General features: G+C 38.5%; 2 protein-coding genes across 2 annotated transcripts in view; both read right to left on the bottom strand.

Moving 5' to 3' along the window:
• SPMIP7 (sperm microtubule inner protein 7) overlaps positions 1-3,337 on the bottom strand; it is a 20,510-nt gene extending 17,173 nt beyond the window's left edge. The window contains 5 exon segments of the mRNA XM_062510868.1: positions 1,216-1,271; positions 1,273-1,314; positions 1,316-1,511; positions 1,514-1,617; positions 3,024-3,337. Of these exon segments, the coding sequence (XP_062366852.1) occupies positions 1,216-1,271; positions 1,273-1,314; positions 1,316-1,511; positions 1,514-1,617; positions 3,024-3,337 (712 nt within the window).
• A 30,350-nt stretch (positions 3,338-33,687) lies between these two features.
• On the bottom strand, positions 33,688-86,492 carry VWC2 (von Willebrand factor C domain containing 2). The gene is made up of 3 exons (XM_062499983.1): positions 85,779-86,492; positions 78,967-79,096; positions 33,688-33,839 (listed from the first exon to the last, which is right to left on the bottom strand). Exons 1-3 carry the CDS (start codon positions 86,490-86,492, stop codon positions 33,688-33,690), a joined length of 996 nt encoding a protein of 331 aa, XP_062355967.1.
• Between the last annotated feature and the right edge of the window lie 57,687 nt (positions 86,493-144,179).

Below are 144,179 nucleotides of genomic sequence, written 5' to 3'. Positions count from 1 at the left end.
CTGCTGTCTGAGGTCTAATTTTCATATGTAAATGAAGAAAACATTAAATAAGAAATAAGAGTGAAAATTACATGGTATGGGCAAGGAAAAAAAAAAGGAAAATTATGTAGTTTATTTTTTATCCCTTGTGGTTTCTTGGGTTCTTTGCAGTTCTTTTTTATATGGCTGCAGTAAGCAAGAAGTGATTTAAAATGCAAAGTTTGAAGACAGAAACCGGGAACCAAAACCACTGCCAGAATTTATGGCACTTAGACACTTTTTGATGAAAATAATACGTATAAAGTATTGCTAAATGTGCAGTTACTGCACTGTTTAACTGTGCAGTAACTGCACTACTTCATAGCAAAATGGAAGTAGGAGTTTATTTACATTTCTCTATAAAATTCTAAGAAATGCCTCCCCTCATCTATAAGCATATAGTGTGAGATACCATCATTTATTTTTTCTAGCTTCAGTGAGCGTTTCCTTATGAAAGTCACTGAAATGATCTTCAAACATATTGCTTATTGTGAATTATGTCTATCCTTATAAGCCCTGGGCAGGTATTTCTGCTTTCCACAATTTTTACCAGAAGATTCTGAAACTATCAAGCCAATTTTACTTTATGTTATAAGGAGTGAATTTCCATTTTGGTGCTACAATCACAATAAAATTATCAGACTTAAATTTACGTGTAAGACACTGATATAAAATAAGAGGGTAATGTGGTACTTTGACCAATATGTGATTGCAGTCTTCAACAACTTCTGTTCTCTTATCACCCAGACACTGGAACAGGACTCTAAATGTGCTGCATTGCAACTTGTCAGGAAATGCTAAAATACACAGACATATCCAGGGGATTTCCTGACTTTGGAGTGATTTGGGTTTCTTGGTTTGCATTAAAGTAGGTGTTCATTAGAATGATGGTAAATAACTTCACATTTTACATAAACAGATTTTTAAAAGAAAACATTAATTACCTTCAAAGTTGTTTTGGGGTTTTTTTAGCATTAGAATTCTCATTAGAATTTGCTGGCTGGTACCTCTTTACTACAGCAGGAACAATGAATCATACACTCTATTGCAGTTGTTAAATTCAGTTGAAATATCCAGAACAAACGTATTTTATAAGATAGTTCCTTTAGGACTCTGGGGAATGGAGTTCAGAAACTCATTCTACTTATTTGTTAAGCACCACCAGTTTCTTCAGTGATCAAAAAAAAAATAGTTTACCTCTGACTCGTACTCTGGAGTTCCACTTTCTGTCCTGGCTGGTTTCCTCCAGGAGGTCTCCAGTGGTCAGGCTGGGCTCTCTCACCTGTGATGGGGATGTTGGTGAAGTTTCCTATCGCTGTAGTCTGCCAGGGATTCAACAGCTCTTCCAACACTGGGCTGCTCTTCAGCACCGGCTGCTGGACTCACAAAACCTGAGCAGGGATCTATTAAAGGCACAACCCGGTGTGGAAATAAAGGGTAATTTGGCCCTGCTGGAGGGGTGAATAGGTAGAATTTAAGGAAATAATTACTGTTTTCTCTTCAAAGCTGGCAAAACCATGATTGCTTTCAAGACCCCTCATAATAGGCATACACATCTTCTGCAACAGACTTGGATGCCACTGGTGATCATCTTGTAAACTGGTTTAACTCACAAGGCAGTTGAAGGCTTTTCAAAGGCACTTGCCTGCCTTTCAGGTCCATCAGAAAAACAGTCATACCCTTCTACTGTCCTTGTGAGGCAGTAAACTTAAAAGATGCAACTTATTCCTGTTTCTCCAAGATTCTGAAGTCCTAGCCAACAAACCACAGTAAAAGTAGAAGGCATTTACCAGAAAAAAAGAAGTGCATAGAGGAGCATGGCAGTGTTTAAGTACTGAATTCTTTCTGGAAAAGAGATTTGTCAAGTATGGTACAGATAGAACAGGGCCATTGCATGCTCAGATTTGTTCTGTTGCTTGGTAGTGATAGAAAACACCTCTTAATGAAATTTCTCCTGGTGTGAATCTTAGTTCATGCATACCACTGTAATGTAGTCCTTCAAGGGGACACACATAACAAATTATAGTGACAGCTATGTTTTATATGCAGTGTGGGCACTGTAAGGCTAAGCCAACACACTGAAAACACAGAACACTGATACATCCTGTGTCCACTTTCTATCATAACTCTACACTTACCAGAGTGAAAAATAACTTCAAAAATTTGACTTCTACCAGTAACAAGCCTTTAAAATGCTGTACTGGTGTTTATATTTATTGACTCTCAGTAATTTCCATCTCAAATATAATCAGTTTCACACTAGACGTTACATTCTGTGGTGCAGATTGACTTTTTCCTCCCTACCTTCTTACCTCCTCCTGGAAAGCTTTAGAAAGAGATGACAGGAGAGGTAAAGACATGGGTAAGGCACAGGATGGAAGACATCATCAGGATGACTCTTGTTTTGTTGCATTTATCTTGTAGAATGAAATGCAATTTAAACTATCTTGGATCTTATTGACAGGGATTCTATCCTGTTTATGCTGGTAAGTGAATTTGCCAAGGAAGGCTGAATTATTTCTACTGTCAACATTCTGAAGGGATCCATGACTAAAGAAGCCCATGAACGAATTGGGTTTTGTCCATGCTAGTCCTCTCTGCCACATCTGCCTTTTACTTTGCTTCAGAATTCCTATGGACCATCCTTGACTCTTTGACACAAACAACCGCTTTCATTCTCTGGAAAAGCAACAACATACAAAATCTTCCAATAAAATGATATTTTCTTCTGTCAGACTTTATTTGCTCCCCAGCAAATTCCTCACGTCTCACCACTCTTCTCCTTCCCTTCATCTTTGAGCAAATCCTTCTCTGTTGCAGCACAGATGCCACAGAGGCATGCAAATGCCCCTGGATTCCAGACACTTAACCTGTCCTTTTGTAGCAGCGCAGTGAAGACGGAGCAGCAGAGCTATGAATGCCCACGACAGTGTCTGGTTTAGCACTTTAGTTCTTTGGCTCTGCAGCCAGGACTTCCTTGGTGTCTGTTTTTGGTTTTTTTTTGCCATGAGCAGGGGCCGGGCGCAGTCCGCGATGCCGCAAGCCCGGCTGCTTCAGAGGAGCTGCCCCTGGAGCGGGGATGGCTTGGGATTAGAACACCGAGCCCAGCGGCGGGACCATTTCGGATGGCACCGCGGCAGCACCGGCAGCAGCAGATGTTTCCCCGGGATCTGAGGATGTCAAAGCCTCTGCTCCCGTCCCCTCCCTTCCCTGCTTTCGCCAGAGGTGCAGGCGCAGAGCTGGCGCTGCGGCCGGGAAAGCCCCGGGGCAGGCAAGGACCAGGTGCCCCGAGGAGCCCAGGAGCCACCTCCCGGACCATCTTCCTCCTTCACCTCCTCCTCATCCTCCTCCTCTTCCTCCATTTCCTCTGGTCCTGCCGCTGGTTACTTGGGAGCACCCTCTTGGCAGCCGTGGTGCTGTCTCGGACGCGCTGCTCCCTAACACCGGAGCTTTCCCCTGTGGGTTTTGTTTTCCACCTGCCAGCGCTTTACCCATCTACGCCCACCCAGTGGCATTGAACTTCCTTTCCATGTACCATTTTGCAGATGGACGTAGGGAAGCTAAAGGACTATCTAATTTGACCTTTTCTCCCCTACAGAAATGAGCAGAGAGTGCTGGAGAGACAGTGTTTCACCTTCCCATGAAGGTGAAAGTGTTTCACCTTCCCATGTGCCAAAGAAGTGGCACGCCAGGATGGGGGTAACAGTGTCTGCTTCCCAGTGAGGTTTTGAAATTTGAACATAGTAAATTGCTTAAGCTTTCTGGTAATATTAAACTGGGTTATTTAATTAGTGCACAGATATATGCTGGATCTTCTTATTCCATGGTCTGGTTTTGATTGAAGATGAAATTCAAAGTTCTACTCTCTGACACTTAATTTTAATTTTTTTTTTTCTGACTAGTGTTGACAGTTTTGGCATTATATTTTACCCTAACTAATTAATTAAACTTCTTGAGAACAATGTGGAGCACATTTCTTGAAGTGTCTTAATTACATTTGAGTTTTCTGAGCCATCTGAAGGACGTTTCCATCTTACTGAAAAGATACTGCATTTTTAACTTTGGCATGCTATATGATAAAGAAGTTTCTTTTTGAACTTACAAAACACAAGTGGTGTAGTTTTCAGAAAGAAAACATAAATATACACTTGCAAAACATAATATAGTTTATATATTGCAGGCTCTCTGTCTAAAGAGTTACACTTAAAAGAGACAGATTAGAAACTGAAGTTATTTCTCCTGTATGACTTTGAAACTACAAGTAATAGAAATGATAAGTGTTCTGCACAGCACTTACCATGAATAGGTAGTTTTGAAATGACAGCTGTCATTAAAATACTTGGATGTAGAAAACCAGATTATTAGCATGATTGAGAAAAATAATTTAAGCAAGTAGAATTGCTATTTATATAATCCTTTGGTACAGAAATCTCTTTACAAAAACTATCTCAAAATGTAATTACTTTGAAAAAGCTTTTAGCAGTTACCATGACTTAAATATTTTCCTGTCACTTTATAGAATTTTCATTTCTAAATAAATGAATTGAAACTATGCCAATTATAATTACATTATAATAATACATACCTTAATTAATAAATGGACTTTAATGATTTAAGTCTCATTCTAAACTGTTTCCTGCCAATGCAAGAGTCAGACTAAAATTAATTTTCTGATAAATTATTGTGAAGATACTTGATTTTGCAACTCTAATGCTGATTTTAAGACTAAAAGTTAAAAAAATATTATGAAATAGGAGGAAGTACTTGATGTTAAACTTTAAGAGGGTGAATGGCATTTCCTTTCAACTCAATGGGCATAGGAATAATGTTAATTTGTTCTAATATACCCAGGTTCCTCCTTTGGGCAAGAAGTGGGAAGAGACCACTCTTTACCTGAGGCTGTTGTAAATTCCTCCTCAAGGTGGAGCAGGAAGGTTTGTTTTCCTGTGTGGGAACAATCCACCTACTATTTCTCATCTTGAATTGAGACTCTTCTCCAATAGGTAGAACCCCTTAGAAACACAAGAACTCAATTTCTCCGTTTTTAAGTAGTAGCTGTACTGCTGCCCAAGTAAATTTTAAATGCACCGAACAAGATGTTAGCATTTTACACTTGAATTTAACTCACTCTTCTGGCCTGTTTCCATGTCATAAATTAGTAGCAAAGCTGTTGAATTAACTCAGTCTGATTTTAAAGTTGAGCAAGGAATCCTCAAACAATAGATACTCTGTATGTCAAATGTACCTTTTGAGGGCATGGTCATATAAAACTGGGAGGTTTGAACTGCCCTGGCCTTGGGGGTGAATTGCCTCAAACTTCTGTGGCGTCTGATAGTGATATAGACTGTTTTTCTTCATTTTTGTTCTTCTGGAAAAGGAACTGCTGTTCACACTTTGTATAATGCCTGTAAAAAGTACAAGCCAATGAGGAACCAGACCCCAAGTATTTCCAGCGTGTTTGGCTGATTAAAAAAAATAAATACAGTGTTAATTCAGAAATTCATTTATTTATTCTCAGAAAGAACTGAAACAAAAAGATTTTCCTCGCTTCTTGTTAAGGACGGATTCAGACGGAAGAGATGGAATAATATATTTAATGACTTTAAAAAGGGGTTAAAGCTGTTCCCTTGTACTTTGTTTTCTGTGTCTCTCTATAGGACTTACTGACTTCTTGATATTCCCCCTCCCCCTCCATGGAATGGGTGTCTTTAACCTGATCACATGCACTCTTTAAACAGAGAGAAAGAATGTGAAAATTATTTGTACTAGACACTTCTGCAGCAAGTACCATTGCAATTCCAAAGGAATTCTAATAAGAAATCTAAGAAACAAGATTTGAAAAAAATTTGAAAGGATGTCTCAAATGTGAGGGAGTATTTGAGAGTTGGAATTCATCTGCAGACAGGAAGATTTGCAGAGTGAAATGGTTTTATATAAGTGAAATGTGTATGCACATGAAAAAGCACTGAAACTGACTTTCTCACAATATAGCATGCAATGCCATTGAAGATACTAGGAAAGTAAATCCAGAAGTTCTACAGTATCTTCCTTTGCTAAATGTATTGCTTTCACTTTTTGTAGTTCTTTTAAAATAAACAGTTCAAGAGCTCCATCTTCGGGTTTAAGATGTTTTTGTAAAAAAAAATATTTCTTTTTGCATTAAGTAGTACCTAAAACTGCTACAAGTTATGCAATGTACATATTCTCATACTTTGTCAGTTTGCACTGCTTAACATTTCTAGATATGTTTATTCCATTGAATTTTTATAAACTTTGAATACTATCTTTTTCATTTCATTGTTTTCAGTTTTTCTTTCATTAGCTTACTTGATTTTTGTGGATTATGCTTTTCCCTTTCAATTATGATAGATAAATCAATTTGACAATTCATAAAATATTTAGACTATGACAGAAAATAATGCCAGATGGAATTTTAAGACAGGCTGGTTTTCAGGTAGGCTTTGTTATTTGTTAGAAATTAATATGCTTTTATTAAAATGAGAACATATGCTAATTTTCATAAATGGGGAATCTGTTTATGTTCTTTTGGGAGCAGAATTTTAATGAAGCATTAATTTTGTTTCTGCCAGTGCAGAAGAATTCTAGAAGACTTAAACATTACAGTGAAAAAAAAAATAATCCATTTTATTTTTCAATAAAAAGCCTCTAATTATTCTAGGAAGTCTTCGGGGAAAATAAAGTTATTTGAAAATTTTTGCTCTTCAAACAAAGTTGTGAAAGTGGTACATAACAAAAATATTGTCAAGTAAATTAAACTGTTAATCACAGCAATCCACCACCTATGAGATACTCTTACCACTCTTACCAGTATCTTCTGTCTCTTGTTTTTTTCTTTCCTTCTCAAGTGAAGTTTTATTTCTTCCTACTTTCTAAGTAGCTCCAGTGGCATACTCTGCTGATATTCTGAAAGGACAAGTACAGACAGTCCTTTTAAGTTACCCTGATTGTCTTGTCCTTAGAGACAGAGAATTTGCTTTGCTTCTGTTTTCCATAACACTGTTGAGAGGTACAATTGCAATTTTTGTAATAGAAGAGGTGACTTGATGATTACGTATTTTTCCTTAAATTATTGTTTAAATCAAGATAAATCAAACCCAAGTTGTGATTTCTTCTTGTTCCCAGCAAATATCTCCATCTATAACCAGTTCACGTGACTATTTATTGTTGCTTTTAGTTTTTGACTACTGAATCTAAGCAACAAACTCCAATCTGGTGTTGCATAACTATTTAGCCTGCCTTCAGAAAATAATTGCTAGTGATGATATGTTTAGTACTTTATTGCTGCCTTTTTTATCTGAGAGTTTCTCCTCCACTGTTATTTACTTTCTTTCACAGATTTCTCCAAATGAATTAGAAATCACAGCGCCTTAACTCCCTGTAACTCACATTCTTTCCAAGCAGAAGGTGGAGACAAAGACCACAAAATGCTGAGGAGGCTGAAAGCAGTCCTTATCTTCCTCCTGGCTTCAGTTCTGTACCTCAGAAAACTCTGCCAGAGAACCTCAAACCTGACTTGTACTAGAATGCCACCTGAAGGAAATTTCAGTTTTCTTTCAGAAGCCTTGAACATCTTGCAAATCTCTGAAATCTTTATGAATGTTTTAAATTTCTATTTAAAATAAACACAAATTGAAGCAGAAATGAAATACCTTATATTTAATCTCATGAAGAAATTAAGAAGGTCGCAGTCATGACAGAAACCAAGGTCGTTGCTTCATTGATGGTCGATGTACATATGGATTGTCCTGAGGTCATTGTAGCAAGGCAGCTGAATTTTATCCACATTTTGAACAGCGCTTATTCCCTTTTTCCTCATTATGGGCAGCCTGAGCTTAAAATGTGACAGGCCTTTTTAAAAACATAAATATATTTACAATTAAATTTAAACTTAAATGCTATTTAGAATAAGGGTGGTTTTTCAATATTAGGCCTTTGGCATTGTTTTTTGTTGCCATAATGAGTCAAGGTTGTAAAGATATTAAGCAGATATTAACTGAATACTCATTGAAGAAAACAACTGCTAAAGAGTGTAGATTAACCTAAAGTAAGCTGATTGTCATTTCTTATAAATTAATTAGTCCTATTAATGTCCAAGTTCAACTGTTAAAGAGTTTTTAAGGGTGGGACCAAGACAAAACAGCTTAAAAATAGTGGGATTTGTTTTATTTTCACTGTTTTTCTTTAAAAATGAAGTAACAAATTCAATGAAAATATTTTTAAAAGAAAAGGCTTTTTTTAATCAAATCCCTTGTTGCTGAATGGTTTTAAATTGTTTTAAGTGTTTTGATTAATTGCAATTCTGCACTGACTGATGCATGCTTATTAGGTCATCCCACAGAACTTTATTTTTTTAATGATTCTTTGGATTATCGCTCATAATTTTAATGAAACCAAGATAATTATTTTCTGTGACTGTTGTAGTAGTAACAATTGTACTCTTCCACTTGTTTGTAGCACTGTTTACCTCAAAATACTGCTTTCTTCTACTGTAGGTGTTCCAATTCCAAGAATGTATTGCTTTCTAAGTTGCATGCACCTAACTTCAGAATACAAAGTTACCACTTTATTTTCTCATTAAACAAAACAATTACTGGAAAATCTGAGAGTTAAATTTTGCTCTAAAGGTGAAACAATTCTGGGAAATAAAAACTTATTTTATTAGTTTGTAATATTATTTAATGTTCAGTAATGGCTCCGAGTAGTATAAAGGTTTCATCTTATTAGTGCATTTTATCTCTCTTCTGACTCTAATACCTATGACTATGACTACTACTTGAATGGCTCAGTGCAATTTGAAAGTTAAGATGTAAGATTTAAATGTTTTATCCCAACTCTGTTTCTAAACAACTAAGTATTAAGAGAGAATATTTTCATTATATCTGGGACAGACCACTGTGAGTATACTAGGCTTGGGTTCAGTGTTCTTTTGAGATGCAGGGCAACATCTTTATTTTAATGCGTGTTTGTCTTTTTCCTCACAAAATTTTGGTTAAATACAATCCTGCACTTTTTAAATCCTGCAGTTTTAAAATACCTGTTATTAATGTTCTCTTTTTGGCACACTATCTAATTGAAGATAAATATTTTTCTTATGGAGAAAATATGAAAAAACAAGAACAACAGCAAATAAATTTAATTATAGAGGAAGACTATTTTGAAAGGAAAAAGAAAAAGTTGCAGATTTTTTTTCAGCCTTCATTTTCTATCAGGTGCCCTTCTGTATCTTTTGATACATGCTTACAAAACTGTCATGGAAATTTACAGTGGTATGATAGAATTTATAATGTTATAATGATAATGACACTATAATTTTGTTACTTATGGATACATAGGGTTTTTTCTTATCACTCTAAGAGAGAACAAAATGAATTTGAGGGAATAAAAAAAAAGTGAAGAGAGAAACAGGTGCAACACATAAAATTTTGCCCCAGTAAACTACTAATAAACCTGCTGGTTAGTAAACTTCGAGAAAAAGTATTAAATATCGGGAACAGAAAATGACTAATCAGATTAGCAAATGCATTAACATGTAGCATTCATTATAATTTATATGGTTCAAGGTTAAAAACTGAAACCTGTAAATGGCATTTATTTTCATGCTATGGTATTGCACAACTGAAAATGTATAGTGTGCTGTTTTCTGCATTATATGGTATGGTAAAAAATCTAAGTGTTAGCTAGGATGGCCTATTGATCTCAAGAGTATCAAAATTCTTTTTCAGAAAGATGCTTCTAATGATTCATTATCTAAATATTCTAGTATGGCACAAAAACCCTATATCATTGTTTCTACAAGGAGTATGTTGGGTTACTTAAATATAAGGATTACTTATAAATCATGACTGGCTCATCAACAATATCTTTTGAAGTCTGAGCAGGGAACCCAAGTTCTGCTTCTTTCCTTCTGTGTATGTCTCAATTACCCTTTGGTGCAATTTAATTTTTAAACAGAATAAGAAGTGCTATGATTAAATTATAAACCTGTTTAATCTCTTACTAATTTTACAGTTTAGACTGTGAACCATTCATGCCTTTACAAGGCAAACCCTATCCTATTTGATTTCCTCTTAGTCTGTACTAGCGTCTATCAGAACTCTGTCCTTTGTCTGATATTTTCCTGTTACACAATCTGAAATACCATTTATACCATAACAGTTCTTCATTCTTAATCCCTTCATGGTAGAGCATTTCTCATTTATATGATTTTTATCTAACACTGCCCTAGGTTTTGCTCTCAATCTGAGGATGGATTTGCCCTCTGAATTTTTAGCAACCTTTGCCTCAAAGTGGTTTTGTTTGAGTTCGAGGTTGTGGGCAATGTCCTTGTACTTTAAACTGCTAATCTCCCTTTGGATGCATATATTCTGGTTATCTGAGTGCCCTGCACTGTAACTGATACATTTTGATGCCCAGCTTGTGAAATACGACAGACAGAGTACCAGGAGTGTTGTCATGTATCTGAGTGCTGAGCCTAATCTGATTTGACGGAAGAAAACCACTGATTCACAATTAACAAGAATTGCCTGTTCCACTCCTCTGGCTTCTGTTTACTCAAACTGCAATTTCATCTGTGTAGAACAGAAAACCATGGAGACCTCAGACTTCTTCCAGCTGTCAGGGTTAAATCCCTTAGGGCAGATTACTTGAGTAGTATCCCAAATTGCTATGCCAACCTTGGTTCAGTAGCAAAAAGACCTGGTGGAAGGGATTCTTGGCTTTGTGGTAACTTCAGGTGTACTGCAATCAGCAGCAGCAGGAGGGAGAAAACCATTTCAGCAGGAGAAGAAAACTTATGATTCCCCAATTTACCTCTGTATAGGGATGGGTTAAACTCGGGAAAAAGGATTTTTAAAGAATGTTTATCAAAGGACTTCAGCCACCACAACTTAGTATATACCAGAGAGACACTCCTTATTTTAGAGCTGTGATATTTTTTTTTTCATTAAAAGAGAATATAAACAGACAAAAAGCTATTTAAAGCTTCTAGCTCATTAAATGTTTGCTGTGTGAAAAGAAGAATTTTATAATTTCACCTCCTTTAACAGTGGGTGTAATCCTTTCTACACAGTAAAAAATATCTAAGTTTTTGTGTGACTGCTGAGTCTTCTAATATGTCATAGCAAGTCTCCATTACAGTGGGAAATTAGGATTTATAAACTTTGCTTGATACATCATTTCATTTTCAGTGCAGTTCATAGGAAAGAAAAAATGGAAATGATGAATTGTGAATTAAGTTTTATGAAAGATTAATAAAATACCTCTTCTTGGGATGCTTTAAAATAAATAAATGCAATTATTTAAGCATAACATCTGCAGGAAGAGAGTCTATCTTTCCTTGCACTATCTGTCAGAATTAGAAAGACCAGATCTTCTTTCAGACACATTAGCTCTTGACACATACCCTCCCTAAGAAGGTGTTTTGTGCCCCAAAAGTCTCTCTAGCTATATGCATTCAAACAAATGCCCCCCCCAAAAAAATGCCATTCAAGCAAAAGCCCACAAAGTGCAATTAGCACTTTCCTTTCTGTGTCACTAAAACCCAGTTGTTTTTTGAACAAGCAACTTTGTTCACAGATTGTTCCAGTCCATATATAGAGTAATGAAAAATTAAATATGGCACAAAATGTAATTTAAAATCACTACAGCTTTAAAATTAGCAAGCCATTTTTCTTCAGTTGGCATAGTGGTTCTTTTGTACTGAGATCTGGAAACTGTACTTTGAAGTTTTTCAACAGCTGTTAGGCTGGCTGAGAATAAGAGATTTTTAAAATATACTTTGAACTGAGGAAAAATATCTCTTCAAAGTAATTGCTTCTTAAGTTCAGGATCTTAGAATTTTACTGCATTAGCCAGAATTTTTGATGTCCTAAGCAGCCAAACAGAACAAAAACAACAACAAAAAAGATAATGTTCAATTTTTTTTCCAAATGCAAACACTGGAATAGGCCTGTTCCAATTGGGTGAAAATGAATAGTAATTAAGATTTACAGGACTGTAACTGCTTTTCATAAACATCACCTAATATATGCATAGAAAGAATATATGTGTGGAAAGATTGTGACTATCCTTTCATACAGAAGAATTAGCATCTTAGAATTTTGTAAAACAAAGCAACTAAGCAACTGAGAAATTAATTACCTGCACTCAGCCTCTCAAGTACAAGCTAAACCCCAGATATTACAAAACCTTCTATTGGCATATAAAACAGTTCTTCTGTGGACAGAAGACAAAAGAGAATCAGAAGAAATATGAAAGAGCTTTTAGCAGATGTGTCTATCTGTATACTTATTTTATCCTTATAATTGGTACATGAGTTATTTCCTGATAAGACTGTCAGAGGCCTCCTATAAAGCAGTTTCATTCCTGAGAAGCTTTTCAGTTAAATCAAGTTTATGATATATGTACATATGTACATATTATGTATATATACACATGTAAGTTTTATATGTACATGTATGACTATATATGTTATCTTTTGTTTCTGTACGTGAATAGTTAATCACTGACTTTCCTTATTTGAACATCTTTCTATATTACTTACTTATATTAGAGCATACCCAGTAGTTTAATCTGAATTTCTGGTTTGGATTAATAGCTGTTTCTAAATGTCTGAAAATTCTGTTTCTGAAAAGCCCATCAGCATGATTTCACTGTAATTTAATTTTGTTCTTATTGTATAATTTCAAGATACAAAAGTTGATCTGTAAAATTAAAACTGGTCTGAGTAAGAGGGCAAAAGGATGTCAGATAACTTCATTTTTTACACTGAAAGAACTGGAAGAATAATCAATCTGTTGGTTTTAAATATGGTAAACAGAGAAACTAAAAATAGGAACATTAGCTTTAAATAAAATAATACGAAGTTGAGGGATTCATAAACCTTGCTTCATACATCATTCATACTTTTTCAGTGGGATTTAGAATCCATAACATAGTTTTCACAGAAATAGCTCTGCTTTGCATCCTTCTAATTCCAGAGAGTCCAGAAAAATGATCTAGCTCTCTCTCATAATTAATTTAAAAATAATTTCAGTTTTAAAATATGCCAATTTCCATTGACTCCAGGGAACTTCTGAATTTGCTTTTGGTCCATGGTGCATGTGAAAAATATCCTATGTAATAAAGACATAGAGAATCACAGAATAGTCTGAGTTGGAAGAGACTCACAAGGATCACCGAGTCCAGCTCCTGGGTTTGCACAGGACTGTCCCCAAGAATCACACCGTGTTCCTGAGAGCACTGTCCAAATGTTTCTTGAGCTTTGTCATGCCTGGTGCTGTGACCACTTCCCTGGGGAGCCTGCTTCAGTGCCTGACCATTCTCCAGGTGAAGAACCTTTTCCTGACATCTACAGCAAATGAGAGGCTACATGTAATCCAAAAATCCACATGACAGGTTTACCGAAGTGAACTGCCAGAGGTTCTGTTTTGTTTTGTTTTTCTGTATCTTACAGTAGCATGTAAAGGATTGCTAGGGGGAAAATGTAACAACAGACCAAAAATGGAATAAAGTGTTTCATGACTCTTGCTCTTGGCAGTCTGTATTTTAGAGACACCCTGAACCAAAGTCTCTGACATTAGTCTCTGATGTAACTTTATAATTTTTAACTGCTCTTTAAAAATGAAACTCTAACAAAACCAAAATCAAAATCACACCCCCCCCCCGCCCCCCAAACCAAACCAACCAAACCAAACTAATAAAACAACCCTCCCACCATTCAAGTATGTATAATAGTAAAAATCAATGGGTTTGGTGCTGAAAAATTGTTTCCTTAACTCCCTTCCTCATTTATTTTTACAGGTCACAGCGTCACTGACCCACAAGGATCATCAAGTCCAACTCCAGGCACCGCAGAGTTCTGTCCGCAGAGTCACGCCATGTGCCTGAGAGCATTGTCCAAACCCTTCTTGAACTCAGGCTGGTGCTGTGACCATTCCCCTGTGGAGCCTGCTCCAGTGCCCAAACACCCTCTGGGTGAAGAACCTTCCTCTAACATCCAACCTAAACCTCCCCTGACTCAGCTTCAGTCCCTTCCCTCGGGTCCTGTCACTGTCACCACAGAGCAGAGATCAGTGCCTGCCCTTCCTTCTCTCCTCATGAGGAAGCTCTGACTGCAGTGAGGTCTCCCTTCAGTCTCCTCCAGGCTGGACAGACCAAGTGACCTCAGCTGCTCCTCATATGGCTTCCCCTCCAGACCTTCACCATCTTTGCTGCTTTCCTTTGGATGCTCTCTAATAGTTAAATGTCTTTTTTATACTGTGGCACCCATACCTGCCCCAGCACTGGAGGTGAGGCTGCCCCAGCTCAGAGCAGAGCAGGACAATCTCCTCCCTTGCCTGGCTGGTGATGCTGTGCCTGATGTCCCCCAGGACAGGGTTGGCCCTCCTGGCTGCCAGGGTTGGCCCTCCTGCACTGCTGGATCATGGTCAGCTTGCCATCAAATGTATTGATTAATATATAATGTGATTCACACCACAAATCTGCTCATTGTGTTACTGAACATGATGCAGAAAAGTAACATTTAAAAAATGCTCAGTTCCAGGGAATGGTGGATACCTTAGTAATTTAAAAAATTTTGCTTTGAAAATAACTGTCTGTATATGAAGCCAAATTCAGCTGAGTGTGAAGTATTCATTTAGACAATCCCATGGAGCAAGGCATTTTTAGTTTTGGTTTCTATTATAGAACTGGGGCAAAAAAGCTACATTAACCAACGATATAACAGGCTCATGATTACATGATCTGAAAGGAGATTCCTTACACTCAGACATACCATTAAAATACTGATCTTTTCTGGTATATGAAGCATTCACTGTTCCAGGTAGGATGAAAATTCTGTAATGAAGTCAGTGATTCAGTCCATCAGAAGAATACTTTACTTTTCCATGCTGCTGATGTACTTTGAAAAAATATTTCTAATCAGATCTCTTCACTGGATTTTCAAGCCTTGTCTTTTGCAGACATCTTGTCATTTTTGCAGTTCAGTAATATATGTTATGCATATAGCAAAGCTGTCCTTGATACACCTTAAAGGTGCTCCAGGCATCAGTCAGCTAACAGTGTTCTTGCTTTTGGCCCACTCAAAACAGTTGCATATGTCAAAGATCAGAATTGTATGTAGTTCTTAAATCTATACAGTTTTTCTGACAATGTTAATCTATATATTAGCCATTGCAGCACACAGGAGAAAATGACACCTAGTTCACAGACAAGAACCAAACCACCATCCAAAAAATGAAGGACAGTGTACCATTATTGTAAGAGTCCAGGCAAATACATAATCCCAAATCATTCTTGCCAAAGAATTTGCATTTTCTTTTTAGTAGTGGTCCCTTTCAATAGCACCTCATTTTTATTTTTTTTTAAAACACAGTCATCTATATATAACAAAATTAATTGAAAACTTAAATAGTTTCTTGTGGAACAAAGTAGTCCTATATGCTCCTGCAAAGTATGTTAAGAGATGCACTTCAATTGTGTTATTTTTGTTCTTCAATATCTTTCTTAAAATCACAAACCAAGAAAACCAGCATGTATCTACAGCAATGTGTTGTTTTGAATAGGAGTGTGACTTTGAAGTGAATTGCTTGATTGTACCCACTTACCACATTTTGTTTGGATCTTTGTCTTGTTTCTTGAACTGGATTAATTTTAGATGAAGCTTACTGGAGAGTTTTGCTTCAAGAAATTGTTGTTCAGCCTGTAAAACCAGATTAGGACTGGTCTGAAGTAAAAGCCCTAAGGTGTGCATAATGTGAACATTTCATTGATTTTTTTTTCAGTAGAAAAACATGCTGCTTTTGCACCATACTAATTGTCTAAGCTTCTATTGTCTTAAAAGGTCTGAATTATTTAGATTGTTAAAATCTCTTGGTTTTTTTTTTTTTTTGGGTCTGAAAATGGAAACAAAATATTTGTTTCTCAAAATATTTTATCAAAATGAGAATTTTACCTTGAAATTATTACAGTTGACTGTCATATAGTCTAATATAGGCTTTTTTTTCAACAGCAAGATGGGCAGGCATCATATTATTATTATTAAACCCTTTCTTTTTACTGCCTGAAGACTTTTGAGGAAAGGACTTGTCAACTCTCATCAAATGACCCATGTGCAGAATGCATAGGGCCTCTCTTTAGCTCATGGTCAGTGCTCAACCCAGACCTTTAGCAGTGTTTCTCTTTCAGTTCAAAAACTTAGTTTAAGAGTCATGCTCATGATCTGTCCGTTGAAGCAGAGCCTATTTCTGCTCTGCCTTGAGCTAAGGAGCTAAGACTTTGGTCACCATGACAATGCATAGCTTTCCCTTGAGAAGGATTATTTTACAATATTAAAAAAATTTCATATTTTGGCATAGAAATATAATTTTGAATGTCCATTGTGCAGGACTTGCTTAACATAAACTTCTTGCTTACTTAACATAAATGTCTTGCTTATTTTGAGGTTTACTGCATGTTAAACACCACCAGCAGCTAGCTCATGAAGCAGTTCTGAAGACTGAAAGGTTGTTAGTCTGTTTGACTAGACAGAGTTATAAAAACAGATTATTTACACACTTTGTCCTTGTTTTCTGGCAATATTTTTGAGTGGAGTCTGCATTTTTTCCCCATTATTTATAAACTAACAGCACTGAAACCTGATAGAACCCTCAGAATTAACTACTTTGCTTATATTGAGTTATCAGTCCAGGTAAGTGGGGTGATGTAGCCTTAAGAAGTTCTACTTTTTAAAATATGTCTTGCTAATTTTAAATAAACGGATTTATTTAGAATTTAATATGCAGAGATAAGAGCATTCTATTGCTCTGGGAAATAGCTTTTTAATATTAGTCACTACTAGGCAGTTCATTTAATGCCATTTACAGAGCCTTAAGTGAAGCTCAATGACTGACTGAGAAATTTATGATACAATACTTGGCTAAAAAAAGAAAAGTAAAACATTAAATGTAGCAAGTTGAATAGGCAGCAAGCCTTAATAACATTAAATACTGTAATTTTAAACAGTTATTCTTTAGGAGATTAATTTTAGCACAGCCATATGAATTTATTTCACACATGTTAATGGTTTGACTATTATCTGACTGTGTTTTTAAAGAACACATAATTTAATGATGTAATACTTGTATCTTATTTTTTTCCTGGTCTGATTTTCTGTCAGCAGATAAAAAGTCTTTGATAAAGTGAACGGCCATAAAAGCAATATTATTTATTAAGTTTTAGCTCTTCTTTTCTTCTTTAAAGGGTGTTTTGTTCTTGTGGAGATGTAGGCAAGAGCTCCTATTGCCCTCAGCAGGAACTACATCTATTATTGAATTTACAATGCATACCAGTGCTCATTTAAAAACACAATACAGCCCAATAACTTTACTTAACCTCTGAGGAAGTTCAAAATTTGGTCCTGTAGCTGTCATTCAGAATAATAATGACTTTTAGCACCTCACTTCCTTGACAGAAAAGGAAAAGTTTTCTTTGAACCAGTTTTGACAGAAATGATACTATTTACATATATATAAAATGTTCTGAAATATGCAGCAGCACATTTCAGATAGAGGTTCTAATGAGCTGCTTTAATTTTGTACTGCATTTTTGGTGTTCTGTTTCTCCTTTTAGGTGATTTGCTTTCTGTTCCTTCTTTCTTCCTTGCCACCCCTTCTTATTTTTGTGACTGCACCCACACCATGGTACCTCTTCTTAATTTCTTTATTCCTTATTTCTATTTAGCATCGTGCTCTGTTGATCTTCAGCTTTGCATAAGTAGAGTGATTATCATGAAATACCTAGAAGCATGTACATGGTACATCAGATTATTTGTAAAACGATGTTGAGCTGTGCATTTAGCTTCATGGTAAATGTCAAATAGCCTATCCATCCATAAAAGTAAATTTCTTACCTAAACAGAAACTCTTTCAGTTGCTTCTACTCACAGAGAAGGAATTCCTGTTCATCTGTTAGTTCATCTAGTAGTTCATCTTCTTGACCTCTGGGGAAGAGGATTCAGTTTTTGTGCCCTCGAAAATACTTTTGTGATAGTTGACTAAAAATATGTACTATAACTGGCCAAAATATGAGATGAAATACTGTACCACATACTAAAGCATATTTTGTATGCTTAACCTTAGACTTCATATTCCTGATTCTCTTACTGTAATCTTCTGTTAGTTTAAAAACTATAAAGCAAAATTACAATAATCAAGAGTAAGACTTACTTATGGATATAAATAAGAATCTTGAAGTGTAAAAATCTCTTCAGTATTTCCAGCTGGCCCAGCATATACTATTTTATCCTTTAGAATTCTGCATGGGTGTAAAACAAGTTTTGTTTATACATTGAGGATTTAAACTGGAAATTTTATTTTCAAATATGCTAGTACTTTTTTTCTTTTGCTTTTATATCTGTTCCTCATATTCTTCCAAATTTTTTCTTGAAGCTTTTTCTGATTCTAAAGATTACCATGAGTTCATAGTCTGGTATCAAACAGTCCCCTGCAACAATTCCTGTAACACTTCGGAGAAAGTACTGCTTCTGATACTAAGGAAAGTAGTTTCTGAACTTCGTGAGTGGCCATTAAAGTCAACTTACCATCGTGTAAGAATGCAGTGAGGAGGTCTACAGAATTTTACATTTTGAAGTAAAAACCTGTCTTGCTTTAAAAGCATGACTAGAATTTTTATTTTAACAGTATTTACTGCTTACATGCAGAAAATATTGTAAAGATTTAATAATAAATTTTCTTGATTGCAAAAGTGCTTCCAAGTATTGAATGCGAAATTCATGTCAATAGCAAAAGGATGGTTGATCTACTCAAAAGTGCATATTTGACATTATTTCAAATAGCTTTAGAACTTTTATAGCTGTGGATAGATCAAGATATTTTTAATTTTGTATCATAAACCATACTAATGTCCCTTATTGCATAGTAACACAGGAGGAAAGTGATAAAGTGCATTCTTTAACTGTCCTGATAACCTTCATCCAGCCATGTACAGCAGGTGTATAAATCACACCATGGATGTGCCTTGGTCTTTATAAACATCTTCCAAATACAGACTAAGGCTGGATGTCTGATTTTCAAGAACTGAAGTTGAATGAGATGAACCTAAATATTTTTCCCTCTTAAGTGGCAACAGTCAAAGAGAGAATTTTTATAATTTTACATTTCTTTAAAACAAAAAGAACCTAAAGGAGACTTGCATAAAACTGAGTTGCTAGAAATATTGAGCTGGCTGGATTTACAGCAAGCAATTAGGTGCCTTGGGAAGTTGTCACCAAATTACAGGATTTTAAGGATTTTTACTGAGTGTGATTGTATATTGTAATAATTATAAAACTTTACATCTGGTATCCAGATATTTAGGTGTTTGAATATAAATGAGTTCATATATACATGAAAACCCTTTAGTGTCTTAGTTACTCATTCTCCTTTGGTAAGGTTGTTAAAAATACATTTTTGCTTCAACATGAATTTGTTCTTGTAAAATATTTTGACCTCCAGATTTTCTCTACAGGCATTAAGTGTGGAAATCAGAAATCTCAGTGCCATGTCAATTCAAGAGATTTTTTTTTCCTGAGATTTTTTTCGTATACCTTTCATTCTGAACACTGAAACCACATTAAAAAAAGTTTAATTTATGCTGTGAGTTCTGAAGGAACCTATGAGTTTCAATACACAATCAATTCATTGAAATGCTTTGTTATTAAAAGAGATATATAAACCCTAAAGTGGTGCTATTTATAGTTGCTGAGCTGAACATACATAAGAACATCTGCAGTACTTTCCTTTTTTATTATTTCTATTTGTTTCAGATATAAAAAAAATTGTTTCCCTATGCTGTATTATATTAATGTCTATGTATCAAGACACAGAATTTGAAAAGATCTCTTTCTGAACAAAGTATACCAATTATCCCTTTTTTTATTAAAGCAATGAAATTTTTCGTCTGTTGTGTTTCTCTGAAATCTATTTGTAGTAGATGGCACTGATTTGCCCAAAAAGTCTGTTTCCTCTCATATGTAGTTAGTTAAGGTTAATTCTAAGTTTATTGACAGTACATAAATGAGACTTGGCCAATGTGCAGGCTTTATAGAATATTGGAATATTAGCAGGAGAAATTCTTCAGTGCGAGATTTTGATGAATGTAAAGTTTGATATGAGCCAGTTGTAAACTACATGGTGTTAAGTAGCTTCAAGTCTTCAAAAGTACTTTTTGATTTCTACATAGTATTTGGTGTTTCAGAATAACTTCCACAACAGAGGTAGGAAGAGCTTGTAATGTAAAGAATTAAATTCAAATGCAAACAGTTTATTTCATTCTTAATACAGCAGTTTACTCTAATGTTGAGTCCTGGAGAGCAGTCTGGCAGCTAAGTTAATAATTCCCAAGGTCTTGACCACAACATGATGGTGCTAGTCAGCTGATGAGGAGTGTGGATCCACGCAAATGGATTACTAAAATGGAATCATGCTTATTCTTCAGTCTGTACTTGAAATCTCCCTTTGTTCCTATGTGTCAGAGACATTCCAGGGAGAATGTAAAGAGTTGAGTACAGGAGGCTCAGGAACTGATATGTTTGTGTAGAGGGCTGGAGCAGTGAAAGGTTTTTAAAGTACTAGATATTAACCTGATTGATTGTTCTTGAGGGAAAATCTGAGTGCATAACTGAAATAGCCAGGAGCTGGAACTGTTATGGTTACTGTATGACTGTTTTTTAAAGCTGAATCTTCAAAAATCCACAGGAGCAGGGAAGCTGAGAGGGAGTAGCTTATTTTTTAGCAATTCTGATAATATAAATCTGGGAAGAATTCAGAATTATACAGCACTTTGCCATTAGAATTTGCAAATAAATGACAGTTCCCATGAAAAATTTAAGTATACTGAAAATTAGATGTAGATGAGTGATATTTATTAGTGGGATAAATTTCCTAAATTCTTGCATCAAAGCTGACTACAATCTTAAACAAGTAAATAAAAAAAATAAATTACTTCATTGACTTTGTTCTTCTATAATCATATTATGTTTTGTTACAGTTGCTTCCTTAGACAGCAAAAAAAAATCAGCAGAGTGCTCGTGATGTGCCTCAGAGACTAAGCAAGGTGCTGTAGATGGAAGAATAAAACAACACCTAACATAATAAGCTACTCTCACAATAAATAGCTGCAGTAAAAAAAATGAAACTTTCAATGTTTACTAAATTAATAAATGGATAGAAAAGTCCCAGCGGATACAGAATTTTATCAGTTACAATTGCTAATATTCTATTGCCATTATGGGTAAGGCAGATCACACTATCAGTCTATATTAAGAGCATGAAAAGTGGCAAGCAAACCAGGAAACTTCGAATGTGTGCTATCTCATAAATAACCAACGCGCTGTTCTGCAATGGGAGTGCCTTTCCATCACTTCAAAGTGATTTTATTAGTGATTGGGCAGAATTTTAGTTGCTTGAAGGCATTTGGATGTTGCACTCAAGAACCAGAAGACAGAGTCCTGCTAACCAAATTAACTGCTAATTCAAAGATTCTTAGAGGGGAAAGAACAAAGGGGAAGGAAAAGTATGGGGGAATACCAATAAAGAAGTATAGTTTTGTATACCTGTTGTGCCTTGGGATTCCAACAGAGGAGTGAGGGCGTCTAAATTAACACCACAGTCATTAAGCATCTTCCACTTCATCCACTGAAAAAAAGTCTAAATTTCCAGGGAAAGCTTGTGACCAAAGTGTGTCTTTTAGATACAAAGGGATGAAGTTAAGAGAGCATGAATAAATTTGTTTTTGCCAATTTGTGTGTGTACTGAACCTTATAAGCATTATAAAGACTTTTTTTCCCCTTTTTCCTCTTGGCTTTCTCTCTATCACAACTAGACCCTTGATACCATAAAAGCACTGTGGCATATGAGATATGAAGCACTGACAACTTTTAATGCTATATTTTGCCAGATAGATATTTTTTTAAATCTGTATTCCATGTATTTTAGCCAGTTATAACATCTTCAAATTTAACTGCTATGACTTCAAACCTTTAATATTGACATGGAAAATAGTGTATAAAAATAGTCCAAAATTCATGAGAAAATCAAGCATTTTTAAAAACAAACACTGTCTTTGGCTAGGGAGATGGAAGAGATGTAATAGAATAGAGCTCCTTTGCATCCTAACGTTCCTGTGATTCTGTGCTGCAGATTCTACTCTGATTGAAATTAGTGTTTTTCCTAGCAAGGATTGTATTTGTACAAATATTTTTGAGTAAGTGCATTAGTTTTTCATGATTATATTTGACTGATTAATCATCATCATCATCATCATTATCATCATCATCATTATCATCATCATCATCATCTTCATTTAAATTGGCTTCAAGAGATTTTTGGCATTTTCTGTTTATTGAACAGAAATAGCTGATAAAGACAGAAAATATTTCTGAAATATAAGTGGACATAAACAACAGTATTTATGCAGATGTGAAAGCTGCAAGTCTACTGAGGGCAGGCTACAGCTGTCTAATGTAGGCAAAGTTGCCATAGATTAGCTTTGAAAGTTCTATTTGTATAATCCTGAACATTTTCAAAGACATTGAACTAATTTATCAAGTTTTACATAAACTAAACCAAACATATCCAGGAATATCACTTGTCCTGTTTCCATTTAGCTACAGCCAAAAGATTCAGTGGTACACCCTTTGCATGTTAATTCTAACTCGTACCTAGGTGTTTTTGTCTTTTCTTGTATTCTGACCTCTTTAAATCAAAGATTCTGAAAAAAATTGTTTACTTCAATTTAGGCAAAACAGTGTATGGAGACGTTTTCATTGTGGAACTGCCTGAAGTCAGAAGGGAAAGTCTTAATTTATTCCCTGTAATACACCACACTGAAGGGACTCCGCAAATGGTGAGTTGATTGCTATTGTCCCGGGAGTATCCAGGGGATACCCATGGAATGAATGCTCTAATACATCCATACTGTTGTCTTAAGTGGCAAACTAATTTATCATATGAAATACTAAATATTGCAATGCTTTTGGCTCTGATTGGACTCAGTACTTTGATATTTAACTTCATAAGATTATTATGCCAGACTATTTTGGGACAAGTCTGTCAAAGTAACAAGCACTAGATCAGGTTAGTACTTAGGTAGAACTTTAATAAGACCTTGTTGAGTTAGATTTCAAGCCAGACCTAAACTTCTATGACCTGATTCAAATTAAAACCAATCAGACTGAGTTCAGACCTCTGAGTATCAACGTTGGTTTTTCTGTAATTAGGATATAAAATATGTAATCTCACAAGGACTGTTTTACAGTGAAACAAACAAGATAATTATTTTTGCTCTTAAATTTATAAACAGGGTCATGATAATGCAATGCTTTCACCTAATTACAAATCCAAATGCTTCATTCCAAATCTAAACATAGTAAGGATAATAGGTACAATAATTACTCTGTATAAATTTGCAAAATAAATCTAAATTTGAAAATCAAGTTTAGAAAAGCAGGGTTTTTTTAAGATCACTTGCTTTGAATGCACTGCAGTTTTGTTTTGGGCTTTCCCTCAGGACATTTTACTTGAGACTAAACTAATTTGTATTTCTTTTTTCTTCAAAACACAACTTTCATATTAGCTCTGGTGGTTGTTTAATATAAGTAGCAAAAAATAATACCGTTTTCTTAGCTTCCATGCTCCATTGACCTCCTGTTCTAGACAGAAACATTACACAGCCCTACGTCAGCATCAACCCAAGGAGCTGATCCCTGTTCAGCAGGGATTGCAACAGACACATCTTTGGCAGAGGCTTTGGCAAGTTTTCACATCTGAAGAACCCAAGAATCTGAAACTTGACTGTTACTAGTTCCCATTGTTGAGGATGTCCTACAGATTGAGTATCAGCATGCTCAAAAATACACTACTTTCACTGGTTGGCCTCTTGGCAAAATCAGGAATTTCCTTTCCCAGAATCCAAATCATATTGCTTATCATCCTTTGCTTATCATTGTACCTCAAGGCAAGATACGAGCTTCAGTTATACCTGAGAGATGTATCCTCCATAAGCTTTAAAAACCCCAGAAGGCTACACAGACTCCCAAGAAAATAAAACTCAGTACAGCACATCCTCACCACTGGAAAGCAAACCTGTATCCTACATGTCATGCTTGATTTTAATATCCTTACACAGGGATCATTAGAGTATAAAAAGGTATTTCATATGAGCTCTTACCAGTGCCTTTTACATCATTATTTCTTTTCTCTTGTTCCAGAGAACCTCTTTTGCAAATGATGTCACATCACACACTTCCCCTTTCCATTGTGACTATGCTCACAGTCCTCTTTATTCAAGCAAATATTATACATGCCACTCTCATTCTTCTGTTTCTTCCTGCCTATTTACACATTGTCTTTATTCATGGTTTCTCACACTTTTATTGTCAGAATTGTCCATTGGGACTTTTTCTGATAATCTTGTTAGTGGAAATATATAGTAAATCGGGTTAAATGCAAGCTCGTGAGTAACCCCTTTAGCAATTTCTCTCTAACTCTCATTTCCCTTTTAGGATCATTCAGTAATCTTTTTAAAATTTCATTCTGAACATTGTCTTTTTTTAGTTAATTGCATTTGTACATGGTGCCATATCAGGCACCTTCAGATTACATGTTCATCTTAATTTTAAAAACACATCAGATTGTATTGCTTTATACTTACCTGCATGGTTTTCAGCATTCATTCATGAAGTCTTTACATATTATACAAGTGTGATCAGCTGGCCCATTATTTATTGGATTATTTTTCCTTTTCTTGAAAAGTTTATATTACATTTCTTACCAGCCATAGGCTATCACCACAGACACATTGAAAACCTCTATTATCATCTGTGGGTCAGTTCTATTTTGGAAAATGCAAATATATGTGACTCAAACTTTCTAAAGTACATTAAACTTTGAATAGTGCATCTGTTTCTAGTCTCCGTGTCTTGATAAGGATATGACAGAGTGAAAGAGGTTATGGAGTAGGCCCAGGAGCATGGAAATATTAAAAAACCTATGTTTAGTCTCTGCAGGTTTCATAATAAAATTGCTCTATTTACACTTCTTAATACAGCAAAATAGCTTGATGTTCAGTTACACCTGTTTTCTTTCTCTATTATTTTTATAGTATCTCTTTCCACATGGAGTTTCAGTAGTTCTGCTCCTGCATACTGCTATGCAGTGCTCTGTTGTGCAATGTATCATTTATCTCACATTGCCAGCACACAATCTGTGCACTAAGCATAAACCCCTTTCACTTACTGCATCAGTTGCCAATCTAAATCTTTGTATCATAACTTGCATTCATCTCCTTTGATTTGCTCTTCAATATCAAACAATATCCTAATTTGTTTTCCACCTGTGCTTTTCTACTAACATGGCAGGAAACACTGAGCTATTGTCTCAACCTCTACTCCTGTTTCATAGTCTAAATCTCTATCTGAATTAGTTAAATGTATAATCCCTAGTAGTCATTGTGTACTTTATCTATATCTATCTATTGAGAAATCTTTTTTTTTTTTGGCAGAAAACACAGGTGGTAAAACATATCAAAGTTCTGTTTATCCAGTATTAGATAAGCCTCAGGTTTACTGATCAATTTTGTAGTGGCAATGTCTTAAAGACATGGAGTTAATAATGATTAATAATTCCATTTAGTCTTCTGTTACTGTAAAGCAGTCTTAACAGAATTGATAAGCAAAAACATCTGAGAAATTATTTCATATAATTTTGTATTAATTTTAATACTTTTCTGCTTTTAAAATCCTGTTTTATATTAAATAAAGAATGTCATTTCAGAATAAGTTAATTAAATATTTTGGCAACCTGTTTGATCCACCATTAAATTTTACTTAGCATAAGCAATGGAGTCACTTTCATGTCATCAAAACTTTTAAATATAATTTGTATGCTTTATAAATATATATCTATATAAATCATATGCAGCTGTGAGATTAATACAGTACAAAATGTCACATGTTTCTTAGGCCTTCTCTGGAGAGACAATTTGATATGAGATGCTGTAGAAACTTAATGAAATATTTTTATTCTGCAGAGCTTGATTTCCGTGGTATTTTTAGTAGAATAGATACTGAACAGTCAGTTCCAATTTGGTTTTCTTCTGCTCTTTCTCATAGTATGGTGATTATTTATATTGCAGAAATATAGCAACTTGAAAGTTCAAAAGGAAAAGAATTATTCAAGTAATACTGAAACAGACCTAAAATCAGAAGAAAGTGCAAAAATACTATTAGTTTATCGGATACAAGAACAAATTAGGACATGTCCATTTTGGTTTGTGAGGTGTGATGCGGCAGGTATGTAAAATACACTGCAAAGAGTATTTTGCTAAGATTTTTATGCTTTCAAAGTAAATATAGAGAAATAGGAGTTTTCCATTTTTGAAAAGATTGAAACAATTTAAGAGTTAGAGAAAGTTCCCAGTAGCTGGCTAAGTATGGTACTGTTCCTTCCTTCAGACTCCTTTCTGTGAAAGAAAGTTTTTGTCCCATTGTAAAAAAAGTCCACTTCCTACAATTAAATAAACTGAAAATTCTGAAGGATTTCCTAGAAATGTGCCTATAATCTTCAACAAAAAAGAGAAGAATTTTTCCTCTGGTGCACAGGATGATGGATTTTCGAGACAGAAAGGTTGGAAAATGCCTTTAGTTACCTGTAAAGCTTTCTCTTTCCAATGAAGCCATCTTGGTCTGCCTGTACTAATGTACAGTAAAAGGCAAGGTTCTGACATCACCTGCAGGGCTTACACAGAGCCAAGGACTTTTCTGCTTCTCACATTGCCATGCTGGTGAGAAAGTTGGGGGTGCATGGGAGGTTGGAAGGAGACACAGGTAGGACAGGTGACACCAACTGACCAAAGGGGTTAAATATTCCAGATCATCTGACATCATGCTCAGTATATTATATGTATATTATATATATAGATGGGGGAAAGAAGGAAGAAGTGGGACCATCTGGAGTGAGGTTGTTTGCCTTCCCAAGTAACCTTTATGTGTGATAGGGCCCTGCTCTCCTGGAGATGGCTGAACATCTGCCTGCCCATTGGAAGCAGGGAATTAATTCCTTGGTTTGCTTTGCTTGTGCATGTGGCTTTTCTTTCCCTATTAAACTGCCTTTATCTCAGCCTATGAGTTTTCCAGCTTTTATGCTTCCGATTCCCTCACTGATCCTGCTGGTGGGGCAGTGAGAAAATGGCTGCACAGACCTTGGTTGCTGGCTGGGGTGAAACCATGACATCATTTTCACCTCTTTGTCATATCTGGAAATTGAGGTTTGCAGGTACTTGTTTTTTCAAGAACAAATATGGACCACAACTCACTCTGAAAAAAAGGACTGAAAACAAATACTGTCTTACATCTAAGAAGTAAGTTAACAATATGATGTATAGATACTATACTGTAAGATTCGAACTAATATCTTGTTAATGTGACAGTCTGAAGCTCCAAATATAATATGATTTGAAGGACACCAAACTGAAAACATTACATTTGAAAGTAACTATTAAGATCTTGTTACTTGCCTTTCTGGTCTGAATTAAGCATATATGAAGTTTTTTGTATAAAACATATGCAACCAAGGCCCTTGGAAGAAAATGCAAAGCAAGCCTTTTTAGCACTCTACAGAGTTACACTCTTAACTGCTCAAACATTGTATAAATGGCATAACTAGCACAATATATAAAATAGTTATTTTTATGAAATGCCATTTGAAAATAAATAGCTGGGAAAGAACCTTGCAAGACGTTTGGCAGTTAAGTTGAACTTAAACGGTAACACTTAAAGGCCGCCTATTCCTTACTCTCTTGCAACCAGAAGTGAACAGAACACGGGGTTGTTACATTAGGCAGAAGCACTGCATGTCTGTATTACCTCCATGATTTCTCATTTACAACAGCACTAAATTAGTTAGCATTCATTTCAATTAGCAGTGGCTAACAAGAGAGCATAGTATGCAATATTGCTTTTGTCAAAATACAGACTTTGGTTTTATTAAACAAAACTATAACAAGTAATACAGCACATGGACCTTACTGAGGTATGGACAGCAAACTAATTGGGAGTTGCCCTCTGAAATGGATGCAGCTATATAAGGAAATAGCCATTTAGGTTAAACAGCACTTAGACATTTTTATAATCTTCCTTCCTTTATATCAGAAATGGGAAGCTCTAGTTGGCAGATGATTTCAACAATTAAACGCATGTATAGATTTGCATCTACACATTGAGAGAGAATAATAAAGCTGATATTTTTTTTACTGGGGTATTATACACACCAGAATATTGAATTTCTTCTCCGAGCATCCATTTATGGATTTTAGCAGAGAATAGGAATAGTGGGATTTGGTCCTTCTGATAGATGAAATTCACTTTCTTTCACAAAGTTTTCACAGCCTTTAGACTGGAAAAAGCAAAGTAAATTATTATAAAGGTTTGTCTTTAATTTTGTCTATTATGAACAAAGGCACTTTATTCCAGGATTTGCGAGTGTTCCCTCTCATTCACTGACTGCTGTCAAGTACAGAGGCTTTATTATTTCTACCTGTGGAAGAAATCCTGATCTCAGTTAACAGTGTTAACCTGGGCTTCTGAAATATTCATGTTTTATCATGATTTAGCTGAGAAAATATTTTTTTCCTATTACTGATAATTGAACATTCCATATGATTATTTCCACTTCTCTGTAACTACTGAGTGACACACTAGGTTTGGAGTTTTCCTGTATTTATTTTACAGGCATATTAAATAAATAAATATATAAATAAACAAATACTAGATTGTGTTTATTTTTTGCCTGCTATGGAAGTTGTTTAATGTGAAATTTCAAGAGACTGCAAATTTTCATTTTCAGTGTGGTTGAGCATAAATCTATTTTCAAAGGAAAGAGGATTCTGGGAAGGAGTGGCTGTCATTTCAAAACTGAACAAGTTTTGAACAAGAACACCTTTTTAAAGTGAATTTACTTTATCCAAAAAGTGATGAAAAAATTGAATTTTAGGATAGTCAGCATAATAGTCTGTGATATTCAGTTCAGTGCGATCTGCCTATTTTGAGTTTGGTTTTTAATGCAGCAGGAAGTTGCATTTTTACAGAGAGAAAACCCATGTTAATACCAGCTATGAATAAAACTCCTTGCCTGATAAGGGGAATAAATAGAAAGAATTAATTGGATTACATTAGATTCTTAAATAATGTGCACTTTTAAAATCCTCCTATGTATCACAAAGCTATGTTAACTTAGGTATTGAAGTTACTGTCACAAGTAACATCAAGTATTTTACAAGCCTGACAGTACAGTTCCCCATATTGCTGTTTTCCAGCAATAGCTGTTTTCCAGAGAGAGGGAAAGTTTAATCATATAGTTTTCTTTCTTGTGTGTATTAAATACTTTAATTCAATGTCATTAGAATTTGGTTTTTAATTTTATACCTCTGGAGATGATCCCATCCAATACCTTGCTGAATGCAAGTTCAGCTACAGCAGGCTGCTCAGGGCTGTGCCCAGCTGGAATTTGGCCACCCACAAAAACAGAGACTCCAAAACATCTCTGGACAGCATCCTCCAGTATTCATTCACCTTTACTACATGATTTTTTTTCATTGCCAACTAGAACTTCCTGTATTTCAATCTGTTTCCAAATACTGCCTGCATTTACTTTTCTTATAATATTCTTTGAAAAGCTATGTTTTTCTCCTTTGTTGAACATTCCTATTGTAATGCTCAGCTCATCTGTCTCTCATATTTCCTCTTTTTCCCCTTTTGCCTTTTAAATCTCACATAATATTTAAGTGAATATCAGCTCTTCCATTTTTGTGGCTTAAGTGAGTAGTATAGAGAATCCTACTGCACACTAACTGTGCAATTTTATAATTACCTGAAACCACCTAGAATGTAATCTCTTCAGGCACCTGCTTACACAGGTTGGAAGAAAAATTCATGTATAATGAACTTCTACAAAAATGGATTGTCTTGATTTCAACTAGGAAATAAGCACAAGCAAGTGAAGCAGAAGCAGAAATCTCATATTCATGCCAATGCAGCTACATGAGAATATCTGAAAAGAATATTCATTATCCAAACAACAGACCTGCAAATACAAAATTATTCATGAGTTATCAGTGTGTCGGGAAATACAGCTTTAATAGATAAAACCCACCTGCAAAACTGAAGAACACCTCACATGCAGGATGAATAATCCTGTTTGCACTGAAGCAAAAACCAGCTGAGTATCTAGGCTTCAGTAAGATAGACAATATTCTCTGGAGTTTAGCTCACTGGAAATAATGCAGATGGCTTTTCTCTTCTTTTTTAATGTTACATACAACAGGTATATTACATAGCCAAAGTATGGAATTTAGATTAGTACATGTGGCCACCACAGCGGTTTTGGGGATTTTTTTTTATTGCTTTGAGATTAAACTAGCTTAAAGGCAAATGGTTCCCAAATGCATTCCATAATGGCTAACTTCAAATGTTACTTTCCCTGCTTCTATTATCAGCTCAAATAACAAGAAAATTTTAAGCCTGTCTGCATGAAATGCCATTACACGTCAAGGTGCAAATCTCAGCTCCCCTGCTCTGCTGCCAAAGGCCCATGTGTTGCTTGGTGCAGTCAATGATTGGAGTCTGGTTTTTGGGGTCTTTTGGTGTGTTTGCCTCTCTGTGCCTGTGCGGGGCTGCTGGCAGAATCACTGCATGCTGGGATGAAATTACTCTCTGTAATAGGCAGTAGGGTGCTGTGGTTTAGACTTGTGACCAAAGCAATGCTAAAACACACGAGTGATTTGGCTATTGCTGAACAGGGGGTGTGTGCACAGTGCCAAGGCCTTCTCTGCTTCTCGCTCATCCCCTGTGAGTAGAACGGGGTGCGTAGGAGTTGGGAAGGACTCACAACCAGGTGACCTGAACAGAGTAACCAGAGATCTTCCATGCCATATAGTGCTCTGCTCAGCAGAAGGGGAGTGAGGTTGAGGCTAAGCTGGCTATCTTTTTCTTGGGAACTGGCTGTCCACTGGCATGCCCATGGGAGGTGGTGTGTGATGGCCATTGCCACACTTCGTTTCTTCTTTCTTGTTTCCCTTCTCTCTTTATTGAATTGTTTTCACCTTGACCCATGAGTTCTCTTGCTTTTACTCTTCCTTCCTTTTCCTCCATTCCACTTGAGGGGGACAGTTGGGAAGTGAGTGGCTGTGTGGTCCTTAGCTTCCTACTGGGGTTATCCCACAGCACAGTGTGTGCCAACTGGGCAAGATTGGTGAGACATGCCCAGAAAGAGTTGCTCATCCCATTTCCCATCTCAGGCATAACCAAAGAGCTCTCATGTGGCAATACTACAGACCAAAGCTGGATGTGGCCAGTGATCTAAGCATAAAGAAGGTAAAAAATTCAGTATAACTCCTACATCACTCCATAAAAAGAAAAAAAAAATCTAAAAATACCTGAAATTTGCTTCTCAAAAAAAAATTATATAACTCAAAATATAATCTCTTAAAAAAAACACTCACAATGCTGGATGTCAAGATGAACACACCTGGGAAGTTTCACATGCAATTGAAAGGACCATTCTACTATTACAATAAAAATCACATTAATATGTTGGTACCAGGACTGAAAGACAGAAAAGTATTTTTGAAAAAATTTGCAATAGAAAATATTTATAAAAGCTACACTAGAAACTAACCCTTTAACTTGGTACTCACTACTTCAGCAAAGAGAACTGCCTAAAAGATCAGAATTCACCTAGGAAATGGTACAAGGCCCAACAAGAACCTTCACTGAAGACGAAGTAAAGCGTGACTAGTCTGATGTGAAAATTCCAAAAACTTACTCATTATGGCCATACATTGAAAGACACAAATAATGAGTTTCTCACAGCTCACTGAAAACACTTGTGTCTCCTAGAGACACCAAGCAGCCTACTTGGAAAGGTAGTCTCACACTGAATTGCAAGTTCACCTTCTCTGCTCAAGTTTCATGGCTGCTTCCTACATCGGTACTTCCACTTGTCTTGAGAAGTCACGCATGGAAGACCACTGTCACTCACAGCACTGTCTCAGAGCTGTGCAAACACTTGTTACTCCCAAATAACTCGCAGTAATAGAAATATGCTCAAAATAAGGACATGAGGTGAAAACTGGAATCCACTGAAGTCACTGGCGAAAGTCCCTTAGCGTACCGAAGCAGAAGAAAGTCATACTTTGTACGGATGCAAAGCTGATAACCAGGTTACACCATCGGAAAAAATAGCAAAGAGTAAATGGGAATTTCAACAAGAGTCTTTTGGTTTTAGATATTTATTACTCAAATCTTCCCTCCAGCAAAAGCTTAAAAGTAAATCCGTATTTCTTGAACCATTGCCTTAACAGGTATCCAAAGCAGACATATTGTTGGATTTGGTGACAAACTAAACTAAAACTGAAATGAATTTAAACAAAGGCTGTTGGTGGCTGAGGCAGGGAGATGTAACTTACCTTCCATGCAGCCAGGGTCAGATTATGTGCTAGAAATCCTCTGATGGATTCAAAGATGGCATTCTAAACCTTTCACTTCAATACAGAGTGTAACAGATCCTGTACACACTGCCAAACAAAATGTTGAACCAGGTTCCAACAAAGTGGCAAAAGCAGGGTCTAGGGAATGGTGCAGCTACCAACCAGCTTTCCTCCCCACAATTTAGCAATGTGAAGCCATGTCAGTGAAGGCTTGTTAGGCTTGCTGTAGCCCTTCCAAGCTGCACTTCTCCATATCTATTATGCATTACATCACCGATGCTCTGTGGTTGCTTACCATTACTTCTACCAGCTTGGTGGTGCCATATTATGTCACAGAGATGTTTGTCCTGCCGATAAATTTTGTCTGAAATGAATATTAAGAATTGAGTTAGTCTGAATAAATTTTTATAGCAGCAGCTGTGAGAGACCAGTTTCACATAACCCACTGCTCCAAGTTACTTTGGCTGTGGAGCAGGAGACAGGAGCACAAGTAAAACTAAGATATGGAGCTGACCCACCTCTACATTACAGCCCATTTATGTGCATAAATTAACAGATGTTCTCTGAAAGCTTGTTCTTCTCCTCTTTTTTTTTTTTGCAAAAATTGAGAATGTCGAAGTTTTGTCATGTGCTATCTCTTGCCTGCCCCAATAAACTCAAAATAAGCAACAGCAAAAAAAAAAACCCAAACCCAAAACAAAACCAAAAAACATACAAGAAAACCCTCATCAAGTGAAACTGGAACAGAAATGCAATATTTTAGCCACAGCACATGTATACCAGAAGAGAGGCAATGATACAGTACTTCAATCTGTATTGTCTATATAAAACATTTATTTTTAAGCTCTATAATGGTATTATAGAAATACATAGAATATTTTATAGTGTATTTTAGTGTACTCACTGTGAAAATAACACATTTAAGACAGGTATTCTTATGTCCGAACATTTTAAATATATGCACTTCTTTGCTTTGCAGTATTATGTTACTTTGAAAAACAAAATATCAGTATTTTATTCCTTGTTCCTTGCCAGAATCTTCTCATTCAGATTTCCCTGGGTCATCTCGGGTGCTCACTGCTCTGGGATATTTTATAAAAACCACAAAAAGTCTGTAGATTTGTAGATTTCCTATATTTGCTTGCATTCATGTCTAGTGCACATCGCTTGCCGTTCAATCCTCCAAGTGCCTTCTTCGTAAGTACAGTGACATATAGTGCATTCATCAGTTTTCACCTCCCGGCCTGCTGGAATGACAAGGGTTTCTGCAAAGCAGTTTGGACCTGAAAGAAAGAGAGACTTCATTATGTGACAGCAGCAGCAAAATGCAATCCAGCCAGGCATGGTCCTGGACCTGGGCACGGAAAACCTATTGCAAAGTGAGCAACGCTGGGCACATTGAACAAACATGGGCATCGTACACAAGGCATAAAAGCAGCAAAGAATGCAAGGACTCTGCCCACCAAAGTGGTTGGGTGTTTCTGGTACAAACTATCCCTGCCCTGCATGCAGGAAGGTGCAATAAAACCTTTCTGTGCAAGATGCAACTGTGACAGAGACCTGGGTACAGACTGAAACTACAGAAAATGCCAGCTGTTGATAATTCAACAGTGCTTCTGTAAGCTACTAGAGAGTCGCTTATACATTTTATTACTTTTTTTCCCACTGGAAGCAAGCATTTTAGTTTCTGTAGTAATCATAGTATCACAATAGTTTACCTTCCCTTTCATGAGAAAATAGTCTATATCCAGCAGAGGGAAATAGCCTCTTCTGAATGAGGACACTTTTCATGTATAAAATAAAATATTCCATTTTATGTAAGTCAGTAAGTCTACAAACACCTCTTTTCATAGTACACTGAAATAACTCCATTTCTACGGACGAGGCAGGAGAAAAACCCACAGGCACAATGTTCAGAAGACCAATCTGGCTCTTTCAAAAGGCAGAAGACTGTGAGGGCTGTATTATTCATATTTCTGTCAAAAAAACAAGAAGTCTATTTCTGCATTGAAAACCCACATGCACTTGCAGAGCAGCATTAAACCCTCCAGCCATGTATCTGTACACCCACTGTCATGCCCCTAGTAGAAGGCGATCCTTCCATTCAATGAGCACACACAGCAGCTGCTCAGGCACAGCCCGGCCACCTCACAGCACTTTGGCACCACTGTCTTCAGGGTTAGGATTTGTAGGAGGGACCAGGATACACTGATCTGATACTACTGAAATTCTGAAAGGCTATGGATTCATAAAACACTTGTTGACTGCCAGCCTGTTTGCCATACAGGTAAATATATCCCAGATGGGCTCAGTCTTCCATTGCTGAGGGGTTAGTCCAAGACCTGCACCCAAGAGCATGGCTTCTTCTTCTTCTACAGAAATACAGCCCACCTCACGGGCTGCACATTTTAAAGCACAAACCAAATCATTCACAGATCAGTTTTAACAATTACTTCATTGAAACAGGTTATGTCTTTGTTTGCATACAAGAGCCTGAGAATTAGATGCCAAATTGGCCACAAAGAAAGCCTTTCCTCACTGAAGAGTTACCTCTAGAAGAGACCTGCAAGACCTGCAGAAATTTGCTTCCCCAAGTTGTACTCCTTCTTAATGCTCTGATTATTTAAGCCCGTACTTTGTTTTCATAGAATCACAGACAGTGGAATCATTGAGGTTGGAAAAGACCTCTAAGGACAGAGAGTCCAACTGTTAACCCAGCACTACTAAACCATGTCCCCAAGTGCCACATCCACATACTTTTTGAATGCTTCCAGGGATAGTGACTTCACCACTTCCCTGGGCAGCTTATTCTAGTTTTGGAACTGACTGTTGACAATTATCTCTAACATGTGCCCTCTTCCACAATTTTGGGTGACTTCCTGCACATTTGGATGCAGAAAGTGCAGCAAAAACATAGCTTATCTCATCTAAAATCACCTGCTTTACTATCTCAACGTAACAGTGGTATTTCTGTGTTTTCAGTTTCTCTGTCTGTCCATGCAAAGTATTACTGAACTGGAAAAGAGACTTTTGGAGTGGAAGCAATGCTCCTGGGTCCCCACTGGTGCACACTGGGAGGTGCCCTGGGTTTCAACCGAGGCAAAGCAGAGTTAACATACTGTTCTCAGTGGGATTTTTAAAAAATATCTGAATGCTGATCTGTGTAATTCTGTTTCTGTAAATACAGTATTCTTCATGTACCTAATAAAGTTTCATCCCAAAATGAGTCCACCTGCACATTAGGTAAAGATTCCTGAATGTTTTGCATGCTGGAACCGGAACAGACTCATGATCTACAATGCTATATGATATAAAGAGTTAAAATATTGAAATCTACTTTCAATGGAGAATTTGTATGAAACCTACAAGACCACTATTTAAAAGGCACCATAGGAAAAAAAAGTTATGTCAATGCCCTGTACAGGATTTATTTTATTCTGAAAAAGCAAATGTTATAGGTTATACTTTGTTATAAAATCCAGCAGGGGAATGAAGTAAAAAGGGTGCAACACACATAATATAATTCACTCGGATTCAGAATGTAAATGCCTCCAGTCACAATCAGCAACACTAATGTCATGTGTGATGAGTTCTTTTTACACCAGAAAGTTATTTAATGCAAATATTCAACAAATTAGACCTCAACTGTTAAACTATTTTACACGGGGGAAAGTCATTGCTTTGGTAAATCTACAGAAGAGCAATAACCTCTGAGAGGAGAGGCCAGAGCAATCTACCTGAGAAAGGGACCTGGAAATAAAAATACAGCAACAAATGTTTTAGTATCATGAAACTTTTCCTTAGAAAAACTGCCCATTTTCTGGTTCCTCATTTGCACCCATCATTACTGTAAGTGCAAATCTTCCATCGTACTTAAGCTGACAACAGTCAGCTGGCATCCTTGCCCTCACCTTTTCCTCTGCAAGATCGCATGCAACATTGTGGGTAATGTTACAGAAAAGGTCATGAATGAAAAGGCTGAACTGACTGGATTACTACAACATCATACACATAAATGTCAGCGCAATACAGTGTCCAAACAAGAATTCCACAACTCTCCTTTTATTTCTCCAAACTCTCAGACTTCTAGGGAAAATAACTGAGCTTCACCCCACTCATTCAATTTTGAAGCTGTATGAGCTTGTCCTGGCTCTTGGTGTCCTGTGGCTCCTTCCCTCCAAGCAGGGAATGCTCATCTCTTTCCTCTTCTTCTGAGGAGCAGACAGAACACAGACTTCCATGGCTGGACTCAGGAGACCAGCCTGCAGTGATGGGAATATGTGGGACAGCACTGGTGGGACCCTTGGTGAAGGGCTGCTCTGGGTACTCCTGTGCCTCCATCAGCCCTTCCCTGGCCCCTGCCTGTCACACAATCACAGAATATTTATTCTAAATTGGAAGAGACCCACAAGGATCATCAAGTCCAGCTGGAAGGATAGTGGTGGTGAAGCCACTAATGATTCTCTGCCTGTCTAAAAGGACAATAGGGAAACTGAAGAATTGAAGATTTTGAACAGACCGTGGTAAGGCCAGGAGGCACAGCAGGCACACAAATGCTGGTTTTAAAAGCTTAAGAGTGCCTTCTCCTCAGTCTCCCTTTGAAGAGGGAGGACCTCCACATTCAGAGTGGACCAGCTGCCCCAGTGGCGAGGCACTTGCTGAAACTACTGCTTTACTTAAAACTGGGCAGTTTATATTGATTCAGCAAGATTTTCAAAAGGTAAGCCATTTTTGAGTTATTAAGTTTGCAAAATTACCTGACTTAGCACATGAAAAGCATTTCCAAGTAAATTGGGGCTGTTCCAACCCCATAGCAGCAGTGGGCCTTCTCACTAGATGTTGCTACTGCAGGAGCAGTGAATTTGTTCTCCTCGGTCTACAAACAAGGTTGCCTGGTTTCTGAGCTCCTTCTTGGCTACACCACTACTCTGCCCAACTTCAGCACCTGGTACTTTGCTCAGGGCAGCACTGGCTGGTTTGCTCTGGAGTACAAAACTTCATGGTCTCATCCCCAATGTGTGCACTTATATAGCACTAAGGTACAGTCAGTGGTGCTGCACTTCTTCACAGCAGATGAAGATCTTGCCATATCACTCTTAAATCTGGCAGAAAATTCATTATGACATATTGTATCAATTCTGAGTGCAGCTTGAAATCTACCAGGATGTTGTTTGTTTACCCAAAGTGTACAACTGGTGTTGTCAGACTCGAGCCATACCATGCTGGGATCAGCACAGGTTTTTTTCCCAGGGCTAAGGCACAGTTGCTGCCATTGAAGCAATGTCTCAAAGCAGCAAGTTCAGTGCAAATCCTCAGTTCTCATACTGAGCACCAGACTGGCATGCAGCTCTTGGCTTTCCTGCATCTGAAAACCTAGCTTTCCTAGCTAGGGAACCTACCTTTCAAAAACAACATTTTTACTGGGATCTGAAGAACTGAGAAGGCAGATCCGGGTGGTTAATTCATTGAGTGATTATAAAGAGATCCTCATCTCGGAAACACTTAAAAACTAAAAAAGTTTCAAATTATTATTGGGGTAAATGCATCATTTCACTGGTCCTGTGGAAAGTTTCAATGACTTATATGCTATGCTTCTGTGTTGACAAAGGCAACAATCTAATTAAAATGTAATTTTTTTTTATTTTGGAAGGAAACAGCTGATGCCAATTCTCAGCAGAGAATGCACAAGCCACTCACCTACAGAAGTACCTGTAACCTTGACAACCTCAAAAGTGCCTCTCTGAAACTACTCCTCCCTCCTTCCACAAAACCACAGCTGTAACCCACGGAGCTGTTCCTGTTTCCTCTTCCTCCTGTCCTTACTTTTGTATGGGCACATGTTCCAATCAGTTAAAAATTATGAGATACAGCATTTTGATAAATCACAATTTTATCAACTGTTTTCATCATGTGCTAAATCAAATCATGGACAAAAAATTCTGCTTATCTGCAAGTTAATGTGTTTGCCTGGAGAATAAGTCACAGCGGATTTTGGCCAATTAAAACTACAGTGACAACCTCTGTAATACAACACTTTGATATAAGACTGCTTTGGACTTTGGTACTAAACTTCCTCTCTAATAGGTCCTTGCAGCAGTCAAGCAGACCACTTCCAAGGCACCTGATGACAGTCCCATCTACCCTGACAGTTTTCTGGCATTCATCACTGACATCATTCATTCTGGCATCATTCATGTGCTATTAGAGCCCTTTGTAAGTCACATACCCTCAATATTTAGCTTACCCCCTTAGTTTTATTTACTCTTTTTTTCGTTTTTCATGGAAACAGTTCCAATGGTTACAACGTGGAGGAGAGATCCTGTACTTTGCCCTGGAAGTGTTGAGAACCATGACAATTTACAAGAAGTAGCTGTGCTGGGTGAGATCAGAGGTCCACCTGCACCAGCCAGAAGATGCATGGGTAAGAATACAGGGACAGAGCAAGCACATAGAGATTTGATAAATGGCTCCTCCATGCTAATGGACTTAATGGATGGAGTTAAAAGGTTACTTTATGGTCAACATCCTGCTGAACTCAGATAAACAGAATTTGGTTGTGAGGAGGTCCACAGCTATTGTGTACAGAGTAGGACAGTTTTCTTTGTTGTCCATCTTGGTATTTTAAACTTGGTATTTTAAACTCCTCATGGAGGAAGAGGAACCATCCCCACCTCTGTCATGCTATTCATGATCTTATTGACCTGTATTATGCTTCCCTTCCATCCCATTACCTTACCCACAGTTGAGGAGGCCAGTTCTGCACCCTCACTGTCCCCACTGACTTCCCCAGACCTCCCCCAGTTCTGCTACCTCTTTTTGGGACTGTAAGGATCAGACCTGTGCACCACACACAAACTAGAAACACCATGGACCTGTACAGTAGCACAGTGCTATTCCCTGTTTGGTTTCCTATCATCCTCCTACTTCCTGACATTTGCCTTTCTGTTGTGACCACCGATGAAGAAGCTGAGCTGATGTTTTCATTACACTTATAAACTTTACATCAGATGGAAATCTTACAGAATTGAATATATCATTCCACTCAAGTAAAATCTGCTGCTGCCTGCGTTACGTAAAAGTTTTGCTGACCAGAAATACTACTTGACGGTCTTCCATGTATGGCAAGTGTGTTTTTGCTGCTCAGTAATTTCAGGAACATGCTGGAGAAAGCAAAGCCTTCCCTCCCATCTCTCAGATCTTTCTTCTTTCTGACATTTCAAGACTTTCTCCATTGCCAGTGCCAGGGAGACTTATGAAACACTGAGCTGGAAAATGCAGCAAACCACCTGCCTCTATGTCAAGCTGTCTACTCCTGTAGATGACCTGCAATGCCATAATACAAAGCCAAGGATGTTTTGGAAGTTACACTTGGAAGCTAGGACAACTGAGGACCAAACCACAGGCAGATGCTGGCTGTGCCTGCCTCCCAGTACACAGGGACACCAAGTCCCTTTTCACCTGCTCAGATATTTGAGATGGGTTTTAAAATGTGCTAATGTGGCACAGTAAGACATTAAAATAAGGCTGCTGTGCCATGTAGTACCACCCTCATCCCTCTCCAACCTAATCACTTTCTCCAGAGATGGTATCAGTACCTACTTTGTGTCCTTCCCATTTCTAATCTCTTCTAAGGGGTCTGTAACTCCCTGACTTGATTTTGTTTCCCTCTCACGTGGATGTGTGTACATATATACAATACATCTATCTCCTGTGAAATGTCAGCTCAGAAGATAAAGCACAAAAAGCAACTGGCGAAAGGAGTCTGTGACCAGGATTACAGCAGACTCTCATTCTCTCACAAAAATAAGTTCATCACCCCTGCTACTGTCATGATTCAGACTTCTCCCAATCCACTGAAATCTTTTACCTGCCTCAGTACCTCTGGACATAACTGAACCAAGTCCAAAAGAGAGTTTTCAATTACAGAAGGATTCAGGTAAACCCGATTTTAAAAGCAATTTGAGACCCTGAAGGATCATGTACTATTTCCATAATTTATCAGTGCTTTAAGATACTGTTAGCCAGAGAACCATGACAGATATCCTAACAGACTACCTGTAAATGTGTGTATTTATATGTACGACAAGGAAAAGCAAAATAAAAGTATATCCATTTTGTGGTATTTCCCAGCTGCCATGGGAAGTAGCAAAAAAGCAGTGGGTGCAATATGCAACCTTCCATGAAAGCATCAGTTTTTTCATGCTAGACAGAGCTTTGGTGATTTTAAGAATAATAAAAACCCGCCTTCTGTTAGGGCCATATTTTGTTAGATGTATAGAGAAATGACAGAATGGAAGGAACAATTTAAAATATAATTTTGCCAACTAATTTAGAAGGATGTGTATAGCAGTGTCTACTGTAAGTGGACAGATAGAAGACAGCCCAAGGAAGCTCTTCTGTAACTAAACAGGGTGACCATGTCATCGTGGCACTGCTGTGACAAAATGGGTATCAAAGCTCTGGCACTTGCTGTGGCCTACGTGTGCCTGTGTGTGTGTCTGTGCTTTAATCCAGAACATAAACCAGCTATAATCTACTTAAGAGTTGGGTTTTAATGCTCTGCTGATGAGACTTGCAAGCACTGTTTATGACCTTGTTTTACTTTTTCATTTATCATGTGTGACAGCACTATTGACAAATGTTTTACTCTGGCTCCAGTTCTAGAAATTGCAGTAGTGTCAAGAAAGACCCACAGAACATGAAACAATGCCACCACAGCCACTGAACTGATCCTTTTCACCACTGCTTCTTCCCAGCTCTGATTCTCCATCACCTTGCACTTGGTGGTGATTTTAGCATCCCTGGAATGACAAGGCCAAATATTACCAAAACCACTGAAAATGCCAATAGTACCACTACCAAAAAGGGCTGCACAGATAGACAGTTTTGCACAGATAGAAATGGCTTGCAGGAAGGGAACAGCCTGCAACATGCCACTGCTGCTGTCTCCTTAGATTTTCAGGTGTATCCAGTGAGCAGCATTTCAGATATCTGCTTTTTGTGTACTGAATACAAAGAAGCAAAGGAGCATTGAACACCACAAAATCCAATACCACATGAGCCAAATAGAAAGCCTTGAAGCATAAAAGGGCCCAATTAAACATGAGGCTTGACTGCCATAAAAATAAACTGCATCAAACAACTTCCTTTATAAGAAAAAAACAGACAGACTCAAATAGGCTACTTGAAATGATTTTCAAAGGTCCTATGACTTGTAAAAGACATTGTATTCCACCCAGGAACAGCACCAATTAGACATGAGCTGAACATTGTGGGTATCTCACAGAAAATTACATAAACACTTAGAAACCATCAAGCTGTGCATTGATTTTAGGCTCAGCTTTCTTGCAGGTTTGTCACAACCCAGATGATTAGGAAATTAAAGACATCAGGCTGGAATGTATGAGTAAAAATCATGTCAGATTCCTGAGATAAAAAAGAATCACAGAAACATTTATGTTGGAAAAGATCTCTAAGATCATTGAGTCCATATGTTAACCAAGCACTGCCAGGTCTACCACTAAGCCATGTCCCCAAGTGCCACATCCACATGCCTACTGAATGCTTTCAGGCATGGTGACTCCACTGTTTCCCTGGGCAAGCCTGTCCCAATGCCTGACCTCCCTTTCTATAAAGATTTTTTTTTTTTTTTTATATCCAGTCTAAATCTCCCCCAACACAACTTGAAGCCACTTTTTCTCATCCTGTTACTTGTTACTTGGGAGAAGTGACCTGCACCTGGCTGCAACCTCCTTCCAGGTAGTTTTAGAGAGTAATAAGGTCTCCCCTTAGCCTCTTCTTCCCCAGGCTAAACAAACCCAGCTCTCTCAGCTGGTCTTCATAGGCCATGCACTCCCTACATCAGCCCCACTGCCCTTCTCTGAGCATGCTTCAGCACATCAATGTCCTTGTAGTGAGGGACTCAGAACTGGACACAGGATTCAGGGTGTGGCCCCAGTGCTGAGCCCTGGGAACACAGCAGTGACAAGCTGCTAGCTGGATGTAACTCCATTCACCACCACTTGCTGGGTCTGGTTGTTCAGTTTTTTTTTGGTGTTTGTTTTTTTTTTTTTTTTTTTTTTTTTTTTTACAAGTGAACAGCGAACCAGTCCAAGCCATGAGCAGCCAATCTCTCCAAGAGAATGCTGTGGGAGAAGCAGGAGCTCTTGGGGGCTGGCACTCCTTACCCTGCTTAGTGTTGTCCCTGCCCACTGGGTCCAGTCACACTTGCAGAAAGCTGCCTGTCTGCAGCCTCCTCAGCTCTCTCTCTGCTTTCCCCTGCACCATCCAGACTGGATATGAACCAGACTTTGCTGAAGGCAGCCTGGAATTGAAGAGGGTGGTTTGGTCTGGGACATGAGTTGTGGTTCAGCATTCTGCAGAGATGCTTGCAATGGAGTGAAGCCCAGGGAGTGTGTGGGAGTAGCACTGGCTACTTGGAAATTACTTCTGAAGCCCAGAGAGGGCAGTCATGTCTAAGAAAACAAACTGAATAATTGCTAATTTTTCCTTCTGTTACAAAAACTGCAGAAGCATTGCCAGGCACTGCAGGGACTGGCAAGAGCGATGGGGCGGTCTGTGGGTTGCAGTGGGGTAAAATGCCTGCCTGCTTCAGGACTTGTAGCATGGGAGCTTACAAACCCTGCTGTTGAGGTTAACAGGGCTAGTCCTTCCCCCTCTTAAGCTGTTTATTCATCCCAGTGACCCTGCTGGGCTTGGCAGGATAACTGGGGATCTGGGGAAAGACCTGCTCAGCACTAAGACATTTTGCACTAGGAAACATCAGCTTACTCTTCAAATTAAGCAAGCCATGTGAAATGCCTTTGTTGAAAGATCCTCAATAAGTTGTCCTAAAAACTGTTATGCAAGTTTAAAAAGATTCTGCTCTTCCAAAAGCACATGATACAGGCCTCAGAGATTTGCTGCAAACACTGTAACTAAAAGCACTTAGAATTAGCCAAAACACTGCAGCATTGCTGGGCTGTAGTGCCTGTCAGATTAGTTAGGTCGCTGAGAAGGGGTCATTAATTTAGGCAAAAATACACATACAGTCAGGATTTTGTATGTCCTGAAACACAGACTAAATACAGGATACTAATGAAGGATAAGATTTAGAGAATTACTTGGGGAAAATCCCTGAAAATTTCAACTAAATCAAAAGCTAAAGTGGTACCAAAACACAGTATAATTCTGCTTTAGCAATTAAGCAGAATCTAAATCAGCATATTTTTCCAGTCACTATAAATCACTGGGTATTGAGAATACAATATGTGAGGATGGCCAGTGGCTACCTACTACTAGAAGGACCAACAAAACATCATCAGTCAAGCATCAGCCTTTTATCCACCACATTTTAGAATATACACGCTGAATACAGTTAAACCAGAGGTTATCTTTCTTACTGAGAATGATTTATACCAAAATCCTAAATGTAGTATCATTTAAATACTGACAGACTGCCACAGCAGACAGTGACAACTCTTCCAATTACAAAGTGCCCATGAAAGTTTAGGTATTTTATAAAGGCTTGGTTTGGCTTTTTGTTGTATTTTTGTGTTTTTTTGTCATCATTACTGATCCTTTGGGGGGTTTTGTTTGTTTGTTTGATTTTTGTTTGTTTTGTTTTAGTTACGATCTTAGGGGCTTGCACACACAGATTTCTAGGCACTTCACTAGAGTTGGTTTCTTCTGGTTGTAGGTGTACATATGTCCCTAACATGCCTCTCTCTAGGCAATCTGCTGCTGAAGTGGTACACACTTCAGAAATGAGAAAAAGGTATCACCACTGAAGGAGCTGCAGTTTGGGATCTCAGACACCTGTGTAGCCCTCTCATACAGACAAGCTGTGAGCAAAGCTGACAGCTGCAGAAAGAGGAAACAGAGGTTAAGACTCTTAAAGGGAATAAAGTTTGTGCAGTAACAGAAATAAGTGGTCTGTCACATCTTAACTGTTCAGCTTTTTACTTGAAGACTTTGGCCCTGTGGCACTTTCTGTGATGTGCTTATTTTATTCATTTTCTTTGAGCTACAAAAGGTAAGTACCCAGCCAAGACCAATACCAGCACAACTGCTATTTAAAACATTAAAAAAAAACCCAAACAGTTCTACAAAGGATATTCGTCAATGTATACTGAAGAGTGACTGCTTCCTTTACCTCTTCTACCTTTATCATTTAGAATGCTTCCAATAATCTTCCTCCTAAAACCAGAAAAATAGTACCCCTTCTTACAGGAATAGAAGTGTCAGGGATCTGTGCCAAAGAATGAATTACAGCTGTCAGCATGTCATGCACCATTCTAAAATACAATGAATTCTAACAACGTCCTTTGCTGTGCATTGTTAGCTTCACTGACTGAAATAAAAAGCCATCCTTGTGAAAAACAGGTGTAATGCATGGGAACCAGAACAGGAAAATGAAGAACCTGTTTAGTCACCAGTCTTAACATATTACTTTCATAGGTGTGAAAATTTACAAAATATACAGTTGTAATTGCTAATTGATTTAATGTCATACTATTACTATGTGAATGCAGCTGTAAAAAACTGGGTTGTTAAGTTTTCCTACGGAAACAAGTCCTTATCAGCTAGCTTTAAGTTACTCCGCAACTGAGAAAAATCACAGTATTTTTGTGAGTAAAAGAGAGGTTGTGCTTTGCCCTCCACGTTACTCAGTCAATAATTCCAGCTTTTTATCCCCTTTAATGATTTTTCCCTGGTGGTTGTGAAACACAGCCCTGACACAGCTTGCTTTGGAAAGACTGCATTTTGTACCCGTGGAGGAAGCTGAATTTAAAATCAGAGGAAAATGTCTCTGTGAGAGCAGGCTCTTTCTGCCTCTGGTACCCCAAGCAGGGTTCCCTGAGCAGACCTGCTCCCACGGCTGATCAGGATACAGTCTGGGAAATGTCTGGCATCAATCCCTGTTCCAGCACACTGCTTCTGGACAGACACAGTTCTGGGGACAAGCATTCAGCTTTGGCCCCTAAAAACAAGGGATCTGGTCCAAGCCAGCCACCTATGGACTCCATATATGGAGGGAAAGGAAGAGGCACCTCTGGGACAAGCCCTTGTACATCTGCAGACAGCTGCTGCCACAGCTGCTCACTAGTTTGGTCTGCAGGTTGAGCCCTTCACCAGCACAGAGGAATCCTCCCACTTCAACGCCGTTTCTCACATGGGGTCCTTGTATGACTCTCTCACCTCATCAAGGTCTTGCATGGAATACTGAGTGAGACGCTAAAACAGCACCATTTGGATGAAAGAAATAGGATAGGAAGGGGCGCATCAAATATTAGTTATTCGGTTGATCAGAAACTGTTGACAAGTCAGAGCTGAAAATTTGAGACACCGTTCGTGAAGAGACTTCACACACTCCACACTCCACTTAGGACCACATCTAAAGCCAGCTTTTAAGAAATGCAACCAGGTATTATGCAAATCTCAATATATTAAGTTGCAACATGAAAATCCATCACTACCTGAAGTTAATTTCCTCTTATTTCCATCTGCATCACAACTCATGAATCAAAAACTAACTAACAGGGATGCTTTTGAGTAGGAAGAGTGGGGAACCAGATGATGGAAGGGTGATTCATTGCAAAAGCAAAAGATTAGGAAGCCACTGGTGCTGGAAGAAACCAAACTAGTGTGATTTCAAGCGGGAAGGTAAAAGGAAGAAAGCAGGCAGGGTGACTGGCATAATTATTTTAAGGAATCACCTTTTTGTTGAGATGGAGAGACAGATGGTTTGAAGTGAGAGACATGAATCATGAAAGATCTGAGACCCAGCTTTGTTAAATGTAAGGATTGCCTGTGAGTTATACAAATCCTTTCATCCAAGAGAAGTGCAGCAGCACAGAAATTGCATGTCACTCACAGGGGCACACATAAAAGGACACACACTACCCCAAAAAAATCTTCCACATAACATCGCTGAACTTCTTCACTTTTAGAGCCTTAAGCAGCCTTTATTTAGGTGCTGCAAAGCCAAGAGCACCATTTGATAGTGCAGTGCTCTTCTCCCATGATGTTGTTAGTGCAGGCTCTTTCTTTCCATTACACTGGTGTGAGAAATTGGGCAGAGCTCAGCAGAGAGCACAACCCCCTTGGAGCAAACAGATCTTTGGTTTCCCGGACATGCGCCAGCTGGGCCAGGGGCTAATGAAAGAAACACAGAGTGAGGATGATCAGCTCAGTGCTCCCTTCAACATTGCCATGACAACTTGCTAAGGCGTATCAAGTCTGCGTATTCAGCCACCAACACTAACATCACAGGGTGGGCTATTTTGGCTAGAAAAATTCAACAGTTCATCCCAGTCATACATCAGGATACAGAAACCTTCAAAAAAAAACCACCAGGGCTCATATAGAGCACTCTGGATTTAGCCAAGGCAAACACACAATCTAAGAAGCCAAAATTTGTGCAATGGAGATTGCAAAGATGTCTGCTCTTCTAAGGAGAGACAAGATATTCCCAGCAAGGGGCTGAACTATTTAAATGCTTGACCAGCAAGTCAAGGCAGTAAGCCCAAGAGGAGGCAAGCACTACCAATATTACTGGAGTTCCTGCTCATAGAAGCAGCCATCAAGCTCCTGCAAAGATGCTCAGAGAAAAGTAAGGTATCGGGTCAGGCCTTTCATTAAACTAGTAGCCCAGAAAAGTCTGAAAAAAATCAAACCGTATTCCAGAAATGGCCCCCAAGATAGCCAAGTCGGCACTGGGAAGCTGGGCTGCTTCCTAGAACTACCTTTTCCTTTTTTTTTTTTTTTTTTTCCCCAACATGTAAGACCTCTGGAGCAGTTACTGAGGCATGAAAACCAGTCTTTGTATTTACAGTAACAGAATTATTGTAAACCTATTATTAATTATTTCCACATATTATATGCTTCTTCTAGTAAGATTATCTCCAAAGGCAATTATTATGGAAATAAAAGTTCTGGAGGAAAACAGCTGGTGCTTTTACATTTACCTGAAAGCTATGTTTGTTTTTTCCTAGGCAAAACCAAAGCATTATGAAACTGTAAATGATTCCCAAGACATTTTGAACTGACTTTTTTGAAACTCAGATTAGTACACTAGAAAAAGAGTAATACAATAATATGAAAGTGGTATAACTAAGAATTAAATATTACTTTTCTAATGAAGTTATTACTCCATGATGTCCTACAACCAACAATTACAAACTTGGTGTATGATTATGGTGATTGCTACTCAATCTGTCTTGGGGGTATTCTACTCTCTGGTGATAAAAATGATCACTGCTCACCTGCTGCATACACAGCACTAGCATAAAGAAGACTTGAGAAGTTTGTGTTGAGCAGAAGTTATTATTTTCAAGAACCTCCCTAGAAGACAGAACTAAATTAAAGTGAAAAGCTCTTAATAACAGAGGAGATGGGAGTGTTATAAAACATGTGGGATTCAGAGATGTGGAAAGGAGATTTTTCCTGCAGAAGAACTGGTGTCCTAGCAAAGAGGGGATATCAGCACAAGTGGAAGAAGCCAGCAGATCTTTTAATTTGCTCCCTTTGCAAAGTGAGGCTCATTCCTGTCTTGCTCTAGGGTTTAATTTGCAATTATTCCCTTTGCACTTGATATCATAACCATTAATACCATGATATGTACTTGTAAAGTCTACAACCATTACTGGATTAGTAATTTATTTTCTGATTCTTTATTCCAAGTTTATATGCAATTTATGCATGTGCAATTGTAATCCACATATTAACATGCATAAAAAATGAATTCTGTAGGGAATCTTTGTAGAACAAAAGCTGTGGATGGGTTTTCAAGAGAGGAGAGAAAATTGGTCAGAACAGAAGGGAAATCAGAAAAAAACCTCCAAACCAAGAACCAAAACCAAAACTCCGCAACAGTTTTCAAGGGAAATCTTGATCACAGCACTGTGAATAAGACCATGTAAATGCTTTAAAATAGACTAAAATACTTGGGAATGGAACTTTTATACAGAATATGTATCATTCCAGGCACATTACATCAAGGAATAAAATACATCAAGGAGTCTCTTTCCTCAAGCATGACTGTCAGCTGATTTCTACTGTATTCGGAACACTGCTCCAGGTAAAATAATCTAGTAGCAGGGCAAAATAATACAGTTGAAAACATGAGATTCCATGAGGGAATCCTATGCAAACAGATCTCTTTCAAACATATCTTCAAAATGCCAGCAATAAAAATACATCTTCAACTTTGGCTAGTGCTGCAAACACCAGAACATACAAAGAATAGTGAAACTAAGTCAAAATACCCTAATCATGGTTAAATAATCATATTGATAGATTTAAATTTCAGATTTTAAAGCTTCTTGGCACATTATGTCATTTTTTTCATCTGGGCATAAAGTCTTATCAAATAAAACACCTCTATACCTGTAATTATGAGACTGGTATTTCAGTTAAATATGGCATATTTATTCTTACCAAATAAAACTGTGCTGTCAAGTAATGACTGAATAGAGATGCTGACATGCCAGAAAGGGGAAAAGTCTTAAAATAGGGTAAAAAGGCAGCTATAATGGAAGGCAGAAGAGAAACTGCTTTTTGGCACTTCCCCCTCTTAACTTTCACTTCTTCTCAAAGTGGAACTCCTAAAAGCTGCACTCAGTCACTTATTTTCCCCCAGTAACTAATCTGTTGTGGGTTCTTCCTGCAGATAACATTGATTTTAAAAGATCATTTCTAACACAGGTTTCTGGTTAAAAGACAGATTCCACTTCCAGCCTGTTAAAAAGTGAGAAAAAATGTCTAAAGGAGAGGGCTAGCCATATCTGACCACATTTGATTCCCATTACAGACAGAACGCCTATGGCTTTGTTTCTTATTCATTTGCTTAGTGTTTAGAGAAAGGTTTTAAGAAATGCTTCAACCCTCACCACATTTATTTTTCTCCCTTAAGATACAGTCCTGCCCTCTGTTCAGTTTCCATATGTGAGCTGTGTGAAAGGATTGTAGGAAGATTGTAAAGGGCATTAAAGCATATAGCCTTAGGAGAAGAGAGCACCTTGGCCATACTGCAGTAGAGAATAACGGGGATGATTTAAAAATTGTGGAAAAATAAGAAAGTAAGGAAATGAAAGAATCTGCAGGGTTCCCATGAAGAAAGGTGCAAGTCTTCATGTTAAGGAAACCAGGCCCAAGGCACTAAAAAATTTCAAAAGAGGTCATGCAATATAAGTAACACTTCAAAGCACTTTCTCTTCCTCCAGATATAATGGCATGAGCACGTCACATCTAAACAAGTTTTCTCTAATGTACCCCACTTCCAAGTCTTTATGTGCTGCTGCCCCCAGCATCACCCTTAGCACACTACTTTTCTTACTACCTAAGTACCTCAGCTGCCATTTACACAGAAGTACAATCTGTAAGCAATCTTCCCACCTTTTAATAAAGTTTAAAGTTGATAAAATAAAATTACAGTATGCAAAGATATCCAAGTTCTCATTCCATTTATCTTTCTGTCTTCACCTTTAGTCTTTCCATCTCCTTCTGCTCCAGTCAGATTTACTTTGCTTCCTTTCTTGCCCTTAACTCCTCCTGATTTCTGAGACAGCTGCAGGACCCTATTTGCTGTGCAGTAGCACCACTTTATGCTGCCTGTTCGAGCACAGACAGCAAACCTGGCCAGAAAGGTGCACGGCGTCACGTTCTCACAGACAGGCACCACAGGTACTCCCAGCTGCATATTCACTTTAGGAATTCCACACCCTGGTGAGGGATTTGTTTTCTGCTCATGAATATTGCAGCTTTCATTATAGAAGTGCATGTTGCACGAATTCACCCACGCTATCTCCTGAACTCCTGCAGAACATGGATAAAAACGCTGGTCCTGACATCTTGGCTGTCCCTAATGTTCTGAGGTATATTCAAGGCAGACCAAAATTACTGCAACCACTTTGGTGCTTTTGAACAGCTACTGTAAGTCTGCATCTCTCAGAGGGGCTTTTTTTTTTTTTTTTTTTTTTACTTTTTTCCCCAGCAGAAATCAAAGAGCCTTATTATGATCCTAGCAGAAATCCAGAAAGATAATTGCCTCTTGTTTTAATTTTTATGACAGGTTCAGGTTCTTGAAAATTTCCATGTTTCTAATACAAGCTGGTCATTGGCTTAAATTGACAGCACTGGGGTAACACAGATCTTCATATAATTTTTTTCTTTTCTTTTCTTTTCTTTTCTTTTCTTTTCTTTTCTTTTCTTTTCTTTTCTTTTCTTTTCTTTTCTTTTCTTTTCCTTTTTTTTTCCTTTTTTTTTCTTTTCTTTCTTTTTCTTTCCTAGATTTATCCAATGCATAGCATATTGGACATCTTAATAAAGTTTAAATAGTTTCTTTTTCTCCATCCAGTATGCTGTTTCACTTCACAGTTATGGGGGTCCCTTGCTGTATGACTTTTTGCCCAACAGTTATTACATAGATTGAGCTGCTAATTTAGGCATGGAATTCTGCTGACCATCCACATTTTTGCTCATTTCTTTCCTCTGCATTTTGATAAGACTTTTCCAAACTATCCAAAACCTAAAGATTCCCTACAGGTTTTAACAAAAAAAAAAAAAAAGTTGCACATGCAACCCCAACCCAAAACCGATGTTACACTGCTGGAAACTGCTGTCCTCATGCACCTGTGCACACACTCATATAAACTATTAACTCCAAAGTAGTTCAGTGAATTGAGGAGGACTCAAATCTCATTTCCCAAAAAGAAAGAAAATGAGGAGACATAGTGAATAATTATGGGCACTTGGGCACTTATAATCCATGCTTTTAGTATATTATAGAAATATTTATTTGGATGTTCCCTAATTCATATTTTTAGAACAATGGTACTTGCAGAAATTACAGGCCAAACAGACTTCAAAGCACCTTTCAGAGCATTAATAGCAGCCTGTGAAATTTCAAGGAGGGGACTGACACCTGTAATCTTCTAATAGATATACTACAAAGTTATTTTGGTATAGATTTAATGCACATAAGAAATCAAAATGTACAATCAGTCAGAGCCCCAAGACCTCGTCGCTAAAGCAGCCTGTGTTCCTACAGACCCCTGGTGCAGTATGGGCTCTGCTGATCATTCCAAAGAGCAAATGAGATGTCAGAATTGGAATGAATCTACACATTCAGCCAAATAAGAGCCAGGACAGAGAGAACAGAGGGAAGGCATTTCTTTTGAAGAACTTGGGAAGAAGGGGAGAACAGAACAAACTGGCTTCTCAAACTCACACCATGAAATTTTTTTTACTTCACTAAAATGTTGTATATGGCTAAGATAATTCAAAACCTGATCAATTTCAAATAGGAACACGCAGTGGTGCTTGTTATGATAATTTCTATGTGAATTTGAAACTTCCATTTGCAAAGGACATATCAAGTCAATAAAATTCAACCAAGGCTTTGTAAAGTAAGAATATATTGGAGTCACAATTGAAAGAGCCACTTTGAAGAAAGACTGCTCTCCTTCCCAACATCTATTCAATAAATAGATTAGTCTTAGATAATTCACATAACTTCTGTTGTTGATTCTGTGTTTGGGTAGCATGCATATAGACACACACACTCAAATTACTATGAAATTTAGTGTTACCTGTCTGTGCAATGTGAAATGAAGCACCTATACACACATGCATAAACAGAGGACCAGCATGGAAGGTAACTGAAGAGCGAGAACAATTGCTTAAATGAAAATTATGTAGAATAGTAATATGTAATACTCCAGCAGAGATCCTAATCATGATACAATGTACTACTGTAAAATAAAACTTGTTCTGCTATAATTCACATTAAAGCAAGAAAAACCAAATGAGGGAAGAGAAATTTTCATTCTCAGAATTTCAGTCATAAGAAAGTTCTAAAATCTTTTTGTTTTTTCAAGGTCATGAGGAAACTCTGTGGAAAAGCAAAGGTTTGTATGAATATGTTTAGTGGTGTTCACAGCATGTGAAAAATGAGCCAGACCCATGGTTGTTACACACCACATTACCTCCGTGGGCTTTGAAGTATGAGCTTGAATGACTTGGATTAATAGAGCCTTGCTGACAATACAGACCTGGGCTACTTTGCTGTAAAGTAGTTAACTATATGATCATGAGTGAGGGTGGGAATTTAAGCATTTTCTTTTGAAGGCAAGACTAATGTTTCAGCATATAGCCAACACCTTTGCAAATGGAAATGAAGCTTTCTGTGTCCAGCCTGAGGGAGATAAACCTACTAGGTGCAATAATGCCTAACTGGTACAGGGAGTGCAGCACAGACACACAGCCTGGCACAGCAGGAAATGTCTGATGCAAAGAGACATTTCTGTATTATAACAACTGGATGAGCCTTTGAAATGGAGCAAGGTAAGACAAACGGTGGCCAGGTCTGTGGTTAAAAACATTTCTGGAACATCTTCTGAAAGTGACTCAAACATCAGTCTGCACTAGACCCAGCTTGCAAGCTCTTCAGAGACCCATGTATGCCAAGAATGTCCTCCAGTCCTTCCCAGTGACCAGGGCTCCCAAAAGGGAAGAGCCAGAGCGGGACTCACAGTAGGCAAACAGCTAGAGGAATCTGAACTAAAGCATGGAAACATGCAGGGGCCCCAGAGAGCTCGCCCAGGGCAAACGGGTGGTTGATGACTACACAACAGACCAGCTTCTGCACCCTATCATCGTTCTGCACAGCCCAGAAGAACAGAGCAGGATAAGCACCATGCCTTCCAAACCATCCTAGTTTTGGGGAAGCATTTGAAGAATTTGGAGCACCCACAGAAAGAAGCACAGTTTGCAGTCTGACTAACCTCAGCTCTGCCCTCAGCAGCTGCAGGCAGGGTTTTCAGATAATTCTTCTAGCATCTACAGCTGACAATTCTCATCTGAGATTTTTGTCTCACTATGTTTCAAAAAATGTTTCAAAACAGTAAACCTCCGAGGCCGTGGTTTTAGTATTAGAATAATTTTCTGCAAACCCCCCAAATATGTACCATTTAATTTTTAAAGAAACTTCCCCAAAAAATACTCCCCACTCCCCATCAGAGCTTTACACTGCCTGCAGAAATTACATTAATTCTATAAAGACAGACAAGAGTTTAATAGAAAAGCAGCCATCATTCAGAACTCATCATTGACCATACTGGACATGCATTTGTCTCTCAGTTCCTGCTCCCCTGACAGGTGATACAAAAAGGCACAGATGCCAAATCATTTTAGCAGCTGACTATAATAATAATAATAATAAAAGACTTTTGAAAATAAGTTTGTTTGAAGGATTAAAAGAGAAAGATGATTTTAAGGATTAGAAGACAAATAGTAGGAAGTCTGAAACAGTGTCACATACCTTAAGCTGCATGAGTCCAGGTACATGCCATGGACTTGTGGGAAATTTTACCCAGCTAGAGGTGTAATTAAACACAGCTGGAGAGTACATTTAAAAAGTGCCTCAAGGACTGCTCTTGGATGTATGAGTTTTGTCCATCTTGCTCACAATATGGAACTTGTCCAAGCACTTTCAGGAAAACACAACCAGGGATCAATCTGCTCCTCAGGCCCAGCTGGCACTCTTTGGTCTCCACAATGTGCCAGCCTGTAACTCCTCGAATTGCTGCTCTGTGCTGATCATGCTCTCACAACAACAATAGACAGAATGAAGTTCCTTGCAATGGAAAAAAAATGTACTGAGAGCCAGTGTCCTCCAGCCTCATGCTCCTCTACTGATCGCTAGGGACTTGGCTAAAAAAGAAAGATTTTGTGCCATAAAGTAAAAAAAGCTGCTTTAAGTGCGTCACATATTACTCCACAGCAACATTCTCAATAAAGCTTTCCAAACATGTGGGACACTACAAGTCACACTACAGAATACCCAAATTTCAGCTCATCACAGATATAACTTCATGGAATATTTTTAAGTGAGTTGCACACATCTGTATCCAAAAATGCAATTTCAGGTCTTGACAATACTTTGAATTAAGGTGAGATACTAGTGAATAAGAATGCTGTTATCACTTTGGGAATTTACACAGACATACCACAGGTTTTTGGCTGTCAAAGAACTTGTCAAAGACTGCTGTGGGCCATGTTGTACTGAACAATCCCATAGCACAGATGCATGCTGGCCCTATATCTAATAACTGAAAAGATTTGAGATACTGATTTTTATTGCTGTTATTATTTCTTCTTATTTTATTTTATTTCAGTTATTAAACTCTTTTAATCTCAATTTATAGGTTTCACCTTTTTTCTTACTCACCTCCCCATCCCACTGGGGGCAGAGAGAGAAGGAAGTCAGTGAGCAGCTGCATGGTACTTACTTACTACCAGCTGGGGTTAAACCACAACAGAAGTAAACAGCTGCAGCTTACAGTAATAGAGGTCAAAAACTATCATCTCATCAACATTTGAAGGCTCATGAACCCGTGGGTCAAGGAAAGTTAGCTCAACTTATCTAACAAAACAAAGGAGCTACAAAACAAGTTTATCCATGTCTTTGATGAGTTCTTCTTCCAGCTAACCAAAGACAAAAAAAATCCTTCTCAAAAACCCTCTATAGCAAAAATTACTTTGCTTCTGCTTCATCTGACACTCAGCAGACCCAATTCAGTCCCTATATTAGTGCACACAATGGTTGGGCTCTTTGGTTATCTAAAATGTCCAGGATATCAAAAATTTGGAACATGCAACACAAGTTAATAAAAAAATTAATCATGTTGTTAATATACGGGCTCAAAATCTTCACAACACTAACAGATCAAAATGCTTTTTTGGCGTGATAATCAATTAATGCACTTTCAGGCAAAGAAAAACGGGAAATCTACACAGTTGGGCAAATAGATATTGGGGAATATACTCCTTTCCATATGTGTGAAAAGTTCCTATTAATGAGCAGTGTTTCCACTGTTTTCTTGAAGGAACCAATTCACGTGTGGCAATTCATGTGCCACCTCCACATCCTGAAGAGCACAATGACTGTTACCAGCCCACATTACTGCAAACTCCCCTGCCAAAAGAAAATCTCCTATCTACTGGCCCAGCAGACAGGAGAACAAAGTAGCAGCTGGAGACAGCTCCTGCAAGGCAAAATCCTCCTGGCAGGACCAACAAAGTATATGGAAGGAGCCCAGGGCTTTTGAAATGAATTTACATCTTTTCTTACCAAATCAGTCACAGGAATCATTTAGTTCCGCTGTGGTATTTCAATGTTACCCACAGATACTTATATTAAACTTTTTCCTTTATTTTATCATTAGTTTAACTAAGGTTGTCTCTAGCAAGCATATATACATGCTCTCTCTCTAGATACATATAGATATAAGCCATCAATAAGAATGAATTTATCATTCCTAGGCTACCAGTGAGAGATGGTCATCAGGGCAAAATCAGAATCTACGAACAGGCACAATCCAAAAGAAAACCCCAAAAATTTATCACCCCAAGCTGTAACATGCTGAAATTTCTCAGTGCAGCTCAATGACTAAAACAGATTTGAGGAGACACATGCTCTATTAGAAGCATGGAATTATATTTTCCATGTATTATGGCAGCCTTTCAGTGGCCTTTTTCTGCTCAGGGGAGCTAAGAGAGAGACCAATTAAAGCAATTACAGAATATGTACCAGGGGACATTTACTAATGGGACTAAGTTGTGATCCTGCCATTAACTTATTGTAAGTAGATGATTTTATACACAACTTACACTCTCTCCTGGTCAATGAGATGCTGTAATTACACCTAAACCCACCACCCCTGCAGGAGTAGGATATTTCAAAATAAAGAATATATCTGTGCACAAATAGACGTGTGTATACACACACACACACATAACTAACTTCATGCTGTGTGCCTTATACAGTACATTACTGCAGAATGTATTGTACATACAAATATTATATACTACATCGTCTGCATGCATTACATAAAGTGTAAAAAGAAAGACAGTATTCTATATAGTATTGTAAATCAGAGGGAAAAAAAAACCCCTGGATATATTTGGTTAAAATATTAAAATAAAGCAGCAAATACTAGCATGTCAGTGGCAATATTTTCTTCCTCTGTAAGATTTGGATGTCCTGTACCATGCTGCTTTAGAAACAACTGATTTTTTTTTTTCTAACACTAGAGCAGCATACATATTGCAGGGATAAACACAGGCTCCTCCAGGAGAGGAACACCAGACTCTGTGGGAAGTGTGTTGAGGCCACTGGCTCAGCCTGATTCATTTGAAGCTGATACTGAAAAGAGCTCAGCTCTGCCAGTGCTCACCTGCCCACAGTGGAAGATGAATACTTGATCCTGGGAGTAAACAGCTTTGGTGCATCTGGCATGAAAATTCAGAGCAAAGGAAAGCATAAAAAACCGACAAAGTCTTTGTTCTGCAAACTATAGGCTTAATTGTGAATCACTATTAGTTTGGTTTTTTAAAACCAAGATATTGCTATCTACCTAAAAAACACCAAAACAGAGTTCAGCCTCTGTTACCAAATAAAATAAGTGAGTGCACAAGCACAGATTTCTTTCTCCATACAGCTAGCACGCTCCTCTCATCCACATCCTGATAGGTGCCTCTGTTTTGACAGTGATGTGCTGGAACAGAAAACAACTGCACACAAGGAAACAGGAGCACAATTCAGATGAACTCGTTCTTAGTTCTTTACCCACTTTTCTTGAATCTTTGCCTCAAGGAGAAACTGCAATTGTTTTAAGGAACTGGCTGAAGAGAGTAACTTAAAGGTCTGATCAAAGCTCAGGACTTGGGCTGTTGTGCCAGGAAGCCAAGAGCAACAGTGGAGTCTGATTCCTGCCATTAACAGAGCTGAATTCTCCACAGAGCTCAAAAACAGGGATAAACTACTTCAGAGTACTTTTCCTATTAGGCATGCAATTATGGGCAATTATTACAGAGGTGTTATCTGTAATATCACCTGTCCAGAATCACTGTCATCTCCAAAAGATAATTACAAGATTCTGTGTTTATCATCCACTAATTTTACTATATCCATTTTAATTCCCTCCTCCACTTTTAAGGAAGTACTTAAAAATTCTAATAATAAAATTAAGAAAAACAAAGAACTGTGTGAGTGTGACAGCATACTGTATAGGAAAACACCAGTTTGTGGATCCTCACCTCTGAAAGACACAACTATTCACTGCTGTTGAAAACACATCAACCACAACCTCCATGTGGGACTTGAACATAATGCCATTCCAATAAAACAGCGAGTAAAGAAATAATTACTCACAGGCTTCCAATTTTGATTTATGTTTTGTAATGTAGCAGGAATAGGGTATGATTTAAGGGTACCTGGCCAATATAATTTCATATGGCATCCCTATTTCTTACAATAGCTTTTACCAAGTTGTAAAACTGAAATCATTAACTTAAACCCTTAAAATATCAACACAATGTATTTACTACCAAGTCTTAAAACTAATTGGATTGTTATCATTAAAAGCTCCTTAACTGACTGCAACTTGAAAGTGCTTGCAATGGTGGAGATATGATGTATAAAATGAGCATGTTTTTAATCTTGTTTTTAATCTCATTTTTAATGCTATGTGATCTAAACAACCAAGACATCAAAGACTAGCATTTTCTAACAGTGTTTTGTTTTTTTTTTTCAGTTAAATGACATCCAGTTTTCCTTTGCCACTTTCCTCTTTGTCTCATGCCTTTCAATTTTCCTATTTATTTGAAATCACATTAAACCTACAGCAAAGAACAGATGTGCAATCCTAAATGCCTGGGTGCATGATTCTCACTGTGGCAACCCCCAGCCAGCATCACCTCTCTCAGAGATCACTTTATTTCCTTTTTAAATACTCGCCATCTTCACAGCACAGGCAAATGAGTTAACATATCCCCTAATTATCAGTAAGTCAAAGATGAATTGAAGAGATAATGAATGACAACTCTGATGCACCAACTCTCTGCTGCTGTTTTTGTCCTGATTTCCACTGCTTAATGGAGTTGTCCTTGACCATGTGAGGGCACACCTGACTATGACACTGTCACATAGTAACGTATATCCTTTAAACTACAAGGTGGTTTAGAGATGATTCCCTTCTATCCTGCTCTGTGTGAAAGCAGCTTCTTGATGCCACAGAGGCTCCTTGGTGAGCACTGCTGGCTGGCTCAGCTTCCCAAGGCACTGCAGCACTCATTCCTTCAGCTCCAGCCAGACATGTACAGTCTGTCTACATTAGACACATTAGACAATCTCTTGGTTTCTCCACTGCCAGTTGTTTGATGCTACGTGAGCTGCTGAGATTAAGGTTTAACCCTGTTTTGCTTGCTGGGACACCTGGAAGCCAGAAGAGTAGGTAGCAGCAATTCACATGTGAAGAGCTGAGGGGAAAGGGGCTCCTGACCCTTTGTGGGAACTTCCTTTCAAGCAGGAACTTGAAAAGTGCAGAAAACTGCTGGCCAAATATAGGAAAACCAGAGATGCCCTGGAGAAGACTAAGCAGTATTGCAGTTAACGTGAAACCTTGATTGAAGGAAGAGTGGAGAAATCTCTCCTCAGTCAAACCTTTCCAAGCCATCCACATCACAGCTTGGGAGACACAGGACTGCTTTGGACAATCTCCTATGGTGGGACAAAAAGGCATCTGTTGATATAGAGGTCAACAGCTTGGTAAAGAGTTAAACTCACAGGCTGCAGAGGGGAAAAAGTGATCTCAGTAGTTCAACACCTTGAATGCTTTCAGCACTGAGAAGTACTGGGTTACAGAGCATCTTCACACACCTTGATGGTGTATCCACAAACTCACCCTCTTCTTTCTCCCATTCTCCTTATGCTTGCATTATTTATTTAAGATGTGAGTTGTTCAGAGGAAGGACCATCTGCTTTCTAACCTCTAAGCTGCTCTTCCATTATCAAAAAACTTAAAATAACTAAACTCTGTCTCTACTGAAAAGCACAGGAAATATAGATATGTGGGTCACTTAACGGTGTTTTTTTTCTGTGGTGAAATTCAACTGTTGGTGTTTATTACAGGTAGCAATGAAAGGACTTGTCCTAGATCAGGATCCTGATGAAGTGCTGTTGTCTCATTATTTTCTTTTTTGGTTTTTCTGTTTTGTTTATTTATTTCCTTTTTCTCCAGAGATAAGCTTAGAGCATGGTGTATCCTAGTTTCAGTCTGTTAGGACTGTATGATCACAAGTGTGCAACACAGCCAGAACAGACTGGGTAACCCAAAGAGATCAGCTGCTGTATCTTGATGTCTATATCCAGGACAAGGCACTCCTTCCTTGCAGTTTTACTAAATAAAATCTGTAAAATTGCTGCAATGGCAATATGAATTCTCCTGTTCTGCACAAGTGCGAACAGCAGAAGCATTTATAAGAGCGCACACAAATCAACACCTGCACTGTCTATTCCAAAAACACTATAAATAGGCAATGACCTGAATGTAACCGGGCTATGGTCCAAACCAGCCAGTCTGAAAGCTGGCAACTAAAATTATACCAGCCTAAGAAAACTACCTGAGAAACACTACACCTTCATTCAGATGAAAGTACTTATCTAAGAATGACTCATACTTCTTTTTTTCAAAGGAGCAAGGCAACATGGCAGTATTGATGGCACTAACAGATGCCTGAGTACAAATATTCTTAATAAATGGTTTGAACATGGAAGTGGAAAGTTCGCCATTTACTTAGACATGTACACCTTCTTTGTGGTTTAATAAAAGCAATTAGAGAAACTGAAGTCAGGGTTAAACAAACAAGCTTATTAAACTGGAGCAAGCATGTTTATGAATAATAATTACTTTAAAAGGTGTCCTGAAGGTTCCTTGTTTCCTTCGCTGGCCAGGCTTCAAGATCAATGATTGATTTTCTCTTTTCTCAATACTTTCAAACTTCACATTGGCACAGGATTGTCAGTATAATGTACTGAATTGTTCCGGTTGGTCACAAGTAATAGTAATGATCAGATTTTTTTTCCCCTCCATACTTGATACACATCTTTCAGTGCCATCCAAATCCTCTATGCTTTGTGGCTATAAAAGATAACATGTCAGGGTGAGAAAACCACCCTGTGTATGGGATAGGTAATTGATAGTTTAAGTAATGATAGCGTGGGGACTATGACATTAAGGACTGTATTAATGAAAAGAACAACATACTCCTAATTAGAAATGTGCGTTTAGACTGTATACTGCTTAAAGGAGGGATTTAATTTTTATTCTCCATAAAAATGCTCATGGATTTAGAAATCATAGTGCTATTGCAAATTTAAGCCAATTGAAAATGTAGTGAAAGCTTCCCCAAGACCAGAAGCATCTCTAAGCAAGAGACACTTCTGATCATGAGGCTTGAGGAAGGAGGCACTGAGATGCTGAAATACATTGCTTGATCTGGTCAAAAAATCTGTGCTGGAAATCCTTTCTGAGTTATGCATGTATACATAAAACCACCCAAAAGCAGCAATGGGATTAATTTTAGCCAAGCAATGAATTCATTACCATTGCCAAAAAAGTCACATGAGCTACAGGTGCCACCAGACATCAGAAATGCTCATTTCAGAACTTCCTGTCTAAAACAGATGGCATGTCCTTAAAATAAAAGGAGAAGAAAAAGCAAATAATTTCCCAAACCTGATTTTTTTTTTTTCTAGCCAATGCCAGTTTTGATGGCTACAAGCAGAATTGGGTATCATGGGCTTCCCTCAAACAACACAGCATAGGGATATCATGGACTCATACTGGAAGAGATGCCCTTGGGTCCCCATTCTGAGTTTCTCATGCTCAGGATGCTTGCCCTAGATACTGAAAATCTGGGAGTCCCTGAAGTACATAACACAGAATTTGCATATGATATTGACCTTAGAACAAAGGGAGACATTCTCCTCTTTCCTTCTTTTTTTAAAGAGACCTCTTTGGTCTCTTAAAAAACTCCAAACAATTTCCTTGTGATTTTTGTACTTGCAAAAGACAAAATGGTATCTTAGAACCTGCAGCATGGAATATTTTGCCAACAAGAAAAAGCATCATAAACAACATGAAAAAAAACAACTCAGAAGTGAAATAATTTAATCTTTCCTGAAATTCCTCTGTTCACAATTAGTTTTAAGGTCATGGAAAACCTATTATGACTAAAGGCAGTAACTAATTAAAAAAATCAAATCACCCACAAAAAAGCTCAATCAATTCTCTTGAATATCCCGGTGCCTCCACTGGCTACAGATGTCTACCACCACATTCCATCTTTTTAAATAAGCATTTAGCTGTGCAAAAGTCCTGCTATGTTTCATACATTAAAAAAATAAAAATAAAAAAAATCTCCTGACAAAGCAGCAAAACTGTGGTTTGATGAAAGCCACACTGTCAGACACATACAAAATCTCAATTATCTCATATATCAATATCTCATCTCAAATATCTCAGTATAATGGCTGCTTGGCTCCTATGATGCTGGGAGGAAAGTTTTAAGATGGTGATGGATGACTTCCCTGAAGATGATTAAAACTATGAAATAAATCTGGTGCTGGTACAGGACAGATTCAAGGAAGACAGAGACACACACATGCACCACACAATTTGTGTCCATCTGCCTTGCAGGGTTATGACCAGCCAAGCAGGTGCAGGCTGGGTTTGTGTAGAATACATGGCACCATAGCTTTCCATGCCTCCCACACCCTAATTCTTCACTGGACAAACATTCGGACTTGACCCTGTGGCTGGGTATATTCTTCTCCTCCAAACACAGATAAAAAAGATACATCAGACTACAATAAAAGCACTTCTTGCCTACCTCACTATGAGGATACAATCTTTTTGTTAAGAGTGTGTCGCTAATTCATCCTCTCCTATCTTGTTTGACTCCTTCTTTTCTCTTTCTTCCTCTTCATTCTTCTCTCTCATTTTTTCCTCATTCCCATACCTTCCATTTCCTTTCCTTAAATCACTTAAGCGATTTGAACTGAAATGTTGGCATAATGAAAGAACAGCTTAAATGACCAAGAAATATCCACAGCAGATGGGTGTGCCAGAACAAATTTATCAGGAAAGGAAAAAATACTACTTTGTTCCATATCCCAGACATTTTTTGAGCTATATTCCAAACAAATGAAATGTTTTTTATTCAAATATTTCACATTTCAATGATGACATCAGAAAAAGTGCTCACATTTTCACTGCAACACCAGAAGAGAGGAGTTTAACTCTCTTTACAAGTCTGCATGTGTACGAGGACATAAAAAGGGATAGCACACTGCAGTTTGAAATTGTTCTAGAGGTGGGGAAAAGAAAAAAAAAAGTAAGCTTTTCCTCCCTTATGACAGATTTTCAAACCTTCTCGTACCAGTGTGTTCTTGGGATACAATAATATTTTGTGTCCTTTTACCATTCCTGTGCACATAATCTTTATCACAGTTTGGCATGGCTTTGCTCTGTGCCTCTGGAAATAGGTATAGCTCATACCAGTGGGAAAATGGCCAGTGACAAAACTGAAGCTGCAAACCTCATAGATACAGACCTACTTCAATCTCACCAGCAGTCTCAAAGCTGACAGAGAAAATACACAGACTGCACACCTATTCCTGGTTAAACAAAGAAAATTGGATTTTTATCAGTTTCACTGCCGCCTTCTAAATAGCACTGCTTTGTCAAGAGCCACTAATGAAAGAGATTAGCAGCAGATAAAGAACATACAGTTTTGACTGAATTCATAGATTTATCTAAAATATTTTCCAGCCAAAATTATATTACACTTTTTTCAGAGCTGAAATAGGATTACAAAGCATGAAAATGAAATCTGAAAATACATATCTATATTATTGCCTATGATTGAGAAGCTTCATTAATAACAATGTCTCTAAAGATTTCAGGTTTGTGCCTAGTCTTGGTGAAGGTTTAAATATAGTGACAGTACATGTCAGTAATCTATATTCCTTTCAGCTGGCATTTTGAATGGATGCCCTAGGAAAGAACAGAGGGCTTTACCAGCTCATAGGCTAAGACATTACCCAAGAGGTAACACATAATTTCCTTTCCTGTCCTTGTCTCATAACACATATTTTCCTTTCCTGTCCTTGTCTCATGTGCACATGACCAGTGATGGGGTACTCGGCCCACCAAGATTCTTCTTCAACACAATTTCTGTGTGTTACAGAGGCACTGTGTGGCTGAACTGCACTGGAGATGGTTGGGTTGACTACATACTGTCGTTTTGGACACCTGTATAAGCACTTAAAATAGACAGTGCTAGCTGTAGTCCTGCAGCTAGAAGACCTGGAGATCTTTCTGAAACACCCACCTAATCGCTCAGTGGTGCAAGAAGAATGGAAGAAACTTCCAAAAAACTGAAGAGAAATTCTGAACCAACACACCACTTTTAACTGAGACCAACAAAAGAATGTGTTAGGAAAAAAAATGAATCATGGGATGAAAATGCAAATTCCAAGAGCAGAGCAAGCTCTCCCCATAGAACTGGAGAGGTAAACTCTTTACCAGGGTCACATATAAGGCTACCCGGGGCAATGCAGCTGCCAGCAGACACCTTCCTGGGCAGCCAAGGAGTCAGAGCTGACTAAATAACGTGGTAACCACATCATTTCTTTGTGCACACAAACTGCAGGAAACCTGTGTGCCTCAAGCATACTCAGCAGATGGGATAATTAGGCTCAGACAGATCACTGACCTTCCTATTGAAAATAACCCAGAAATAGGGGTTGACTGAAGAAATCTGTGTCATGTTACCAAACTCCTAAACAGTCCAGGGAAAGCCATCTATACTGACTCACCCAGCAGCTTAATGTTCTTACAGGTGCATCTTGTGAGGGCAAAAATCACTTAGTTTGGGGCATTCTTTAAATCTTTATTGAATTTTCTTTATGGAAGACAGGCACTGAGATTTCACTGCTGGGAACTACTCAGTTGTCTTTCTATGAAAACGATGAAAGCACATATATATGCATTTATGCTAAGCTATTCTCTCTATAATTATCACTGAGGCTGATTTCTCACACTAAAACAATTTTGGAGAAGTCAAGTCTTTCAAACATCACAAAATGCAAATGTCATTTAACCTTCCATAAATGGAAGGCTGGCACCTATTTAAATAGTATAATTTTATCTGTAATTAGAAACGTAAACATAATCAAATAATCTAATGCTTGAAAATAAATTCATTATTTTAGAGTTACAAAGGCCATACGAGACACCATGCTCTCCCTGAAATCATGGAGGTTTCCATCCTTTCCCTATCAATTCTATTTTTCCTTCCTTGATGTGTACGACAATGTTTAAACTCATGTTGATGAATAACCACATTCACACAAGGCTACTCTTTTATTTTCCAGGCATTGTCATGTCATATAATTCTCTTCCATGTCGAAAACCGGAAAGGATTAGACACAGTGCCAGTTACTGCTAAGCACAATCTGCTAAGAACAAAGCACCCACCACAAGCCCAAAGACAAGCAATTTTGCAAGTTTACAGGCAGAAGATAACTGCAGCTCCCCAAGAGACTCATCACTCCCATGGAGATTAGGCCTAGATCAGTGAGCTGCAGCAACTGGCAGCATCTTTGCTTGTACACTCATGGCCTGGCATTCTCAGGCAGCCAAAAATTTAATGTACCCAGAAGCTCTCTGTGAACACAGCCTACAAACGCATTACATACCCCAGCCCAGACAGGCAGCTCCACTTGGCCATGAACTGGATGCCCTGGCACAGATGGATCCATCTTGCTATTTGAGACTTAGATCTATATATATTATTTCCACAAGGAAAACCAGGCATCAAGGGCTACTCCCCATTTTATTAAAACATATATATTCCAAAAATCAAACTAACTAAATATTCTAATTCAACTCAGAGCAATATCTACCTTTTACAAACAATGCTTCTCTAGCTGGAGTATTCAGAGGAGACTGAAGGAACCTTCACCGAAGTTAGAGGCAGGGCTTTGGTGAGAAAGTTTTAGGTCTCTGACTCCACACAAGATACATTCATACACACAGACACCACTTCCTATGTATCCAGCTGCTGTGCTGCAAAAACCATTTAACTTCTGATCCTAACCCCTGACTGAAAATTATGTTAATAGCTATTCAATTCAAACTCTGCTAAAAAACTAACCCACAAATTTGAACAAGAACACAGATTTTTAATTATAAAGTGGACAAGAAAGGAGAGAAGGGAAAAGAGAAGATAATAGGTTAAATCATCTTGTTACTTACCTTGAAAGAAGCAGTCACTCCATCAAAACAAGAGATAACAAGAATGTATGAAATTACTCAACCCACCTATTTAAGCTCCATATTTTACTGATTTCATGCAAGTCCCACCTGTGTTACAACCATCCACAACTTGAATCTACAGACAATTCACTACATGGTAAGAAGAGATTTGATCTTAAAATTACTCTAATGCTGACCTCTAGTGACAACTGGTGGGAATTTACCTTTTTATGGACCTGTCCATTTGGGAATACATTATTTTGGCTTCTCTGAAATTGCAGAGCTTGCTCCAATTCACAGCTACCCCCACTACAAGGAGTGTGCAGCTAAGGAGAGACCTTGAACTCGCATTTATTACAGTCACAGGTGAATTAAGGGTGATTTACCACAGTCTGTAGAGATGCTATGATTAAATCCAAACCTCACTTATTAAAAAGAGGAAAAGGCAACAAAATACAAACACTAGATTTTGAGCCTCATAACTGTAACCAATGCATTACAGTATCAACTACAGAGAACTAATTACAGACAACTGCCCACATCTTCAGGCAACAAAAATGTCATCTTTCATCTCTGGGACCATAATAACACGGCAACCTCTAGTGCTCTACAGCAAAAGCAGTCCTGCAGCTTGAGCAATACTCCTGCAGCTTTCTGTGCAAAACAAGGCTGTGATGGGCCCTTGGGGGCAGGCATTTCCCATGCACACCCATTACAGCATAGTCCAGGTTACAGCAAGTCACCAACCACCTTGTCTCATGAAAGCAAAGAGGAAATGAGAGAGGCTGCTCCAGAATGCAGCCTCAAATACTTCCGTTGATGGAGCATCAACAACATCCACATCATAAAAAATTTCTTTCTTATATTGAGTCTAAATCTATCTTCTTTTAGTTTAAAAGCATTACCCCTTGTCCTACCTCAATTAAAATTTTTGCCTCAGTGTCTGGGAGGCAAAGCGATGGCCATGGACCTCTGTAGGCAACTGTTTCAAGAGGGTTCCCCAAGTGGGAAATGTTTTCATCAAGTATGGTGATTGATGACCCTTTTAGCATGTGTTTTTGTATATATATCTGTGCATACACACACACACAGGCACGTTGAAAGAACATGCTTAGCCAGGAGGCTGGAAATCTGCCAGCTGAATCTCAGAGTTTGAGAACTTGGAGCTGATCCCAGCTTAGACTAAATAGAAATGGGTTTTGTGTTATCTGAATATATAACATTCCCTTTTGCATTGTACAGATCTTGTAACCCCTGTATATCATTTACATGGACATGACTGGTGTCGGGGGGATTTTCACATTCTGTCAACTGTCCACCCTAAATATTTGTTTCTGTAAAGGCCTCAAAACCAGAGTCGAGAAAACTTCTGCCTTCCTGAAAGCTTGCTTAACATACTGCAAAAGTTTCCAGACTGCTCCTCCACTTAGCTGATAACACAGGGATTTTTATGGAAGCATCTTCTGGTGCACAGCCATGGCCAGGTGACAGCACAGACAGCAGCACAGTCAGGGAGAGAGCCCCAGGGCCCTGAGGAAGCGTGCACCACAACACAACATGGAGCCAAAGACTAATCAGTCATACCTAGGCACAAACACAAACCCATGTATTTCAAGATAATTGACTTGACTCTTCAGTAATTTTGACTGGAATCAGCTGTCACAACAAACGTAACTTCAGAAGACTGAAGATTAAATACTCAGCTTATGTGAAATTAAAAAGTCCTCCCATCCTGATAAATATGCCACCTTCTCATAATGTAGACCGCATAATGGTTAAAACATCTCTGCTGAATAAGCTGCTGGCAAGAAAATCCAAGGAAGTGTTTATTTTTCAGCACCACAGGCATATAAACGGTACATTTGATGAACACCTGCTTGCCAGCAAGCTAAGCAGGCTTTGGCAGCAAACCTGGATCTTCCTTCCCCCAACTCTTGGACTTGATGATTCTTCTAATGTCTTAGCAGCTTACTAATCACAGCAAAGCACAAGTCACGTGAGAAGGAAAGCATAGCTTATTTAAACACACTGAAATCAAACCCCAACTTGTAGATTTAATGTCTAGGCTACAAACTAGGTAAATGAAGCTTCCTCATGTATGCCAGCCACATGTAGGAGTGCTTAAAGATGTGCATATATAATTAGACTTAATTATCTAAGAGGGTTGGCAGGCAGGAGTGGAGGGTAGAGAGAAAGAAGGGGCAGAGGCTTAATAATGGAGACAGAATTGCCTCTAAGTTGTCATAATCATCATCTAGCTTGGACATCAGCACAAAGTGGTATTCAAAACAATCATTTGCTCATGTTAGTGGCTGTCAAAGCTCCATCTAATTCATTCATTAACAAAATATCAGGTTAGCAAGCTGCTGTGGCCAGAAGATAATTAGTTTTCATTGTGGGGTGGCACATTCTGTATCACACTGACATAATAAGTCCATAAACTACTATAATTTATTTGCTTCTCAGCCTTTTTTTCCCCCATTAGTTCTTCAGCAGATTGCATTAAACATGCACAAACTGTAAGTACAGAGAGTCTTTTGACCAATCTCAGAAGTCTTAGACAGCCTGGATAGCTATTACACAAGCAGTTCATGGGTGACTTGCCTTTAGGTCATTTAAAGAAAGGTTGGTAGAATGGCTGAGAGCAGACCATGCCAAAAAGGCATCCTTATTAGGTATCATCTCCATCATCTACAAGTACTGAGTAAGGTGCTACTGTGGCCCAGCACACACCACCAGGATTTTGCAATGGCTGTGCAGGAAAAGGACTGCTGCTGTTTTCACATCTCTTCATTAGATCCATCTTCCTGCCTTCACAAGAAAGCACCCATCCAGGATGGGTTTTGTTAGGCTAAAGTCAAGACAGCCATTACTTTTTCTCCAAAGTAATTTAAAAAGAAGCAGTTCAAAAAGGAAATTTTAAGATTTGGACAGTAGAAAACAGTGTTGTATTTCTGTTCACATGAAAATGAGCAGGTTTCAGGGAGGTTCTACAACATGCCACCCCAGACAGTTTTACGGTAGCTGGGTTAAGGCATTTTATTCCTTCTATCAAAGACATGATCTTCATTCTAATCCTAGGAAACTGCATATCAGCACTATCTTCTGCAGTGAGTTCATGAGTTAATTATGTGGTTTTCAAAGACTTCATGTATGATGTAATTAGATTTTCTTGCTTCTCCCTTGACTTGTGAGCACAGGGAAGATTGTCATTGGTATTATCCCTCTCCCCTGGTACCACATGTTATCACATGATTTTTAATTCATGCACTATCACTACTGGAAGCCTCATCTGTTCTCTCAGGGGAATATTCTGTGGAGTTTGTTGCTGCTCTTCTCTGTACTTCTGCAACCTCTTCTTGCTGACTGCTCAGCAAACATGGAAGATTATATAAACCAGGTGGGAAGAAGTAGTCTTCAAATAAAAATGTACTTCTGATAAATGCAAGCCTTTCTTAATGAAGCCTGGCAGATGTTTACATACAATAGTTCACACTGATATGTAAATAAAACCACTTAGCAGAAATCTTAACAAAAGGTCATCAAAACACCCCAAAAATTTCTTTCAGTACTTAACATGGTTTCACTGAATTTCATTTACCAATGTGCTGCCTTGTTGTTTGGCTTCATGAGATACTGTTAATGGTCACTATTCCTTGCTCTGTTAATGGTCACTATTCCTTGCTCTTCTGTCTTTAACAGGACTCGTTATTTGCACATCTCCCCCAGAATTGTCTGGCTTAACCAGTTATTTCCCTTTTGAATACAAAATGTTCGAGAAGGTCTAACATCTTAGTAGCAGAAAGGAATGGGAACTATTTTGGAGCATAACAAGTTATTTTTTCCGGAAAAAGCAACTAACATCGCACTTTAGTGAAACTAACTCTGACAAAGGAGATAACACTGCAAGTATTTGAAACACAGGAGGCCCAAAAGTAATTTTTTGGCTATGGATCTTCTTTATTCAATGCTATTCAACAAAAAGTATTTTGAATACTGTTACAATGCATTGCTTATTCTTTTCTTCTTGTTCCATCTGATCAATTCCACTTGAAAAGAAAAAAAAAATTAAATAACACATTGGGTGAGCACACAGTGAAGATATAGATATTTTTTCCATGGGTAATAAAGAGTGTGTGACTTGCTGTTTGCAAGTACTTACAAAAAAAAAAAAAAAAAGTGGTCAGTAACCAGTGTGCTATAGCAAGAAGAAATGATGCAGGAGAAAAAACACTCATCATCTACAAGTCTGTAAGGTAAGTAGAAATTTACGCATGCATTTTTTAATGGGCCACTATCCAAGGGCTAGCAGCACAGAAATAATCAAACAGAGCTGAAGACTCAGCAGAAGAACAGCGCATTTAGAAGTGATGTTTACCAGTAGGAAGTCATTCCTCTAATGAAAATTTAACAAGCACTAGTGTAGTCAAAAAAAAATTAAAATTACCGTTTCCCTAAATGAAAATAGCAATCAAAGTTTTTGATTGCCTATCACCTTTAAAATGCTAATCATTATGGTAACTGTGTTGGTGAAGGTAAGGAATTACTTAAAGGGCATTATTTTCTTTTTTCAGGTTTGGTTTTTTTTTGGTTTTTTTTTTTTTTTAATCACTGCTGCTCTACAGCTGCTTATGCTCAAGGAAACAAAACTGTATGGATAATTACCCCTATGGAAGCAATCCAAAGGTTCACAAGGTAAAAGCTCCTTACCCCTTAAAGATCAAGGTTTTAAATTAGGAAAATGCTTAAGTCTCCAGCTGATAAAGATGTTTGACCTGCTGGGCAAAGGTAATCGCCAGGGACTTAATTCAGGATTCTCTCAGCACACAACACAGAGGGGATCCCCAGTGCAGTAGTTTCAAACAGTAAGATGCTACTTAGAGCAACAAAAAAAACAAGCACTGCAATTTTAAAAATATTAATAAAAAATAAGAGAAGCTTTTAGCCTTTTCCCTAAGACCTCATCACTCCTTCTCCTTCAGAACCCTTTTCTAAACACTGGCAGAGGTGTCCCAGTCAGCTCCTGGTCAAGCTCATGTCAAGAAAGGAAACAGGTTTTCCTGTTGTTGATCAGCTTTTGACTTCATTTACAAATACAGTTCTAGCAGGACTAGAGGAAAACTACTGCAACTGCTGTCATGCTCCTGGTAAGACCTTCAACAAATTCAAATGAAAGAGGAGTTGTGTTAAGAAAAACCTGGCATTAGCAATACCACCCTGCATGGAAAGGCCATCATGACTGCAAAGTTCAGCCACAGAAAATCAAAGTAGTAATGGAATGAAATCTAATGAAATCAACTAATTCCCTGTTTCCATTAACCAGTAAGTCACTAGGAATAATTCACACATTCCTTAATGCCTAAATCACAACTTCCTATGAAAAAATAAGCAGAGAAAATTACACCGCACTTAGAATTATAGATTTTGATTATATCATTAATCATTAGGGGGCAAGTGTTCTTGTATGAGACAGATATGCCAACATACTACAGCACTTTAATATAAGCCTCCATTTCCCCTCAAAGCCAAGCCAACTCTTGGATGCCTCACTGAGCATAATGAAATAATAATAAAAAATGCAAAAGAACATAAAGCAAAATGCACAAGGTGCGTATCTTTCTTCATTGGTCCTTTTGATCACACCACTAAATACTAATCAGCCATGTAGACCTATTACTGTAACACCTAGCCAGTAAACAGCTTCTATTTACAAGCAGGATTATCAGCAAAGAACACAACTAAGAGCTCACATGGACCATACAGTAGCTCAGCTGACACTGGATAATGAATTAACCTATGGTAACTCAATCTGGACCAAGACAGGGTTTCAGAATCCAAGAGCTCACAATTTAATCCCATAGTGTAGTGTTCTATTCATAAGGAATATCACTCCAAGGATGTAGCATACAGCAAGATGCACACAAGTATTTCAGACCTTGGAAGCCTACATACTCCCCAAATGTCTGCCACAATTTCAGCTAGTGACACACACAAAATTAATACAAGACATCCAATAGCAGAATGGGGCAGCAAAATTAGCACTGGGAATATTTTCTCTAATGAAAAGCACATAAAGAAATACTGGATTTAGGAGACAAGGCAACCCCCTTAAAGCTTTCTCTGAACAGCAAAGAACTAATGCTGGCGGCAGTGTATGGAGCAGGGGGAGCCCACAGTGTGAGATCTGGGACCTATTTTTCCCTTTTTACACTTTACCTATGTCCACGTGTGAGGAAACAAAACTGCAATATAAACTCAGAGAATTCTTAAATGAAGAACTTAAAAAGCTGACAGGCAAACAAAACCCCAAAGCAATTGATGATGTCATTTTGGGAAGCATGGACTAGCATTCTGCTAGAAACCAAGTAAATGCCCAAATGCTGCTCTATGTAACAGAGAAATTGTCAGGAAAGAAAAATCAAGCAATAGCACACTGTTTACTTCAATACTCTGATGGGTATTTGCAGGAAGGCACTTCCCTGTCCAAACCCTAACCAGCACCCAGAACTACACAGGATGGCAGATATAGTGCTTGTCATGGCAGTTTCACATAAGGTACATCAGATACATTAAAGTTTCTAGAAAATTTTCTCCTCCCATCCCAGGATTTCAGTGTCTCTTCTTTTTCAGTACAGCAACCACATTCATTTTTCTGCTCAGGAGGCCAACACAAAACACACTTTAAGATGCCAGGCAGCTGTGACACATGGAAGTTCTGACCACCATGAGGCAGATTGTTTCCCACACTCACCTGGAACCATCACCACTAAACAACAGTTTGGAGCACAACATCATTGGCTTTTGCTTCAATTTACAGTAAAATGACAATTCCTGCAAGCAGCTGCCATGAAAGTGGACTGACACAGCAGAATTTAGCTGTCATATATGACTTAAGCCTGCAGTATCATGTAAGAGGCAAAAAACTGAATGCTTTTCAGGCTCACTGTAACAGCCTGTAAAGAAAAAATATTGCAAAATGAGTTCTGAAAACTTTATAGGATACACTGCATTTATAGTTTAATAGGCTCTTCTACATCCTTCTACTTAAGTATAAAGTACCACATTAAATACCAAAGTTAGTATAATTTCTGATTGTCCTCGTGTCTGAGCAAAATGATGGGACATTATATACTCAGGGGCAGTTACACATGCCTCTTGACAGCTGAACTCCCAAGTGAGAGCATTTTGGCCTCTGGAAGGAAAAAAAAAAAAGCAAAAATATTTATTTGCAATAAACATACTATATAAACTGATTTATCCTTGTAACTGATCTAGGCTGAGTATAACTGGGTATATACTTTTGCTATATCTTCAGACAGCTCTGACTGGTTTTCCATACTTAGGAAAATATGTGTATCCCGAAAGTCAACATAACTTGTATGCTAAACAAACACCCTTGGAGGGAATAACAGCACCTACCACTACTTAGCCAGCTGAACACAAGCGATGCCAACAGTGGATCGTACGCATGCATGGAAGCGAGCTGGAAACAAGGCCTGTATAGTTTTGGCATAAGGTTTTGCTCAGCCCACTTTGCAGTGCTGATCCATGTGCATTTAAACAGCTTTGGATCTAAAAAAATGGCACAAGAATAAAATTCTCTGATTTCTGCACAGGAAGCACATGTGGCCTATACAGCCACCAACTTTACCACAGCAGAGAGAAGGTGAGCAGAGAGATGAAACAAGTTTAAAGGAATTCCTTGAATGAAGACAGTACAGACCAAACTTCCTCTCAGCTTCAACAGCAGAAACCAAGAATAAAACTACTGCAACTAGTTCACCAACTTCACCTACCAGATTTGGAAGCCACTTTAAACACCCAGTGCAGACTAAAAGAAACAAGACTGTTGTTTCAATACATGGCTGACAAAATATCTGCTACAGATTTTCAACCCACCTGCATAATCTCTAGGCAATTTTAATCAGATACTGTTTGTGCAACTTAAATGGTGTTTTTCTCCCTGTAACATTAATTCCCTCTAGAACATTAATATTTCTTGGTGGTCACATATTATAAATAATTTTGTGAAATACACTCTAATAAAGTGGAGAGTCCACACAGGAGTTTTTGCTAAGCGACTCGTGCCACACAGAAGCCCGGAACAAATGTTACCCTGAATACACAAGCATTCAAATGCCTCAAGTAAATACATTAGAAGGGAACAAATCACATTGGTGCATACTGTGTGGATGGAACTGGGATTAGTTTGAAATGATTTCTTGTTCATTAGGTTATTACTTTTTCATGTGCATTCCATTTTTAAAAAATAAATGAAATACTGTTTCAATCTTATCAACTGAAATTTACAATTATTTTATGGTACCTGTGTTTTACATCAAGAAGAGGCCACCGTGACCACTTGACTTGATCCCCTCCTTATAATGCAGACTGAAGAAACCACTCTCAGGCTTTAAAACTTCTGGATCTCATTTGCTATATATAAATTAGCTGCCAAAGCATGACTGAAAAAGGTATTTAGAGTTAAAATAGAAAGAGGAAGAGAGGACAATCAAAGGCATTAACTACTTAAATTTCACAGCAGTTACATTCCTAATGTTTGCAATAGCCCTGCCTTGACCTCTACTTGGACATCAGCATGACCTTCTTCATTGCTGAGATTAAGGCATTTATGGTCAAGGTCATATCATATTTTATTTAAACACACTGCAGAAGGACATTAAATTTTACAGGTGAGATTCACCATGGTACTTGAGCAAAGCTGGGGCTGCAGGGCAGAGCAAACAGCCAGCTCCCATGAGAGCTGACAAGGTGCAACTTCCCTTCATGGGCCCATGAACAAACAACCTCATCTTTCTTATGGCCAGCCAGGTCTCACAGCCCAAAGTAGCCTCTCTCCACCTGGATCTTAGAAGGACGACAGGGGCAACAGTGCTGCATCAACCAGCACCACTGAGTCCCGAGGTGAGACAAAGTCCTGTTTTATGAACAGTAGCAAAAGGAGACAGCAGCTCTGCCAGCCATTACCAGGGTTTTGGTCCCTGGAGAGCTCCTTCTCTCAAATGGAGGTCCCCACTTGCCATTCAGAAGCACTTTTAAGTCACCTTGGGCCTAAACACCGTAATTGCACAGAAAGGTACTAAAGCAAGTTTCAGTGAATCAACCTCACAGCACCAAGATACAAAACCATCACCACATGCCCTTCCTGGCTACAGCACATTACACCTGCACCTCGCTAACAGCAATCATTTCAGCCAAATGATGCACGTGTTTCAACCATAACTATGAACACAAATATCAAGTAAGGTCCTGACCCATTCCACCTAAGGCACCTGAAATGACTACAATCAGTAGTCTCCATATTGCACAGCCAGTAAGAACAGGCATCTCCTGCAAATGTTACAGACCTGAGAACACACTTGATCCTCCAGGAATCAGTGTTTTTATTTTTGACTGTACAGCCATGAGCCTTTGCTGGAAGTAGGAGTTCAGCTCTCCCTGCTGTAGACAGAGAGACAACACTGACACACAGATAGATGAAGGAAGGCAACAGGTTTCGCTTCATTTTATCTGGGGCAATCTTTCAGCCATATAATGAAATAAAAATCTCTTGGGGACCTTAGATCAAATATTTTTGGTCTAGCAACCATGACTCCCCCATCAGGCTCCACGTGGGTTACAGGTTTAATCTCATCTTGCTGCAAGCACACCGGCAGGAGTGGGGCCACCCCTGACTCCATCGGCTGCTCCATGGCTGCGGGCTTAGGAGAAGCAGAATTCAGCTGTGTATGCCTATCAAGGCTCTAATGCTGGGAATAGAAGTGGAACACACAACCAAGGCAATTTAATCTAGAGGAAGGTAATTCACTACCAGTATTACCCCCTGCCCCCTTCCACATGCATGTCCCAAATGCATCAGTGACCAGACTTTCCCAATGAAAGAGCGACTGTATGCCCATTATCTCTGCCCTTAAGTCTGCACAAACTGTAGAAATGTGTGTACCTGAATCCAAGGTTATTGATATTGCTGTGAACAGGGACGTCTTCCACAAAAGTAACCACAATGCTAATACTGTGTAGCAGGATGGAGATCTGAACTGGGCACCTGTTAACCTACTGTAACTTTCTGAAATCAGATTTAACTTTCTGGATGATTTTTTTCTTGTGGATGGTGCTGATGATTACCAAAAGCATGAAGCTTATCATGTCAATCCACATGAGAAGGAAGCCTCTCCTCCATCCCCCTCTGACCTCCCCTGTTTCCTTTCAGGTCATTTATGTAAGATAAACACAAAACAGCTCTCTCCATTGCAGTAACTTGAGACAAAAAAAAACAGGATAATTCCCCTAATCCCAAGATCTTCTCAGTGAGGTGTTATCTTTTGCCTCTTCTATATACTACTTTTCAGAGCAAGTGTTCTTTTATAGCCCTGTCCCTGCCCTTAAAGAAGAAAATAGTATCTTCAGCTATGGAACTACCCAGGCTTCTTTTTAAAAGTCAGGATGTGATATAGAAGATTATTAAATACTGCACACACAACTATTCTTTAATTCCACAGGTTTTCCATTCACCACTGCTTACATCCAGAGCAAGTCTTTGCCTACACACATGCGCAGCTGTAAGCCCAATGTGCATTTACACATCTGCCCCTCCTCATAAGGGTTGCCAGCAAATTTGAGAAAATAGAGAAGTCAACTACACACCTACTTTCCTACAAGAGATAAGGCACAGGGTCTTACACCTGTCAAGACTCTGAATTCACTAATTTCTAATAATCACAGGCTTTCACTAGGTCTCCTCCATACTTTTAGTCGGGCATCTGTATACATTCTTGCCAGTGACAGAGGTAGTCACTCAGCTCTCACTGTTGGGTCACTGCCAGCAATCTTCCACCAGGCAAGCCGGGAAGGTGTTGGGAAGGTGTTGTACATTAGGAAGTCTCAGGAAAGGGAGGGAAATCCGTTTGACTACGTGCATTTTTAACACACAAATGCTAGTCAATGTGGAGAACCCAAACTTCACCTCCCACCCCTTCTTGCTCTACTGCAGATCAGGATAGCAGTTACCTCACTTGGAGGCTTTCTATGGCTCCATCTTTCCCGCTATTCAGGTTAAACGGCTGAGCTCCCTGTACATCACCCAAAGCTCTTTTGTGTCACTAACATGATGTCATTGACGTAACAATTAACCCTGAAGCACAACGCAATGATTGTTTCTCCAACTCACATTCACAGCACATTTGTTCCAGCAGGCTTGAAAATGAGAGGATGAGGCAGGTTAGGTTTTCCTGCTCAGCAGGTTTTTGCTCCAATCTAATTAAAAACATTTAGCAATTCACTGAAGTTCCTAGAACACTGCAAATGTAACATACTTTAAAATAAGCTCTAAAAGCAAACAGTCCTTTTTTTTCAAATGCACTACCCAGATGGAGAGGTTTCCTCAGAAGTTTCTTCGTGATCTTATACTAAAACTGCTGAACCAGAAAAGTTGAGCTGCTTCTGAGCTATCTTGGTCTTGTTGTTATTGCTAATGGTTTTCTTCTTCATCTAAAAGCTAGCAAGGAAAGCCACTGCTGGTTCTCTGACATGCAGAGAAGTGACAGTACAGCTCACTAGACACAGGCAGCTGTGGTCACCTTGGTCTGAAACTGGGTCAGAGGTGCCAGCTCATGGTTATACGGGCAAAATATGCAAGCAATATTTGGGATACAGAGGCTGAAGACAAGATCATCCTTTTCTTGCTGGTAGAACTCAGGTAATACAACTTTAACAGCTCTGAAAAGGCAGCTTCCTCACAACAAAAGATATGTTTCATGTTACAATTATTGGTAACTTTTCTTCATTTCTGTGGAAATGTCAGGCAATCTGTGTGAACAGCCAAACCAAGCCCTGCACTGCTACACCACCTTAATCCAAAAGAGAGCCATCAACAGGAGATTGCCACTACTGTGCATTATGTTGCTGCTTGTGGGAGAATGTGTTCTGATGGAAGGTCAACCCAGCTCCAAATGCTGTTAAGATCCCTGGACAAACTCTGTGGGAAACACTACAGAGTCTTCCTAGCTATCATGCTTGTAACTCCATCCTTGATACTGAAAACAGACCTTTTGCCAGCTAAAGTCACTTTGACCTGGGGAGCTGCAGAAGAGTATGTTACACACAATGCCAGCGATACTCTTGCCATCAAACAAGTACTAAAGGACCCTTTGGACTAGCTAGATGTGACATCATCAGCTTCCAAATTCAGACTTTCTCAGAAACTGTCCCTAAATGCCTCGAAAAATGTCTGTCCTCATCTCCAGAAACAAGAGTGCCCTTAAGCTGTACAGCCAAGAATAAATTCCTTCAGGGTTCTAACAACCAATTAAGGGATGTGAAGCAATTACTTTTATATCCATACAAATGAAACTCCTCCAATGCAATTAACAATCCCTTATCATCTACTGTTGAATTTGTGGAAACCATATGCTGTACACTCTCCTCCCCCAACTTTCCCACAATTTTAAGCAGGTTGTTTTAACTAATGTAATGAAACCTACGTCTTCAAGACAAATAATAGATGTGTGCACATTATCTGAGAATTTTAAAATGTCTTTTTTAATTTTAAATACAATTTCATTTGAGATTTTGTAGCTTTCATTTCTATTAATAAATTATCATTTCTCCTTTATAAGTGATGAGCTACTATGTCATGTAATTTCTTTCCTCTAAATAGACTAAGACTTTGATCTAATGCAAGCCCTTGCTGGGAGTAGAGAGATTCTCTGTCTAATTTAGTTACAAAAAATATTCAATTAAACTTGGGAGTTTAATCCATTTAGTTATGAAAATTAGATGAGCTCAATAAGGTACATTTGATTCGCCTTAAGGGGAAAAAAAAAAGAAGAAGTAAAAAAAAGAATATCTGAAAGGGAAACAAATATGAATGGAGAACAAAAGTAGCTTTTCCTGCTCAGGTTGAAAGGCAGATAATATGAAGAGTCTGAGTTCCATTTGTGTGCCTATATAAAACACAGCCACAATGACAGTGCAAATTATATATCCAAGAGATACATGAACAGGTGGTATTAACATCCTAATTGTCTCTCGGGTAACAAAAATCACCATAGGTCATGACTGAGTCCACCCCAGTGAAGGGAGATCTGATTCTTCCACACACAACTCTTCTCCATCTCCATTAGAGGAAGAAGAAAAATATCTGAATTATTTCTCAAAAGCAGAACAGAGCAACATGGACCTCCTCCTACAGAAGCCTCCTCCTAGTTTTGCAGCCCCCACTCACCATTTTTGCAGATGGGACAGCACTGGTCAGGCTCATACACGGGATCCACACACTCGGTCTGGGGACAGGCTGAGACCGTGCACAGCACTTCACCGTTGGCTTCACAGCGACACCTCTCACACGGGGAAACCTGAAACACAAACCCAGTCACCCTTTAACTCCTTCGCTTCGTGTGCCCCTGGAGCACGCGGTGCCCACCTCCTCACCTGCAATGTTCTTTCCTTCACATGTTTTTCCTCCCCACCCTAAAACAAATGGGTTTTGTGGCCATGCAGAGAGCAAGACTGGGCTCCTGCAAGGTTACAGAACCAAAGCAGCAAAAGAAAACCAAAACAAACCAGGTTCATCTCTGAACCTATGCCCCAAATGGGAAAGTCAGAGGGACGCTGAAAACAAGAACAGTGAAGACTTTTAATACAAACAAAAATAACCTTACTGAATTTCTAATGGACTTCCAGAAAATTAAGTTCATAATGTAGTTTAGTTCTATTAGAGGTTCAAAAAATAATTTAGAGAAAAAGATATGTATTTTAAGAAGAAAAGTTTTGCTAAATGAACTTTGAAACTTCTTTTAATGGAAATCCTTACTTTAATTTTTGAGGTTTGAAAGTATTTTGATAGCAGGAAGTTACATTTTATTGAAAAATACATTTTTCAAAGAGAAGTCAGGGAAAAAAACCCATCTTTTTGAATGCAGGTATTTCCCAGAGGTTAATTGTTTTTGGACAATTCTTCTAATACTTGGAATTTTCTGGAAGGAAGTTGAAATTCAAAGAAAGGGGTGAAGGAAAATACAGGTAAACCTTTATACCTAGTGAAAAGTTACTGGGTTTGAAGAACTCTTACAGAACAGGAATACTATGAGGTAGTTACTTGAAAGACCTACTTCAAAGAAATTAATTCCCAGCAAAAGAGTAGCAAGACTCTCTTTAGTAAAAAATGGACTTTGAAATGTCTGCATTTGCCACATGTACAATTCCAGCTGTCCTCCTCAGCATTCCAGACCTGGCACATCACACTTACATTGCTGGCATCCTCATACCAGACAAGATAGAGGGAAGCAAGGATGTGAAGAGCAATAAAGGCTACACTGTAAATCTCATTGCTGCCCTCCATAAAACCACATGGGTACCCATGCTCAGAACACAAGATGGAAATGCAGCTGAACATTATTATTAGTGATCCTCTAAATGTATAATCTGTGCAGATTACTGATCTACTTAAGGAGGACGTTGTTCTTTTTTGGACCCTTTTTCATTCCAGATTCCAGCTGATGCAGACAATCCCCCATTGCACTTCTCCAGTAAGAGCAGAAAAAAAAAAATTAAGAAAGAAAAGAATTATTTGTTATGAAGAATCACCCAGATGTCTAACTTGCAGATCATCTACTTCTTATCCCTATTTTTCAGGCAGCCTATCACATATTTTCGTCAAATCCATTCTCTGCTTGCTTGCCTCTCACATCCTTCTCACTTCCAAAGTTCAAACATGCTGATGCTTGCAAAGCATCATCTCCAACTAAGTGCTCATTCATGCTTTGCTACTTCCCTTCCCACCTGTTATTTGCTTATGCACTCACATAACTTTCATGCCCTCCCCTCTGCTTAGAAAGCCTAAATAGGGTCTCCTGCTGTGTTGCTTTCTAATTTTATTACTATTATTTATTTCAGGTTTCTTTTGCTAGCTATTCACTTTGTGTTTTCTCTTTGCTTTACACTTTGCCAAGGGTAACACCACAGCATATGTTTATGAAGTCCCACACAGAGGTTGAAACCTTGTGCAGAAGATCTTTATTGCAGACTTTGGGACAACTTTGTCCTGTAATTGCTTTTAAACCGTCATGTTCACTTCCAGAGCTGGTGTGTCAGCAAATGAGGACGTTTCTGATCCAGTGCTCAGAGTTGAAAGGCTCAGGAATTTCAAGTAATCACTTGAACCACATGTTAAGTTTTCAGTGTCAGCAAACCTGAACTCCTAAATATAAAGTCAATAAAAATAATGCTTCATTCTAGAGTTATATCTAGAAATAATACTTACTAAATGATAAAAACGCTGCTTTTAAGGAGAACTGATTTTTAAAAGTATTATTTTCAATATAAAAATATTATAAACCACATAATCCTACTTGAAAAAAGATACCAACACTCAGTTCCAAGGATCAGAATCAATAAGGCAAACCTACAGCTTTCAAACAAATTTAACACTTTTTCTATGACTTGGAAAATATGCAAATTTGCCAGCCATAAAAATTTAATGAGATCAGTAGCTACCACAACAGACATTCCTCAGTCCAGGACACTGCTCAGTAGCTGTGTTTTTCAATATTGGAAGTGGTGTAAAAACTAGAGTATATGATGACAGTCAGCAAACAAGGCAGCACCCTGATGTTATTCCTAAAATCTCTCCGCTGTAAAATTTAAGCACATTCTAATTATATAGGTTTACTATATTTACAAATTTGACAAAGGCTGAAATTCACAGAAAAAGTAAGTCATTTACTATTGACTGAGAAACAAAACTGATCTAATTCTTATCTAATAATGATGATTAATGTACACATTTCTGCCCTATTCAGCACATACACCTGAAGACTACATCTTTCACAAACAGAGTGCACCGTTAATGTGATACTGCAGTAATGAAGACACTTCTAGTGTAATAGATCATGGGACTTCAGGGAAACACTTATAGTACACCCTTGGTGAGCACTGTCATCTGTAGAACCCACCAACCTGAGTAATGGCAGTAGCAATTAGGAAGGTCTCCACGAGCTTATTTCTACAAAGCTGCTTTCAGGCATGCAAGTAAACCACAGTGGCTGATGAAATGGAATCAGTGTCACCCATTATCTGTTCATCTTTGGACTAAACCATAGCACATTGCTTTTTACTGATCATCAGGATACAGCAGAAACAGTAGAAAACCCTCACTTTCTGCACCTTAATGGCAACTCAATACTTGGAGACAAAATTATCACTAGAGAGAGACAATAAGACAGTGCCTGTATGTAACAGCAGCTAAATAAATCAGAATGAAAAGACACATTTGGTCCTTCATTTCCCCTCTCTATTCATGCAATGCAAGCACATTCCCTGCAGTGCAATTCCTAGTAGCAGTCAATGCAAGGAACATCCCACTTGTTCCTGTGGGGAATGACCAGCCCAGCAGCACTCATACTCAGCACTTCTGACACAACCAGGCCAGACTGGAAATAATATCACTTATCAATCCCTCTCTGATGCCTAATGATACCATGTCTCCACAGTCTACAGATGAAGCTGATAACTCTAGAGCAACAGCAGTTCTGCATATAAAAAGATGGCAGGAAGGCAACAAGAGGCAACAGAAGTCTTGTGTCTTCACCAGGCAGCCTTAAAACCTCTAGAAAATAGACTACAGGTGGGCAAAAAACCCCTAGCTCTTTAGGGTTGTTTAAAGGGAAGTTTATGAGCAGACGTATAGGAGTTGCAGGCACTGTAAAAGAGCAAATGCACTACTATGTAAACTAAGTTTTCCACTAGCGGGTTGTGAAGAAAGCTGGAGCTTAGTAAGGGTAGTAGGTCTATCCAACAGATTAATGCAAACTATCATAATTAAGAAACGACAAATCATTTGTAGTCCAAAGTCATTTGAGTGTTCCCCTACCACATGTCCAACTTTAAACACACACCAGAAAGATATTAAAACAAAACCAACAAAAAGCCGGACTAATAGCAGATATAATATCTACATTTGGTTTTTTTTAAGCCTTGAAAGCACCTAAATTAAAAAAAAAAACACAAACAAAAACAAACAAACAAACAAAAAACAACAGTCATAATCCCTAATTAATTTTCTTTTGTGCTGGAATTTTTACTAATATTTTCTTGTGAGTGACACAACTAAGGAGAACATGAATGGGGGTTATACTGACAATAATAAACATACCAGCCATTATTTTATTCCTCTGTGCCTTCAAAATACCACAGATCTTTCAAAACTTATTAGGGTTTATTGACTTTCAGATTTCCAAAGAATTTACCCACAAAAATATACCATTTGTGGTAGCAAGGAAATTCTAAAAGACACAAAGCAACAGCTTTCAAAACTATAGGCATTTTCTGAAACATTGCACTTCTGAAGATAATTCCTGGTTCTTGTAAGATTTCATACATTAGCCTTCATTTTCAAATTTTACTTGGAAGATTTGGACCACATGCTTTAGAAATCTCCAGCTTCACTGCAGAACTTTAACACCCATTGCATTTCACCAAATAAAGATTTTGCTACCAATTCCACTAGTACGGATGTTGTGATCACACTGCTATTCTGCCTCACAATACCCACAGGTGACTGAAACAGGTTTTTGAGACCTCATTCTTTCCCTACACCCAAGCTGTGTTTTGTGCTGACATCCATGTCCTTTTTGAAAACACAAAAGTGCATGCATACATGCACACACAAGCAAAGTCAGGACAGACTGCAAATCAAAAAAGAAACACATCAAACCTCAAATTCCCTGGCACACTCAGGCTCTGGCTCCAGTCAGGGAAATTCTTTGGCATGCCAAGCCTTATAGGAATTTTATATAAGCAGACTTACAAACTTGCATGCATAATTACACATATATACATAAATGTTTGTGTAAAAAATGTCACTTAAATCTTAGGAGGTCACCTTTTTCTTCCTTCAGTGATGTCTGGTACTCTTTGCCACAAATAGCAGGTGCAGAGACAGAGAAAAATCACATCGCTATCCTTTTATAACTCCTTCCCTGACCTTAATCAAGAGATAGCATATTAGTAACCTAAGACCATCAACTTTAAACTCACAAAATTACCTTTGAAACTGTGCAATTGCTTACATTTTGCAATTGCTTCCACTAAACAGCAGCAACCTGACTACATCTGCAGTTTGTGTTGGCAGACAACTCCACTGATTGCAGTGGCCTGGGCAAACAGCTGCATTTACAGCTTGTGCTCACAATATTGGAACCAACACTGAAGCTCAACTTAAAAACAAGGTTCTCACATAGGAAAATAATCAGGCTGCAGTTCCACTGCCTGATTGCGTCAGTAACTTTCCTTGCTTGTCCTGAGCAGACATCCCTTCTCACTTGTGTTTCCAAAGCTTGGTAAAACGAACCAGTAAGGTAACCAATGTTTCATTAGAAAAAGATATGAAGACAAGGTCTAAAAGCTGAATGGAGCTAAAAAAGAAAGCTGAAACCCAAATTTTTTTCACAACATTTCTCTAAATGTTACTGTTCAATGCTCCATTTTTACCAAGGCTGTCTTCAGCCATATTCAAATGTATCAGGGTACATTAAGGTTCTACGCTCACTATGACTTTAACACAGTATTTTAGGCTTGTTTTACAGCCATTGAGACACCACCACTACAGAAAAAGGCTAAGAAATGAAACTCTGTAGAAGATCATGAATGAAAAGCAGGGAGAAACTTTTAAAATGCTGACATATGGAGAGAGTGTGGAGAATCTTCATCTTTTGGCCACCTCTCAAGAATTAAGTTTGCTGGGAAAGAAAGGATCTCACAAGCCATCTCCGAAAAGGTCACAGCAACTAGCTGCTGTTAAGGTAGCTGCTCCCTCCTAAGTAGAAAACTGCCACCCAGAAGTTCAATGCAACCCTTGAGGGTGACATGGAAAAAGGGAGGATGATACAATGTTTACTGCCACACCTTGGAATTCACCCCTGCTCTGAAAACTACTGCCTAAAACGAGTAAATAACAATGCTCTTACTTATTATGGAGAAGTAGTTCTGCTCTGTTATTTATTTTCTCTTAAATTGAAGAATATGCAAAGTAATTATGAACCCAATTTATGTTTTCAGGAACATGCAAATACCAGAGAACAAAGGTGGCAACTTACTTTCAGCCTTCAAAAATACATTTTCTTTTTCTCCATCCTGAGAGGGGCTCAGCTTCCATAACCTTGAATTATATTTCATACTCCCCTCAGTTTTCATCATGAAACTCTCCTGTGTATTCAGAAATGGGTTTTGGAACAGCCCTGTATCTAACAGTCATTCACAAGAAAATTCACAAGCCATTCTTAGAGCCTGCTCACAGGTCTCAAACACAATAAAATACTAAATGGAAAAAGACAAGGTAAACAGTTGGAAAACTGGCCCCCAAGTCCAAAACTTTTGAGTTCACTGTAACATCCTGCATTTTCAATGATAACGACCTTACACAACAATGCTAGAAAGACCTTAGTCTAAAAGGACTTCCCTGAACATGAAGCTTTTCAAGCCCTTTCTTTATGTATCACTTCAATCTATACTGGAAACCACACTATTACTAAAAAGAAGGCCTGTAGTCATTCACAGAAAGCAAACATTATGCAACCTTGGCAGCACTACTCAAACACTTAAAAAGGAAAAAGTAATTATTATTAAAAAAGAAGGGATCATCACAGACTGATTAGTAGGAAAAGAAGTCAGCCCATAAAACCCTGCTTGATCCCTGAAAGGCAGAAATTTAACAGTTAATAGTTAAACAAGGAAACAAATGTATTGCTGAAAATCCATAACACCATCGAGTAGCATCCTTCCAAGTAGTATTTTTTTACTCTAAATACCAAAGGAATTAATAAAGATCAGCACCCTTATTTAAAAATGTTAGAGTATCATAGAGCAAGAAAGGTCATGTTTAAGGGGAATATTTTACAGGACTGCAGAAGTAATATTAACACAAAAATTAAAAGAGGAGGGGCAAACCCAGAACACCCTCTGAGAAAGAAGTTAAAAGATCATAGCATCACTTTAAACAAGAGAATAACCCACAAAATTACTTTTGGCTTCTTTCCTTACCATGAACTCCTCTAGGGTCTGGTAGGTTTTCCCTCGGAACTCGCAGTAGTTCTTCCTCTCCTTGCACTGCGGGCAGCACTGCGTGGTGTCCACATGGATGCAGCGAGGGTGGAGCCTGGGGCACTCGGGCTGGATACATAGCGGGCCCTCCTCAGTGCAGAGGCAGGGGCAGGCAGAGGGGCCCGGCGCAAACTTCTCCCCGATGGCATAGACGAAGCCGCTCTCGTCCACGCAGCCTTTCCCCCGGTAGTCCGGATAGGCGTACTCCTCCGGAGGCTCGGGAGTGACGCTCGCAACAGATGCTGCGAGAGATGAGTCTTCAGCCACCTGAGGTTCCTCAGGAGCAGCATCCCTTTGCTCTTGCACTTGAATGTTCCCAGATTTACTGCTTGTTCCCTGGCTGTTCCAAGCCTGCTTTTGCTTAGTCCAAGACTCCTTGTTCGAGTAGTTTCTGTTTCCTTTGCTCTTCCAGTCCCTGCTACCCTCCTCCCTCCCGCTCCTGCCGATCTCGTTCATTTTCCCTGGACCTGTCTGGCTGTCCCTTGTAGACGTGTGATCCCTCTTTTCCTGGCTCGCCTTTATCTCCTGTTTGTCTTGAGCCTTGGCCAGTTTTTGTACGGGGACGGTGGAGCTACAGAGGGCAACCATGAGGCAGCAGGTAACGAGGAGAGAACTAGAGAGAGCTCCAATTGCCATTGCAGTAGAGCTGGGCATCACCTACTGCATCCCACAGGGGACACTGCATTCACATCGGAGGGAAGCGCTTCATAAAGCCACAGTCCCTAGGAAAAGAAGGATTAGGAATACTTCAGCCTCTGCACTTCTTCCCCTCCGCACCCCGCCTCGCCTCCACCGATGCAACATCTCAAACAATATGCAACCTGCCTCTGTAGTTTATGCAAAAGGCAAACAGCCTGCTGCTGCATCCCTCCTCCTCCTCCCCCGCTCTGCCAAGTCTTATAAATAGCAGGGCTCTGGATACGGACGGGGCATCTTCGGCTCCAAGAGAGCACCACGCAGAACTCCGGGGAGTCAGCGTTTGCAAAGGCAGGTGCAGGTAAAACTCAGAGCTCTTGGGGGGTTATTTTTAACTTTCAAATGATAATATGTGAAGAAGACGGACGCCCGATGAATTAGATGGAGCTCCCCGAAATCCAGCAGGGTCCGGAATAGAAATTATCCAGTTGAGTGCTATTCACTGCCTGCACACATGATGATTTTCATTAACCTCTTATTCAGTCTGAAGTACGCCGGTTTGGGTTTTGTTTAAATACCAACCAGCGAGCACGTTTCAGTTATAGACAACTAAAATCGAGCACACTAAAGCGAGCAGACACAAACTCCCTCCCTTCCGAACTACCGAAACCAGCACACACCACCACCTCTTCTTCGCCTGTGTTCGAAATACGAGGTAGAGCCGCTCCGAGTTTCCGCAGCCGAGGCTCATTTAACCCACATCCTCGAGGAGTTCGGCTGCGTTCAGGGCTCCTCTCCCTTAAACACCGCACGCCAAATCGAAGACAAAAAAAAAAAAAAAAAAGCCAAACAGAAAAAAAACCAAACCCAAAACCAAATTACATACACAACTCCGGCCACGACAAGCAATGCCGCTCGCTCGCGGCCTCCCAGCACGACCCCACCTCCGCGGTACCGCTCCCCAAAGCCATTTAAAAGCCTCTCTCTCTCTGCCTGCCCGCCCGCCTCTCCGGCCCTCGGCGATAGCACCGCGCTCCCGCCCGGCAGCACTGCCTGGTCCGGTCCGGCCCGGCCCGGCCCGGCCCGACCGCCGCGGGGGAGCCGGGGCTCCGCGCCGCCCGCCCAAACTTTCCGGAGGAGCGGGCAGCGCCGCCCGACCCCCTCCCGGTGGAGCGAGGGGAGCCGGGCCAGCCCCTTCCCCAGCCGGGCCGGCTCCCCCGTGGCCCGGCGCGACGCCTCCGTGCCTCCCTCCGTCCCTCCCTCGTTCTGTCCCTCCGTACCTGCTCTGGCGCCGCGCTCAGCCCCGGCGGCGGCTCGGGGCGGCGAGCCTCGCCCCGCGCCCGGCTCCCATGGCGGGGCCGCGGCCGGCCGGCCGGCGGTGCCTTGTTGCTGCCCGCTCGCCTCCGCAGACCTGCCGAGCCCGCAGCGCGGCGCGGCGGCCACAGGCGGTGCGGCCCCGCCGCCCCGGGGACGGGCTCCTCCACGGGCCCCGCTGCTCTCACATGGCGGCCGGGAGCCCCCGTCCCCGGGGGCGGCGAGGCAGCACGGGGCGCTCCCTGCCTGTCTCCGCGCCGCGGGTGCGGGCCGGGCGCAGGGCGCGGCGCGGGGCGGGACTCGGTGCCCGCCGGGGGGCGGCGGTGCCGCGGCCCTGCCCGCCCCCGCCGCTGCCGGAGGGTGTGCGGGGCGGGGGCAGCTCGCTCCTGCCGCAGGGCCCCGCCGCGGCCGCGCTCCGGGCTCGGCGAGCGGCTGTCGGGAGGGAAAGCGGGGCAAGGCGGGCGCGTTGGGGGTCGGCCCCGCACGCCGGCGGCTGAAACTTTTGGCGCTGTTAGGGGCGTCGGTTCGGGGCGCGGCGATGGGCGCTCTCCCCGCGGTGCGGGACGAGCCCCTGCTGCCGGGGCCGAGTGGGCACCGCCGCGCACACCTGCGGACCCGCCCCGGGCGCGGGCAGGGGCGGCTGAGCAGCCTTTAGTCCCGTCCGTGGCTGCCCGCGCCGCAGCATCGCGCGGCACTGTGCGTTAGCGCTCCCCTGCCTGCTCTACCAGCGAAGTGCTACGTGGTTACTAGTTGAAATGCTTATGCTTTTTCGTGGCTGATGGACAGTTCTGAAGTTAAATATAGTTGCGTTTTTCTCCTTTATACTTTTATGAGACAAAAAGAAAGAAGGGTAGGATGGTCTGTTATGAAAGGACCGCTGAAGAAGTGTTGAGACAGAAACTCAGAAGAAAAGCTAGCAGTACTTTTGTTCAGGATCTAAGCGAGGGCTTGGAACTGAATAGGTTATTTATTTATGTAGTTATTTATTTTTAAGCTGCGTTAGATGACATACCAGTATAATCTTCTTTTCTGATTTTTGCTTTACAGGTGTTCCAGAACAGTCCCAGCTGCACTAACCCTCTGCTGCAGTAGCACTTTTAACATCTGCTGCGCCCTACTCATATCTAGGGTTGGATTTCCCAATGTGTTTGGCACCATATCTGAAATTTTTAGGCTAGGTATAATTTTCGGGTTTGTTTTGGTTTCTTTTTTTCCTGTTGAAATGGTAGCACTGCAGTATCAGTACTCAAGAGAGCACTGAAAATGTGCTGGATACTAATGTTTCATTGTTAAGTACCTTCATGAGCACCTGTTATTTGTGACAACCCAGATACTTAAATTCCTCCTCAGGAGGATGCAGGCTCTAAGCTCTTTTTGCTGCTGGGTTGTTGCTGTTAAAAAGTACCGACTCCTGTCTAATTTTCAAAAATATTTCTCTTGAAACCACCTCATATCTTCCAGTCAGATGTTCACCTGCTAAATAATGCTTCAATTCTCTAAAACTTTAAAATACAAGACTTAAGTTTTGAAGGATATGAAGAAGTCAAGTTTTTTCCATGGGTTGCACTAGTAAAATGAGACTCCATATTGCTAGGGTGTTTCTAAACAAATTCCTAAGGAGTTAAGATAGACTTTTCTCCTTATCTGACTAATAATAATAATAATAATAATAAAGTACTTCCTTTCAAATTACCATCTCATTACCTCTGAGTAAAGAATTTTATCTTTGCCATGTCTAAACCTAAAACATTGTATGCCTTATATAGTTTAAACCCTAACTTGGGGTGAGCAACCAGTACACCCCATTGCTAATTGTAGATGAACAACTTGAATGACAAACTTACCTTTGAGTTCAAAAGCCTGTGAGCATTGCTGTTCAGCAGCAGCTGCTTGTGGATAGAGCAAGGCAGAAGAAAATAAGGGCCTTGGGAAGGCAATGCTATGTCTGTGATAAAGAGCAGAGAAGCCAGTTTATGGGTCTGACATTTTCATGGGTTCCCAGGTGAAACTTTGGAACAAAATCTGAGCTCTTCAGCATCCAGGGCTCTCTTTCTAGGAGTGCTGCCTCTCCCACCCCTGGTTACATAGCACACAGATCATCAGCTGGAGCTGATGGTTCAAGACACTTGGACTTCTTGTTCTGTAGTAAGAAGGGCAAAGCCTCAGAGCACTTTCATAACAACAAACTGCAGGTCATTCTAGCCTGCTGGGCAAAGTAAGAAGTAAATACCCTCATTTATTTTTCTAAAGGACTTCTCATTGGACTTCAGGCTCTGTTTATTCAGATTTGTAGGTATATTTAGTGATGAATTGTAACTGATATTAGAACCCTTGCAGAACTGACATGCGACCACTACATTAATGTCATAGAATCAGCTTGCAATATGTTATAATCCAAATGGTTAAACAGCAGATAGTAGGAAATGTTTGGTGTTTTCTTCAGTGAAGTCTGAATCAGGAGAGAGAATAACGAAAATCTGTCATCTAATGGCAGCTTCTAACAGTGTTTTAAATGAGAAATTATATACTTATGCTGTAACATGTAAGGTCCTGGAGACTGAAATCCTGTTTATTCACTGAACAAATTCAGCATAAAAATACAGCTCCAAGTTTCCGTACTCTGCTCCCCCACCCCACCCCAGTCAACAGCAGCAAGGACAACTCTGTATCTAGATGAGGATCAAGTTCTGCATCCCATTCAAGACTTTCCTCTGGCTATTGTCTGCATGATGAGAACTTTGTATTAGCTAAAAAAGAGCTGTCATATGCACAAAAGAGTTCTTACTGTTTTAGCTTAGTTTTACTAAGAACTAGCTTAATTTTATAGGATGCAGTTGAATGGGAAACAAAAAGAAACTCCGTAGTTGAAGTAAAAATTGTTCTGACAAGGGACAACTTAAGCTGACCATTTCCATTAGACCAGACAAGACAGTGAAGGTGGACATCCATGCTGAAGATAGCTGGCTATTAGTCAAAAATACTTAATTAAACATCTACATCTACTGTAGGGGGACTGAAATTTAGATTAATATTTTTAAGGTGACCTTTGTATGAACAACAAGATTTGAAATGTACAGTCTTTAAAGTTAAGCCAAGTTAAAGTTGGTTCTCTGACTGGGTAATTACAACATAAACTCAAAACCTCGCAGCTAGGCAGACATGATCTAGGCAGACATCTGAGAGTACTGAAGACAACCACTTTTAGCCTAATATCTTTGATATGCACATACCCCAGTTCAGACATGCAACCCTGCACTCCAGGGGATCACCTGAAACATCCAATCCCTTCACATGTTCTCAAGCAGGGACCATTTTACCAGTGAGGAGACAGGGAGAGAAAAGAGGAGGAAGTCCCATGGCACCGTGGAAAGCTGGGCAGGGGCAGCAGAAGAGGAGCCCCAGTGCAAGTGGGGAGTGGGTGGGTGTTGGAAACCACAGAATAGTGAGGTTGGCTTTGGTGACAGATACCTGCAGAGCCCAGGGGGAGGACAGGGCGTGCTCAGGGGGAGCAGTGCTGCAGCAGCTGTGTGCTGCAGTGCCCATGTCGGTGCAGCACTCTGAAACTCTGGAAGGTGAGAGGGGAGGAGATGTCCCCAAAGCATGATTCCTCTGGGAAAAGGGATGGTTGTGCCTTTTTATTTTGCTTTGTTTCATTATTCCTCCTGAAAGGAAGAGAGTTGTTATATGAAAGGTATTTTTTTTTTTTTTATTGTGGTGCTAAAGTAGCAGTTGTTCAGGCAGGTTGAAATCACAGCCTTCAAAAGGTGGCAATTTGTGCAATAGCATTAGTCCAGCCATATAAAATAAGGCCTTCAAATAGCAGTCAGTCTGAAGACAAAGAGACAAAGCTGAAGTATATATTACTCTAACAAATCATGTATTTGAAAGGCTCAATTATAAATAAACAGTTTAAACAACTCTTAAAAAATAAATAGAGCAAGCATCCATAACTATTTTAAAAGGTTATAATTCATCTTTTAGATTTTATTTCTTGTTTTCTTTATGCCACTTGTCAAAGGATACTCAAGACACATTCTTGTTCATTCTTTTTTTCACTTTTCTGATGCCACCTTATTTCTGAAGTCATTAATTTTTTAGTTATTGAAGAAGTATTACACAGCATTGCACAAGTTTTACTCACAATTGTCTTAATTGCTTTTACTTTACTTAGTTTTTCATAAATATTGATATAATATTATTTTTCCTGCTTTGTGTTAATGAACATCACCACCCCTCCCTCCCCCCAGTCATTTAGAGTTTAGGATCTTCAATACTCTCCTACACTTCTGTAAATCACAGGGGTTTTTATGTAAATCACATGCTGGGAAATAAATAAGAATGAATTTTTGGTTAAAGTTTTGCTTATTACCTGTAAATTAAAAAAATAAATTAAAAAATCTCTGTAGACCAAAGGGAGATTTGAGCTTTAGAAGTCGTGGGTTTAGAAAACATCTTTTAAACAAGATTTTTGCTGCTACTGGTTTATGTTCTAGGAACTCCCCTTTAGCTTATGATTTGTCTCATTATTAAGCAAAATATAAATCTAATGCTCTGCTGGTTTTGACTGGGGTGGAGTTAATTTGCTTCACGGTAGGTGGTTTTGATTTGTACTGAAAACAGTGTCGATAATTCAGGGAGGTTTTCACTGTAACAGAGCAGTGCTTGCAGAGCCAAGGCCTTTTCTGGTTCTCACCCCACTCTACCAGCAAGGAGGCCAGGGACACAAGGAGGTGGGAGGGGGCACAGCCAGATCAGCTGATCCCAACTGATCCCATACCATACTCTATGGCATCATGGCTAGGGTTTAAAGCTGGAGGAAGAATAATGAAGAGTGATGAGGAGTAGGTCTGGAGTGATGGTGTTTATCTTCCCACGTCACCTTTACGTGTGGTGGAGCCATGTTTCCATGGGGATGCCTGAACACCAGCCTGACCATGGGAAGAGGTGCATAAATTCCTTGTTTTACTTATGTGCACTGCTTTTGCTTTACCTATTAAACTGTCTTTATCTCAACCAGTGAATTTTATCCCTTTTCCAAATCTCCTCACCATCCCACCAGTGACTGAAGAAGTGACTGCATGGAGCTGGGATTACATTTGGAGTTAAACCATGACAAATAGATAAATAAAATATTTAATTTAATGTTAAATATCCTAATTAAAGGTATCTATAATGAAGCTTGTTTCAAAATATCAGAAAGAAGACTAGTTTTGCTTCAAAAAACTCTGAAAATCTCTCTTTGAAAATATCAATTTCTTTGCCCTGCAAGCTCTGCAGAGATTTTGATGGACAAAATAACATGCAACATTTAAATACGCAGTCTTTTGTATAAACAAGTCGTAATCCTTGTTCTTCTATTTTGCAAAGCCAAAGGATGCACTACCAATGGTTTTAGGTTTTACATTGTCATTGTTTTGGAAAAGTGAAAAATGTGTTTCTTAGGCTTGTGTTTAGGTCTCTTCACAGAGAATCTAAAATACAGTTAAAATTGCAGATTACTATAACTTTTCCCTTTATTACTTATGATTAAATTGTTTATTTAGTTACAATATTTAAGTTTCTTTAGATACATTTTGGTCATGTGAAGTTCTTCAATAAAGACAGCATCAACTATCACAAGGTTTCTAAAAAAATTGATTCCTATCTTGTTCTCTATTTTAACTTGATAGATCTCATCCTTCCATTGCTCTTTAGTTTATTGGAGAAAACACAACCCCCTGAAATCAAAAATCCAGCTCTGCTCTCTCTCCAGTTCTCTTGGGATTTCTTGACTTTTATTGTATTAAACATTGACCTAAACTTAATGAGTAAATGGAATTAAAAAAAACCAAAACAAACAAACTTATGTATCTTACAGGAAGATAGGGAAAAATAAATCTATTACTGGCAAAATTAATTTTTCTCTATAACTCACACCAATATTTATTTCCATTCTCTTTCTTTGTAATTTTTGTAACATCAGTTTTACTGTTTAGTATTGCTTATCCATTGCACTATTTGAAAAACAACATGGGTGTTTTATGAAATATGTATGTATATGAAATTAAAATGTGTTTAAACACATTGCTTTTATTTACTCTGTTAATATTATTAGTGTAGAGTAAAACCATTTATTATATGGTTGGTAGATATAAACTCTTGTCTCTTACCAAGAAATATCCTTAAAAATAATGAAATTGTTTTCTATATCAAGAACTGGAAAGAATTCACAATATCTGTGCAAAAGCCTTCCTTCTCCCTGTAGTTTATAGGGTTAGAGTATAACTTCCAGGCACTTGATCCTGTAGTATTAACAAAACAAAACAAAACAAACAAACGGAAAAAAAAAACATGGAAAAAAAAATCCAAAATCTTAACAGTCTGCAGAAGTCTGCAGACTCAGAGAGCCATCATGGAGCTTAAGGGATATTCTCCAAAACTGACTGAGCATAACCTTCTAGTTACAAAGGCCTCAGTGATATGCTTTCCAGAAGACATCTTCAAACTTCTCCTATTCTTTGCCCTCTTTTTTTCCTCATTATTACAATCTAGTTTGTAAAAATTGCAGCTTGTGCGATGACACTTCATGAATAATGCATACACGTCTGATCCTACTGCCCTCCTTACTTTTTGAATCTGCTGTCTAAGCTCAACCAAAGGAGCCTTGACGAAGGAATTGCTTTCTCAAAGTTTCACATAAAGAGGTGAATTGATAGCAAGGAGCAACATTACAGTGACTGTCCCCAAAGATGTGCCTTATTATATCCACCAATGACCTCACAGGAGACTGTACCCATGGAAGTGCCCAGGCCACATTAGGCACATTGAGTATGCACCTTGGATGCTGGAGTTAATAGATTTAGAGTTACCCATCTGTAAGAAAATTCTGCTAATTATTGTGTTCAAATGCTTTTGCTTTCCTGTCATTAACCTTCCCTATGTTACTATAGAAGTCCCTGTGTCCCTTAGCAGGTACCTGTGATACAGCACCTGGTGAGTAATGGATTATTTTGTTGCTCTTCTTAAATTAAAGGCCCAATAAAGCCTTTAAATGAGTTCATATACATTTGATAATGTAATAATTTTAAAAGCTGGGTAAATTATGATTTTTAACATATTGAAAGTTTCATGAATTTCAGATTCCCAAATGTTCTGTCCCTAGATCTAATTACTGGAGATGATTACATTCAGGACCTTCTGAAATCACAGGGGCTGGTGATACAGTTTTCTCTCTAATAGGAAAAGTTACATGGCTCAAAAATCATAATTTAGGCTTCAGGCTGACACAGCAGAGCAAGAAAAGTCAGACTAGACAATCTTTGGGCTAGAACTTGAATTAGGAAACAGACAAACAGAAGGCTTATTAATTGCTGTGTTTTCACAAAGGACTAAGACACTCTGGGTGCAAACTGGGTGTTCATATCCAGGCACTGCACAAATACTTAACAAATTGGTTGGGATCCCTAGATCCTTCAGTGACCAAGAAAGAAGGAAAAGGATGGACATAAATGGCCTGAAGTCATACAACAGGTGTGGGCTGAGAAGTTTCTGTAAAACTCTTGCTTCTCTCTCATCTTCTCTTTCAATTTTGCCTTTACCAGTCCAAGTTTCCTCTCTTCCCTGGTAGAATATTGAATAGAATACTGCATTGTTGCATAGCTGGTGTACTTCATCCCTTATATATGTACAAAAATTTAGCTCATTTGTATAAAAATCTTGGTGCATTGTTTGCTTGTTAGCAGGCCTTGATGTACTGATGCCCTTAGGTCAAGTATAGCAAGCAGGGTACTCTAGCACTATGGTCAAAGTTTAATATGAAATAAATGGAGGTATTCTGTAAGTGCAGTAATGAGTACAAGCTTGTCATGCTGGTTGAGTTTACTATTTGTTGGAAGAAGATAACAGGGAACAACACAATGTCCCTTACTACACACAATACTGCTTGAGAGTTATTAAAGACAGGACTTGGTAAGAACTGACTTTTCAGATTAGGTCCTTGAAAATCAGTGAAGAAACTAACAGCCTAGATGCTCACAAAATCGCCCCTGTGACACTACTGACAGTGAATTAGGAAAAAAAAAACAGATAGAACCACAAGTTTCTTCCTTCCCCCACATCTGAGGATATTTAACCCCATAGTCCTACCTTCCCTAACCACCAGGTTACTGGCAATTCCTCACTTAATACTGCTCTGCTTTAAATAGCTTCCTGGAGAAAGACTGACCAAGACTCCCCACTGTCAAGGCAACCAACTTAAGAAGGAAAAGTTGAGCAAAACCCTTTTAATGCCCATCTCCAGCTCTGCTCAGTGTTTAGAGACAGATTGGGCTCAACATGTGATCCTAGAGGTCCTTTCCAAACTCAGTAATTCTGTGACTCTGTGTGTTTTCTTCTAATAAGTCTAACTCTAATCAGAAACTATTCATGACCCAAATAAATTTGCATGTGAACAGGCCTTGTGCTCTAATTTGTCAGTCCATACTTTGGCATTGTCAAAAACCAAACTTGATCTTCAACTTGGTTTTAGAGCAGAAGCCATAGACCAAGAACTGACAAAAATGTCTGGCTAAAAAAAAAAAAAACAAACCAAAAAACAAAAGAGAAGTTGAATCTTTCTCTAGGGGGTCAAATGGTTGTTGGAGAAATATCAGGATATGAAATCAGCCATTAATTTGTTTACCTGAATCAACCATTCCTAACTTAGTAATCACAGTGTTAAACTCTTGCCTTTAAAGGCTTTCAAAATGCATCCTTCCTTCCCCTATTATTAAAATTAATCCAGATTTAACACAATTACTGATTGCTAAAGCAGATTCAGGCTGCTGACCCAATGCAGCAATTCCATACAAACCTATACCTCAATTTCTGCCTAAGATCACCAGCAGCAATAACAGAAGAAGAGAAAGAAGATCAATGCATCTAGTACATTCAAGACGCAGGAAGGATTTGACTAGTTAGGACTTCTGACAGGCCAAGAAAAAAATTATGAAAACAAGGAGCCTGATTGTCAAAGATCCTCAGCCCACTGGGCAGTGGCCTGCTCTGGAGAATCATGGAATCATAGAACAGCCTGGGTTGGAAGGGACCTTAAAGATCATCTGGATCCAACACCTCTGCTCCGAGCAGGGACATCGGTCCCAGAGAAAAGAAAACAATCTAATATCACAGTTTTCTTTTCTTTCACTTTAGGCTAAAAATAATTTTGCCATTCCTATCTTTGAAAACAGTCTCAAAACTCCACGTAAAAAATACTTCCAAGACATTTTTGCTTAATGGTAGCTTAAGTGATATCATATGCTAATTTTGCAAGTAGTCAAGGTGTATAACTTGGCACATGACAGAAAAAGCATTCAAGACATAAATAGTGGAAAACAATATGTCTATACCCTCTTGAGAAATCAGAAATAATGTAGCAATTAGTTTTACAGGAGAAACAGATTAATGTCCAGGACTTCTGAAAATCTAATCCTTAGCATTGCCCTGTAAGCATTGCCTTGTTTTTTAACTCCATTTCTAAACACTGTTGAACCCCCATCATAATTATCCCCAAAATAGCTATCTGCTGAGGAAGTAATCTAGTGTTGACATTGAAATGAACTTTGTTTTGCTAGCTGTTTGATTTCTGAAACTTAGGTTCCTTTTGTTTCATGTAACCTTTTGCCTTTCTTTTTTTATGAGGGTCCACTTAAGTTCCTTTTCCCTGATAAATTTAAGAACAGGTGTTTATGTGCACATATACAATTTTCTTTTACTATTGGAATGAATTCAATATATTTAATTCAAAAAAGAAAATTTTGTTTTGTACCAGTAAATGCTACATAAAGATCATTCAAGAAACTAGGATAAATAACCTAGGAGCCTAGGTTATTCCTGGGTGCCAAAGCTGGCATATTATTTGTATTATGCCTGACAGTCCATTGGAGTTTTCATTTTCCTCCTCTATCTTTTGGAATCAATCATTTTTAGTTGTGAGGGTGTTTTGTTTTGGGGTTTCTTTGGTTGGTTGGTTGTGTTTTTTTGAATTAAGGAGAGTAACAATCTATATGAGTTGTATCCAGGAAAGGAGATGCCCTTGCCATTACTCCATCAAATTCTAGCTTGGGCCTTTGGAGAGATCCTTGCATAGCAGCTTGCAACCACCCCAAGCAGTCATATTTCTCTCTGTAAATTAAATTTCTTTAAAAAGCCTCATTTTATCCTGAGGCTGAAATTCTGTTCCAGTAAATTCTGATCTACAGAGACATCTACTTTCCATTGAAGTTGATTAGAGCTGCAGGTGACCAGTGCCTCTATAGCTCAGGCCCTTAGGCTGGATTTCTTTCTCCCAGAGTACGAATATGTTATTAATAAGAGCTAGCTATCTTTGGCTGAAAGCCTGGTGAAAAACACTTTTGTGCTTTAAACAGAACTGAGATGGTTGATTATGGCACAAACTCTCAACTCTCCTCGAAAGTTTTTGCCTTAGTTTATTTTAAAACACTTTTTTCCCAAGCCAAGTCTTAAGTAAGAAGTAAACATAAGAGCAAGCTCCCAGAACTTTTCTACCTTTTTTTTGATCAAACAGATTGGAATGAGATAAACGGGGGAAAAAGCAACCTTCTTCTATCTCCAATGCTTCTTTTTTTTTTTTTTTTCCCCACTTGGGATTAATTTTTCTTTAGAAAGATAGAGGTTATAACTGATTTTGGAAAAGGAAAATACCGAACACACCTGAGGTTTTAAGTAAGCAGTTCCTGCTGTTAAACAAATCCATGGTGATTTGTAGATGGAAGAAAAATCCCTCAAGCAGAGGCAAAAAATCCAGTAGTAGTTCACTGGATCTGTGTCTAGGCTTTTTCTTTGGTACTAATGGGATTTCTTTGATATGTTGACTCAGGCTTTTGATAGAGGTAAGATTTAGTGCAAAAATGTTCACAGATTCCTTTGCTGCTTTAGTTCATATGTTTGGTTTCCAAGTTTGGTTACATTGCTTTTTAGAATCTGCATTGCACAGATCACATCTGTATTTTAATTTCTCTGTTATTTTGTGCTGTGGTGCTCAGATTATTCAAGAGAAAGCTACTCTGTTTTGATATGTACCTGACAGAGATTAATTTGCCAGGAAGTCGGGTACAAATTAAAGAATAAATTTTTGCCCTTATTCTCAGCAACTCAAGATTGCTGAACACACCACAAGATAAAGGAAAATGTGTGGATAGGTGTTACTCTGTTCACTTGCTAGCTGGCATCTGGACAATCAAAGGCTCTTAAATTGTTAGAAATGTTTTGTTATTTGTTTGTTGATCTGTGACACGTGGGTCCCCCAATCCTTCTTCATCTTAAACAGAGGTTTCAGTAGATTATTTGGGAAGAAACCTGTTTCACATTATCCATTGCTTAGGGGGGAGAAATTGAGTGTTATGCTGGTGTGGGGAACCCTCAGTCCCCAGGGTTAATTGACACAGTTGCTGGAAAGGGCTATCAAAGCCAAACAGTCAATTATATCAAGCCTGCAGGAACCTGATGACAAGCCTCAGGTCAAATCTTTCAGCACACATATATACCATATTCTGTCAGTTGCACTAATACTGCATCAGGGTGGGAAACAAGCAGTAATACAGACAAAGCTGGAGCATCCTGGAATTTCTGTACTCAGAATAGAACTAGAATAAAGAAATAATTAATTATTTTATCTCTAATCATCTAAGAAGATTTTGGAAAATAGACCTGAAAATGTCATCCCAAAATTGTATAATTTAAATGTTAAGACTAAACCAAACCGCACAAGCCCCACAAAAACCAAAACAAAAATCCTCTGCCTTCCTCTGATCTTTTCACTCCCTGCACAATAGAACATCACTGGACAGGAAAATAAAAGATGCCTCAAGTCAGCCTGTGGAATTTCTCTGGAAATGCAGCAAGTGGCCTGCCTGAGAGAAAGGCAGGGAAGTGAGAAGACAGCAGAGAAACAGAAAACAGGTTTAACTGGGACGGTTGGGCTGGAATATCATCTGCAAACACTCTGCAAAATCCTTTGTTTTTTGACAGATAAAAGTATGGCTAGAAAGTTTAATGGACTAGCCCAATCTTCTAGTTTATTGTCTCTATCTAAAGCTTTCTTTGAGACCATCATGCCATGAAAGCCAGAATATAGAAGGATGTGTTCAGGAGGGAGAATACATCTGAGAAAAATTTCTGTGGTGTTTCTGGATCACTGATGTATAAAAAGTAAAGTGATTTTCAATTCTTTTTAAGAAGTTGGAACTTGGATTTTGAACAAAATTAAATAATTCATATTAAATTTTGTTTGACAGTGAAGAGCTACATAGCATTCTAGAATACCTGGTTTTCATTCTCAGAACTACAAATCAGTAACACTCTCAGTGTTGCATTTTCATATTGTCCAGACCCACATCTATGATTTATAGATATCAACATTCTCTTTCCCTAACAAGAATTATTTACTTAAGTGGGAAGAGAGAAATTAATGAATCAAAGTTCACCCAATGGGTCTGACTCACTTGCAATTTGTATGGGCAGTAAAAGATAAACATGAAGATTTCCTGCATCCTGTGCAATTGCCACAAACCCCAAGTGAAAGTTATTTTAGTGTCACCCAAGTACCTTCTGATGAAAATCCCGGTGAAGCAGCTACAGTTCTATGGCTGTATTCCGTCTGACTCAATCAATCAGAACCATTTGACAAAACATCTCATTAAAAAGTCTTCATCCGGCACAGTGCAGAACTCTATTGCAAGGTTTTCATTTGTGGCAGAAAAGAATTTCCTCATTTTCTTACTCAAGATAGACTTTTTCTCCTTCACTGAGTGTTCTTCTCCGAGTGTCTGGACTTACCTGTAATAGTGATTTTGTTCAACAGCTTCATCGGATTTACTCCTGTGTGTGCATAAAGTAAGAATAAATGAAACTTCCCATCTTTCCCATCTTATGCCACACACCCTTTTCTTGCATGGTGTCCCAAATGTAGTTACTACCCAAGAGTACATGTATATTCTCGGTACTGACCATAACAATCTAAGACCCATCCTTGATTCCTCTCATGGAAAATAATATATTATAGTTTTGTAATGGAAATAGAAGCATAGGCATCTTTTTCAAACAAATTACATCAGAAGCCTTTGGAGGAAATGAGGCCATAACAGAGAAGATAATTTAATTTTTTTGTGTCTGTTCACTGTGAAAGAATCTTTTTTTGTTGTTGTTTTTTACTGGGGTACATCAGAGGTTTCATCTCAAACAAATCTTTGTTTCAGAACAAAGTTGATATAAAGTACAGGGACCATTTCTCAGGATTCAGCCAAGAGTTTTAGCCTAATACAGAACTTTAACAGCAATGTGCAGTTTCTCACGTCAGCCTTCATATCAGAAGAATGTAATATTAATTCTAAGGTTTTCATGGAGTCCCAGAGATATCACTTTCCAGAAAACCTGACATGATGCGAAAATCTGTAGAAGAAAATCTGAGCAATGTACTGGCTAAACCAATACTGAAGAATAAAAATACTAGGCATATAAGAAAAATAATGCACTATGGGAGAGTCAAGCAGGGTATTTATGCCCCACAAATCTCTTGGCATTGTCTGAGGAAACTGAGAATGGTGTAGATGAATATGATCCAGCTAATGACACTAATCTGGAGGGGCGAAGGCTTTAAAAGTCTTTTCCAAAAGACTTTAACTGACATGGGTAAAAAGGAAGGCATTCTCATGAACTATTAATGGACTAAAGCATAAGAAAAAAGAAAAGGGTATGAATAAAGCATTATTTTTCAAAATTAAAAGAAATAGATATTTATGCTGGTGTATCTTCACTCTAGTGCATTCAAAAGTGATCTAGAAAGTGAATACAAAGAACATGGTGTGAAGAGTAAGAAGAGAATCTGATTGAAAATCATTGCAGAGGATTTCTTATAATAAAAATATTACAAATAAAAAAACAGAATAAATTCCGCTTTAGTAAAGGAAAGTAATGAGGGGAAAAAGAATTTCAGAAAGTCCCCAATGATGAGTGTAAAGCAACTGCTACCACTCAGGAAAGAGATTTTGGAGTTAAAATCAATAGATCTAAGGCAATATCAGGTTGATGCTAATGAAGCAGGGACTAGGATGGTAGGCATCCAGTTGAAAAGTACAGAGAGCTGCCATACATGCAGTTTTGATTCCCATCATCTCCTAATACTTATGATTGGCTGAAGAAAGGAACAGAAAAATGTGACAAGCAGGAACCATCTGCTCAACCAACCAACAAGGAGATGCTGTACATACCAAGACTCCTCAACTTGTAAAAGACATGACTCTATGAAAACATGGTGGTCAGGAGAGACATAAAAAAATTGAATATAGAATGGAGATTCAATTTTGTCATAATATCAAAACTAGAAGGAAGCAAATGAACACATATTTGACCATACTTTCCATACTGAACAGTGGAATTGATTGTCAAATGATCTCGTGGATGGAAATGGGTTAAGGAAGTAATCTTGCTTAGACAGATGCACAACTATAAAGTGTACTGGCTCTACTGTCCCCTTGTTGATACCTGCTCTCCCCTTTCAGAAGGAAAATACCCAGCTCTGGAGTTTTAATCTAGCACACAACAGATGGTTTTGCAAGTTTTTAATGCATTATCCAGGAGTTGCGTATCCTCATCTCCATCAGAAGACCAGTGAGGTGGTCCAAGAATTATTCTACATGTTCTGAAATTTTCCCCAAGAGTATCTAGCTCCTCTGAAGTTAATCTTATGCTCAGAGTGGTGGGAGACTTCTGGTTTTAATACAATTTCTGGCAAAAATGCAGTATTTTACCTCAAATTTTCTTCAATGTATGGTCTTTTCATATTTCCCATGATCAATGGTTTTAGGATTGTCTCAGACAGACTACAGTGTTTGGCCATGTAGTAGTGCCTATCATTGTGCTGGGAGAAAAGGGTGAAAACTGAAAGGCATGTCAAGGAAGAGAGAATAATTTCATTCAAAGTGACCTTGCAGCTGGGAATGCTGAAGATGTCAGTATGGGAAAACTCCATTTATTATGCCTAGTGTTGCCTATTTTTAGAGGAAGGATTCCCATGGAGAGGTAACACATAACACATTCTCAGACATGCCCAAAGCCTTTTGTTCCAGTGAGGCTGGCAGTGAACCCCCACCTCTGTAGGATGAATAAGCCAAACAGAGCCCATGTGTCTGTGCCACCCAGTGTTGTTAGTGAGATAAACTGATAAATCTGCCCTTTGCATTTCAGCCATGGTTTGGTGGTTGCCCTTGATTACTTGGATGTGTTAATTCACACATTTTGTATTTTTTCTAATCATTTTTGGAAGCTAGACTAGTGCTTCTGACCAACTTTGGTCTAGCTAAATCTGGAGAGAAATTGTGATAAATTTCCCAGAAGAAGAATGATATGCCTCTTAGGACTGGTTTTCCTAACTATATGAAAGGAAAAACCCAAAGTGAAATGGAGAAAAAGAATGCAGTTAAAACATTAAAGAGTCAGGAGTCTTTCATAATACAGCATCATTGCATATTAAAATTCCATGCCTAGATGCAATCAATATATATTAAATGTTTTACATAAGGCATAATCAACCAGTCAGCCAGGACAGTGGTAAAGACTGTGTAGTGCTGAAAACAATTACATATACTGTAAGTATAGACTATTCAATAGTAGTTGAATTCACTTACTCTCAGTGGTAATTATTTGGATATATTTTAAAAGAAAAAATGATGGAGAGACAAACCAAAAAAAGGATTTTTGAGGAACACTTGAGAAAACAGTTCAAATCTCCGAGGATGTTTTTCAAAACATTAGAAAAAAGAAAACTATTAAAATGCCAAACAAAATGAGATACAATGGCTGTAGTTAGGGTGCATATGACATTAGGTAGATTTCTGTGCCAGAATCCTTCTTTATAGGATGCTAATTTAAGAAACTATGGCCAAACTGAAGCATCAGCAAAGCAGCCTTTGAAACAAATATATAAAAATTCTTATCAATTATAATTATAATTATATAATTATATAATTATATCTCTTAGAATTAATTCAGAAAAGAGTTCCAAGATTTCCGACAGAATTCTAGGAATTCTAAAAGAATTTAAATGTGAAATTGCTAGAAATGTACTGTGTTCAGTATAACACTTATGTTGGTCCTGCTCTCAGAGAAATAGAAGATATTTTAGAATGCTAGTTATATATTTTTAAAAGGCATCCAAAAGTACTTATGGATCAGCAATTTTGATATTTCTGACATTTAAACTATGTGAGGTCTTAATGTATGTATGGATATATAAACAGATATGTTTTAATGAGAAATAAATCATGCCTCACAAATTTCTTAAAATTCTAAAAGAATAAAATCCATGGAAATATTGTAAAGAATAATCTAGCTAATGAAGCAGAATAAAATGCAGTTTTCCATAAAAGTTTAGATAAAGTTCTTTATCAGAAGGTGCTGAAAAATAAAGTGTGGTACAGGAGAAAGATCAGCTTGAAATTAGCTAAAAGGCGGGGAACAACAGAGACAGACAGGAGTGGAAGCATTCCCTAGTGCCAACTAATTTCTCTTTTTCACCATAATATGAGAGATCTGGAGAAGAAGTGAAAAAAGGAGTAACAAAATTTCATATAATGTGACAAGCAACATTTAAACAAAGGGCAAACCACTGATGGGTTGAACTTGGGGTATATTATCACTTCAGAAAGACTCCAGAGGCACTGTTGATAGGTATTCAAAATCTACTCTGCAAAGCTCACTGGCAGTCAAAACCAGGAGAGGATAAAAATTAGGAACTTCCTAACTAAAAGTTAGGAAGAAAGAGAAAACAGAGACCATCATTATGACACAGCATAAATTCATTCACCAGATGACATTATGTACAAAATGTGCCTATAAAGATGAACATAAAAGCAAAAAAAAAAAATTAGAGTTATTGAATGATTTATATATCAGATAAAATTAATATCAAAGGCCACAACAATTTAACAGGGAAATTACTTTTGGGCCCAGGGGGCAAGAAGAAACAGAAATCTGTTGGATAACCTAGGGCTGGGCTATCAGCAACTGTATTTAATATGAGTAAGTGGGGATTCTGCACCTGGCATGGGACAGCCCTGGATGAATGAATAGACTGGGGAATGAGATGCTGGAGAGCAGCCCTGTGGAAATGGACCTGGGGGTGCTGGTCCATGGCAAGTTGACCACGATCCAGCAGTGCCTTGGCAGCCAGGAGGGCCAACCCTGTCCTGGGGGACATCAGGCACAGCATCACAGCTGGGCAAGGGAGGGGGATTGTCCTGCTTCCATCTCCACTGGTGCAGCCTCATCTCGAGTGCTGGGGGCAGTGTTGGGTGCCACAATTTCAGAAGGACATTAAGTTATCAGACAGCATCCAAAGGAAGGCAGCAAAGATGGTGAAGGGTCTGGAGAGGAAGCCATATGAGGAGCAGCTGAGGTCACTTGGTCTGTCCAGCCTGGAGGAGACTGAGGGGAAACCTCACTGCAGTCACAGCTTCCTCATGAGGAGAGAAGGAAGGGCAGGCACTGATCTCTGGTCTGTGGTGACAGCGACAGGACCCGAGGGAAGGGACTGAAGCTGAGTCAGGGGAGGTTTAGGTTGGATGTCAGAGGAAGGTTCTTCACCCAGAGGGTGTTTGGGCACTGGAGCAGGCTCCACAGGGAAGTGGTCACAGCACCAGCCTGAGAGAGTTCAAGAACTGTTTGGACAATGCTCTCTGGCACACGACGTGATTATTAAGGTAACCTGTGCAGGGCCAGGAGTTGAACTTCAACAATCTTTGTGGGTCCTTTCACCTTAGCTTATTCTGTCCTTCTGTGAACTGAGAAATTAAATGAGGACAGACTTAGGGGAACAATTTTTCAGCATTTGTTGTGCTATAGAAAGTAGGGGTACCCAATGAAAAGTTAACAAGTTTAAAACAAATCAAGCCCACTATTTTTTAATAATATGCATACTTGAAAAGTGGTTTTCTCTTCTCTGTTTTGTTTTGTTTTAAATCAGGGTATTGTCTTTAAAGAACAATTAAAAATTATGAAAGTGTCAGGGACAATTAAATAGGATGGTCCTGATGAAACCTGTTTCAGGGTGTCTCTAAACTGCAGACTGCCAAGAATGAGAGTCAACACCATGAAAACTTGATTCCCTTTTTGGTCTGTTGTTATATTTTTTCCCCCTAGCAATCCTTTATTTGCTACTGTAAAGAAAAAGAAAAACATAACTAAACTAAACATAACATAACTAAAAATTGACTTCTGGCAGTTCTCTTAGGTAAACATGTCTTGTGGATTTTTGGATTACATGTAGCCTCTTATTTGCTGCACATATTTGTTTTTAAATTTTATTTATTAACACATTTTCTTCAGTTTTCATAGACTCAATGAAGCTGGATGCCAGTTTAATTTAAAATAAAAAAAACAACTGAAGTCCCTTCTGCTTCCTTTTCCTAACTTTGAACTTCTGGATTTTACTCATGTTTTTATTACAGAATGATAGCTCTAGACCATCATTCTCTAAAGGGACACTGACAGCATGTATTAAATAGTTTTAATTCCCTCTAACTATTCCCCATAGCCCAAAACATTTTCTGAGATCCTAGGAAACACCATTTCTTTCCTCATTGATTTTTTCTTTACTATAAAACAAAGCATTGATTTTCTTCCTTCTGTCTTGTGTTTCTAATGGTACGTAAATTAACAGGGTTCATTTGTATGCCACCTTACCAGGACTTCTTGTCAGACCAGCATCACCAATAATAGAATGTAGGACCCTCCACTTAATCAGCAACCTGATAAATGCTGCACCAGCTGACAAGAACAATGGTTGGATTTGGTCTTCCTCTATGCCCTTGAGCATGACACTTTATCTAGCCTACCTTTTAATTTTTTCTGTACAGCATAGGGAAACTGTTTATTTATACCATACGTGTCTGAAGATGATTCAGACCCATTAGTGAATGTTACATGGGCCCAAACACCTCTCACAGAGGCTGAACACACAGTCCCATTATTTGGATTCAGAAGAATGAACATATCACAGTTTCACCAGCACAACCTCTCTCATTTCTGCAGTAATCAATACATTCTTGAAGCTGCACTATTCATCATCTCTTGCTGAAAAGACTTTTACTTTTCAGGTGCTATTCAGCATCACTAAATAAAATTTGATTTTACAGAATAAGCAGGATTCTTAAACTCAACAAGAATTTGTTACCACTTACTTTGATTCTTATGAATTTCTTGCAGCTTCCTTGCTGTGTAACAGCTGCTAAATAGACCAACATTGCCATTATGCCTTTTTGGAAGTACTCATGGTATATTATATACTCATGGCCTCTTTGCTCAACATATCTGTGACTCCCCAATACAAAGTAAGGCTTAACTAGCATTTATTCATTTGCTCCATTATCTTTGCCTGGAGCATGTTGAGGTTTTTTTGAAGAGCTTTTTGCTTGTTTTGGTTTGGCTTTTGTTCCCTCTCCCTTCCTTAGTTTACAGTGATGCTGATGTATCCAGATGCAAAGCAAGCCAAAAGAACACAAATGTGAGGGGTTTTGAAACAGTTGTAAAGAATACCCATGGCTCAGGCATTTGGCAACAAAATAAGGATGTCTTATATCTCAGGATAGTGTTCCTCAAACAAACAAGTCAGAACTGAGAGGTGGAAGAAACATTTGCAATTAAAAAAAAAAGTTCTGTTCCTGTCAATATTCACCCTGCCAAAAGAAAACATCTGCAGAGCTGGATTTGCCCCCAGCCAGCGCTTAGACGCTGAATGAAGACCTAGTGTTGTAGGATTCATTCATTCAGCACAACTCAAAGCCACATGGGAAGTGCATGAAGAAATAAAATCTGTTGACCGTGGCATTGGAGATCTCCCCTTTTAAATGCCTGGTTTCTTTGCTGAGGGAAGACAGGTGTAGAACTACACGGTCTAGTTATAACAGCACTTGGAAATACATTGGCAAACAAGACTTTGTCAAGCACCACTGGCCTGAAAATGTTCTTAAGCAAAATGCCAGGACCAGATTTTACAGACAAGTCTCCAGTAAATAACTTACTTAAAATTATCTATTCGTAAAGTTAAATGCTTCTAGAGCTGCATTTTTGTTATGCTTGTGTTGTGCAATTCTGCTCTGGCTGATGTTCCTAAGCGTAGGTGTGAGAAGAGAATCCCATCCCTATGGATGATATATGAAGATGATTAAATGCTCTGTGTGATAGAAGAAAGCTTGTTATTATTTTTCTGTCATTAAATTATGTATCAATTCAAAAAGTAAAATGTTTAAGTGAGTATAACAAAGCGAACCACATACAATAAATCAATGTTAGAAGTAGACTGATCCATTCAGGCAAACTTGCAACACAATGATTTTTGTACATCCAGGCAGTAGCTTGTTTCAGACAACTTTGCTAGTAAAATTGAGGATCAGGAGAAATGAGTACCATACACTAGAAAAATACAGTGTAAGTGAATCATCCATACTTGCCAGAATTTCCTGATTTTTGGAATGTCTTCTGAGCGTGAAATGTGTTCTTAAAGAAATGAAATCTTCAAAGCTGCACCCTGATTGACAAACAGCACATTATCTTTTTTTTTTCCAAGCAAGAAACAAAACACTTAGAGCTCATTAGCCACAAATACTTATTAAACACTTAATGAAAATAGGCAGGCCTAAAAGTGAAAGAACCTCACTTACATACAAGTGTGATTTTCAGCAGTACCTGCCGAAGGAGGTGGGCAGGATGGGGTGAAATTCTTCCCAGGATGAGAACCATTCCATTGGAAAACTGCTTATTTATTTAATTGCTTGTGCTTGATACTGAACAGGGAAACTTTTACAGACCTCTTTATTTTTCAAGAGTTGTTTCAATCAGATGAAAAAACTCTATTGATAAACTGTTGAGAAAGTGGTTGGGGATTTCCCTCACAGTAATTAAAATTAAATAAACCACCATTCACATAAACCATCACTGATATTAACTGGCGTCCCTAATTATATTGCTAGTAAAGCTGGTAGGAACCCAAATGGCACTAAAAGCTGAACAATGTGCACATTTTGTATACTTCAGCTTCATCCAGTCCGTAGAACAGGGGGGAGCCATGTAGGTATGTTGATCTGTTATGCAGTTTAAAAGGATTTTTCTGTATTAGTCTGAAATGTTGTACCAAGACTAAATTCCTAGCAATATTTAATTAAAGGGAAGCCATATATGACAGGTTTGTTAATGGGTCATGAAGCACCTCTTACAAGTGACTGACAGCTGTGAGTAAGCCTTAGATTTCCAAATGTTTGTAGCTATGTAGAAAGCAGCTGTGTTGATGAAAATCTCTCAGCTACTAATAGTGAAACTGAAAACATACCACCTTGTGCCCTCAATGAATAAGGAAACAGATCTTTACCTGTTCACAGCAACAAATCAAACACATCTCAGGACAGCAGTGTACAACCTAGATAGATAGATGGTGTTGTGATATTAAAATGACAGGGGAAAAAAGCAGATGAGTAAAGAAAGGTATATTCCACAGGTCAGCAAACTTACCTAAGGAAGTCTCAGTCTTGGTAGTGGAGACAGTTCAGGCTAAATAATCTCTTCAAATCTCTCCCCAGCAAGAAGAGTTTTCCCCTATTCATACTATGGATAAACAACACACAATCACAGCTTCAGTCTGGTTAAAATTGAAAGCAGTCAATTCATTTGAAATGAATGAAGTCCACTTGCAACAAACTTCCTGGGCTAAAGTGAGAGAATGATGTAACAGAGAGAAAGGATCAGATTAATATGGTAGAACTTTGTAAGAAAAGCAAGGAAGCTAGCAGCTGGGAAGCCAGGCTGTGAAAAAGGGAAAGATCAACACTTTCTCATCTGAAGAAAAAAAAAAAAAAAAAAAGGAAAGAAGGTAAGAAAAGGTTATATAACACACTGCAGCAGCTTTGATTTTTTCCTCTTCCTGGCCAAAAATTCCCTATGGGGAGGAAAAAATCATAGTGAGCTCTCCATGCTGCTGTCCACAGGTAGGCAGAACAACAGGGCTCTGAAACTGAGATCAGGTCATTAAAATAGGGCATGAACACTTGTGCATTTCTCTCTGCCTTGGAGGCTGCACAACTGGGAATATTTAAACTCCAGTCATCTCCCTGGGGTAATCCCATGTGAAAGAGATTCACACTAAAACTCTGTAATCTTTAATACCTGTCTCTCAGGTCCTACAATTATCATTTCCAAATTTAAGTTTGCATGAAATACTCAAAGAACAACCCCATGACTGCTGTCTGCTGGCCATTGTCAGAATTGTTCCCCTGTTGCTGCTGGCAGGGACATTTGAACATCTTCATACCTTTTTTTCACTTTGATTTTGTGTAAAGGGGTCAAAGCAAAGCTGCAGATTAGCATGGGAGCTCTAACAGAATGGTGTCTCTTTGAATTAGGTAGAGTGCATGTATTTGCATTAATGTTCAATATAAAAGGCACATGTCTTGCTATGTGAATGTGTTGGCAAAATCAAATAACTTCCATCTGACTGACAAACTCTATCCCAAAGAAATTGCTCTGAATAATCCATTACATAAAAGGAAACAAAAGTGCAGCATACAAAAAGTGATGTATTTAAAGCTTGTTCATTTAAGAGACATTGGAACAAGAGCAGACATCTAATACTCTAGCTTTATACCCAGTCAAAAGCATTTGTGCTTTGCTGTCAGTAAACAATTTCAGGATGCTTTTGAAATGTCATTGATCTTGGTTTGTACTGCAGCTGTCTTTTACTGCCTATCTAGTGCTGGGTGCTTGACTTCATTCACTTACATTTTCATTTCAGGTGCCCACCTTGTGCGTTCACTGGGTAGAAATTGTGAAGATGCCATGCATGGAACAGCAAGTTACAGCCATTCACGAGCAAGCCTTGAAGCAGACTAACAAAATATAATGTTCCTCCAATAGTCAGACTAAAATTGTGCATAATAGTGGGATGTATCCTTTACTGAGCTTTAGTTTAGCGACAAATGGATTTTGCAATATAGTGTGTCCTGTTTCCAATAGCCTCAGAAGTCTCTGGGAAAATGCTTGTTTCCCTGATGTTTGTGATGGATGCTCAGTCAGGAAGCTCAAAAGAAAAGAAGAAATTAAATAATTACCAAAGTTAGCCCAACTAGATAATAATTTTCTTCTTTCTTATTTGCAGGCTTCTGCTCTCCTAATCAAACATGCAACAGCAAGGCTAGGGATTGCAAATTGATGGCCTGATCTGTACTTGTCACAGCAAACTGCAAAGCTGCCCTTCATTCAATTTTTCAGTACATAGAGACACTAAATAATACCCTTTTCTTTACTTGCTAAAATTTCCAGCTATCAAGTAGAAAATCCCTAGAGTTTCAATAATTTATCTATACTTCTTGCATTCTCAAGTCCAAAAATATCACAGTTTCAGCCACTGTTGGCAAAAGGTGGAAGGGAAAGTATTTCCTTTTGGGGAAAAAAATAAAATAAAATAAATAAAATAAAATAAAATAAAATAAAATAAAATAAAATAAATAAAGCCTCTTTTTGAGCAGCATCACAGACAAATCATGGCTTGAAGCCCTACTCTCATAAAGGTGAACATTTTCATTTCTGCAGAAGACCAATTTTTGACTTGAGAACTAGGATTTTTGTGAGAATAGCTCACTAATGCTGCGCAAGAGATCAATACAGCCCCTGCTGCAGCATGTTTTGAAAGCATATGGCGACTGTTTAGAATCCAAATCCAAGTGCTGTCTTCCCCAATGAAATATCCAACTTCTTCAGCTTTCTTTGAAGGTAGTCTTCCTGTGCTAGGCACATATGTGTGACTTGCCTGTGTTTTGTGCTGCTCCTCTCCTCATTACAGCTGACACAGCCCAAGACTCAGAGGTGGATGTTCCAAAGCCATATGCTCATCTCCTGAACACTCAGTGAAATGCAGGGACTTGGGGATTGTGTGTGCGAACCAAAACATTATTGTTCTTCTCCCTAAAAAACCCCAAACAGCCCAGCACTTCAGGCCATATGCATCATATGAGCTGGCACCAAAATCGTGTTTGGCAAGATTTCTATGGATGTTACTTAAAATAAAACCAGAATAAAAGCACAACCTCAGCAGGCAAAGTTTTACACACAGCCTGGTTGCACAATCTGCTATAGAGGAATGTATACCCTGAAGAAATTTCTATATGTTTATTCACTATCAAATCATCTTCCTTTGTGAAATAGATATTAACCCTGAATAATCTTGTTCTCTACAGAGAGGTGAATCTTGATTTATTTTACATCAAAGTCCCCTAGATTTGCTACACAAATCCTGCAAAAACAGGGTAAAGGAAGCCTTGTTTGTGGAAAAAAAATGCTCTCCTGATGTCTAGCCAAAGGTTTGTTAAATGAAAGCATGGACAAATTATTTTCCTTGTCACCAGGGCTCAGAAGTCACTAAGGGAGAACTGGTTTTACCTTTTCTTCATCAGCACTGCTCCATGCTGCAGTTCACACAGCTTTTGGTACAGACTGCATCTCACCTTCCTGCACTTGCAGGACAGCCTGGCTGCAATGTGTGGCAGAAGCATAAATCTCTCCTCTGCTGCCATCACAGCAAGGTTATCAGATTTGCTCTTCCAGTTTGTCTTTATATTTTTAGTCTACCTGTGGTAGGCCAGCATCTCCTCGATAGGAGGAGTGGGAGGGTGCCAAGGATAACCTTGTGTGGCCTGGGGACTTGGACTAGAGGAGCAGAAAAAAATACTGCCTAGCTCCTGGCTCCCAGCACAGCAAAGAGTGTGCATGAGGAAATCAGAATACATCCATTTCTGTACATGAAAAAAATCCCTATGTTCAGTAAACAAAAAGCAGTGCAAGAAGCAGAGTCTTGACTTATTGACATAAGAAAAGGAAAAATAATAATTAATCTTTAAAATTGTATGTGTATATATATGTTTCTAATGCATGTATGCATGTATGTGCAGATTTATATGGAAATATAAAAAATCTGAACATATAGAGATTTGTACATACATAAATATTACAAATACTTGCATTAGAGACATATACATATATACACACAGTTTTAAAGATTAATTATTGAGATGTTTCATTTCTTTAGACACACTTTCTCTAATGAGTACTTTTGTGCAGGAGAAAGTTTTAAATAATGCAAATAAATAAATATGTCCCAATTCCAAATAAACACAAGACTTGGAAATTATTCTATTCAAAACTAGCCATGTTGTAGCTGCATTTATGTATGTAAATTGGCATCTATGTAATCTTTTTTAGAAAAAAATGACTGTGATTGTAGCTATACTCCATCATCTATTACAAGAACAGTGAGATAGATGACATTTGAAGTGGTTAAAGAAAGCACAGTATAGGTATGTTTATCCCCTGATAAAATGTAAGTTAGCAAATGTCTTTCAGGACTTCCCAGTCATGATTTCACTAAAATCCAGAAGTTTAAAAGAATTCCCTAGAGACAACTCAACTTCTCTGGTTCTTCAGCACATGCTGTCAGAGTTTGCAAGAAGTTAGAATAAAGGATTTATGTCTCAGCAACTGCAAGCTCAAGAGCACACACGTGTATTTCCTGACTCTGTTCAGCAGTGTTCAATGCATGAATCATAGAATCACAGAATCATTAAGGTTGGAAAAGACCTCTAAGACCACTGAGTCCAGGTATTAACCCAGCACTACTGTGTTTACCACTGAACCCTGTCCCCAAGTGTCACATCCACAAGTGTTTAGACACTATTCCAATGCACAACTACTCTTTCAGGGGCCAAATTTTTCCTACTATTTAACCTAAACCTCCCCTGCTGTAACTTGAGGCTATATCCTTATACACTGAGCACAGTATTCCTTCAGCTGTCCCTGCTTTATCTCTCCTCTTCCACAGATTCTCACAGCCACTCTAATGATCCCCAGGCAATAAGGAATCTTAGCTCTACATCCAAGGGAGAAATTTTCCCCTCATGGGGCTTTCTACCTAGGAAACACAGCTAACTGATATTTCTAGAAATGGCTTCTCATCAGACATCCCACAGTGTAGAATGTCTTGGTGCAAAGGTGTGTATCATGGGATTAAGTGAGGTCTAAGTTGAGACTTTAAAATGCTGATTGTTTAGCTGATCCTGCCTGGCAACATCAGGGCAGCAACTTTGCACGTGTTCAAAAAATGAAGAAGAAAAGGACATTTATGGATGTTTGGTCCATAACTCTCTGGGGTGATCTGGCGAGGAACACAGAGCTATCTGTTGTATTTATCTTTTTTCTTCATGTTGTGATTGAAATTTTATGAACAAATGGTTGATTCTGAGTAGCAGTTGTGTGTAATAAAAAAACTATACCAGTGTTAATTGAGGCCACTGATCTGCTAGATCACTTGGAAGAACCTGCTTAGAGCTCATCATACTGCCATACCTACGGCAGTAATCAGTAGTCACTATATAGTCTCTAATGACTATTGACAGAATACAAAGAGGAGACAAATTCAAACACAATAAGCTATTAATTTTCAAGGGCTGTGCTGTTATCAAGACCTTTAAGTGAATGACAAAAGATAGGTCTAACTGGTAACTCCAAATATATCACAATTTATTTATTTAAAGGTTGAGGTTCTTTATGCACGCTCAAAGGGAGACTCAACACTACAGAGCAAAGCCAAAGTGATGAGTTGCTGCAGGATGCAGTGCCTAAGGCTAACAGGGCTGGGTGGTTCTGATCTTTATGCACAAGTCTCAGCTCTTGGGCTGTGCAGCTTGGATGCTCTGAGCTGCAAGAGCTCTTGCTCTACCATCCCAAGCCTGCACATCTTGTTCAAGTAACTCCACCTTATCTCCTCTCTTTTCACTCTTCCTGAGCTGGAAGTCATCTGCAAAACACTGCACCAATACCATAGCAGAGACCAACTCCCTCACTTGGGCCTAGCCTGCAAGGAGTGTGGGAAGGAAGGAGATTTTATCCTGATGATGCTGTGAACCAGGGAAGCAAGCCAAGGTTTAAAGCAACAGCTGTCATGGCTGACCTGCCAGCCCAGAGCATCCATCTGTGACTGACCAGCTGCCACGTACCCTGAGAACATGGACATAAAAACATGCTTCCTTACTGCTGCTATCCTGGATCTTTCTCTGTTGTGTCTGTTTTGTCAAATGTGAGAAAATTATCTCTGTTCTCACAGCACTCAACTTGAAAAGTCAATAGCACAGTCTTTTTTCCAGCTTTATTTTACAGCCTAGGAGGCTGTCTGGAAGCCTTTTTGGGCCAAAGGGGCTTGCATAAGCTTCAGTAGCTGGTCTTGCATTATTACTCAGCTCAAATTTCAGAAATAATTGTGACTTGATATTGGGTTTCCCTTTATTGTATGTTGTACTTTAAATAGCTCCAAAAGGGAATGTGTGTTTTATATCATCTTCTGGTAGAAAAAGTAAATTGAAAAATTTGTAGTCAAAGGCTGAACCTTGTTAATTAATATTTTAGTAAAAAACAAAACAAAACAAAACAGGATTTCACAATTTTAGCTCTCTATGCCTTTTTTTCTTTGGAATTAATTCCTGATTAGTTTCCACAGTATCAAGGAACTGTCTGCTATGGAAGATGAAGTTTCAACCTGCAGAAACACAGGAACTAAGTATATGAAAAATAAACAACATCATTTACCAGAAGCATTTTAGCAGTCATTAACTACTTCTCCCTTTGCAGTTTGGGTTTCAGTAGGTAAACATCTACTTGCCATATCATTTCCCTTTTGCATTGTCTGATGGTGTCTGCTGTCATGTCTCCACTAACAGGTAATTCCCACACAGCTACTCAGGAAAGGAGACTTGCTCTTCAGAGCTCATTGCATTAGAATAAAGCAGATGAAAAACCATGGTATGTCTGGTGTGTGGGTAGGAGAGGTATGAAATCAAGCACATAAAGAGAGATCCATAGAGAGTTACTGATGAAAGGCAGAGGAGAGAGCTTTGCTTTCTTACTTTTAAGCAACTAATCAGTGCATTCAAAAAGACAACGGTGTTGCATGGTATTGCATGTTATTGGACAGAGGAATCAGCTTCGTGTGATTTCTCATTTAGGGGTAGAAGAGTGAGGCTGGAGTGCAGGAGGTACTGCTGGGAGTGTATTTCCTGCCAAAAATGGGATCCTTGTTTTGCATATCTTGTATACACCCAACTGTCATGGAAGGAATTGTGGGTAGAAACCTCAGGCAAATGAAAATTTATTTTTTTTTTTAAGCTCAGCATTTCCCTTGCCAGTATCAGAGAACGTCGTGATTGCTTTCTTTTTGGAGAGTCAGTTTTCTGGAGTTTTAGGTAAATATTTTGAGTACTGAAAGCAACTCTGCTGTTGCTCTTTCCTTGTTGGCTAACATCACAGAGCAACCAGCCCCCCACAGAGGGATTTGCTGAAGCTTAATAGCACATAACTTTATTTCATAGCTTTTCTTTCTTTCCTTTATTTTTTTTTAATAAGCCAAGATAACCTATAAAATGTGCAAAAGACTGATATTAATGTAAGCTGTAGGAATTAATACAATTACAGTTAATGAAAACTCCTTTAATTTATTTTTGGTTAATGGGTGCATATTTAGTGCTTGTGTGCTTCTATGGAGGAAAGAACTACGCAATCAAAAGAAAATGGAAGGGATTTGCCAGATGCCCTGCTTCTCTCCAAATGGTCCAAATGACCCCTCTCCTGCTGCCACTCTGAGGGGGCCATGCTCACAAGGTGGGGCCATGGCACACAGAGAGGGTGGCAGCTGGCTGGCAGACATGAGCATCATTCCCCACCCTCAGAGGTGCTGCCCTGTACAGCCTCATCCTCACTGGTCCTCCACTGAGCTCCTTTACTATCAAACAATATTAGATGTTTAAGAATTTGAAGGCCTGCAATACTATTAATATGGAAAAGCCAATGCACTTTCAAAAGAGTTCTTCTTGCCCAGGGAAATATTTTATGGCTAGCAGAGACCAGAGACTGGATTCCCAAGAAATGTAACCCTCTTGTAGTAATACTGCTGCAGCCTTTATGCTTTACAATCATGGTTAAATGGAAATAGAGAACCAGACACTCAAGATTCATATGTGGAACTTTTATTTTGTTCTAATTACAGACTTTTTTTTTTTCTCCCAGTGTTTTCATCCTGCCTGTAGCAAAGTGATAAAATAGCTATAAAATGACAACTTATGCTATGGTGTGTTTGTCAGCTGGGAGACCAAACCCATCTTAATCTGGTTTTAAGATCTGGTTTTAAGAACTGGTTTTTAGATCTTTTGAACTAGAGCTGCCCAAGAAAAGCGTTTCCCATACTGACATTTACAACTGCTCTACTAACAGATATTCACCTGTCTGTTAGGTCACATCAATTTTGGTCCAAGCAGATTTGGTTGATCCTGACTATTTTTTATTATGGAAGTATTCATGAGTTATTTGAAATAATTTGTACAAATAGGAAAAAAGTTACTGTGTATTAATTCCATTATTAATGAAGTTATAGACACAAGCTTTAGGTGAATTTGTTAGTCATTACTTGTGGTTTCCTGTTCACTGCAAACAAGGTAGTTCTAGAGGAGAGTGGTGACACAGAAAGATCCTGTTTGTGGTTTAACAATCCCATGTGTTCTCTCTGGTAAACCTTAAACAAGACAGTTTGGTCTTTGTACCACAGAGTCACCAGAGAGTCTAATCAGGCTATTCTTCAAACTCCAACATTTGTGCACTTGAAAAGAGAGTGAATTAAAAAAAAAGAAATAAAAATAAAAATAATTATTTTGATAAAGCTTTAATAGAAAGCTAAGAAAATGCAAAACAAATGAGAGCTGTTAGAAATGAATTATTAAACCTCTCAAGCTGAAAAGTTGGTCAGCTAGGATGAGAGGGCATGGTTTCAAATAGCTGCTTATTTCATTTTCCCTGTGACTGTTCATATTAAAGCAGTAATAGAAATGGCACTAGAGGTTGATTAATAAGACATCTGAGAGGGTGAAAGCTCACATTCAAGTCCCTATTTTTAAAGTATGAATTGCTTTTTCTTTTTGTTCCACACCTTGAATTAAAAAAAATAAAATCCTATAAATCAGAATTATTATTCCAAATTAACTGAAAATATTGAAATAAGTAACCTATATCTCTGTGTTTCTTAAATTGTGTGTGTAAGCATTTGCACAGTTTATTGTACATGTTTTTAACATTTATAACAATATTTAGGCCCAATATCAGTGCTGCTCCACAAATGTAGGATGGCCATAATCAATTTGTTTTCTCTTGCAGTTTTGATACAAACTCAGTAATTTTAACGTTCTGTGAAAACTGAGGATAAGAGACACTGCATTATATTTAGAGTAATTGTCTTGCAAGTGTTTGTTTGAAAATCTGAGAATTCAGCATACCATCAAGGTAGAATACATAAGGAAAAATATGGCCATAATCATCTAGATAATAAAATAAATGTGTTCTGACAAGAGGAAGGGCCTATGGCACTATAGTTGTTAGAAATACCAGCTAAAGAAATACCAGCTAAAGGAATAGCCAGCTAAAGCCATTTGCATAACCTCTGAATACAAGTGGTCCAATTGTTGTAAAGTGGTAATATAAATGTGCCTGGAAGTGTGCTTGGCATTTTTTATAGGATTTAATCAAGGTATAAACTTTTAACAGAGAAGGTTTCTTCATAAATACTGCATAATACACTCATACAAATATTATGATGTTTTCTCAGATATCATGTCCTACATATATATCTTCATGGCCTTCAGTAGCTACTGTTATTCAAAAACATACTGTTTTCCTCTGTGGGAATGCACTAATAGGATTTTCTTCTTGTCTGAGAGTTATTATTGTAGCATTGGTAATTTCCAGAAACTGTGAATACACTTTATGCACTAAAATTAGATGCGTGTTTGTGTAAGTGCTTGGCATGTACAAATAACCAAGACACACTATTTTATCACTAGATAAAATCACAGTCTTCACTCAATATTACTGTCTGAGGACTCTGCCAAACTGAATGTATATGCATTTTTATAATTTTCTTTTTATAGAAATTCAGGCCTGTACTCTTTTGGCAACAATTTCTAAAAGAATGTAACTTTTAGAAATAGTCCATAACTGTAGAAGAACATGAGAACTCTAAGGAAGACCTGGATATGTATTAAAATGAGTTGAACATGTTCTAGAACATATACTATTAATTAGGCAGCTGTAAGCAAGGGCTTTAATTTATCTGTTCGGCAAAACACTTATAGAATGTGAGAGTGAGCTGGGACACTTGTCTCACAGGCTCAGGTAAAAGGCTTCATTTAAATTTTATTTAATGCAGAGGCATTCTCTCGTAGCTTCACAAATAACCTGTATTAAATATATTCTTTCTCTCATTTGTTAATTATTATAGTTTTGAGGCTGTCTTCTGTGCCTGAAGTTTTTTTGCTTTAGAGTTCATGGCTCCCATATTCCCGTGTGCTGGGATTATGCTGTTTCACTGTGCAGCCGTGATGAGCAGAGCTATTAATAGCTCTCTCCCTCGTGCTGTACTTAGTGGGAAGTTGTGAACAGCCAGAAGAAATGCAGCAGCGCAGCACTACGTGTCCTTCTGCTATGGACTTTTATCTTTCCTCTGTACTCAACTTACTTGATTACACGGTTCAAAGTGCATTTATTCTGCTCTTCCGCATACCTGGTGAGCCCTCACAAGAAGAGGCATGCCACTCAGAAAAGGATCTCTGGGAATTCAAAGCTCTGGTCCCATGTTTAGTTTCTATGCCTAGCGGTATCAAACCGCTTCGTTTACAAAAGCATTATTTACTTTTTCTTGTCTGCAACCAGGGCCGCTTGCAAGCTCATTCAGAACTGGCAGAAAGCTCTCAGGGGCTGCTAAACATGCAGGACCTTCTTCTCCACAGTGTTCATGCACCCTACAAAGCCAGAGCCACTGCTGCTTTGCTCAGGTAAGGGATAGAAGCAGGATGGAGAATACGATGGCAGCCTCACTCCAGTGCTTCCCAGCTGCAATCACAACCAGTCTCCTACCCTCACACTGTCAGGAGACACAGAAGGCTTGTCTGCTCTGGAGTTACCCCAAACCTGATTGTCCCAAGCAGTCTTGGCCTGCTGCAACAGGAACCACCCAGCCTTGGACATCCCACCCAGCCCATCCTCTTCCCACTCAGGTGATGGTTGAATCTGTTCTGCAGCTAGAACCCCATGTTGCCTACCTGCCTAAAAAGACCTGAGCTGGATCTGCTGCTGACCCAGGTCCCTCTGGGTCTTCCCTCTTGGTTGTGCCAGCTCTGACTTTGCAGGCCAGTGTAGAGAAACTTGCTGAAATCCACCTTCCTTTTAGGTGTCTTGTTCAAGAAATGAGAATGTAGTTGAGCTGTTGCTAATTAACCTACTGGGAGTATCAGAATTCAGTTAACCATCCATTCCTTTCAAGACCATTTTGCTGCACAGCTGAAATTCAACTATAGGTCACCTGATAGGAGAACAGGTGATTTTTGAAGATGGGTACTGAGGAGTAGGTTCCCTTTAGCTTGCTCTCAAGATACCACCCTTCTGCAGCTTTCTTGTGTCACATGTAGCTGGATGACAAGGAAATGGATTAACCAATTTGCCTCTTAAAGTGGGGAATAACATGGAAAATGGTGCTAAAGGCTGTATAATCCTGGAGGTGGGACAGCAGGAACAGAGCATGGAGAGTGCCCTCCCTTAATAGGGTATAACAGACCTAATTTGGAGAGCAGGAAAATCTCATGTTTTCTCAATATGGTGCATTGAAAGATTACAAGGAATAACTTTGCAAGACTATTTTCACAAGCACCTGAAGAACAAAGCCCCCTTTAAAATAGAAGAAAAAATAAATCTATGATGGCATAAAGACTGAAGAACAAGGATATAGAGAGAAGAGTTTCTCTTCCCATGGCTATCTGTCAGCTCTGATTCCCTTGTTTTTCATATGTCCTCACCACCCATGTTATTATTTATTTATTTATTATTTGGTTGGTTTGTGTGCAGAGATGTAGGGAACATTTTGAAACTCAGGAAACACTTAGCTGAGGAATCCCAGGGAACAACACACCAGACCCTCTGTTTTCTAGGAAAGTGTGCCATGCTTTGAAGAAGCTAGGTGTGCATAGTAGTCTCATTCAGCAGTCTCATTGACACGCTTCTCTTCTTCTTCTCCTTTTTTTTTTTCACAGACAAGCCAGGCAGGTTCCCCTTTCAATACCTGACTTTGAAGCTGTGGTTTTTTGTGCTTCATTTTCTAAGGGATGAAGCAAGATCTCCTGAGCAGTGACTTCTGAAGAGAAGGTAGGAAACGTGACTTTTTGCAATAGCCATCACAGTCAGGGTAAGAACTTGGCAGACAAAGTCTTTCAACCGTCTCAAGCCAAAGCATCATTTCCCACACACATTGAGAGCTGAAACACAAGGTTTTGGTCCTTTCTCAAGTGAAACTGAGCATGCAGTCTGCTGCTGCTTTAGCAGGAATAATAGTGACAGAAAAGAGAGTTTACAGATCATCTTTTGATGAATTCAAAGTCCTACACCATCCACCAAGATGTGGGCAGAAATAGTTAATGCCAGGTCTCAATGCAGGCAGTAAATAATTCCTTGTTTTTGACTCACAAATATGAGAAATGAAGCACTAGTGAATCTAACCAAACAAGATACCTTTTATAAGTTATTTTGAATTAATATCTTTCTGTCCTTCCCCTCCTCCTCAAGTTAGGTTCTTACTGCAGTTCATTTACAATTTTCAGTGTATGATAAATGTGATTAGCTTCAGAAAAAGAGCTGATGCTGCTCAATGAAAGAAGAATATTCTTCACTTTGGGGAGACAAAGGGAGTTTGTGTGTGGGACTGTGGTGGAATATTATTCAGGGGTGGTTTCAAGATTGTTAATAATTTTTTTCTCTTCTTATTCAAAGCTTTTCTTTTCACAGGAGTAATATTCAATTAGGAAACTCCTATGGAGCAGAGGCGGAAACCAGCAGGCAAGGAGTCAAAATCTCTGCAATCAGCACTGATAAAGGGCTGTTATTTTGACAAATGGGATAAAAATAAAAAGCATAAAAAGCTGCAGCAGGAGGCCTGAAATGGACGCTGAGCACTCTCCTTACTCAGTGAGGATGTGTTTGCCATGGTAAGTCATGCATGATTGTTGGAGGTGATGTTCTTTGATTTGTTACTGCCTTTTATCTTATTAGCAGTTTCTGTAGTTTGAAATGTGTTAAGCAGAGCAATGCTATATGTGTGTAATGCTTTCAAGAGTTTGACTGCAGCATTTTGAAACATTTCACAGGCCTTCTGTGTTGAAAGTGTGACAAATGGCTCAGTGGTTTGTGTTTCAATGTCTGCTCAGGTCTAAAAGAGCATAAAAACCAGGTTCAGAAGATTTAGGCTCAGTACAGCACATATTGACTGATGTTTGATGGGCCACATCTTTATTTGTTCGATGCATCAGGGAATCATATCTGACATTTGGCTCTCTACACTTCACCACATTTCAGAGCCTCTAGGATGGCCAACAGGTTGCCCAAAGCAGTTTCCTGTGGCTCATTGAAGCACAGTGACTGAGGAAGCACACCTCTGGAATGTTACAAGTCTGGCACAATGACTTTGCAGCACTGGTCCTACAACATACAAACCTAGCACCATTTGCCACAGAAGAGGAATTGTGCATGCCCTAGGAGCTTTTATAAGGCAGCCCAAACTAACACTACACACACACAGACAGCAGTGGAGAAAAGCCAGGAAGGTGGATGTAGTAAGCTAAATCTGAGACTATTAGCCTGCTGAAATAAACTGGATTAATTTTGCAGACAAAAGTTCTCAAAAGTTGAATCGGACAATTAGATAAAATACAGATGCATCCTTACCCAGATTTCAAGGAAATCTATATACTTCTAATGGTTAAGACATCAGACTGCCCTATAGCTTCATTTCTTGCTTCACTTGTCCTGTGCTGCAATATCTGATAAATCTGTTCAGTTCTCATTGTTGAGGCTTTTTATCTGTAAAGCAGGATTAAAATACTTACTACCATCCCCTGAAACACATGATGGATGCCTGCACCTCAGGATGGAGACAATGATGAATTGTCTTTGTGAGCCAATTTAGAGATGAAACATCTTTCCGTGGACTTACTATGTCCAGTAATATCACATACAATCAAAGACTGTCTTAACCTAAAGAATCCAATTGTTTGGACAACACTGGATTTTTCCACTTAATGTGAGTGCCCTTTAAAACCTCTCACATACATCTGAATCTTGAAGAAGTAGTAGCATGTTGATATTAGTCTACTTAGCAGGCTGATACAATATTCATTACAAAGTGATCAAAACCAATCATACAGATATAATCTACTGAGGAGACAAAAACCCTGAAAAACAGTAAGAGATTAGTAGGTCTGCTATATATGGGGTATGATGATGACAAAAGCTAGCTAATTATTGTGGTTATGCCTTAATAATTTATAAAGTCAGCCATTTTCCCAGAAGATCTATAGGTCTCTTTTGACTCCTCAAAAGAAGAATAAATGTATCACAAATAAGAGTCTAGGTTTTCCATAAAGGGGTTCAAGTGTGTGGTTAATGCTGATCTCTTGTCCTTTGAGAGAGTAAAATTTACTGAAAATTTACATGGCTGTTTGAATGAACATCCTGCATTTTGGGCTATGCCTCTGTCTTCAAAAAGGCTGACCATGGGAAATAGAATCTTTTGTAGCCCAGAATAGTTTTCTCCAACCTATTTATAATCCATAGACAAAAAGATAATACGCTAATAATATACCCATACAATTGTGGTCTGTAATTTTTGGAACTGTTTAGTGTTTAAGTATCCAGATATCAAAGTTTAACCTTTCAGAAGGTCCTAACCCTTTGCTCCTGAAAAACTTCTGTCTTTATCTGGTATCTCCAGTTCTTCATATAAAATTATAAAATTATTACTTTTTTTTCTCTAAAGGAAATCATAACCTAATTTGAAGAGTAAAATAAAGCTAAGCCAGTCTATGAAGTCTCAAGGTTTAATATGAGTGCACAATTTCATTTCATACTAATCATTCATCTTTGCTATCTTGGAAAGCAGGTAAGAGAGTTCACTGAGCAGTTACCCACTTCAGCTTTTAGAAGTATATTGAAACAATTAAAATAATATACCAGTGAAATATGTGTGCAGACATTCAGGTGAATGCAGTTTGGGAAATTAAAATGTTATGAAACTTCAAGAGACAAAGGCATTATTTTTCAACAACATTTAAAACAGAGTTTCTTCCAGGTTCTACCTGGTGCCAGGTCAGGCTTTTTGTGTCTCCTGCCACTTGTGTGCAGTAGGCTGATATTTGTATGTACATATGATGCTCCAAAGAGGCATCAGGAAAGCAAAGAATGAGCATTTAGATAATTTTCTTTGTGCAGGTAAGGCTGCCTTGTAGTAGTGTGTGGTTTGTCGTGATGCTTCCCTCCTGTTCCCCATCACTGCACTTCAGTGTGATAAGGAAAGGCCTCTCTGGCCAGTTTACAGTTCTCTTCACCATAGAGGAATCACAGGTATATGTTGGAAAAGACCTTCAAGATCTCTGAGTCCATCTGTCAATCCAGCATTTCCAAGTCCACCACCAAACCATGTACCCCACTGCTACATTTGCATGTCTGACACTACCACTTCCCTGGGTTCCAATTTTTCAACAAACCTGTTTAGATAGCCTGTTCCAATTTTTAGACAGCCCTGCCAGTGAAGAAATTTTTCCCAATGTCCAATCTAAACCTCATCATTACAGCCTATTCCCCACCAGAAAGGGATTTATTAGGTTTGGATGAAGAAGTTTTCTTCAAAGCCCACGCTGACGTTTTCACTGAATGCATTGAAAAAAAAAGAAAAAAACACCACCTTGGTGCCAAATAATTGTGGAATACTATCAGTTTCAAATTGGCCTTTTCCAGCTAAAATTTCCCTTAGGAGATGATTCAGTGGTTTAGGAATTGTATTTCCTAGTTTAGTGTTCCCACTGAAACTACTGCTATCCACACACCACTTTCTCACTCCCTGCTGCCTCCTACCCTGCCCCTGCAGTGGGCTAGGGAGGAGAACTGGGGGCATAAAAGATCGTGGGTTGACATAAGAACAATTTACTGGTAACAGCAATGAGATAAGAAAAGGTGCGGTGACAGCAGCGATACCAATGACAGAGGGTACGAGAAAAGAATGATGGCTGCTCACCATGGAATGCCCTGACAGCAAAAACCCAACCACAGCCACACCATCCTGACAGCTCCCTCTGGTTTTGGACCAGCACCATGAAAGCAACCCCTTCTTCCCAGAGGGGAGTCCTTTCCCTCCCGTTCTCCCAGTGTCTCCCCACCTACCCTCCCAGTAGTGCTGTGAGGTTGTACACAACAACTTCTTCTACCCTGTCAGGGCTCCAGGCCAGCTACTGAAAATATTAACCCTGCCCTGGCCAGAACCTCTCCTGGTAGCCTACTCTTCCTTTCCAACAACAGGGAGTAAGAATTCAATCTCTTCTTTCAATTTTCACAGCCAAGAAGTTACAAGAAAGTATACCTTTTAATCATCTATTCTAGGAATACTGTATTTACATGAAAGAAAATAAGACTTAGGATTGTAGGTCAAGTTTCATGCAATGTCTAAGAGTATGTACATTTTTGTTAGCTCAAAGAATTCAAGTTACAAAAATAAAAAATTGCCATGATGGCTATGAGGTAACTAATAAAATATGTGTGATGGGTGGCAAAATGTAGACATGAAGGCACACAGCCTGAAAATTCAAAATTCCTAGCAAATGCAGCAATACATCCTATTAGTAACAGAACTCACTAGGAGGAGGACTTAAGGTTATGGAAGGCACCCTCAGGTGAAATGAGCATCCACAGATTTCCCTTTCTTCAGCTATGCTATAGCTCTGCTTTGATAATTTATTCCCACTCGGTCTCCAGCCCATTGTGCCTAGTCATCCATACAAACATAAGGCAAACAAAAACCTGTAATAAATTAATCACGCCATTTCTCCCATCTCCAAGGAAGAAGAAAGGGGACTAGCTCTTATCTCTATTTCAAAACACTTTGGTGACAGCCACATAAGAGTTTTAAGGTAAATAAGTGAAGAGCAGCTTCATTAAAGGAATGGAACTCCATTGAAATGCATGGGTGCATTCAGAACTTTGCACACTAGGAAGAGTTTTATTCAGAGTTTGCTATCAGGAATTTTTACTGCAGCTACCACAGGTATGTTTACACATTACTTCTGTTCTGTCACATTTAGGTGTCTCCTTCCTACCAAGCACCAGTAATTGCATTGATGTACCACCAGTAAAACAAAGAGGGTAAGTTGCTGGTCTCTAAGGATGCCACACCATCTCCTAACCTGAAAATCACCCTGAAGAAGCAGAAAATTCAATTGGCACAAGCACAAAATAAACTAATTTACGTTTTTGCCTTTATTGTGTTGTGAAAAAAAAAAGAAAAAAACTTAAATAAATAAATAAAAATAAAGAACCCAACAACCCCAAAAGAGCCCCAAAAAACAACCCGTGAAAATGGGAGATATAAGACTCCAAATAATATTTGCCCCAACCTTTCAACTGAGCAAATTTTTCCTTGTGGCACTAATGAGAGGACAAGTATGGTCAGGGTTGTGTCTTCACCTGGTTCTCAGGCATGCAAAAGCTGTCTGGTTTATGACTGCAGCCTACTTAGCCCCTGCAGAGGGAGCAGGAACACCTCATTATCAGAGATGTGAGATTTGCAAGCAGGAATCTTGGATGAGATGCACCTAATTAGACAAGACTCTTTCCCTCTGTCATCATCAAGGATTTTTACCATTGGCAATGTGTTCTGAATGGAAAAGACCTAATGTGTATTTTATTGTAGTATATTCTGTAGGAAATGCATATGAAAGCCATTGCTGGCAGCCAGTTCTGCCTGTGCAGACATTGCATAATCAAGGCCAGAAGCCCTAGGCTGACAGTCAGCAGCTTAAAAAAAATCCTGCTCTTTCACTGCATTTTAGAGAAAAATTTTGTAACTTTTGCTTTGATTACTTTCCTAAGAAAAATCCCCTATCATTTTTCCATTGTTCCTGATCTTTCTGTTTTGTTTTTTTTTTTTTTTGGTTTGGTTTTTTTTTTTTTGTTTTTTTCCCCACTGAACAGGGTTTAGAAAGTAGAGATTCATTTTAAATAATTCAATTACTTCTACTGCTGAGCAGTTTGCCTTAAACTCCATTTCTATGCCCAGAGCTATGCTCAGGGCAAGAGAAGACGTCTAATTATTTGGACAGTTTTGCTCTTTAATTATAGAAGATCTTTGGCTAGAATGACATTTTCAAGAAATGAGGAGAGGCTTGTTAAAGAAAGATAACAAAAAAACCCACAAAACCCAAAAGGCTGAAATCTTTATGTATTCCTTGTTTTGATATAATGCTACTCATTATGATAGTGTTGAAGCAGGTTTAAAGCCTGGGGTGTTGGAGGGAGAATAGATAGCATGGTGTGTTGGAGAGTGTGAGAAATACTGCTACTGTAAACACTGATTTTTCTATTCTCTGAGCTCAGTGTTAGGATATCCTAAGAAACTGTTCTCAGTTTGTTTAAAGTCCTTGCAGGTTTGGCTAAATCCTTGAAAAACTAGAATGATAGAGATCTGTGGAAATGGGATAGTGTCTAGCATATTTTATATGTCAGCTCTGCTCTAATTTCTCATGCAAAGGGCTTTCATTTCCCAGGAAGATTCCCTGCCGACTTACACTCCCCATCTGCCTAAGTAGCATTTGGGAATCCTTCCCTTCTTCCTTTTCACTTTCTTCAGTTTAACTGAAGAGTGGCCTGCCATCATCCATACTGCTCCACCTTTCCAGTGTCACCCCTGCTGTATCTTCCTTCATATTGTGTCCATTCCAGGTCCTTTGGTCTTCCTCAGTTTGTTTCACAGGATGACATCACCATGCCTAAAAATGTGGTTCATTCATTTTTTATTAGAGATGCAGGAAGTGCTTCCAAACCTAAGTTCAGCACTTCCAGCATCACAACATCTTCCTACTTCTTGAATTGAAGATAACACTGGAGAGGGAATCTCATCCTATGAAACAATGAATTATCTCATCAACTTCAGAATGAGTCAGCTCTACTGGAAATACTCCAGATTGCAGCTTGCAGCAGTAACTCCCCACAAGTTAACTGTGTGCTGCTGGGAATGTGACAGCAGCTCCTGGCACTTGGAAAGGTTTTCAGACAGAAGCAGCATCATGCAGACACACACAGGTGTTATGTGGAAGCTTCCAAGCCACAGCAGCTTTGGCACAGACCCTGACACTTCTTTTCATGACACAGTGGGCACAAGTTGTCAGATAAGGACCGAGGTTCATGGAGCACATGTCTCTGAAAAGATAATACATGATGATACCTGACATGAAAGTATTATCAAGCTCAGCCACCACAAAAATATGAGCATATTCTGCCTCAAAACATGTTCACATAAAGAAAAAGATATTTCACTCACTGAATTAAGTACACTGCAATTGAATATTTCCAGATTCTATCAGCTGTAAAATGTTTAACATTCCCCAAGTACTTATGCATGCTGAACTGAAGCCTGCCTCACAGCACATAGTGCCATCTCTGAAGACAATATTAAAGCAGCTGCACAGCTTTGGACTTACTATCTCCAAGAGCTCAATAATTTCTTACAATGTAACATTTTGTGCAGGTTTGTGAGAAGCAGGTCTGCTAGTGAGACCAGCAGCTCACTTCATTCAGTCCAGCTGCTCTGAGCACCGTGCTGCTGCACCACTTCTGAGATGGTCCTGGGAGGGATGTGTTTACCTGCAGGCTCTGGAGAGGATGATGCTAACTACGTCTGCTGCCTAGGACATGCAAATCACCCCATACTGTATGTCCTTTGGGGTTTTGCTTGCAATCTCTTTTTGGCTGATATTTCTCAAGTTATAATCTCCACCCCTAAATCAAAGACTTTCATTTATTCAGAGTCTCTGCAACTTCCCTTCCCCCACAGATACATCCTTTCCTCATCTAGAAATGTTTCCTCTGGGATCTTATACACTTACCTTCCTAATCACTTGTTGACTTTGTTGTCTATACCCAGGGACTATGCTGATCCCCAAATACATCACTTTGCTGACATTAAGCATGCCTGGAATTCTCCCCAAACACACCATGAATCCTTTACTGCTATTTTTGCCACAGCATATGCTAACAGCTGATTATATTAAACATAGGCAACCACCAAACAAGTGGAGTAGAGGCAGCAGTTCTCCAGAGGCTGCCTTCCGAGCCTTCAGCTGAGTGCTAAATTCCAAGACTAAATAATAATTAACTGAAAGCAATTAATATAATAAAATTGCTGCAAATGGTACAATTTCATATCTACATAAGCATCCTGCAATTGATCCGGCACTCCCCTCCTGGTACAGTGATCGATACATAGTCCTGAGATCAAAGCATCTATATTTTCTTCTGGTTTAAAACTTCAATTTTAAAGAAAAAGTTTAAAAAACTTTCTCCTGCAATTAAAAAAAAAAATACACAAATTATTACCTTTAACTAGAGCCAAGAAAAGCTGACATCATACATAAAACTATAAATGTAGCCAAACAGGCTGTCTTCTCACACCAAACTTAGCTCAGGAATTTAGTTCTTGACTTAGTAGAAGGCCACATCTTTCCACAGGTTTTTCTGCTGAGATTCTCAAGCTTTTTAATCTAAGATAATTTTCTAAGCAGACTAAGAAAAATAATAAGGAATGGGATTCAGTGAGGCAATTATGCCATGATTCAGGGTTAAAGAGGCTTTATTACTATTTCTCTCCTACGTCCTCCCTCTCATCATCAGGTGGAGAAAGGATAGTAGAAGATGTGTGCAAGGGAAGAAGAGAAGGAAGAGGATAGTTTATTTGCTCCTCCAGCCAAATCAGCACTTGCTAGTACAGCTCCTTGGGGATTACAACTGGATCAACTCTGCTCCTTATTTTAGAGTCAGTTTTTGCCAAACTGCTGTGCTGTTTTCCCATTTTGCTGCTCTCCATAAAATCCTCACATTTTCCTTTCTCAGAGAACTGCTTTTGAAAAATCACGACTCAGCCAAAATGCTTTAGAAAATTAAAAATTAAGGACTTTGGAGTATTTTGACTAAGCCAAATGGGTCATTACGGACCACCCTGCCCTAGCACGGCAGACTTCCTGCTCCCCTTCTTCTCTTCCCTCTGCCCCTTCATTTTAGCTTCATTCACAGGCTTGCAAAATCACACAGGTTATTTATTAATAAAGACATCAAACAATGCTGTCCTCAGTGTTTGTCCCTGAGGGATGTCACCTGTTACAGTGCACCAGCTGAATTGAGACTGATGGTTCAGCCAATTTTCCATCCACCATATTGTCCACTTATCCAGAGAAGAATTCGTCACTTGAACTGTAGGGACCCTATGGAAGACCACAACTTTCCTGAAGTCAAGGTAGACAATATCTAGGCAACTTTTTATACTGCTCCTGGGTGGTCTGCCCCACCTTTCCACCTTCTATGTACTTTCATTTTGCATAAGAGCTCAGCAAGGTGTTCCCTATTTCAAACTGTATAGCTTCTTGTTGAGAAAGGATGAGTTAACCCCATATTGAAGAAATTAAATTAGTCTCATAAAGCATGACAGAAGCACTCATACATTTCTCATGGGGTTAAAGGTGCTACAGTTCAATTTACAGTACTGAAAGGAAGCCAATGCCTCTTGAGCTACTGGAAGAGTAACTGGTGTGTGAGACTTGAATTTCATCATTTGGCATGGATGTTTTGTCGAAGAAAGACTGTATACTGACTCTGTGTATCATATGAGTTTATGTATCATATCTAGGTAAGGATGTCAAGCTACTCTTAGGGAGCATGACTTCCTTTTAAAATATCCATTCAGCTTTCTCTGCTTTGCTTCAGGCTTCTGGAATCAGCCTCACTTGGTTGGTGCATGACAGATCTGCAAACCAGACCTTCACCCAGCTTATGGAAACCCAGAGCAAGAAGGGGAAGATTCAGTGCCCCAGAAGCGTCACAGTGTGGAAGCACAAGGCAACAGGTGGAAGAGTGAGTCTCCTGCTTAAAACCCAAGACACAGCATGTTTTACTCTGGAGTTCAAGACCACTGCTGCAACAATGGATGTGGACTTTTATCTCATACATACTCCTAACAAAGAGAAAAGCTCAAGAACTGGAGCCACTCCTACAGCAGTGGACCACAGGTATTTGGTACACAAGTGGAAGGGATGGTGAAAAGTTTAAAAAACAACCTGAAAATGGACTGTGAGGAAAGGAAGCCAAGATTCATCTGTTTATTAAGAAATCTCATGTAAGATCTGCAATTATTTCTCTTGAAGAGCAGCAGACCACAGAACACCAAAACAAGAGCACTTTGTTGGCAGCTTCAGATGTGACAAAATGTAGGAGAGGGCTTTCAATTGGAGGCTAATGAACCTGGACTATGAAACACACACAGGAGTGAAAGGTGGAAGAGACCAGCTCACTTCTTAGAGCTTTTATGCAATATTGCTTGTTGACAGGAATGAAGTGTCTGAATCTGTGATTGCATGTCAAGGTAAGACACAAGAATGTGAAGTTTTTCTACCGTCTTTTACAAGCAGACAATGTATGGAGGCGGAGCTTCCTTATAGATAAATCTCTCATTTTTACAGAATAAGAGGAAGACTCATGAGATCATGAGGAACCTGTGAGTTTACAGAGGTTAATGAGATTGAGTTAGTGTTGTTGTTCAGATCTTCTTTTGATTTCTTTTTGACTTTCCCAGTGCTCTCTGGTTCTATAAAGGCCAGCCTCTTTTTGAGAGATATAAAACTATAAACAAGGTCAAGTGCAGAGAAGCACGATACATTTATTTTGTTATGCCCTAAAATAAGCATGGGATTGATTTCTGCTTCAGCTCAAATATTTTAGCAGTGCTAATGTAAAACACAAAATCATCCCATCATATCCAGAGAGACTTAAGAAAGATCATGACTTTGATCATGCAGTAAAGAGATAATCCACTCTAATCATAACTGTAGGGTCAGAATTACACCCATCAATTTAAGACTCCACATTTACCATTTTCAAGAAATAAAATTTAAAAAAAACAAAAATAAAACCAAAATCTGTTCATTTAATTACTAAGGATCCAGTGGTCCTTACATGTTCTCCTGTCAATTTTACCCACAAATATGATTCCTTCACAGGTGTGATGGGATAGCCCTGAAATAAAGTATTGCCAATACTTACAACAAATTTGCAAGAACTCAGGACTGAGGATTTTTATGTTTGTTTTGTTGGAAGGTTTCTTAATCTGCCTGTAGCTTTGTTTTACTTGTTTTACTCTGATAACAATTTTTTTCACAGAGCAGGTGTTTCAGGCTAATTTGGTTTACTTTTGTTTTTCTTTCTCAGTTACAACCATCATTATATATAGGTAGCAGTAACAAGCAGTTACTTTATGCAGAACGAGATATTTAGGATTCTGCAGTGGAATTCCCTTGCTCAGTTTACATCCATTCCAGGTGATTATTTCATAATGCATGGTCCTTGGGATTCTTGGTTAACAGCAACATCTGCTGTAGAGGTATTTTAAAAGCCTTGTTTTTCTGAATATAACATCTCTCTCACAAGCATGTAGAGGGGGAAGGAATTGTTCTATTTTTGAAAAATAAAGTTTTAATTATACTCATATATTCTGTCTGTAATCCTGAAGCAGAGGACCCAATTCAGATTTCTGAATGTTTGTACAAAGGCTCTATTAAATTTTCCTCACAGAACATTTGCATGAGACCATGGCTTTCCATTAAATTAATATTGATCATGTTCACAGTCTGGAATTAAGTGGATAATTCTTTGCCATGCTTGTACAACTCCCATCTATACAGAACAATTTGATAACTGTATTCAAAGAATGAAAGCAAATAGTACATGTAATCAGTATGAGATCAAATTAAGGTTCAGCTATGGGCACTTCATTCCATTTCCCAGTACGTAGTGTTTCAAATGAGGACGGTGTGTGGAACTGGATTCTGCTCTGAGCTCTTTTCTTAATGGCATCATCAATGAAACACCAATGACCATCTTGTAATCATTGCTCTTCTAAAGGTTCAGTTTATATGGTTGATACAAGAACTCTATTTAGTTTCATTCATGGACTACATTTCAGCAGATCACTTCTATGGGAATCAAGGTGTCTTCAAACTGACATAGAAATAAAGTGTATGTATAGATAACTATATATGCTTTTGTGAGAAGAATCATTGATTAAAACTGATTGATAAATTAAGATTTACTAGTTTATTTTGATCCAGTCTCACACCTTTCAAGTATAAATGATTCCGTGTGTATTTACTGTACTATTTGCCCTACTTTTCAGAGTGGCTGTATTAAAAAGAAGAAAGACGTGCAGTGCAATAGAGACAGTATAGCATGCTAACTTTTGAAACCAAAACCATAGATATCACTCGCCGTTTCTAAAAGATAAGTGGGAAAATCATTTACTGTCATTTGTTTCATGTTATGATTTCTTCTACTATGAGAAAGGGAAATACCTATGTATATAAGTATGTAAAGAAAATCAGGACCATTAAAAATGGTTTAATGTGCAGTAAATAAAAAACTAAAATCATGAAAAAACCCACTTAAATGGAAGATATTACCACTGTAGTTTTGCAGAAACAATAATGAAAATAATGGTTAGACTCTATTTTCTTAGAGGCATTTTCCGACCTAAATGTTTCTATGATTCTATGAAAGGCTGTCCCACAGCTAACAAAAGCAATGCACAGAAAGCTGGAAAATAACTGTTTTTCCTGCAAGATTAAAAAAAAAATAAAAAATCTCTGCTTACAAAACTGGCCACAGAAACCTTGTTGTGTTGCTATTGGTTACTGTCATAAGGTAATGGGTCTTGTTGAACATAAGACTAAATACTGACCACAACGTGTAGCACATGCAATCTATAATGAGGCTTTCTTGTATTGTCTGAGTTTTGGAAATAGACTATTAAATCTTGTGTGTGTCTTTCCATCCATGTATCATGCATCAAACACAGCATTATAACTGGAAACATTAAACTCACCAGGGATTTTCATGTGTAGTGAACAGACAGGTTTGTTTGTTTGTTCTTATATAGCACCAAAGTAGAAGAGAAATCAAGCATATTTTAATGTATGGAATGAATACATGGTGTTTTATACTACTGTCTACATGGAGTTTTGTACTACTGCAGGGTACTTGAAATATGTTTTTTTAAAGTGATGGGACCAAAACAACTCAAAAACTGGGGAGAGTAATGGGATTATGATTTAGAAAATATTCAAATCCCCAAAATGCTTTTCAAAGGAAGAATGCTTGTAATTTATAAAGAATTTAGAACTGAAATTGACTAATACTCATTTTGAGAAGAATAAACATAGTGGGCAGAGACAGTGTCATGTCAAAATAGATTTCCAAATACATAAAAACATACAGTCTTCATTTTTGTCATGAAGATTCACAGTAATGTTAGCTGTACTTCTGCAGACCCTCCCTTCATTGGGGCTGTTAAATTTTATGTTCAGTTTATCATGAGACAAAACTGACACAGTCAGAAATCGTTAAAATTAATGAAATTACACAAAGCACTGCCTGCTAGGTCACAAGCAAAATCAGCCTACGGGCTTGGGAAATGCAGTGTGCTACATGAAGATTTCCATTTTATTTTAAGAAGAGAAATTGCTTCTTGGCTAAGCGCAGTTTGTTTTCATGTTTATGTGGAACAGTACAGAGAAGCTTAGTCATACCTCTGAGGCAGTGGAACCGGTGCATAATACAGCACAGAGTGTGGAAACAGTGGGTTAAATGCTGTCTTTTGGAGGTTCAGGTTCAATGGCAGAGACTCATACCTAAAGGAGCAGTCACAGCCACTGTGTCTCCTGCAGTCTTCTCCATGTTCCCATGTGCCAGGGCTGGCATTCATGTAGCTGCACTTCTTCAGGAATCACAATCTTCTTCTGCAATCTTCTTCAGGAACCACATTCACCCTGAATGACTTCCCCCTGCTTAACTTTCACCTTACACCATTTTGATCAGCTTTTACTCTGAAGCCACATGAGCATTAGCTCCAACATAAAGGTAAGAGTAGAAATTACCTTTTCAGCAGCAGAACACACATATGCCAGATTAAATTTACTGTGGAACTTAAGTCAATTCTTCTGACATTTTCCAATTATTTGTAATGGCTTAATAAATATAGAATTCTCAATCAAAAAAGACTGTAACTGGGCCTATCCTAAGATAGTAAGTAGAACTCTGACAAATAAAATTACAAGTTATATATGTCTTGAAAATCAAGACTCACATTAATTTCAAAAAGAAAGTTCCACTGGATTTCATAAAAACCCCAGATCCTTGTTGTAGAGTCTGTTACCAGAAGTTTTATAAAGTAGCCTTTTTCTGCACATTTAGCACATGGGAAAAATACAGGGCATATGTGTACTAGTTACTGTCCATGTTGCTGACTTTCTTTTTCTACATCCTTCTGGCTACTCATATTGTACGTATTACAGGGTATTTGTAAAGTAACAAAACCAAACACTATCACTGTTATATTAGGACACTAAATTAGAACCTTCCAGATCAAGACAAACCTTGGCAATTAGATCCAAGTCAATCTGGCAAATCTTACTAAATTATAAGAAAAAATACTAAGGAGATGCAGCCAATGGAAGGAAATAATCATATCAAACACATCCTATTTAACTCTACCATTACTTTTGTATAGCACCAACACAGCTCAAAATTAAACATTCAGCCATCAGACCAGAAATGCTTCCATAGCTTGCTGAGAGCCACTTGTTTAGAACAGATAGATTTTATGTCCTTATTTTGAACTTGTAGAAAGTCCCACAATGGCCTACGGGCAGTGCAATATAGCCCCTCTACAGGCAAGATCCTGAGCTAACATGGAATTTCCTTTATCTAAAGGTAAATTATACACATAATAAAATAAAGAGCAAACATCAACTGCCCTGAGAATAAACAGAATTGCATTCACAAGTCAGGAGTCCCTGCTACCTCCAGGGCCCCAGAGGCAAAGCAAGGCTTGGGGAAAAGGTCTTTCTCCAACTCACCACGAGCACATGGGAATACCAAAGGCCTGAAACCTCCTGAGTGAAAAATTAATCCTTTTCCAAAACATTCAAGTAACTACATCAAGACAAAAGTAGTTAACAGCATTTAAGGAGGCAAGAACCAAGAAAAAGCAACCAAGAGCAGAAGTCCAAACATTTAGTGGTTTTGGGAAAAAGAAATGGCAATCTCCACCACTAAATTGCAGTAATACATAACAGCTCCCTGGGGCTGCAGGTAGTTGGCTCTTCCAGGCTTAAAGTCCCAGCAAATATAACTAAAAGGAGAGGTGGGAAAGAAAGAGCCAGTGGTAATCCATCAAAGGAAAAGTAAGTTCTTTTTTATAAGCACTGTAATACCTGCTTGTGAAGACACTTGGTATGTTATTATACCTAATAAAAAACTACCAAACGTGTGCTTTAACTAGGGTTGTGCTTATCCATTGTCTTGTAGAAGACAAAGACTGAGTTGCATCAAATTCATTAAAGCAGCTTTGAAAATCTATTTCATATTAATATTAATATTAATATTGATATAATCAGAATATTTATATAATAAAATTCTAATATTATTTTAAATAATATTGCACATATACTTACATAGTTTGGACCAGATTCTGCACCCCCTTCAGTTCATGTAAATATACAGATATTAACTTTAAATTTGGCTAACTGTGCTTTTACAGAAAAGAGAGGTGAGTGTTTATAATTCACCAGAGATTCCATTCAGGTTTTGTAGAAGAATTTTATAAATGATCCAAAGTCCTAGAATTCCATCACTGAACTGCTGACATCACCTGTGCTATCCTGAGAAAAAGGTGATCTATCTCTGTCTGCTTTACAGGTTTACCTCTATTGGCCTTTTTTTGCTAGAATGCTCTAGGGAAGTATGTGACCAGGACCTTGCTTTTAGGTGCACTTATGGAAAAGTGTATTTGTTGCAAAGTACATTAAGGAAATGTTGTTGGTTTTTTTCCTGCAGGCATTTATAGTTACTATTCTCAGTAATCTAATTCAATTGAGCCCAATTGGTACATTCACATTTTTAAAGGCTGTATCTTTGAAGGTCTTATATAATAAAAAAACCTCTCTTAAAATAGATTATCAAAATAAAGTAGGTAGACAGGCTTAAAACTTGGTATTCATGGAGTATATTAAAAAAGTCCTTAAACTTTCAAGGAACTTTAGACTTTCTTCTTTTAACACTTTTGCTGGGGGCTCTAACAAAATTCAAGCATTATTTCAGAACACTGTTCTAAAAACAATAAAAGGATTCTTCAAGTCTAGTTCTCAATGTTGTATGAAAAGACAATGTAAACAACTGGTGGCAGGAATGTATATGAACTACAGTGGCATGAATATTAGCATATACCTAAGCTATCAATTTCTTTTCTTTAGAGCACTATACTTCTCAGTAATTTTCAGATAATATAGATCTTTATTAGAAAGAGACTTGAGACTTTTATTTTGCTTTTCTAAACTGGTAAACTCATAAGATATCAAACATTTACATTTTAAAGAGGTAGCTCTACTAGGTGAAATTTCTGTTTGAGCAGTTGCATTTACCTAATGAGTCTGTTGTCAGTTTTTTCACTTGTTAGAAAAACTATTATGCACTTACATAGTTTGTAGCTATGGCAAGTTACTAGGCTTATCAGGTTTTAAGGACTCCAGAGGTCAGCAGTGCTGCATCCTTTACATTACTTAGTCAATGCAACAATTTTTTCCCCCTATTTTTTCTTGGTTAAGAATAGTGATGCTTTTTATTCAGCTGAGCTGACCATATTATTGTCTGTTCTATAGCTTTGAAAAGCGTTCTTTTCTATTTGCATGTCACATTGTGTGTCTGTTTCATTATTTCAGTGGTACACAAATAACCAAAGATTGTAAATGCTACCCTCCGTAAAACAGCACAATGACTGGAACCGCATTGAAAATCTCTCTTGGTTGCCACAGTACAGGATTCATTTTGATCACACTCGGGTGAAACATATTTTAAAATGGACTATTAAAAACCTTATAAAAAAGGAAAAACACCTATTTAGTGAAGAAAACGAAAACAGTCTTATTGATTTAATTAGAATTGAAGTGGACCCTCTTTTCTCATTATCAATTGCTAGTAGACCCTGTTGTTTGCAATGAATACTACTGCAAACCACAAGTACTTTTATTGGGATCTCTGTAGGACTATTTATGTTGTGCAATAACCTGCTCCACATGAATAAAGGCATCAAAATTACCTTGATCATTTGATCAAAGGCAATGTATACTTAGGGACATTAACAGAAGTTCTGGAACAAAGATTTTTTCATATTATTTTGAACCCAGTGACTGAAATTTAGGGCTTCTTAGAACTTTGCAAATACTAATTACCAAAATGCCTTTTCATCCTCCCTCAAAAAACTTTTTACTTCCATAAAGTGATTAAAAGTATGCCATTCTTGATAACGTAAACAAAAAACAAACAGAACTGTTGGGAGCTTGGTATTTATCTTATAATCTGTGCAAGTTACAGAGAATAAGCACCTATAGGCTGGCTGCATTTACCTGAAATATACAATCATGTCACTGTAGCAGAACAGTCTATGGTAACCCACTGTCCTCCTGGTCATTCTCTTTCTGTCACTAGAGGTCCCAGAGACTGCTCAATGAAGATCTTACAACAATGGTGTCCATCCAACAGTGCTGAAACCAGCAGCCGTGCATTTTAGTGGTTGTTGTATGGGCAGCACTTTAAAGGAATAACCTTTCCTAGTTAAACCTTAGGGATGAGTTGTTGATTCAATATTTTGCTAGAAATTTCTGAGATCTGTGGAGCTAAATCTCTCCTTTCTAGATATGCCATATCATCCCTATCTCCCAGCTATCAATTGATAGTTCAGTGGATTTTTCATGTCCTCCTTAAATACCATGATACAGTGGGTAAGAACCCTACATTTAGCTGATAAAAGCCTTTTTGGCATCTACCTTTAGAATTCTGTACCTTTTCTCCAGTTATAGATAAAAGTATTCAGTTTTGTTTTGTTTTCTTTTTTTAATCAGACTCAAACAGAACAATGAAAATCTGAGAGAGATATAAAAATTTGATATAAAAATTCTTTTAATTTTTTTTTTCATTACGAAACCACATGGAACAGTTCTGGACCAGAGAATAGGTTAATACACAATGTGTTGTATTATCTTTGCTGATGATAATAAACAAGATAATAAACAAAATCCAGAGAATACAAGTGGAAGAATAAGTGTGTGCACCCGCATGTGAATGTTTGTGTATGTCTATATATAATGTTTTATATCTATGCATCTCCTGCTATGTCATTAAAGATACTTAGAGTGTCTGACTTTCTCATTTCCTTCTTTTTTTCTTGATGACTCTTATGTTTAAATCCTTGTATCCATTATTCAGTTTTCTGGCTGAACCAATTGTTCTGATTTTTCTTTTTTTTAACAGGCAATATTTTTAATGCAAATTCTTTGATCAGTTTCACTTTCCATGAGCAGGTTTCTAAAATGGTTGTTCCTGGAAATAAACCAGAGCTATAATTAATATATGAGAAATGCCCCAGGACACTTTCTTATTTTTCTGCACTGCCAACAAAGTATTTGATGGTGTTTTTTTAAATATTCATGTTTCTGGGATCAGAACAGAATGTGGGAATAAGAGGAGAGGCTGCAGTGATTAATTTTGGGTGAGAAAAACATGTAATACAAAGGAAACCTAAACCTAAAAGGGAAAGGAATTTGTAAAGTTTGGGTTTTGAATATTCTAGGGTTGGGGGGGAAGTATTCTTTCACTTTATTATTTGGTTAAATATTAAAAAAATTATTTGGTTAAAATATGCTGCTAGATGGCCATGAGATATTTCTCACACTATGTAAAATTTACAATGAAAATTTTAAAATTACTATTTACAGACAGAAATCAAGCAAAATAGTAAAATGTTGAAAAAAGTTCTAGAAAGATCCAATTATGTTTGCTCCTTCCCAGGTGTAGTGGGTTGACTCTGGCTGGACAGAATCCACCCCTGTAGTCCCCCCTGACACCAAAGCTTGGGCATGAAAACCCAGTACACCAACAATGACTACAAGAGATCAGAGACAGCATTTCACAAACCAATTACAAATCTCTGATACTACAGCTTAGCTGATATTTTAGGGGAAGATTCAGAAATCCTTCAGTAATCAGTTACAGAGAAATATTCTTTAAGGTTACAATATTTCTATCTTTGAAGGTATTTCTCAAAAATATCTTCAAAACTGAAAAAATCAAATTCCAAATCTGATTCTGAAAGACATATTCTTTTACCAATTTATATTTTTTTACCAATTTGTCTATTTAAAACAAGGATAACATCAGCAATACCTTCACTTAGTATTGTATTAAGCTGCTGATGTCAGTTATCTTTTGAGAATGAGTTGAACAAGCAATGATATTTTCAAATATTTAGTGCACATCTACAAATATTCATACATTTTTATAGTCACTGGAGCTTGAAAATGAATTCTTAGGAAATCCACAGCTTCTGGTAAGGTCTTTGCTATCGCACACAGGAAGAAAAAAAGATTCAGTAAGTAGGAGTTCTTACATAAATTTCTTTTCATCTTACCTGCCCACGCATGGCACTCCCATTCACATGGGATTGCAGGATGAAGGTGAATACATTTTTGTGTATCTATATGACTATAGCTATATCTTTATCTACCTGTATCAATATATCTTGATACCTACATGCACACCACTCTTTTTTACATTGAGGGTTGTCAAACCCTGTAAGAGATAACCTGAAACGATTGTGGAGTTTCTGTGGAGATATTTATAATATAACGGAACATGGTCCTAGAAAACTTGTTCTAGCTGACCCTGTTTGAGTAGGTGACTTGATTGATTTACAAAGATCCCTTCAATTTAAACTCTTCTTTGATTTTCTGTGATATATGTTAATGGATATCTTCTATGAATCAACTTACAAATTACTCAATCTTGATGCCATAGTTTTGCTTCACAGAACAGTTTACTGAATGCCTCACATGTTATAGTTCTCACTGCTCACTTCTCAACACTCTTTATTTCTTTATTCTTTTCTGGATTGACTCTGAGGAGAGTGTTTCATTGATTTCCAATGGGATACTTGTGTGCTTTATATCCCATTCATTATCCCTCTTACCAAGTTTGCTTTCCTTAATTGCTGCTGTGAAGTGCAGAGTTCTTTTCAGTTTGAGCTGTCTGCAATGATAATGACTATTTATTCTTTCCATGAATCTTTACATATAGATCTTAAAGGAATATTCATGGGAATATGTCTTAAACATCAGCTTTTCCAATTTGAAGTTTTCAAACTGAAAGGAAAAAGAGATGAACTGATATCATCATGTTGGTAGCACATCTCTAGAGCATGTCAGGATTTTTCATTTTAAACTAAATATTTGATTTTGTTGATTTCTGCCTCAATCAAAAAGCAGCAAAATCTTAGAACATATGGTTAAAGTATTACCTTATTCATACCATATTTTATCCTTTTATACTGTACTTTATCCTCATGTTATTGTCCTCAAACTCATCAAAATTCATGCATGTCAGTTAGTTTCAGAAAGTCTAGACTATCTGATTTGATTGTCTACTTACCAGGTAAGGACAGAAGAGATTCTGATTAACATGACTTTTATGCCAAGAAAAGCCATAATTCATAAATGAAAAAATGCTTCTTGATACTTCAAAGGGAACATTCTTCACATCACCAAAAGTGCCAACATAAATTTCACATACTAATTGAGGGCAATATTAACTTACAACATAAAAAATTCTTCACAATCAAATTATGAAGGAGGTTAGTACAGGATAATGTTTAGCTTTGAGGTCTTTTGCACTTTTTCTATTTGCACAAGGGTCACTTTGTGAATGCAGTAGAGGCCTTAGCCTCCTTAGCTGAAGTCATTCCCCAGGGTCTGTATGGAAGAATAATCACCTCTGAAACTACCAGGCAGGAGGAATATATACAAATTGATGTTAAGAGGAGTATAAGCAGCCATGTGTATACATTGGCTCTAATGGTGAAATAATGGAATCTTACTATATCCTTTATCCTTGTTGCCTAATGGACTGATTCTGCTCTGATGCCAAGTGCAACGTAGGCTTTAACAACAGATGTAGGAATGCCGCCTACAAGGTAGAATTGCACTGTAAATTTTATAGTCTTTTCTGTGCTGCAAAAAAACACTATATTTCTTTTTCTAAACCCTTTCTAACATCAGTGAATTGGTTTGAATGGCCCCTGAAAAGTAATAAAACTTAATCACTTTTATGTGGTTACACTGAAGGGTTGAACAAAAATGTTCAGAATTGGCCATCTTAGCCCCTAATCATCAGCGAGTAAGGATGATACGGTTGCTAAAAGTTGACAAGTTCAGAGTGATTGAACAATATCATAGAAAATTCCATGGAGGGTTATTAAACAGACAGTTAAGGTGTCTAGCTGAAGAAGTCCGTAAGCACAAAATTTTGAAGGCTGTAGAGCATTTTCAAGAAGTATCGCTGTTTACTTGTCCTGTTCTTATGCTTAACCTTACATATCTTCTATTGACCATGGTCTTGGCTGTTCAGCTCAATAGATATGTGGTGTGATCTATTCTTATATTAGAAAAAAGCTACTGACAGTTTTCAAGAAAATTATTTGTGTTGTCCTTCTTTGGTTCTTCAAAAAAAGCCATAAAAGTTTTTAAATTTAAGGAAAATTCATTATATGTCTATTTAAAGAAATGCCAGAGAGAACAGGACCTGAGTTAGTGAAGTTACTAGCACAGAGCTCTCCCTAGTTTAATTAGACTTCTACTGTGAACTAAAGCCAAAATATCGATACTACTCATTAGGAATAATTAAATATTGGTACACTGCTGGAGCTTTTTTTTTTAATTATAATTCTCAGATTAGCCATCTGATCTAATTCATACTAAGATTTTTATTTTTAGAAGAGTATTTAGAGATTTAAGGCCTATGTCTGCACCTAGCATGTTAGTTGAAATGATGGCTACCAAGGGTAAAACCAGAAGTGTCTAGGATATCATGAAGTAAAACTAAAACAGCACAGCTGCTGCAAAAGAAAATCTCATTTCTTAGTTTTATATGTTCTTTGAATAGATCTATAAAATGGTAGATGAAGAAAAATATTTTACATAATTTAGTGAAACTGCTTAAGAGCCTTTGGTATAGTCCTGAGTAAGATTCTAGAAAATTAACAGACCAAAAGGACCAACTACATCCTGTGGAGCATCAAGCACTGCACTGCTAGCTGGTTGACAGAGGTGATTGTCCCACTCTACATGCACTGGCCCAGCCTCACCTCAAATGTTGTGTGCAGTTTTGGATGTCTCAGTATAAGAAGGATGTCAAGTTATGGTAATGTGTCCAGAGCAGGTAAACCAAAATGATGAAAGGCCTCAAGGGCAAGACTTACCAAGAACTGCTGAGGTCAGTAGGTTTGTTCAGCTCGAAGAAGAAGAGGCTGTGTGTGACATCATTGCAGCCCTCAAGGTGGGCAGTGGCAGAGCAGGTACTGATCTCCTCTCTCTGGAGACAAGTGGTAGGATCCAAGAAAACAGAATGAAGCTCAGGGACAGTTCATATGTGACATTAGGAAAATGTTATTCTCTGAGAGGCTGGTCAGCCACTGGAGCAGGCTCACAAGTGAAGTGGTCATGGCACCAGGTGTGTCAGAGTTCAGGAAGTGTCTGGGTGATGCTCACAGCATATCTTTTAGTTTTAGGGCAGTTCAGCAAGGAGCAGGGAGTTGGTGATCCTTATAGGTCCTCTCCAGCTTGAGATATTCTGTGATTCTATGAAATAAAATTATCTCGAAAGGAATTGTCATGAAGAAAACATTTTCATGAAGAAAGAGTCAAAGAGCACAGTGAAATGACCAATTAAAACCCAAAACAATGAAATTAACTGGACACAATAAAGACTTCACTGCACACAAACTTTTATTGCTTACTGCTGATCAATAGTTTTAGAGGAGCTGTAGAACAGGACTGGCTCTACTCAGTGAAGTTTCCAGGTACTATGAAGTCATTTAAGTCAGGAAAGGTCACAGAGGTTGAAAGAAACTTTGGACATGCTTAATTCAACTAGTTTATTCATCAAAATAATAAATATTTGATTTAATATTGAAAAGGAAATTTCGCATTTTTCCATCATCTCAGAGGGCTCTAAATCTGTGGAAGCAACTCCTACAGCAGACCTGGAAATTGCTATAGATTCCTTGAT

This window comes from Cinclus cinclus, chromosome 1, assembly GCF_963662255.1.
Source record: "Cinclus cinclus chromosome 1, bCinCin1.1, whole genome shotgun sequence".
Taxonomy (NCBI): Eukaryota; Metazoa; Chordata; class Aves; order Passeriformes; family Cinclidae; genus Cinclus; species Cinclus cinclus.
This window is presented reverse-complemented; position numbering and strand designations above follow the sequence as displayed.

Excerpts from the sequence above, each read along its gene's own strand:
- VWC2 (XM_062499983.1), bottom strand. The coding sequence starts at position 86,492 with ATGCCCAGCTCTACTGCAATGGCAATTGGAGCTCTCTCTAGTTCTCTC. Across the intron at positions 79,097-85,778 it reads AGACCCTAGAGGAGTTCATG|GTTTCCCCGTGTGAGAGGTG; the intron begins GTAAGGAAAGAA and ends TTTGTGTTTCAG. Across the intron at positions 33,840-78,966 it reads CTGTCCCATCTGCAAAAATG|GTCCAAACTGCTTTGCAGAA; the intron begins GTGAGTGGGGGC and ends TCTTTCTTTCAG.